The 105,979-nt window shown below is 41.4% G+C and overlaps 1 protein-coding gene and 2 long non-coding RNA genes across 7 annotated transcripts; all 3 read right to left on the bottom strand.

Annotated features, from left to right (window-relative positions):
* Nucleotides 1-28,148: 28,148 nt before the first annotated feature.
* LOC147148077 (uncharacterized) lies at nt 28,149-42,399 on the bottom strand. 5 transcript variants are annotated; one of them, XR_015086545.1, is made up of 5 exons: nt 42,019-42,399; nt 32,396-32,511; nt 31,419-31,579; nt 31,242-31,357; nt 28,149-30,195 (listed from the first exon to the last, which is right to left on the bottom strand). It is a non-coding gene; the product is annotated as an uncharacterized LOC147148077 (long non-coding RNA). The 5 variants fall into 5 exon arrangements; XR_015086548.1 differs by having other exon boundaries at nt 31,242-31,296; XR_015086547.1 differs by having other exon boundaries at nt 31,242-31,370; nt 31,450-31,579.
* A 7,551-nt stretch (nt 42,400-49,950) lies between these two features.
* klhl25 (kelch like family member 25) lies at nt 49,951-95,594 on the bottom strand. The gene is made up of 11 exons (XM_086027872.1): nt 95,429-95,594; nt 92,132-92,335; nt 71,333-71,438; nt 69,997-70,242; nt 62,414-62,503; nt 59,095-59,258; nt 58,846-58,993; nt 54,344-54,540; nt 53,945-54,050; nt 51,672-51,815; nt 49,951-51,145 (listed from the first exon to the last, which is right to left on the bottom strand). The coding sequence occupies exons 2-11, from the start codon at nt 92,311-92,313 to the stop codon at nt 50,759-50,761; spliced, it is 1,770 nt and encodes a 589-aa protein (XP_085883998.1). The 5' UTR covers nt 92,314-92,335; nt 95,429-95,594; the 3' UTR covers nt 49,951-50,758.
* A 2,407-nt stretch (nt 95,595-98,001) lies between these two features.
* Nucleotides 98,002-101,316, bottom strand: LOC147148075 (uncharacterized). Its single transcript, XR_015086560.1, has 3 exons — nt 100,809-101,316; nt 99,948-100,131; nt 98,002-98,719 (listed from the first exon to the last, which is right to left on the bottom strand). It is a non-coding gene; the product is annotated as an uncharacterized LOC147148075 (long non-coding RNA).
* Between the last annotated feature and the right edge of the window lie 4,663 nt (nt 101,317-105,979).

Here is a 105,979-nt window from a genome sequence, read left to right as displayed (position 1 = left end):
AATTCTAAAGAACTGCATACTCACTTGTATGTAAAACCATTGCTATCATGGCTTGGTCAGACTTAAAAACCTTTATGAAACAGGAAAAAATAAGAAATAATATACACGAGGTATCTTTGAGAGAGATCGTGTCGGATTAATTACAAAAGCTATAGGACATTATTATAAAAGATTGTTTTGAGTGCTGTATTAGTGACCCATCGCAATAACTTCTGCTCCCAAATCCACTTTTAAAACCAAATTCAAGCAGTAGAAAATCAAATCCAAAATCCAAAATTGAGCAGGGTTTGTTGTTGCGGTCCATTCCCCTTGTTCATGCTCGCTACCGCTGTCCCCGCCACCGCAAACTCTTGGTGCTTGTTCACATGTTTCGTCCTCAAATGTTTTATCAGATTTAACGTATTGAACCTGGCCACTTTAGTTCCATCTCTTGCAACTTTCGCACCGCTAAATTCCCTCACCCAGAAAAACAATACTTAATGTAATTTTTTCAGTTTTCAAAATGTTGCAAGAAAATTAATCATCTAGCTGTAAAGTGCAAATGCAAATGAGTCACTTTCGTTACATGCTCTCAAATATTGCTGCAATAAAAGCTAAAGCTGAGATCTTTCCTCTTACTGAATACTTTGACAAAATCCAACTGTGCTCATGGGGTAGTAACTCAATTGTATATAGTGTTTCATGTTAATTTATTGGCTTTATTTATTTATGTTTTTATTTATATGTTATATATTTGTTAATATTTATTGATATATTTATTAATAGATGTATCACTGCCTCTTATTGTTTTTTTTAATTTATTGTATTGTTTTTAAAGTGCTTTGTTACAGCTCTAGCTGTTATGAAATGGGTTATATAAATAAAATTGTATTGTATTGTAGAGTTCAACTTGTTTCTCAGTCGATCTTCAACAAGAGGAATGTCACTGCGTCTGTGTCAAGATTTCTGCAACTCGTCGTAGTTCTGGGCGCCTCAGAGCTGCAGATACGGCACCGCTGCTCTAGATCGCGAGCCATCATGTACAAAGTGTTGTTCTAGCGCGTGATTACGTCCATAATTAGTTTGTGCGCGGGCATCTCGAGCCGTCTTTATTTAGACGTCAAAAGTGATGCTGTTGAGCATCGGTGAAAAAAAGAAACTATACGCTTGACACGTCTAAACAAACATGATACGTGGCCAACTTTGGACCAGCTTCACTAGCGTTGCGTTCATTGCCTGCACGATAAGCACTAAATGTGCGGCTCAAAGCCAGCCTCACGTATTGCCACATCCATGTTGCGACTCCGTGATTTGGCCTCGGAAGTTCCCATTCGGTGACAGCTCCTTTTAGGACATCTGCTATAGTCACCCGGACTCCAAAACACTGTCAAAAGAAAATAGATCTCGTGCTGTGCAGGGACGAGAAATCTTGTGGCGTTCTAATCCCGCGAGATCTCGTAGCAGGAGATCTCGTCCCATCCCTACTTGTTACCCATGTATTTTGTTAACATACCTGAACGTTTATACAGGACATGTACCGTAGTCGTTTCCCACATAAGGAAATTCCGTTATAAGGAAAGATTGGACAATGCAAATATGATTCCATTTTTTGTATTCATACCGTCTCGGTCCGGGTATGGGCTTCACGGTTCGGTGCACGCAGCCAGTCATACGATGAATATGTCTGAGGGAGAAAAAAAAAAAAAAAAGTCAACGCCTGAGACCAAACAACCACCACATTTGTTGTTTGAAGAAGAAATAGATCAAAACAAATGAAGAAGAAAATGGCGAGTGCGGGAGAAAGCATATGGAGCTAGAGGAGCCATCTGCACTATACAAATCAGCCGTTTGGGAACATTTTGGCTTCCGATTTGAGTACGATGATGATGGAGTGTGAGCGGTGGAGCGAACAAGAACTGCGTGTCGCCATTGTTCGACCTCCGTGCGGTATGTTGCAGGTAACACTTCATACATGCCAACACATGTAAGACGGCATCACCCCGTTCCAGTTACAGGGGGTAGAAAAAAGAAACCCGCTCAACACCAATGACTTATCCCCGCTATTTTTAAGCAGCCTGGAGAAGCAGACAGAGCCAACGATATTCGTAATTGCTGAAGCAATCGGCATATACAAAGCAACATCTATGCGCCCATACGCTTTAGTTGCGGAGCTGGGCTTCAAACGTTTATTAAACGTGCTGGAGCCCCATTACAATGTTCTATCTCGGGCGCATATTAGCAAGTCATATACACTCGCACAAGAGCCATGGAGCATGAGCTATCCTCTGCTGCTCTTATAATGAAGTTAAAGTTACTAATTGGCAAGGTCTGCCTGACTTTTATCTGCAACCTCATTCTATCCATACAAGAAAGGATGTTTCCCTGTGTTTGATTTTTATTATTATTATTGTCATGTCATGTCATGTCATCTTCCAAACCGCTTATCCTATACAGGGTCGCGGGGAGTTGCTGGAGCCTATCCCAGCCGTCAATGGGCGAAGGCAGACTACACCCCGAACTGGTCGCCAGCCAGTCGCAGGGCACACATAGACACTGTCACTGAGCGGGAATCGATCCCACGCTGCCCGCACACAACTCAGGCGTGTGTACCACTACACTATCAGCGGACTTATTATTATTGTTATTATTACTATTATTATTATTAGTAGTAGTAGTAGTAGTAGTAGTAGTAGTAGTAGTAGTAGTAGTAGTAGTAGTAGTAGTAGTAGTAGTAGTAGTAGTAGTAGTAGTAGTAGTAGTAGTAGTAGTAGTAGTAGTAGTATTTATGAACAACCCTAATGCACAAGTTTTTAGTCTATTTTCTAGTTTTTTTTGTAGCAAATTGAATTGTAACTTGATCTGTTAAAACTAAATAAAAAAACCTAGTCTGCATTTGAGACTTTTTGCTGTACTAAACCTATACCGAACCCCGACCCCCATACTGAGGTACGTACCAAACTGTGACTTTTGTGAACCGTTACACCCCTATGCAACACTATTAAAAAATATTTTTTATTCATAGAAGGGATTGGAAAATGCACAATTGATTTATAAAATGTATAGTTTGTGAACCTTTTGATTTGTTGGCTATTCTATTTGTTGGCTGTTTTTTTTACATGCATTTTTAAATTTATTTTTGCTATTTGGTCTTATTGGAACGCAATTAAAAGAAAAAAACTAAGGATCATCTTTTAGTTTTTTTCTGTATTGTATTGTACTGTATTTAGTATACTGTATTTTGACTGTAGTATGTAATACTCTTCTGAGACCACAAGATGGCATAGTACCTTACTATTATTCTACCTCATACCTTTTTCACATAGTTGATGGTCGTAAACTTGCGTAGCAATGGACACCCAAACTGCGGTATTCTTGCTGCTGCTGGTGGATATTTTTTGTGCGATCGTCTCTGTTAAACGCCGGGAAAGGAGGAGACGATACCATCCCGTCCTCCCGTCTGTTATCATGGGGAATGTTAGATCTCTCCCCAACCAGATGGACGAGCTAGCGGCGCTTACCCGGCATGAAAGGGACTTCCGGGAGGCTAGCCTGATGCTATTCACGGAGTCGTGGCTAACAGCGCTAACGCCGAACGCGGTCGTAGATTTGGACGGCTTCCAAATCATACGCGCGGACAGGATGCTGGAGAGTGGTAAGAGGAAAGGAGGAGGGCTGGCTGTGTTTGTGAACGATAGATGGTGTAATCCTGGGCACATCACGATTAAGGAGCAGCTTTGCAGCAGGGATATTGAGCTGCTAGCTGTTGGCATGAGGCCATTCTACATCCCGCGAGAGTTTAGTCATGTGATCGCGGTGACCGTGGTGACCGTCTACGTCCGCCCCGTTGCCAGCGGCGACACAGCCTGTGATGTCTTGACTGCAGCCGTGAGCAGGCTACAAACACAGCACCCAAATGCCCTGCTACTCATCTCTGCTGACGTCAATCATGCCTCCCCTTCCTCCTCTCTGCCTTCATTCATACAGTATGTCACCTGCCACACCAGAGACAATAAAACACTGGACTTTTTCTATGCCAACACCAATGAGGCATACACATCACTGCCCCTCCCCCCGCTGGGCAAAGCTGATCACAACTTGGTGGCTCTCCAGCCTGTGTACAAACCTCTGGTCCGCAGACAGCCAGCTGTGACCCGCATGGTTCAGAGATGGTCTGGAGAGGCCGAGGAGTCCTTAAAGGACTGCTTCAGCACAACGGTGTGGAAAGTATTCAGCAATGCTCATGGGGAAGACATTAGTAGTCTAATGGACACTGTTACAGACTTTATAAATTTCTGCATGAGGAACACCATACCCACCAGGACAGTAAGGTGTTTCTCCAATAACAAACCCTGGAACACACCAGACATAAAAGCTCTCCTGAAGGAGAGGAAGAGGGCTTTTGTGTCAGGCAACAAAGAGGAGTGGTAGATTGTGCAGCGCCAGCTGAGGAGGAGGATCAGAGAGGGGAAAGGGTCCTACAGGAAGAGGATGGAGGAGCAGCTGCTGCAGAATAATGCCAGGGGAGTCTGTAGGGGCCTGAAGACCATCTCAGGCCACAGACAACCCAAGACCCGGACTGGGGGGGACCTGCAGTGGACAAATGAGCTGAACCTCTTTTTCAGTAGGTTCGATCAGATGCCTGCCCCCACTCAGTCTCTCCTGCTGCAGCCTCCACTACTCTTCCTGCTGGGTGGTCACCCCTTCCCCTCTTTTCTCCACAGTCTCCAGCTCCCAGCTACACCAGACAGCCACTACTCCCTCCTGCCCAGCCTTGGCCTTCACAACATCTCAAATGAAGAACCAGCTGAAGAAGATGAAGGCGAGGAAGGCAGATGGCATCAGCCGCCAGCTCCTCAAATCCTGCGCAGACCAGCTGTGTGGAATTGTCCAGCACATGTTCAACCTGAGCCTGAAGCTGGGCAGAGTCCACCAACTATGGAAAACATCCTGGTCCCGGTGCCAAAGACCCCGCACCCGAAGGAGCTCAACAGCTTCAGACCAGTGGCGCTGACGTCTCACCTGATGAAGACCCTGGAGAGACTGGTCCTCGTCCACCTGCGCCCCCTGGTGAGCTCCTCAATGGACCACTCCAGTTCGCATATCAGCCTGGCATCAGTGTAGATGATGCTATCATCTACCTCCTCTACACTTCACTGTCCCACCTGGAGAAGGCGGGGAGCACTGTGAGGATCATGTTCTTTGATTTCTCCAGTGCTTTCAACACCATCCAGCCCACCCTATTGGGAGACAAGCTGGAGCGGGCGGGAGTGGCCCACCACCTCACCAAATGGATCCAAGACTACCTCACAAACCGGCCACAGTATGTGAAGACACAGGACTGTGTGTCTGATGTGCTCCTCTGTAGCACGGGGGCCCGGCAGGGAACTGTCTTGGCTTAATTCCTGTTCACTACACCTCTACACCTCGGACTCCAACTACAGCACCCCTACCTGTCACCCGCAGAAGTTCTCTGACGACTCTGCGATTGTCGGCCTCATCACAGGCGGAGATGATCGGAAGTACAGAGAACTTACTCAGGGTTTTGTGGACTGGTGCCAGCAGAACCGCCTCCTGATCAATTCGGGGAAATCCAAAGAAATGGTGGTGGATATCGGTAGGCGCCATCACTGTGCACCTACACCAGTGAATATCCGGGGAACAGATATTGGGAGAGTCTCAACTTAGAAGTACCTTTGTGTTCATCTGAACAATAACTGGACTTGAGAGACAACACAGACACCCTCTATAGGAAGAGTCAGAGCAGACTCTTCCTATTCAGGAGACTGAGGTCTTTTGGGGTTCCTGGGACACTCCTCAGGACATTTTATGACTTGGTGGTTACATCGGTCATTTTCGGTCAGGGAGTGGTCACCTGGGCAGGCGGCGTCTCAGCCCGGGACAAGAAGCGGCTGGAGAAACTGATCAGGAGGCTCTGTCCTGGGCTGCTCCCTGGACTCTGTGGACTCTGTGGGGGACAGGAGGATGATGGCCAAGCTGTCATCAATGCTGGACAACCCGGCCCACCCCCTCCAGGGCACCCTAATAGCACTCCACAGCTCCTTCAGTCACAGACTGTTACACCCTCGCTGTGCAAAGGAGAGATTCCGCCGCTCCTTCTTGCCTGCTGCTGTCAGACTCTTGAACAAGAACATTGTGTAGTCTCTAAAAACTGGCGGACATTAGTGCAATTGTGCAGTCCTGCACCTGAGCTCATATCGTGCAATACCCAACATTCCCCACTACTGTAATACCGTGCAATACTCAACATTCCCCACTACTGTTAGTCTAGTTTTATTTTTATCCAATGCTGTTCCTTACATTTCACTGCAGCACTGCAGCACTGCAGCACTGTCACTTACTTAGAGTATTTTCCCTCTGTACTATGTACAGGCTAAAATGAGTGTTCCTCATACTTTTTATGTAGATGTATGTTGGTGTGTAAATACATGTGTGTATACACACAGTTACTGCGTATATTTACATAGGTTTGATCCTGAATGTTTGTATACCATTAATGGCTACATTATGCCGCCGTCCCTGTGTGACCTATATCTTTGATGCTGTAACTGAAAATTTCCCCACTGTGGGATCAATAAAGACCTTCTTATTCTTATTCTTAAGTGGCCACATATGTGTCCAAAACACACAGTTCCACTGAATATTAAGAATGGCATAATTGTGGTTGTCTAAGGAAGGTCTGAACTTCATATTATTCAGTTTGTCATTTTATTTGAATATACGATGTGTCGGGACAGGAGGATTGTGCTCAGTGAGAGAAATATTTAGGCCCAGTGATTTTTCCAGGCCCACCGATTAGCCACGTTCTGGCTCCGCCCCTGCCCAGCATAGATCTCCTATGATAAATGATATGATAAATATCTAGACCTCGATTTTCCCCTCTCGGATGCGGGTCAAGCCAGGCATGGAGGCGGGGCTCATTGGCGAAAGCCTGGAGCACAGTCCGAAGAGGCAACGTGGGTCCCCCTTCCGATGGACTCACCACCTGCAGGAGGGGCTAAGGATGGCAGGGGCGCAGAAAACTATGTGGCAGCCGATGATGGGGATGTGGCGGTACGATCCTCGGCTACAGAAGCTGGCTCTAGGGGACGTTGAATGCCCCCTCTCTGGCCGGGTAGGAGACCAAGCTATTGTGCGAGATTGAGAAGTTCCGATTAGATATAGTCTGGCTCACCTCGACACATGGATTGGGCTCTGGTACCGGTCTTCTTCAGAGGGGTTGGACACTCTTCCACTCTGGTGTTGCCCGCGGTGAGAGGCACGAGCAGGTGTGGGTATACTTATTGGCACCCAGCTCGGCGCCGGTACATTGGGGTTAGGATTCGGCATTGTTTGAATTTGGACGATTATGGTTATAATTCCGGTTCTTTGATTCAATTCCGGTTCCTCACGATCCTCGATTCCGATTCTTAACAACAAAAAAGTTATTTTCTGACAAATCAAAGGGAATTTTTGACTTTTTGCTGTTTGTAAACTTCACTACCCAAAGGGCTGCTTTTAACCAGTATACTTATTTTTATATTTTTTGTATTATTATTGAACAGAGCTGGGCATTTTATTAGAAATTGATCATCCGTTATTCTTCATCTGTCTGGAGCGTGGGTACCCTTCTGTCGTCCGTCATTTTCCTTTTTATCTGGGGATGAAATATAGTACGACTAGTATGATTCTGGCTGGTGCCACCTCTGCCCAGTTAGCCGACATGGAGACCTGCTCTGGTGATTTGCCAAACAAGCTAAATCCAGTGGCCATGGGCCATCCCCTCCCAGTACCTCTGCAGCAGATGAATTGGCTCCAACATGGCATGGGGCAAAACCCAAAGCTCCACTCCAGTCAAAGCGGACTCTTTGATCCAAGTTGGCCCAGGTAAAGGCAACAGACTTTGACAAACAAGCATTTCGCATCGCTCCCCATCAGCCAGACATACACCACTTGGAAATAGATTTAATGTCCTGGCTCATGAGGACCTTCCATCACCATTGTCTGCTGGTTCATGTCATCGAGCAGAGTCCCAGGGCTCACCCAGTCTGTGCCGCCGCCTGATCACTGCCCTCGGAGTCGTAGCTGCCCCTCACCGACTGTCAGACTCCACCGCGGACACAAGCACTGCAAGCTGAGCCCTCATAAGGAGCACAGAGAACTGAGCCCCAACACACCACTGTACCACTGCAGACCCCACTTGGTGTCTTTCATGAGAGCAACTTTCCGCTGTTGAGCCATCCACCTCCACCCCCAGGCATGAGCGTAACGCCGGCACTGCTAGGGGGGTCGGCTGCTTCCTCTTTCCACTGACTGTGCAAAGTTATTTGGTCTGAGCAGGTAGGTCAGTCACTTGATCGCCACGTATCCCTGGTGCTGTTTGCTGGCCGGGAGTGCTGTCTGGTTTGGTTTCCCTCCATCTAAGTACTGCACCAGGCGAGCTGGGGATTCCCCTGGCTGCGGTGGTCTCGGGTCAGGCTCAAGCAGTGACAATGGCCTTATTCAACACCACAAGGCCAAATTCGTCGGTGCTCATCCTCAGCTCCTCCATGGTAATACACGTGCGAGTGCTTAATGGCCTCACCTCCTGCCACCCAGGTGACCTGGTAGTGGACATCAATAACTCCGCCCCAACCATCCTTTATCACAACCTCACCGCATCAACTGTAGTTATTTACGTTGGTAACAATGATCGCAAACTGCAAGTCAGAAAAACTCAAGGACAACTTGACCACTACCACTACCTGCCATGCGTTCTGTAGATTAAAGTTCAGCAGGCCGCGGGCATTACAGATCTGGCTAAAAACAACACTGCACAGATCTACGGACCCCACATGGGGATCCGTTGATCAGAAGGAATTTAACCGCTAAAGCACTGAGATAATAATCTCTGTATGAAAAGTGCTCTATAAACAAAATTTTGATTGATTGACAATTCTGGTCCTCCGGCTGCAGCCTTTTTCATTTCATTTCCTTTTTCACAACACTTAAGCGTCCTTGGGTGACTTGACAGACTCTATATGAATCTCATATACTATTATTACCCGAGAAAAACAGACCCGGTAGTAGAGAAACTGAAAGTAAGCTGCTTATTACCTTGTTCTCTTATAAGTGAGCGCATGGAGAGACTTATCATCGTGATATTTTCAGACATTGATCCGAGTATATTTAGAGATGTCCACATAGATTTGTATTTATGTAGGCAGGCACCCGAGCGCTCGGCGTTAAAGCGAACACAATTTTATTTTCGAGCTGGAGCAAGTCTAGCGTACAGTATTTGGCAGTGCTGGGCATTCCATCCCAAACATTCACCCATTTTTGGGACGGAGGATGGGGGATGACAAGGGCGGCGTTGATTTTAGTCTGTCCCACTAATCGACCCTCATGCGTGTGTTGTGCATGCGAGGCGACCAAAAGTTCATCTCAACCGACTCGACGAAATGGGCAAACGACAATAATTGCTTCCGAACGCTTCAAACGCGCCACTCGTTACCCAACTGTGCATACTTACTTGCATTGGGAACACCCTGGTGGGAACGCTGTGCACTGCACATGTTCAGTCTGCAAAAAAACTTTTAAAAAAACACGTTCGGTCTGCATGAAGAGGTGAAGAAAAGGAAGGAGAAGAAGAAGGAGATTAAGGAAATTCTAGAGGCTTTCAAAGTTTTAGATTACCCAGAATGTAGTGCACCCGCGTACATTTTGGACGGCTTGCTCCGCTATCGCTTCATTTGTTTTAATTCAGCGAAGCAGGAAGGACGTTTGCCAAGCCTACTACGTGTGTTGATGTTGGCTGTACAAATCGAGGGGGGGAAGGCTGAAAAGGATTCTACAGACTCCCGAAAGTAATCACCAATCGGGAATTTCACGTCCAGAAAAAAAGTGAAAGACGAAGACGACAGTAGCTGGCTGCAATAAACAGAGCCAAACACCGACTATGCTCGAATTCGGATCACTTTGTCACAGGTAAAATATTCTTTTCTGAAATACGATCACTCTTTATTCTCTTCTATAATGTTTGTATTTTAATATATTTAGAATACCCTGCTAAAAAAAACCTATAACTGTCCGGTAGTGTAGTGTGTTTGTATTGGCCTTGCTACTTGCCCTGCTCGTAGCTGTTGAGACCAGCACCAAAACAAAACAAAACCATGCCACCCTATGCTGTTTTTTTAAGATAGGTAGGCCAATTTCAAAATGATCTAACTAGAAAACTGATTTAATGTCGAGCATGTAGCGTGTGTGCGTGTGGTTGCCTCCCTCGTAGACGTGAGACCAGCATGAAAACAAAATAAAACCATGCCAGTCTGTGGTCTATTAGTGTGTTTGTGAATTTGGTAGACTCTGCTGAGCTGCGCGTCTTAGACAATCAGGGGTGGGGGTCACACACAGACGCACAGTTGTGGGTGCAAGGCAGTCTCTAAATACCCATGTCACGTGTGCGGCCAACTATATCATCAGCAAGGGGAGATCTTGCAGTTTACCTGTTATTCTGGCCCCAGACATTACAATAGATGTAACCTCAGTGACCCCTAGTGGCGAAAGTTGTTGAAGCACCTATTTTTAACACAGAAGCCATTTTGAACAGACACACGTTAGTGAAGAAGGGTTTCGTTTCTTCCATATCGCATCCTCCTTGATTTAGCTCATTCTTTGGCAAAATCTGTGAGTACGAATACAATTAAACACATTTGTATGCAGTATGTTCATTAGTTCCATGGACATTCTTATTTTACAGGCTTCCTTGCTACATTTAAGATGATTGTTCTTTGTGTTATCTTTGTTGTAGTTGAATGTACCTTGACTTATCATTTCATCTAGCAACTGTCTAGGTTAGTGTACGGGTGTATGTTTTCATCTATATACTTAGATCTGTTTACTCATCCACTTGTTTTCTTTGCCCTCTGTATTTGTTCACAGTTTTACAAAAAGACTTCCATAAAAACTTGAAGTTGGATTCTCCTCTTTTGTGTTTTTATTGGAAAATTGTTTAGCTCGTTGTCTACACCGTGTTCCCAGTTCCACACATGGTCAGGGCAGAAGACCAGTATAAATGCACTTTGCGTGTGCCAATATCATGCACGGACCCACGGCGAGTCTATTTGTGCTTCGACTGTCTTCCCGTTGATGTTAATGGAAATGAGAGGACCCACTTTGATTGGCCAGGAGTCCATCCCACAACGGAGCAAAAGTCCCCTTTCGCCCAATCCTACCTGAACTGTAGCTATTTCCTGGTCAATCATCCACGCTTCGTACTGATGTTTTGTATTTTTATTCTTTTTAGTTGAAATACAGTCAATGAACACCGTGAAAAACTAAAGAATAGAATGAAATGAAATATACAAATTATTATTGACAATAAACTATACAACATTTAATTACTTCCTAATATATATCATATTTCTTAAATAGTCCAAATGTAGTCAAGATATCAATTTATTGTTGCCACATTCAATACACAACTCATTGCGACATCTCAAAGGCATTTCAAGTACACAATGCAATGTTAATAATCAGTGTCAACACGAATAAAATAAACTCTTTAAAAACAGGAATTCTGTTTACCGTGTGCGCCCTTGACCAATTTTAGCTAAAATTCTTGTGTATTTCTTGATGATCGAGTCCCTACCTTAATTGCTCCGCTCTCGCTCGTCTCGTTTACCGTTCGTCTCGTTTCCTCGTCGCCACTTCCTTATTGAATGCACGACGGAATATCCGCCCAGCGGACAGCAACTACCGGGTCAGGGGCGAACCAAATTAAACGGATATATTTGAATCAAATTCAATATAATAATATTTTTTCTTTTTAGGCAGACTTATGCAATCATTTACACTTCCACCAGATTACCCTTAGATTTATGCACGTACAAAGTAGACAAATAAATCTACGGTAATTTCAATGGTATGACAAAATACTAATCTATTTTGAGACACAGGGATTCTGAGTCCTTTCTATTAAAACGACTAACCTCTGGATGGGACGTTCAACAACTGATGGTTTGTTAAGGCGTTCACTTTCTGCACCTGATCTCCGATCACCTAACTGTACAGGAGCTTTGCGCACAAATCCATCCTCATCCTTACACATGTCCACCACCCTTGCAAGCTTCCACTCATTACGAGGAGCATCTTCTTGATTGATGACTATGTCGTCGATTTGCACATTTCGTCGTCTGCCTGAGAATAATCCCCGCTAGATACTCTTTCCTCCATCTGCACCAAAACTGCTCTGACAAATACTGCACCCGCCTCCATCTTTTTCTAGCGTATAGGTCTTCCTTGACAAATCTGCCAGGTGGGGGCAGTGGCACGGAGGACTTCATCGTAAGCAGATAATTTGGAGTCAAGGGTTCGAGGCTTGTGGCATTATTGATACTGTCAACTGTCAGAGGGCGGCTATTAACAATGGACATGGCTTCATAAAAGAAAGTCCTGAGAGAGAGGCATCGTCCAGTCTTCCTGCGCTCTGTGATAGAACTGAACTCAACACACTCCTGACTACGTATCTGTTGCTCCCAGACACCTCCAACATGACTCGCATTTGGAACGTTCATACAGAAGTCACACTGTCGCTCTGCCCAGAATTTTGGCACTCTTTCGTTATCTAGTTCCTTTAGGGCTTGATGCAGTTCATTCCTTGCACCAACAAAGTTGGATCCATGATCTGATCTTATTTGTCTCACTGTACCTCGGATGACAATGAGGCATCTTAAGGCGTTAATGAACGCATCAGTCGTCATGTCTTCCAATATGTCGATGTGTACTGCTCTAGAGCAGAGACAGCAGACCATACCGCTTTTGTTCTTTGTGGCCCTGTTTGGTGTAAAAGGGACCAAGACAATCCATACCACCAAATAAGAATGGTGGCGCAGACTCAATGCAATCTGTTGGAAGATCTGCCATTCTTTGCTGTTCTGTGGGTCTTCGAGCTCTTCTGCAGATATCGCACCGCCTTATGTACTTAACAACTGCCCTGCTTCCCCCAAGAGTCCACTATCCATTGGCTCTAACTTTATTCAGGGTTTGCCCTCTTCCTTGATGCTGAGTTTTCTCGTGGCAGTAACCGAGAATGAGGCATGTCACGTCACCATCTGGAGGTAGGATATTGGGTGTCTGACATCAAAATGTGCAGATACTTTTCTCAATCGTCCTTCGACTCTAAGTACACCATCATGGAGCTCTGGATCGAGTTGGTAGAATGGGTGATTATATGGAAGCTTTCCAGGTTCTTGACTCAGGGTGAAAAGTTCCTCTTTGAAAGATCCTTGTTGCACAATTTTAATGAGCGTAAGTGAAGCTCTCCTTCTCTCTTCTACATTGAGAGGTTCTGCCTTCTTAGACCTCTCAGCCAACCGATAAATACATGCAACAACGTTCACAGCAGTCATCCCTTTTGGAGAATCGCGATAGTCGGTCTAAAAAACTGTCCTGCTCTCCAGCCAGTGTGTTCAGCACCTGTGCTGCTCTAATCTCCGGGTTTTATACCATCAGCTCCGATGCCTCTCTTTTGATATTGAGCTCTCTTTCCCATAGGAATTTAGGTCCTTTGAACCAATTTGAGCTAATAAGCTCTGATACTGTGAGGCCTCTTGAAGTATGATTGGCAGGGTTCTCCCTTGTCTCAACATAATGCCACTATTGTGGGTTGGTTAACTCGCAGTCTCTCTGGACTCTATTTGCTACAAAGACATGGAACCTTCGAGCATCATTATTAACATAACCCAGAACTACTTGCGAGTCTGTCCGCAAGTACTCTTCTTCCACTTTGAGTTCCAACTCCTCTTTCAACATATTGCTCACAGCAGCAGATATCATTGCAGCAGTTAACTCAAGTCTTGGTATTGTCACAATCTTTGTGGGTGCTACCCTTGCTTTGCCCATTATGAGGGTACAATGTACTTCGTCTTCACTCACACTCGCGTGCATATGAGCACTGACCATAGCCTTGACTGCTGGCATCTGAGAAGTGAAGGGGAGTAACACCTTTGGATCTGAATGTTTTCGAGGTTCTTAAGGTCATTGACCCAGATCTCCCACTTTGGCTTCAACTCATCTGGAATTGGCTCATCACAGCTGACACCTTTTTGGCACATCCTCTGAAGAACTTGTTTACCTGCCAAGAGGAATGGAACCAAGAACCCCAAAGGGTTGTACATGGAGGCGATAAAATTGCACGCGGGTCCATGGTTTCTCTTCTAGTGAGACTTTGAAGAAGAATGTGTCCTTTTCTACATTCCATCTCACTCCAAGAACTGTCTGAACTGGAAGATCTTCATGGCTAATCTCTACGTCCTTCACTCCTTTAGCTCGTTCACTCTCACAGTTGGATTCTAAAACCACTCTATTGTTAGAGATTAATTTATGGAGACGTAGTTGTCCCTTACCACACAGAGCTTGGGCTTCTTTTACCAGCTTGATGGCTGTGTCCACAGACTCAATGCTTATAATGCCATCATCAACGTAAAAGTTTTTTCTAATGAATTCTGCTGCTAAGGGATATTCTTTCTCATTTTGCTTCGCAAGATACTTCATGCCATAATTTGCACACCCCAGAGATGACGATGCTCCAAAAAGGTGAACTCTCATGCGGTACTCTTTTGGCTCAGAGTCTGTGGCGCCACACAGAGACAAACAAACATCCACACTCACAATCACACCTAGGGGCAATTAACAGTGTTGAATCAACTTACCATGCATTTTTTGTGGAATGTGGGAGGAAACCGGAGTACCCGGAGAAAACCCACACAGGGAGGCCGGAGCCGGGATCGAACCCACGACCTCTGAACTGTGAGGCCGACGCGCTAATCAGTCGTCCACCGTGCCGCCGCCAATCAATAATCCTACCCCACAATCCATTAATGGAGGCATTTCATGGGCTATGGCTGCATGGTGATTCCCCTTGTTAGCAGTTGTACAGGTAGGAATGTGCGCTCGTTCGAGTGGAATGATGTCCCTGGTAGGCTGATGATGGTCTTTGAAGAATAGCCTCTGATTTTAAGTCCACTGACTTTGATACTTTTCATGGTTGAATCCTTCCCCAACATGGTGGAAAGTTTGAATTTTACTGGCTTTCCTGCTGCTTGCAGCTTTCTGCACACCTCCTGGTCAACAAAGGTTTTTCTACTTTGAGTATCCAATAATGCATATGCCAGGGTCTCTGGTCCAGTGGTGGCCGATGAGGAGATCCAGACTGGGACTATCATTGATGTGCTGCTATCCACACCTCCATTCACACTGCATGATAGTGCTGCAGTATTTTTTTCTTCAGTGTGAGCACGTTGTGAAGGTGATTTGTTCACAAATGGCCGATCTTCGTGTAATGGAGTAGGATGGCTCTTCTTACATTTACTGCACGTAGCTTTCTTTTTACAGCCCTTTGAGTGATGACCTCTCCTTAAGCATGCAAAACACAAATTGTTGTCTCTTACAAACTGTTTCTTTTCTTCTACAGATTTCTCAATTAGCTTTTGGCATTTATGTATGGAGTGATCTTCTTCACAATACATACATTCCACAGGGCCAAACTTCTCTTTGGTTGCGATCTCTTTCTTGGGTTTGAGCTCATCACTATTGTGGGATTTGTCTTTGGTACTTGACGTATATGAGGGCTGTACATTGGTGGCAAAGGTGTTTGCCTTTGACCGCTTTGTCTCTCTTGTCTGCGTTTCTTCAATAGGCTTCAGGGCATACCGCAAAGACACTGGGTTGCACGCTATACCTGCGTCTTTTGAGATGAAGGTTGCAATCTCCTTAAAACTGGGATAATCTTCAGCATTGTCCAGCTGTTTGATAACATGGCGATTCCACTTTGAAGGTACCCATTCAGGAAGTTTGGCCAAAAACTTGATTCTCTTCCTAATCGTTAAGTACCAGCAGACCTTTGACATGAGGCATAGCAGAGTCACATGCTTGTAGGAAGTCACCAAATTCTCTCAATTTAACATACTCCTTTGGTCCAATCTCGGGCCACCCGTTGAGCTTCTCTCTATATGCACGCTGTACAATGAAGGAGTGCCCTTATCTGGCATTTAACTTATCCCATGCTTGCTGGTAGGCCTCTGCATCTGTTCTGTAAAAAATACCTTCCAGAACTGACCTTGCCTCTCCAGCAACATACTTTTGTAGGTAAAACAGCTTGTCGGGAACATGAGGACAGCGTTGATCTATGAGTGCTTTGAAAGTAGCGCTCCACTTTATGAATGTTAATGGATAACCAGAGAACACACCGGGTTCAGGAACTGGGAGTCGAGTGAGTATGACTGAATCATTCAAAGCTTGCTGTAATGATGGTTCAGTTAGTAAAGGTTGTTGACTTCTTTGACAGGAGATTGTTGGCTGAGGAGGCGTCACATTACTGTATGCTGAACTAGTACTACTTTCACTATTTTCTCTTGACTCTATTTCTGCATACACTTTAAGCTTGGCTTCCTTAGCTTCAAGATTTCTTTTTTGCTCAAGTAGTTTTTTTAATTATTGTCGCTGTACACTGATAAGGTTTTCCTTTTCAAATTCAACCTTTTTTGCAGCTAGCTGAGCAGCCGTCTCCGCTCTCTTTACTGTTATGCTTGGAGTCTCTGAGGCACAGTTGATGCTGCTGACAACAGATGATTTGGAAGTTGTGGACCCATATATGGATTTGGGTATATAAATACAAATACATATTGTATTTTTGAATACAAATATTTTTTTGTGTGTATGTATGTTTTAATCAACTTGACTATATGTCTTAGACATTAAAAAGTTTACCAAGTCCTGGATGCTGCCTATGACTTCACCATTGTAAGTTAACCATCTGTTTTTTTTTTTTTTAAGTAAGCTCTAGAAGACTTCGTTGACATTGACTGTACTTTTTGATGACTCTTTATCACTTGCACAGCAGTAATTATTCGGTACTGCAGCACCTGTCATGTCCAAAATGTTCTTTTAGTTATAGTTTCTTGTAACTTTAATACTTGTGTAGCTCAAAACTAACACACATTCCTTGTGTGTTTCTACATGGCTAATAAAAATAAATGCTGGTATTATTTTTTTTTTTTTAGACTGACATGCCTGTATTGAAGAAATGGTGGTGTATACTACGAATGGAAAACTTCATCCTTGGCAGGTTGGTACTGTGCAACTGTATAATTTGTTTGAATGAAATATGGTATGTAATGTTATGTCTTATTTCATGTCATGTCATCTTCCAAACCGCTTATCCTATACAGGGTCGCGGGGAGTTGCTGGAGCCTATCTCAGCCGTCAATGGGCGAAGGCAGACTACACCCCGCACTGGTCGCCAGCCAGTCGCAGGGCACACATAGACACTGTCACTGAGCGGGAATTGATCCCACGCTGCCCGCACACAACTCAGGCGTGTGTACCACTACACTATCAGTGGACCTGTCTTATTTCAGCTATGGGAAATTATTTGCACGCTGGACGGATGCTTCAAAGGAATTTCTGTAAGGTGAAATCCTTCCTGTGTTCTGACTTAGGAAGCACCAGCTGGACAATACTTCTGAGGTTGATTTCATCAATGGTTTCATTTATTTTTTAAGCCCACTTTTATAACAATGTTTCTTTTCACTGAGAAATCCTTCCTTATGATGCTATTTGACTTTTAAAAAAATTCTTTGAATATGAATATAACATTTGGAAGCAAAAGGAGCAACAACAACTTCTATCAGCTGTACCCACATGTGCTAAAGATGGAGATCTAACAGATGATGTGGTGCTGCACTGGAGATTGACCAACCGGGCCGGATTCTGAGGAGGACCCACTTCTCCAAAGGAGTCATTGTGCAGCGCTTTATCTTGAAATGGACTTACACACTATTCGAGTCTATGTTTTATAGCACTGCATTGTCTATTAACTGTTGCCACTCAGCATCCATTGCAGCCTGGTCATCCTGGAAGGGGTATCTCCCCTATTTGTGGCCTCTTCTCAAGGTTTCTCAATTTCCAAAATTTTTCTCAATTGTATTTGGAGTTTTTTCTTGCCCTCCTGGAGGTTAAAATGAGCGGATATCCTCACGTTCTTTTTAAAGCCCCAAGACATTTTTCATTGAATAAATTTGACCTCACTAAACTTTTTGAATGTTTCTTTTCGAACAGTCAATTGTACACAGAATTGTACGAACAGAATACAGTTTTTGTAATCATTAATCATGGCAAATGATGTTGGACCTATAAGGTAAAGTATCAAAGACAAGAACAGGCCATCTTAAAGAAGTGATTGCGTCCATCTCATCTTTCGTATTCAGTTATTTCATTAATGCTGCAGCATAATGTGTCAGTCTTGTGTCAGTGTTAATTACATTATAAGACAAACGCTGCAGTGCAAAATGCATCTAGCAGACGGTTGACTCATATGTTATGATTTTATATGCAATGTTTTTTTTATCTTTTATGTACCAGCCACTATTGATTGATTGTCTTTATTTCGTACATGTAAATGAAATAATATTCAAATTAAAATTGAAATACAGATATACATTTTTCTATCGGTCAAACAAAGAAGAAGAAAAAATAAAAAATATGGCAAGGCAAATCAGATTATCACTTGCTCGAAAGGGGGTATGAGGAAGCATAAATTAATATCTAGTCTTATCCCTTTCATAAGATCCTACTTTTCCTCTGATATTCTGTACAGTATTGTAAAAATACATAAATAAAAATAAATGAACTATGATTACTACAATTATACAATACTTTCTAAATATGTAGACACTCAACGACTATAACATGAATATTACAAACAGCTACTGGCCATAACATTCTGATACAGGTATATAAATATTATCGGACATTTTATATAAATATTATTACAAGTTTCTTCTTATAATGCAACATCATGACATGAATTTTTATCAATTATAAGTAGAAATATTAAGTATTATAAGTACAAACAGTACAATGTGCACACGTCAATGTTACAAAGGCTTTTCTAAATGTATATACTATAGTTAAGAATAGCCAAATGTTATAAAATTATGGTTCTGACAATCAAAATTCCATAAGCAGCGTTAATGCGCGTTTTACAAGTTGTTGTGAAAATGTAATCTTTTTTATTTTCATCACTTTTATTTTCATAACGTTACTACCATCACTTCATGTAAATGTAAACGCTTTTATTTGCAAAATTTAGATGCTTTTATTTGCAAATCTTTACGACCACCACCACTTCCTTTCTGAGAATCCCCTTTCTGGTCTGACAATACCCGTGTCTGAGATTACCCCTCCTCCGGCCAAATCCCCTTGAAAATTCTTCGTGTATTTCTTGCCGATTTTGTCTCTACCTTAATCGCTACGCTCTCGCTCGTCTCGTTTACCGTTCGTCTCGTTTCCTCGTCGCCGCTTCCTTATTGGACGCACGACGTAATTTCCGCCCAGCGGACAACAACATCCGGGTCAGGGGCGAACCAAATTAAACGTATATATCCATCCATTATCGATACCGCTTATCCTCACAAGTGTCGCGGGGCGTGCTGGAGCCTATCCCAGCTGTCTTCGGGCAGTAGGCGGGGCACACCCTGAATTGGTTGCCAATCAATCGCAGGGCACACAAAGACAAACATCCGCACTCACAATCACACCTAGGGGCAATTTAGAGAGTCCAATCAACTTACCATGCATGTTTTTGTAATGTGGGAGGAAACCGGAGTACCCGGAGAAAACCCACGCAGGCACGGGGAGAACATGCAAACTCCACACAGGGAGGCCGGAGCCGGGATCGAACCCACGACCTCTGAACTGTGAGGCAGACGTGCTAACCAGTCGACCACCGTGCCGCCTAAATGTATATATTTGAATCAAATTCAATATAATAATGTATTTTTTCTTTTTGGGCAGACTTATGCAATCATTTACAGCCCTCTCTGTATTTGTTCACAGTTTTACAAAAAGACTTCCATAAAAACGTGAAGTTTGACTCTCCTCTTTTGTGTTTTGATTGGAAAATTGTTTAGTTCGTTGTCTACACCGTGTTCCCAGTTCCACACATGGTCAGGGCAGAAGACCTGTCTAAATGCACTTTGTGTGTGCCAATATCATGCACGAACCCCGGTGAGTCTATTTCTGCTTCGACTGTTTTCCCACTGACTTTGATTGGCAAGGAGTCCATCAGACAACGGAGCAAAAGTCCAGTTATGCCCAATTCTACTTGTGCAAAGTCTCGGAAAATGCCAAGAGAAAAAAACTCCACCCATTTGCTAAATTAGAGTGTTGTGCGCAACACGAAAAACAGGGCCCTTAGAATGTACAAATTGTGTCCAGTTCCCCCGTTTATGTCACACCAAGTTATGGTGTGAGAGGATAACCATATTGCATAAAAGAATAGGCGGCACAAGATTAGTGAATTAATTAGTAATTTTTCCAAAACACATTGATATAATTGAAAATGCGGAATTCTGGCCAAATAATCGCTTTAATTTGCAATAGCAACTTAATTCCATCTCAAGACTGCCTTGTACCAGGTTCAAGTATAAGTGCTTGATAAGTATATATTATGAGTGCTCTGGAAGAAGATTTCTCTGCACAGTAGCAGAAAAATGTGAGAACAAAGGATGGTCCCACACTGACAGAAACACATCTGATTTTACCTATACCTCTCATTCTCATCTCATTACAGTCTCTTACTGCTTCCCCCAACACCTCAGCATTTCTCCCTGTTCTCTCTCACTTGCTCTCTAGCTATCACCCCCCCCCTTTCACTCACACGCAAATTTATACTCTTAGATATTTGCCCCATTAATTTAGAGAAATTTTATGTAAAGATTTTATGTAAAGTATTGCCTATTCTTATGAATTTTTACAAATTTTAGTTTGTACGGGAAATCTATTTGTCTGTTTCCATTTAATTCATTCATTCATTCATCATATGAACTTTTTGATGTCTAATGTATGATAATTTGCAAAGTTTGAACTGAACTAATTAATTTATTGCTTCACTCCAGAGTTCTTTTAGTCAAAAGTGCTAACTCGAGGGCATGCTTCTCCATAGCAAGGGGGTTGACTGACAGGATAATCTTCCAATCAGGTCAGTGCAATTCCCAGATTGACACGCTCATCCTCCAGTGGTGACAGTGCCATTGCCCGTGAACTTGTTATCCCAATTAATTTTACTGTTCATTTCATCTTCAACTGAACATATTACATGAACAAGAATCAAGTCTGTCAAGTCATCATGTCTCAAGTCAAATCATGTCACAAGTCTTTAACTCCAAGGTCTGAATCAAGTCTTCTCGTTTTTAGTTCAAGTCTTCTATTCATTCATTCATTATCCATACCGCTTCTCCTCACAAGGGTCGCGGGCGTGCTGGAGCCTATCCCAGCTGTCTTGCCTGGGCAGTAGGCAGGGGACACCCTGAATTGGTTGCCAGCCAATCGCAGGGCACACAGAGACAAACATCCGCACTCACAATCACACTTAAGGGCAATTTAGAGTGTCCAATCAACTTACCATGCATGTTTTTGGAATGTGGGAGGAAACCGGAGTACCCGGAGGAAACCCACGCAGGCACGGGGAGAACATGCAAACTCCACACAGGGAGGCCGGAGCCAGGATCGAACCCACGACCTCTGAACTGTGAGGCGGACGTGCTAACCAGTCGACCACCGTGCCGCCTCAAGTCTTCTAGTCCAAGTCTTTTTAATTTAGTCAAGAGACAAGGGATCAAAGCAAAGACTCAAGTTCAAGTCACAATGACTCCAGTTTCCATCTCTGGGAATTTTCCATTTATACTTCTCATTCCTCTGTAGGTCATTAGGCTAATTAGGATTAAATATGTTAAAACACGGGCGGCACGGTGGTCGACTGGTTAGCACGTCCGCCTCACAGTTCAGAGGTTGTGGGTTCGATCCCGGCTCCGGCCTCCCTGTGTGGAGTTTGCATGTTCTCCCCATGCCTGCGTGGGTTTTCTCTGGGTACTCCGGTTTCCTCCCACATTCCAAAAACATGCATGGTAAGTTGATTGGACTAAATTGCCCCTAGGTGTGATTGTGAGTGCGGATGTTTGTCTCTGTGTGCCCTGCGATTGGCTGGCAACCAATTCAGGGTGTCCCCCGCCTACTGCCCAAAGACAGCTGGGATAGGCTCCAGCACGCCCGCGACCCTTGTGAGGATAAGCGGTATGGATAATGAATGAATGAATGAATATTAGAGGTATGCAAGCTTTTTGCAAGTTTTTGTTTTCATTCTAACATGAATTGTGTGGAATATAATGCTTGACTATACTATAAAAATAACATTTGACCACGAATGTGACCTCTGTTCTTGAGGTCAGTATTCTCAAGGAATTTGATTAGATGCTCCGACCCCCACCCACCCTAAAAACAAACAGCTTTGTATCTTGATTCAACATGTTTCTTTTAATTGGTTTGTGCAGAAAAAGCATAATCTATGATTTACTATATCATTTAACCTTCATCAGTTGGCATTTGTTTTGCACTGGTTGTTCTCATTTTCATGCAACGATTTATTATCAGTTTTTAACCAGTTGAACATTTAAATTAAAGAAATGTTTTTTTCCAGACTCAACAAAATTATTCCCTGAGTGCACCCTCTCTAGCTCCACAAAACTGTTTCATTAACTTCATTGATTTAATTTAAAATTAAATGTGTAATTGGGAAGTCACTGCGTTATCAATGGGTAAATGTATGGGCATATGTTTACAGTATGTGTGTGACCAGCGAATAAAGCAATGCTCTTAATTTCATTGTTCTCTGATGTTTATTAGTGGGTGAAAGTCACATTAACCTTTCCATCGGCCCTGACATTTCCTTTCCTCCTAAATGGAGAATTAAAGACCATTGGAAAGTCATTAGTGAAATTTACTGACTCTGTTGGCTGGTCAGCCATTAAAGAGTCTGTAAGACCTATTGCACAGTTCAGAATCTTATGCCAAGTAACTTTTTATTCGTCGAAATAAGCACTGAAAATTGAAAAACATGTAATGAATTATTAAAGACTTTACTTTTTCATGCAATTTGTTCCAGAAATAGTTGTCTTTATACACCAGAATACACAATAGAGTGACACAGCGAAAAACAAGATTACATTTAAATTCAATATAAGGTGGCCAGAAAGTCAGTTTAAATAAAAAAATGTAAGTCTTTTAGGAGGTTTTAAGTGATTAGGAGGATGACATCAAAAAGTGGTCAGCGACAATGATACTTTCTGTTGCTTTAGACGATGAGGCAATGAGTAATCTCAAACGCTCTGAGGCGTATCACTAATTAAATTGGTCACGTTGTATTAAAAGAGGTTGGACACAGTCTTATTTATCTTAAAGAGGCGTTTTATTTATTTATGTATGTATTTATTTATTTATTTATTTATTTCAACCCCACTACTTCCCACTTCAGGGTAAACCACATCACCCAGTATGTGTTCCCAATAACAAAGGGACACCTGGCACATAATAACAACAACATTATGTACAGATTTGGATTCAAATACTGAATAATTGAACAGTTTATTATGTCTGTGCTGAAATTATTGCATTTTTAGGTTAATACTGACCAGCAGCAGTCCAAATGCACACAACACATGAAGTGTTTTTTCTAGTGACATTGCTCTCAATTTTCATAGGGCACCAGGTGAATATTTCCGGTGGTTTGTCATAACGCAAGCACAAATTCGATGCATGTTGCTCCGTGGGCTTTTTGTCCATAAACTGAAAGGAGCACATGTACAATGTTTAGGTGATCTTTTCAAATTAAGATTTTCAGATGAACCCAGACCTGGGGTCTGTCTCACAAAGCAGGTTTAGTGAAAACTCAGTCTGCTAACCCTGAAATGAGGAAAACTCTGAGTTTTCTGTTTCAAAAAAGGAGGTAACTCAAACCAGAGAAAGGGGGGTACCTCTAGCCGGTTTTAGAGGGAGAGATAACTTAAGATGTCAGTCATTTACCGCCAGAGCTGGGCACTTGACCCTTTTTTGCTGGTCCATCCTCCGTCAGCGACCTGGGTACCCTTACGGCCTCGTCCCTCCGTCCTTATTCATGAAAATTATCGACCTCCGACACCGCCCGTCCTCGTCCTTTAAAATCGGTTCTGTCCCTACATACTCCCCCATCCACCCCAAAAAAAAACATTTGTGGATGACGCCGCAGGAGAGATGCTAACGGTAGAGGTTTGTTTAAAAACTCATTAGCTGGCTATTTACTATTCAAATCCGCTTACCTTATGGGCACCCACTTCTGGGTTAACGGTTTGGCGAACCGCTTGCCAGCACACGTTGTATGTGTGTATGGAGACGCAGTGAGCGAGTCGAGAGTTGTAATGTAACTGCTTTATTAACAGCGGACGTGCTAACTAGTCAATCACCGTGCCGCCCGCTTTAAGGAAATGCTTCTATAAAAAGGGAAAAGGGGAGGTCATTGACTTGATCACTTGAATCACCTGGCTGGAATGGGAACAAGGTATTTGTGCTGTTTGATTTGTTTCATTATTGTTTTTCGTGATGTGTTTCAGGTGCCTTTTTTGTTATTGGTTTCGCGGCTACGCTAATGATAGCCTTTCGCAGGTGATCAGAATTGCGTCAGAGCTAGCTAGTGCTGGTAGATTCCGGTTGTAACTCGTGTTTTTAAATGTATGACTGACATTTTGTCGAGTGACTGTTTGTCTACTTTTAATGTTTCTCATTTATGTTTATTATTGTTTGTTTCATGCCGTAGCTCTTACGGTGTCCACGAGGAAAATGGCTTCAATAAAGAATCAAAGAATCAAACTTTCTTGTAGGTCCCTGATAGTGTAGTGGTACACACGCCTGAGTTGTGTGCGGGCAGCGTGGGATCGATTCCCGCTCAGTGACAGTGTCTATGTGTGCCCTGCAACTGGCTAGCGACCAGTTCGGGGTGTAGTCTGCCTTCGCCCATTGACGGCTGGGATAGGCTCCAGCAACTCCCCGCGACCTTATGTAGGATAAGTGGTTTGGAAGATGACATGACATGACTTTCTTGTGGACCAACAGTACGCTTCACCATTGTCTGGCTGGGTCCGCTACAGTAAGACAGTAAGAATTCAAGCACATTTTAGCAAACCAATCTGCTTTTTGTTTTTGACTTTTTTATTTAAATTAAGATTCTTAAACATGGTCCATGACATATCACTGGCATAAATATTCAATGAACTTTTAGATTTAAAACACGGAAATAGGTAAAAGTATTCACTAGTGCAAATTACATTTCAAACATCAATAACATCTGGTATTTAAATGTTCTCTTAACATTTTAATTTTATGACAGGAAAATACGCAAAACTATACATACATCATATTCACCAGTACATGCCAGGGTTAATTTGAAACATGGCATATTGTTAAAAATAAATGTTCAGTGAAGTTTTATATTTAAAAACATCGAAATAAGTAACAGTCTCCTTGCAAATGAGGCAGACACAGTTGGTTTGTATTTCAGTGAAAAATAGTCCAATTTCCACATTTCCTTCACCAGAGAAGTAGGAGCATTTTGACTGTTGAAACTTTGATGTATTACTCTGCATATATACTGCACATATGTGATGTTCCTGGCCTCTTGACTTTTCCTAATTCTGTATATATGTCATTACCAAGGTGCAATTTTAATAAATTAAACAATATAAAAATTCTTACTAGCCGTTACTTCTTTAACTACGGCGTCCCAGACTGTCAATTTGACGGTACACGTTGCGCTGGGACGGGCGCCACTAGGTTTCTATAGCAACCAGCGGTTACATTGAGAAACACTGATGGTCACCATGATCGATTAAAAAAAAAAAAGAATCATATAGAGTAGAGGTGTTACATCTGCTTCAAAATACTGACGAGTCTGAGGATGAATCGTTCGTCTGACACACAGGAGGAGGAGCAGCCTTGTCGCGTGTTGTAAAATAGGCTGTAGACGTGATAGTCATGACGTTGTGGCTAGTGCATGCCTCTTCCTCCTCCCCCTCCTCCTCCTAGCGCTCCAGCGAGGGTCAGGGTATCCCGTCCCGGTGCGTTGAAATGAATAAAATAAATAATGAGTTTATGTGGTGCTTGTTGACATAATTCCGCCATGGAAAAAAAAAGAAAAAAAAGAAGAGTTCCAGGGTGCGATTGGGAAGGAGTTACTTCCTCTTCTTCTAAGTGAAGGGCAGTAGTCTTTTGCGACACGCGTCTAGTTTTTTTCCCGGCACCGAACTAATATACAGTATTTTATAACAGCTGACCCACACGCAGCGCGAGAGAGGAACAGGATAATGGCGCTCCACCAATTGTATCTCATTCATTTATATATGCTTTTCGACCGTATTTTATATGCATCAACGTCAACGGGGCTACGGGCCAGACGTTAGGGCTGCTCAATTATGAAAAAAATTATTAATCACGATAATTTTGGTAATAAATGAAATCACGATTATTCAAACAATCAAATATTTTTTGGTTCAACACAAGAAAATGTTTAAACGCAAGACAAATACATTTCTTTGAAACACTATACTCATGTAAGTTGCTTTTGGACCAAACAAAATGTATTAAATTAGTTATAAAATAAAATGTTCAAATGTATAAATTCAAATATGATTTCCTTGTGTAAACATCATAGTACATTGGATATAAATTCATATTAATTAGCATTTTTCACAATTATGCTCTGCCCACCGAAAGAAAACTGGATGTAGTTCTGATGGCAGAACCCAAAACAAAAAAAACATTGTCACCTGCATGTCCATACTGTTCAGTTATGGATGTCTTGATAAATACAATAAAATCAACTTTTATTTGTTCAGCCCAAATACGACAACAGTTATCTCAATTAAAGAGACACTTGGGTGAGCTTAACATTGGCACTTACAGTTTTGCATGTAAAAATGACATTAGTGCTAAAATGCCCACCTCAAAAGACTCTGTAGTGATTTAGGCGCTTTTTTTGTGATTAGGTTTAAGACAAATTGCCCCGCCCCTTTCTGGGTCGTGGCTTGTGTTATGTTTTCGGTCTCAGCTGACCACGTCACGGGAGGGAGCCAAGCGTGTTAATATTGCTCGCTTTGTCAGTTCTGTTGTCTAAAACGGTGACCGATCGCCACCAAAATGCAAATGCACATTACTACTCTTGTCCTCTTAAACCTGCTTAAGTATAAACGTGTTCTGCACAATAGTTTGGATTTATTGACATAAAACGTGATCTCATCATGACCACCTCCACAAAATCAAAAATACCGTGGCGATTGCTCCTCCACTTTCACAAGCTGAAATTAACAAGAGCATGAATGCGCACTCGAACCCCAACTGGTTATATTCCAGACATTTAGCGACGCTAAACTCGTGTCAACTCTCAGTAGGGAGACGGCGGCTTGCAGCAGCAGCAGGCAGATTGGAGCTTTACGCCCCCCTCTTACCTCCCCAGCTAAAGGTAGGATAATTGGACAGCTAATAGCAACAACTAGCTTCAGGTCATTAAAACAAAAGCTGTTAGAACAACAACATTAGCTCCTCACTCTGCGTCCATCCTGCGTTGATCTTCAAGTCGCGGGGTTGCCTTCCAAGCTGTCGCATGCGTTGTCAGACAGAGAGTCGCCAGAGAGTGAGGTAAGCCCTCATCGAACAAGCGTCAATGTTCAGCGACCAAAACAAAAGTTCCAGTGAAGCTGACTCCACAACCGAGTGTGGCTGCATTGGAACGTACCTTTTCAGCTGTTTACGTTCCAAATTGGACGGCGTGTTGTCGGTCGAGAAAATGGGGCCATTCCTCATCCAAATAAATGTGCACGTCTACTCATTTCCACTTAATCATATTATATTCATATTCATAAACCAAAAACTAAAGACAGTTAATTAAGAGTTTCACTTTCATTTCCTGTGTCTATACTTGATTTATATATTTTTGTAATACTATATTTTTAAACCTCTTTTTAAATACTGAAAATGATTCACAACTTTTCAGTTGTATATCATAATTATTCCATAAATTCACACCTTTTGAAGAAACACATTTTCTTTATGTTTGTTCTTGTCTTTGATTTTTTAAAGACGTTTGTGCCCCTTAACCTATAACAACCTTCTCTGATTTTGAACAGCTTCTGGATACTGTGGCAAAGTTGATTATAGTAGGCTTTATACATTATTTGTGCTGTTTTAAATTCAACTAAGTCATGGAATTTGAGTGTTTAACTTGATAAATAATGGATTAGTTCGTTCTATATAAGATGAGTGGTTAATAATTCGTATGGCCCTTTTTTGTATCTTAAAGATAGACTGAGTGTTTGTTTTATAAGTGTGACTCCATATCTCCACGCCGTATGTCAGGTATGGCAGTAATAATGAGCACCTTATTTAGGATATCCTTGGTTTTATAAAGAATACCTATAGTTTTTGAAATTCTTTTAACATTTTACATGTGTGATTTCCAACATAATTTTTCATATAATACCTCCAAGAAATTTAGTTTCATATACTCTTTCTATTTCAATAGGATTGATGATAATTTTGACTTTTTGTTTAATTTGTTTGGTACTAAAGAATATATACTTGGTTTTGTTTAAATTCAGAGATAATTTGTTAGAGTCAAACCAGTTTTTTAATACATTTAATTATTTTTCCACAGTCTCCAGAAGCTGCTCAAGGTTTTCTCCAGACCAGTACAAAGTTGTATCATCAGCATATAGAACTTTTTTTTAAAAACTTTAGAAACACAGTCCCCAATGGTATGCTAGGGGGCGTTCTCCTCATTAACAAGGGGCGTTATTCATGGAGTCACTTATTTCCTAATTTCTCCCAAATTTATTGATAAAATAGAAAATGACAACTCTTTTCATTTTCCTGATCAAAAAATATATCAAATGAACGTGTTAGTGAAAACATGGCCATCCCGGCCCCACCGTCCCTTTAAGGAGAAAACAAAACACGTTTTAAGGTGCTGTAGCCCTACAATGGATTTCGACCTACTTGAGGTAGCACTTTTTTGCCCCCCCAGGTAAGACTAATGCCCACCCACACCTGGCATCCCAGTAACACCACTGGTGTGCAAAGCTTTTTTACTTCCTGTATCCACTATTGCCGTGGATGACATTTTTTACTTCATTTTCACTGGCAATGTCCAAGCCTGATTACCTCCAGACTGGATCAATCAATATCACCGAAAAAAACCACACACAGAAAAAAAAACACCTGTATGACAAAATGAAGTTGGCAAAAAGCTCCAACAAAATGCCATGATCCAAAAGATTCAAGTATAGATTAGAAATAAAGTAACTGATATCTATCAATCTGAAAAGGGTTATAAAGTTATTCCTGAAACGCTAGGACCCCGGCGAATCATGATGAGAGCCATCAGCAGGCCATGCACCGGTTATGCAAGTGATTTGGTAACACTTTGAATGATAACATATAGTTAAAACATCAGTCCTTATCCATAGCAGAGCATGATTGAGTCTTCTTGTTACTCACCCTCAAAAAATGATCAAGTCTCTCTGACCCGACTTTGTGATTAGGTAACATTGCACTTCACGCAATAAAGGGATAATTACAAATTATTTGACGTGAACAAAAGATCTGGATTATTCTGACATAAAATAACGTATGTGTGTGTGAGAAAGAAATTGGCCTTTTAATGGATTGCCTTGGTGTATTACCAACATAATACTCAGAGCTGGGCATCACCTAACCGCCACCACGTTCCGTCCTGCATGTTTAATCGACCACATGATCCCGGTCCATCCCTTGTCAGCGACAGCCGATCGGTGTCGAGAACGTAATCTTCACGTCACAAGCAGGCAACGCACGAGCAGAGACGCTGCCAAACAACGAAAAAATATCAAACAAAAACAACAGACACACACACGCACAGCGTGGTGATCTGTGAAATTAAAACAAAATGGGGCACATGTCATTGCATCTGTGGGACATCAGGGTACATAACACTTTCCTTTTTTATTTTTTCCTTACTCGGCCGCGTGTCAGGAGTGCGGCACCTGCGTGTGACGTGGTGCAGTTTAAGTCCGTTCTCAAAGCCGGTTGGCTGACTCCGACTGACCGGGACCCTGTGGGTAGATTAAATATGCATTTGGAAATAGGCGATGCCCATCTCTGATAATAATTCTGATGACTATTGCTATCATCAATGTTGAAGATCCCTAGCAGAGGGGTTATTGAGGGACTGGGTGACCCCGGTCATGATGGTGGCGGTGAGGAGGTAGTGCTGGTCTTGGAGAAGCAGGAAGATGTAGCCATCTTACTGGGGAGGAAGGAGGAGAAGGAAGAGAATGGACCATGAACCTGCAATAATAGTCCGGTAGAGATGGGCGTCAGATCGATGTACTGTAGGCAATTGTATTTTGACAAAAATGATGAGACCTAAAATCATTGTCACCGCTCATTGGTTTGTAGCATAGTTGGGACCTAGGAACGCGGCAGGAGAAACCCAAATTGTCAGCTGAATTTGGGGCCCAGTATGACCCTGACTGTCTTGAATCAAATGTTTTAATGACACCCTCTGCTGGCCACTTCACGATATTACCTATAAATGATAAAATGATACCCTCTGCTGGCCACTTCACGATATTATCTATAAATGATAAAATGCGAAAAAGCAGACTGTATACTATTTTCTGTGCGTAGGACACGTAAATTTATGAAACATAAATGTGTTTACAGAGATTGGTTATTTAGTATTGTTATTTTCAGTTTTCACCGGCATGTCTTTGAAAACATGGCAAAGTAGATCAAACTAACAAACCTTGTCTTCACTGGCTACGGTTTATCTTGTGTCTGTCGTTTTATTTTTTTTATTTTAAACAGAGTGCATGAAAATACTACATAATGTCAATATTGTGGCCTGCAAATAGTTCGGATCTCAATCAAGTCAAAACTCTTGTGGTCAGAAGTAAGAACATGGTCAACAAGGCTTCAATACGCAAAGCTGAGTTGTTCACAACAAGCAGAAGAAGAATACTGTTTGTCACTGGTTAAGTCCATGCCTCAGCAACTGCAAGCTGTTAGAAAAGCCAAAGGTGGCGCAACAAAGTGCTAGTGTTGTAGTGTAGTATTTGTTGGTCTGTTTTGTTTTTCATGTTTCCATATTTTTTTCCTCTACTTAATACAAACAAATATAGTGACAGACCGCAAAAATGTTCTCTTAATGTTTTTAGCACAGTCTGCACTTTTAAAGGTTTTTAAATGACCTGCTTTTCATAACTGATTCATATTGTTCTGCTATTTGAGCGTTTTTAGACTTGACAGCTGCCAACCATACAATTATTTTAAATCGCCTGCATGAATGTGGGGGTGTCAGGGGGACTGCTTTAGACAGGTTCAGGTTTTACCTCGGTGGGAGGGCCTTCTCTGCTGGGCTGAGGTACTTTCCTCGGCATCCGCGCCCTTGCATTGTGGAGTACCTCAGGGTTAATTTCTTGGCCCAGTTCTGCTCGTACTTTATCTCCTACCAGTCAAATCTTCAAAAAACACAGCATCTCATACAATTTTTATGCAGATTTACTTACCTATTTCAAAAACAGCTGGAGGCCCTCTTACACTCCTACTTGGGCTTGGTTGGCCCAAAACCTCCAAATCGAAGTTGTGATCTTTGGCTCCACTGATCCTTTGTTGGATTTAGGTCCCCAGGAGATTATGTTCACCCCTCTGCCACTAACCCTGGCGTCACCTTTGACAGTGATTTTAAATTTAATAATCAGATCAACAGTCTTTAAGTCAGGCCTTTATCATCTTCGTCTTTTATCTAAAGTTAAACCATTTTTATCCTTAGCGTATTTGGAAAAAGTTGTGCGAGGCTTTTATTTCGTCTCGTCTGGACTACTGTCATGCTCTTTATTATGTCTCCCACATGTGCATCATCCCTACTGTTTATTGTTGTTGAAATTATGTTAACGTCTATAGTGATGTGCCTGAAATAAATACACATTTTGCGAAACCTTCACTTTTTGTTGTTAATACGTTTTTGGTACGGGGCAGTATCCTTAGCATTATCAATGGATAGATAAATAAATTTTAAAAAAATGGTGGAATAACCCAATTATTTTGCATTGTTTTGACCCAATTTGTTGTGTTCATTTAACCCTAAAATTTGGGTCAAAATGTAATAACCCAATTTGTTGTGTTCATTTAATCCTAAAAGTTGGGTCAAAGCTGAATAACCCAATTTCTTGGTTTAAATTGACGCAAGTCTGGGTCGGTCCTTTTTTAACACAGCTATTGGGTCAAATTGAACACAATAATAGTTATTTTTGACCAAACTGTTTTAGCGTGTGCTTTTTATCATGAAGACATCTATAATCCACTGGTGATAGTCTTCAGATCTGTCCATCTATAAGCACGTCAAACAACATGAATGTAGGTATAAAAAACATTGTGGGATTGGTTATGATTGCATTATGTCATTTTTTGAGACTGTGGGTCCTTGAGAGCAACATTTCAATTTTGTTTGTGTTACACATATTACAGATCGACAAAAGTTACTTACCTACCAAGGGTAAGTGTTGGCTAGTCTGAGGATTTTCTGAGCCCATTGATGAGATCATGAGTTACATGGACCAGAGATCAAAGCACGAAGACCTTGTTGACCGCTTTGGAGTGCACCTACCAGGCAACAGTCATATGAATCACCACAAAATGGAGCAACACAGTACACAGTTCTCAGTTATGTGAGGCTCGTTTAAGGAAAAATGGGTCCCTTTAAAGCCTGGGGTAATAACAGATTATTTTAACATTGGAACACTCCCTCACACTGTAATTTGATTACAGTTTGTTTGTTTACCATCGCTAGTTAGAATGTAGTTACCCCAGCATCGCTAGTTGGAAAGTACTGCATGGTGTTTGTAGACTACCGGTAGATGTCATGTTAAGATGTGTATTTGAAATGGAAAGTAATTTGTTTTGAACTGCAAGAAGGCCAAATTTAGCATATCGAGACATGCTGTCAACATATCGCCAGCAGAGGTCCAGTGTAAGTGTGACGTGATGTGAATTCTTGTGGTAAAGTGTTTAAATTAACTCTAGATCTTTAATGTGCTCCTTGTAACTGGGTTAATGAGGGAGTAATACACGGCCATGAAACAGCTGAACAGCCAATTGTCCCATTATGTTCAGTCCCTTAAAAAGTGAGTGTCACATACTGGCAGGGCTGGGCAATTGACCATTTTTTGCCGGTCCAGCCGCGATCCTCCACCCTTGACTTGGGTACCCTTCCGGCCGCGGCCCTCCGGCCATATTCATAAACGTTGTCGGCCTCCGCCCCATTTCGCCCCCCAACCCAAAAAAGCGACGCTAACGGCAGAGGCTTTTTAAGGATCATTAGCTGGCTAATTTACTATTCGAACCCGCTGTGGACATGCTTCAAATGCGCCAGTAGTATTTACCCAACTGCGTGCTTCCTTGCATTGCGTACCCCGGGGTTGAATTTGTCGTATTGTATAATTATTTCGGTCCAATAATTATAGAGATGAGTCGCAGAAGAAGAAGTCGCAGAAGTCGGAGTCAAGTTACTCATTTATTTTGCACATTTCCCCTCCTTCACGGCCTTCAAAATAAAAGCATGCCAGCAAACCACTATACACTGCAGGTTTGCCATGGCGAATTTCCGGAAGTAGTGAATGCCAGAAAAAGTGCATGAACTCCACCTTGATGTGCTAGCGTCTGAATATACTCGTGGACACAAATTGTCCACAAAGTCGGAGGGCGTGGCTTCAAAAAGACAGCGACAACAATGCATATCGTGCCTGCTACAACCATAAAGGGACACGAGATGACTCGACGATACATTTAATTTTATTGCGAAAACGATTTGGAAGGTGGCGACTAAGGGGAACGTGGGTGAGTAGCTTGTTTACTTTGAGTGATGGGACTTTGCAACAGCAGCAATGAGCTGCGTGGCTCATCCGTCTCCGTGTGGGGAAACTGTATGTCATCGCAACATGTGAGACAGCAACGTGCGCTCAAGCGTGTTTGTATTTCCTTATCGTCACATCACGTAACCCGCGTCTCCCACCTGCAACTGGGGCATACCATTATAAGAGGGGGTGGGGTGGGGGGCAATACCACAATCCCTATAACAGCAGTTGTCGCTTGCGCCGACGCGGGAGTAGAAAGAAGCCTAAAAAGAAGCTTATCACCGAGTAGGCTGAAATGATTTTTTGCCGCCTCGCGAGCACGTCACACGCATGAGGGCCGATTAGTGGGCCGGACTAAAATCAACTTCCGGCCATGCTTAGTCCAGACATTTTTTTTAATTTGTCACCCCCCACCCCTCCGCCCCAAAAATGGGCATCCGGGCAGGCCGGAGGGTCCGACCGGTCCGGTCCAGGGACGGACTGCCCAGCTCTGCATACTGGTATACCAACTGTTGTAATTTCGACACCATTCACCTGATATGGATGTAGATGCCCTAAAATTAAAGCTGAAAGTCTGCAGTTAAAGCACATCTTATTTCATTTACAGGTCAATTATTTGTAATGACTAATGGGGATTTATGATCGCAGATCTTTATTTGATCATGATTCCCCCCCCTTCTCTTATCAAAAAATGGCAGCTCTGCACTCTCAATTGTAACTGCATGTGACTGATATATACAGTAATGACAGATTTACAGGCCAATCAGTTGTACTAAACAGTTAATTAAAAATAAAACAATACAAAATGAGTGTATGGTGTAAATGAGAGCAGCCCATTTGAAAGTAAATATACCAATTTTTTAATGAAAAAAAAAAATCACAGGGTTTTTCCTACATTCGAAATTGAGAAGCGGGCGCCCCCAGCCAGAATGATTGATATTGCTCAACAGTGCGATTGATTTGTAATGACTAATGGGGGTTTATGGTCGCAGATCTTTATTTGCTCATGACTCTCCCCCCTTCTCTTATCAAAAATTGCCAGCTCTGCACTCTCAATTCTAACTGCATGTGACTAATTTTATACAGTAATAGCAGATTCACAGGCCAATTGGTTATACTAAACAGAGTCAATTAAAAATAAAACAATACAAAATGAGTGTATGGTGTAAATGAGAGCACCCCATTTGAAAGTAAATATATCGTCGCTGTCATGTGAAAAACACTTATCTCCATTTTTTTCATGTTCCTATTTTTACATGAATCTTGATTCCGCGTTACAGACATCGCATTTATGTGCAAATTAAAACAGTTTCCAAAATTGGAGAAAAGTGTTTTTCACAGGACAGCAACTATATCAATTTTTTAATGAAAAAATAAATAAATAAATCACAGCGTTTTTCCTACAATCAAAATTGCGAAGCCTCCAGCTATTTGTGTTCCTGCCTCCAGCCACAATGATTGATATTGCTCAACACAGCGCGATTGATTTCCCAACGTATTACAGTTGCAGTGTTCGCCACTATGGAGGCGGCATATCAGGCCTTCATCATTAACTGCATGCGGATCTTTGCCGGGTTTCAAGCGACTCTTTTCAATCTGAACCTGCAGCGCGCCATCGGTTAAATGATTTACTGCTATTTTGGCGGACTTATTGTTATGACTGTTGTTACGTGATGTATCAGTTGCTGTGGTCCTTTTATGCTTTGTCCTTTATGAGGTCATATAGGTCTGAAGTCTCCCAGTTTAAAAGTTTGAGTTACACAGCGACACGTTGTCAGTACGTCAAACCTTCTTCGAGTGAGGATGCAAACTGTTTTCCAATCCAGATCTCTGTTGTTACTTTGTATTTTTGTTGATAAAGACTTTTTACTCTACAACTTCCGTGTCATGTCTGCGTATGGGTTCAAATCCCGATCCTCAGGTGACAGAACGTACTGACCAGTCGTGGACCCAGCAGACTCAGACACAATCCCTTAAGCCAAAGACGTCACCACCTGCTCCTAACCATCCCTCCACCTCCAATCAGGAAGTGATTGTTTCACCGGCTGCTGCTTTGCCTTTTCACTGGGCACCTCTCGTGTCACTCCTCCACAATGGGTCGCTCAGGCCGTTGCAAGTCCCGGTCTGCCTCCAACCGTCCTCAGCCTGCCGACCACCCCCACACCCTTTGTGTATGCTCTGTCTTTTCTTCCACGTCTATCTCATCTTTGCCATCTACTTAGTGTCCTAGTTTTGTACATTCCCATTCTAGTTTGACACCTGATGTTTTGTTTTTAGACTCAGATTTTTCTGACTGTGAAGATGGCCATGATCTGGTTAATCTTACTGATTTTGACATTGATTTTGGGCTTATTGTTTTTTCAAGCCCTTGTTAGTTTTTGTATGATTCCTTAAGATAAGATAAGATAAGATAAGAATGCCTTTATTGATCCCACAGTGGGGAAATTTTCATTGTTACAGCAGCAAAGATATAGGTCACACAGGGACGGCGGCATAATGTGGCCATTAATGTATAACATTGACGGCAAACATTCGGGATCAAACCTATGTAGATATAAGCAGTAACATGTGTATATACACATGTATATACACACCAACATACATCTACATAAAAAGTATGAGGAACACTCATTTTGGCCAGTACATAGTACAGAGGAAAAATACAAGTGACAGTGCTGCAGTGCTGCAGTGCTGTGGTGAAATGTAAGGAACAGCATTGGATCAAAATAAAACTAGACTAACAGTAGTGGGGAATGTTGAGTATTGCACGGTATTACAGTAGTGGGGAATATTGGGTATTGCACGATATGAGCTCAGGTGCAGACCTGCACAATTGCACTAATGTCCGCCAGTTTGTAGAGACTACACAATGTTCTTGTTAAAGAGTCTGACAGCAGCAGGCAAGAAGGAACGGCGGAATCTCTCCTTTGCACAGCGAGGGTGTAACAGTCTGTCACTGAAGGTGCTGTGGAGTGCTGTTAGGGTGCCCTGGAGGGGGTGGTCCGGGTTGCCCAGCATTGATGACAGCTTGGCCAACATTCTCCTGTCCCCCACCGAGTCCACAGAGTCCAGGGAGCAGCCCAGGAGAGAGCCGGCCCTCCTGACCAGTTTGTCCAGCCGCTTCTTGTCCCGGGCCGAGACGCCGCCTGCCCAGGTGACCACTCCCTGGAAGATGACCGATTAGTTTATGATTCAGATTTTGACACTGATTTTGGTTTTCCTGGTCTCTTCCCCAGTCAACTAACTAACTAACTGCCTTGTCAGTTTTTGTCACGTTTTTCCAATGATGATCCCTTAGTATCCGATTCAGATTTTGACGCTGATTTTGGTTTTCCCGGTCCCTTCCAGGGTCATTTTGCAAGCCCTTGTCAGTTTTTGCCACGTTTTTCTGATGATGATCCCTTAGTGTCCACTCCAGTACCCTTCCCATCAGACCCTGGCTTGGGCGCCAGGTTAGCCATTTACACGGGACCCCCGGTGAGGTTCTCGTTCCTCTCGTACGTCCGCTTTTTCCAAGTGCGTCAATCCGAAACTGTACCCTTAGTGTCCACCGCTGAACCCTTCCCTTCAGACCCTTCTTTGGGTGCCCGGTTGGAAATATACATGGGACCCCCACGGGGTGGTCAACGTAGGCGCCCGAGTAGAGATTTTGGATCCTCCTTTAATCCAGCCTTTTCTAAGCCACCTCATTATGAACCTATACCTAAGTCATTACACTCCCTGCTTTTTTCGGCACGTCGTTCACTGCGTACTTCTTCACCTAGTCCCGTTCATCCTGTTTCTCTTAGTCTACCTTGCTCACTATCTGTACTCCCAACCCCTGGTGTCTTGTCCATCTATGGTGGCAGGCTAGTGAGACAGCAAATGCCGGCCCCAGTCCCGATGCCTCGGCAGAGCCAGGCCCCCTTCCTGGCACCTCGGAAACTACAGGCTCCCATGCCGGCCCGCCTTGCAGTGCCAGGCCCTCATCCCGGCGCCTCAGCAAATGCCGGCCCCCGTTCTAGTGCCTCAGCAAAAGGCGGCCCCTTACCGGCACCTCGGCAGCTACATGCTCCCATTCCGGCTTCTCGGCAGTGCCAGGCGCCCTTCCCAGCACCCTGGCAACTACAGGCTCCCATGTCGGCTCCTCTGCACCCGGTGCCTCGGCAGTGCCAGGCCCTCTTCCCGGCACCTCGGCAACTACACGCTCCCATGCCGGCTCCTCTGCAGTGCCAGGCCCCCTTCCTGGCGCCTCAACAAATGCAGGTCTCTGTCCTGGCTCCTCAGCATCATCAGGCTCTGACTCTGCCCGAGCGGCGCAAGCTTTGCAGCCTCCTTCTGATTCTGTTACGGCGGCGCAAGGCCTTCAGCTGTCGTCTGACTCTGCTCCGGCGGCGCAACCTCTGCGGCTGCCCTTGGATTCTGCTACAGCAGTGTCAGGTTCACACCAAGTGAGACATTAGTAAACAACGCACACAATGAGGAGAGAAGACACTCGTCACAATATTGTCTTTGTTCTTGCAAGGAGAGCGCAGGTAAGTGTAATATTACAGTTCCTAAAACCCTCTGCCCGGCTCCTGCGCCTCCTCTCTTTTTATTTTCTTCTGAGTCCCTGATTACAAAGGTGTTCCATCTCCAAGGCAAAGGGAAGTGAAAGCAGCCGGAACAATCTGAACTTGTTTTGTCTATGTGTGTGTGAGCCATTATCATACATATGTGGAAGCAAAGCACACCAAGCAAGTTGGGCCCGGATATGGAAAAAGCTAAATCTAAACCCACAAGCTAATAAAGCTAACAAGCCTAATAATAAAAATCTAACACATGAATCATGATATACATTATTATTCTTATATTCCCCCATTTTTATATAATATAAAGCTAAACCTACAAAGCCAATAAAGCTAACAAGCCTAATCATGAAAAATCTAACACATTAATCATTATATACATTATTGTTCTTACATTCCCCACTGTTTTTCTTACATTTGCACAGTCCATTGTTATTGTTTTATTCCGTCCCAAGGACTCAGTGTCTTACCACGGGATGCTCTTCAATAAGAGCATCATTCCTATTTTGCGGCTGTGTCCTACTCACATTCCACTTTCTTCACAAGCAACTTCGACTTACATGATTAAAACAAGTTTATAATGCTGAAAGAAAACCTTACAATAAAAATGAGAGCAATATGATAGGAACAATTATTCTCTCATTCCCTCCTGTTTATCACATAGTTGCTCAAACCCATTGTCCAATTTCTTTCACCCATTATTATGAAAACAACTATATTTACCCTCGGAGGCACCGTTAATCTGTATTCATAGACACCTAAATCTGGAAACGAATCAGCCAGGTAACAATGTTCGCCATCATCATCACCTTTACTGTCAGGAACCAGTAAAGGATACAATTGAGCCATTCGGTTCCAAATGGGGGGATTGCTGTTGTCATCAATCTGTTAAGGACTACAACAAACAACATCCACACAAGGTCAAGAAGTTGCAAAAACAGCGATTGATACGAAAATTGAGGATACCAGGGCTATGCATTTTCCCAAGGCATTCATCCAGGAGTCCCGCATGGTGTGTGGGACAGAGTGTTCCTTCATCCTGCCATTCAAGGGATCGGGGTCCCTCTATGGCCTCGGTAAGGCTGCCATCTGCAGCTGTGTTGTTGGGAACGAATGTGCAGAACTGCTCTCCGATAATAGCACATACTCCTTCTGTCTCAACCAACAACACGTCAACAACCGTCGCGTTCTGGAATGCCATAAGCGAGGTGGCTGATAGCTGTTCATTTACAGCTTCAAACCCACTCTCTGTCCAATTGCCCAATTTGTTGTGCGTTGCAATGGATGTCGTTGATCCTGTCTACGTTCTTGCTATGTTTTTTACACCACCAACAGAGGAAGGACTCAAATCCTGCTGTTATTTGACTCACTAACAATTTGTACGCACTCGGAACCCCACGGGGAACACCAATGGCATCAATGCATGTTGGATCATCTAGTTGTTAACTCTTGTACAGGCATGGGATGTACAGACACAAGTAATAACAAAGTCACTAGGGCACAAAGGTCTGTTACATCCATTGGTAATTTTTTTTCAGACAGTCAAGCATCTCCGCACCACCACCAGCTGTCCCCTCTGGCTCCAATCATCTTTATATCTTCAAGAGGTAGAGGTTACCAGCACTTCACCTCTCTATGTGGTGCAACTAAAAGTGTTCTTTTCCCGTGCTTGATCAAATATGTGTGTCGCACAATGCTCTCGTGCCAGTTCCCTCTCCAGCCCCCTCAGGAAAGGCAAGGGAAGGACAGCCCACCTTTGGTTCAGATCGCATCTCACCCTCCTGTCGATGTAAGAGGGAGCCTGGATAGCCAGTGACTCTGTGCGATGGCCAGGCCTTATGACTCCACAACTCCAAAACAGCTGGGGGAGTCCTAGGTCCTCACAGCAGTCAAGGTCATAACACCACTTGGAATGGCCTTCCCATCGTGGACTGGAGCAACACTTGGGGTTTAGGTCTGATGGGAGGCTGGCCTTGCACGGGTAGAGATTCATCTGGCAGAATCCTCTGGCATTTGATTAGACATTTTCACTTCCTCGTCGTAAAGCATTTTCCTCATTATAGTCACTTAAGTCAATGTCTTCCATTCGCCCAGGACCTAATGGGTTATTTATAATCGGTAACATAAATAGTATTCCATACAGAATTTCAAACGGACGGCCTTTTGTTTTCCTCCCCCTTTTTTTTTTTTTTTCTCTTACATTGCAGCTCGTTCTTTTCACCATTTATGGACTTTAACTGGATAACCAACATTTTGTCCTGTTATTCAACAATAATAACAAAATGACTTCCATTATCCCTCCAAATCATTTGTGGTATACCGTAATGATATATTTACACAATGTCCATGTCACAGTAATAGCACAATTTCAACCCATTTTGAGAACACATTAATTAGCATTAGGCAATATTAGCATAGTCCTATTTTGTTCAGTCGAATAATAAAACCCCAAGTAAAGGATACTGTGCTTGTATGTGCAACTTGTATAAAAACACACTAAGTAGCATTTCCCTATAAATTATGGTTTATACAAGTCACATGCTCGACATCGATATGCAGTAAAGTGATGTTCCACAATCTATACCATTCTATTGCCCTCTAAGCTCCCAAAAGGTTCACTCACTATTTTGCATGTGTGTCAGTAATGTGTCGTCGAGTGGCGCGTTATCATCCGGTATTTGGTCTACTGAAAGTGTGCCATAAATGCCAACAGCCGTTCACCCTGTGAGTGTGGGGTGTGCGTGTGTGCTTATTCTTATTACTGTACAAGAAAAATGTAACACTTTCTTGTTAGTCCGTATGCGTACATGTATTATGCATTATGAAAAGTGCTTCCCGCTTCTTAACGCACTACTCCAGTCTATCTTCTACTGTCCCATTCATCATTCCCACTATTCCAGCAATTTGAGGATGGCAAGCACCATGAATCTCTGATCAATGAGAACTATCACTCCGATCTCTAACCACAATTTTGGTTAACAAAATGGATGCCATTATCATTGTATGTTGTTTTTGTTTTTACAAATACCGGGAATGATATCCCCGCAAAGTGCTTTTGCCACCGTCAACGCGTCTGGATGGTTGACAGGGAATAGTTCTATCCTCTGTAGTTCTATCCATGTTGAAAAGGCATCTGTGATGACCAAACAATTGTAGCGTATGACTAGTATTAAATATTAATTTAATAAATGGGCGGCGATTGGGTTAATGCCTGCACTAACTCTCGCTCGCCGCCAGGCCCGTTTTGGGTTGATTCTTTGGACAAAATGGACGAAAAAGTCCTCGTAATTCAGTCTTAATATATGAAGGCGCTACATTAAAGATTTGTAAATCCGATTTACCAGATCAGTGATTGAAACTTTGACTGAAACACACAATTCACACTAGGTTTCTGTAAATGACAATTTATTTTCTACAGCTATGGAAATCTAAATGACACACTGCAATGGTCAGAAGCGGGAATAGAAACACAATAAAGAAATTCTTTACCAAGACAAGTCTAAATAAATGAAGGAAACGAATATCGAAGGTTTGTGACGAAAGGGGGCATTGAGGACTGGACGATATGAGTGTGCGTGCGTGCGCGTGTAATGAACAGTGAGCTAGCGTACCCGGCTAAAGTTAGCTGACACGTGCCAAGCTCTACTTGATTCCCAAAATTAATTATGCACCAATCGTATGGCCCGTAAGGGATTGCAAGCTGCACTTACTGGTTTTGGTTGGCGTCGATGGCCGGGAGAAAGGAAGGAGACGTTGCCATGGAGAGTGACGTCACTGGGGAGCCAGAAGAAGAAGAAAAGCTGAGTCCAAAAATGAAAAGCAAAGTTATTAACCAAGGAAAATTGGTCGCAACAGCCACGGGGTTCTGCGGCTCAGCACGCTGCGTAGTTCAGACCAGTTGGGGCTACCCTTTTCAGGCGCCCAGACACAGGTCGTGCGGGAACATCGGCTTTTTGCTGGACGTACGCTGTGATCCTCGTTGAGGGAGGGTGTCACACCTTGTTGGGGTGCGGCCGCGCTGTGCTGGCTAGCTAGCTGGTGAGGCTAGAACGTGGTGACCACAGACCTTCGGGTCCCCACGTGTGCCGTGGTTGTTAGGACGGCACACGTGGGGGGTGCACCCCCTCCCTAGGCACACCTGGGCCGCATTGAGCGCTTTTTCCCCAAATTTGTGAAATAAAGATTTTTTTGGAGCTTGGCACACGTGAGCAGCAAAGTTAAAATACCTGTTGTTGTGTTTTTTCTCTTACCACTGAGCAACCGGTCGGTCACATTCACATAAGGGTGATTGAACACAGAACACAGTTGTTGTGGGTTTTTATTTGCACAAGTGGTCAGAACTCGAACACAACTACATCTGAAATAATTCAAACATCATACATTGGGTGTTGTTTTCATTTCATGTCCTGTAGAGGGAGGTCAACACGAACACATTGGACGCAAATTAAAACATCATTTTAATTAGTTTTCAGTTGAAGTCTAGTTCAGTCCATCTTCACACTCGCCACTAGGGGTGGCACGTGCTCTACCTGGGGGTGTGATGTCTTGGCCAAGCCGCGAGAGACGGCTTGATTGAATGAAGCCACAGGGGGTCACCGGGGGTGAGGCTCTGTGCTCACCGGAGCTGGCGTCCATTGTTGTTACACAATAATTCTTCCCTCTTCTTGGATCAATTAAAAGAAATTCATAAGTAAGAAATGGATTTATTTATTTTTTTTATATTTTTTTAAAGTTCTTGTTCAGCTTCAGGTGTTGCATGTCATTTAATATGCCCTCTTTCACTGCTAACGCATGCCTTGGTCCTGTAGCTGCGACATTAGTTGTCTTAACTGCAAATGCGTTCCCACGGGACACAATGTCTGTGCCTGATGTGTGCGTTGCACACTTGCAGACGGCTAGAGTAAGTGTGCCAGTTGTATTGCATCCAAAAGCTTTGATAAGAATTCTGCATGCATAACTGGCTTGCCCGTTGATGTTATCATGCCTCTATTCTCCCAAACAAGAAGTTCAGTGTACTTTAAAAAAAATAACATGGAAACTCACTGCCTTAGAAATAATAACTAAACTTAACTTGAACTCTTTACGTTTAAACAAGCAATTAATATTGAGTGCACAGTACTTCCACCAACTTAATTGTTTTGAGTTTATAGTGCTAAATGGGTGAATGGGCTAACACTTGTATAGCGCGTATCTACCCTTGGTAATCAAAGTGCTTCACACAGTGTACCTCATTTACCTCCTGATGACTCCTGATTAACTGGAGGTTCAGCATCTTGCTCAAGGATACTTCAACATGGTCATAACGGCCGGGGATCGAACCCGCGACCCTTGCGAGAATAAAGCGGTTTGGATAATGAATTGATGGATGGTTTTTAGTTTTTTTTAAATTGTGATGCCAACAACGATATATTAGTTATTGTATGCAATAAATGTGTTTGTAACAGGAAAACAATAAAAATGTGATGTTCCAATGGGATAGACAGCATTTCACTATGAAAAAAAATCCAAACGTTCTAAATACTTAATTTAAAAAGACAACTGAGTAAATTAATTTCTTCATCAGGAATTATTTACAACTTGATTAAAATGAATGTTTAAAACAAATTATCAAAAAGTGAGTTAGTTCAACACAATACTTCTGAGTAATATGAATGTTTGTGTTTACAGTGTGGCAATCATGTCTTCCTCCATCCTCAGGAAGTAGTAACAATGTGGCTGGGTTTAACAGTGCATATCTTTAAGATGTTGTCTCAATAACAGCGTTATTTACAAGGTAAATGTCTCGCTAGTGATAAAAAGATCATGGTCGTTTGCAGTGTTGGGCAAGTTACTTCCAAAATGTAATGCATTACATATTACTAGTTACTTGCATGTGAAAGTAATAAGTTTCTTTACAATATTACTCTATTAGTAGAGTAATGTATTACTCAAGTTTAAGTTACTTTAAAATGGTCCACTGATAGTGTAGTGGTACACACGCCTGAGTTGTGTGCGGGCAGCGTGGGATCGATTCCCGCTCAGTGACAGTGTCTATGTGTGCCCTGCGACTGGCTGGCGACCAGTTCGGGGTGTAGTCTGCCTTCGCCCATTGACGGCTGGGATAGGCTCCAGCAACTCCCCGCGACCCTGTATAGGATAAGCGGTTTGGAAGATGACATGACAAGTTACTTTAAAGTTACTTTTAAAAAATCGGGGATTAATTTATTTAATAATGATTTCAAGACCTTAAAAGGAAAATGCTAAATTTTCTGCCATACTCTAGCTGGTGAAGTTAACTTATGAGCATATTTAACTGTATAGTGTGGTCTATAATATTAGTAGAAGTAGAAGGAGAAGTATCCTTGAGCAAGATACTGAACCTCCAGTTGCTCCCAATTCTGCATCATCAGGAGGTAGATGAGGTACAGTGTGAAGCGCTTTGAGTACCAAAGGTAGAAAAGCGTTATACAAGTGACAGTCCATTTGCCATTTACACACAAATAATAGCGATGCATAACATATAATCGATAATTGGTCCAACAAGACAGACAGACAGACAGACAGGGCATGTGTAATAAAAGCAAAAATATAAAAGGTTTTACAGGCCTGAAGTCTTACAGATTAAAAGTTTGAGTTAGACAGTGACACATCAGTATGTTAAACCGTCTTCATGTGAGGATGCAAACTCTCTTCCAAACCAGCTCTCTGTTGTTACTTTGTATTTTCGTTATTAGACTTTTTACTCTACATCTTCCGTGTCATGTCTGCGTATGGGTCAAAATCCCAATCCTCACGTAACACTTATTTACAAGTGACGGCATGAGGACAATGGAGGAAGCCTTGATCAATCTGAAAGATACTTGTCTCCTCTTGATTTTCCTTTCTTAAAAATGAGCAATGACTGGGCTTTCTTTTTTAACAATGAAAGATACATTTTGTAAATAGTAGGAAACGCCTCACTTTTTACTTTCTGGTCGGCTGCTATGTCAGCACTTTTATATGTAGGCACGCCTGTTAAAGGGCTTGTCCAAACGCGGAAAATAAGAAAGCATATATTTGTAAGCTCATATCTATTCTATGTTCGCCCATAATGTGTCTCTTTGCAACACTTTAAAAATTGTGGCTCTAGTGTTAATAAATGAATGCTTTAATGTCATGATAATCATTTTTATTGGAACACTTAACTTAATAGAAAAAAAAGGTGTTGATTTTTTTTGTCAATCACATTAAATTCTTGCCATGAATTGACCAAGCCGCAGGCGATTTTGTGCAACGGCGTGGCCGTAGAGAGGGTCACTTGCTCGCTCGGAGATCGTAGAAACGCGGCGCTCGCCGTAATGCTCTCGGATGGATGGGGGGCTCGCCTGCGCACCCCCAGCGCTGGAAGCGAGAGCGAACCGCGGTCTGGAGGAGCTGTCCGCCTGTCTTTTTTCTGGTATCGTGTTGAATGCTCGCCCCTTCTTTTGCTCCCTGTCTAACGTTGTCAAAGTGTGCCGTTTCCGTTAAGATAGTGGCAAGTTTTCTACCCTGCCTTGTTTGTATTTGGCGCAGGGCATCATGTTGTTGGTGTCTGCAGTTGTTTGTTATATCAGTGCAATACAATTAAAATATTTTTTTAATTCATAGTGGTGATTGGGATATGCACTATTGCTTTATAAAAACTATAGTGTGTGAATCCTTTGACTTGTTGGCTATTCTATTTGTTAAAATGTATTAAATGCATTAATATGCATGCTCATCTGTTTGTCAATGTTAAAAAATGAGAAAAGCCCTTTAAGCCACTGAGCAGCGAACATTTGCAGTGTTTTCGAAGGCAGCAAATGATGCGTTCACGTAAAAGTTTTCGCCAGGATTTGTTCAATGTTGCAAATGTTCGCAAAACGTTTGCCAGATATTTGCCAACAGTTGTACGGATTTTTCTTGACGCAAGGAAATTTTGAACATGTTCAAATGTGCAACAAGCAACAAAGACTCATGTCTGACGAGTTTGGCGAACATTTACAACCTGGAACGAACTCTGTCGTGATTTTTCTACTTTCACCAACAATTGCAAATGTTTGGGATAGGGGCTTTAGAGTTGGGGAGGGGGGCCTACATTTGATGGTGAGCCCTGGGGCCTATGAGTAGGTAAAGGCGGCACTGGTCATGGCACATGGTCAGGATGGTACCACCTCTGCCTCAATCTGAACAAGGAAAACCCCTGAATTGGCTTCTTAATTGATTATACTCAGCTGTGTTGAATTATTTATGATACTTTTATCATCTAAAATGTACAGTTGTTTGACAATCATTCTGCACTGTATTCAGTTTTGCACACCGCACCATTAAATTTATGATAGAAACATTTGTGTGCATGGATAACTCTAATTTGCGATAGTATGGCATGGAAAATATTGATTCCAAAAGGAAACTATGTTGACCGCTGTTATGTTAAAAGTACTGCATACACAAGTGGTGGACAAAGTATTAAGACAAAAATGCTATTCAGGCTATCTACTCAAGTACAAGTTGCACTTACACAGCATGCATTTTTAAAGAAGTGAGGGGGAAAAAAAACAGTAAATGCAAGAGACGATGTAAACAGGAGTGCTGCATATGGGTGGATATGGATTCCATTCCATAATACAGCTATTCTATATGAATTTGGCTAAACAAAACTCAAAACAAACCCAACTACACAACTGGTCTTCATGTACTATTTCGCCTTTCAATCATGTTTGTAAAAAGGAAGACCAAAATACAGGCAGTGTGGTTTTGGGGGAAGAGTGGTTTTCCCTTGAATGGTACCTCCGACGGCACATTTCGAGGCATTGGAGAAACAGAGCAGTATTGTAAAGTTTGTTAATTTATATCGGGTGTTCCCATCTTTGTGTCTAGTCGGGAGCTTGTTGGATCTTTAAGTCAGTCACTGACTGACGCCCATTTTGCTGACAACTGATAGAAACTAGCACTTATCCTTTTGGACTAAATTTAAATCCATCAGCTTGTTGTTCAAGCTGCTAGCTAGTGCTAAGCTACCAGCGTGCAAGTGGCCGAACTTCCTTCATCTGCCACTGCTAGCAATGAAGTAACAAAGAAAAAAAGTGTTGATGAACTGTCTAGCTGGCGTTCTAGTGCTAACACTAGTAGACTAGTGTTACTAGAACGCCCAGAAGGCGGTCATTTGACTACTTATGCTTTACATTTGACGATGTCACCCCGCCATATCACCTGCTATTTTGGCAGGGAATGGCCATTTACAAATTAACGTCATCTACTAGTAGCCAGCAGAGTTGTTTGTCAAATATCACCCAGATTTGTTGTTCAATAGTTTTTGCAAAAAAGTTGTACAAACCCCTGGGCGTTCTAGCAGTTGAATTTAATGCTTGATAGCCATCTAAATATTCCCATACACATGCAAACACTTCCGTGTTTTGTTCTCTGATATAGCGGGGTGTCTCACGGTGCATGCACTTCTCCCACATACATACGTGGACGTGAGACGTGCGTGTGATGAGACTCACTTTTAACGGCCAATTCGCTACTCAATTTGAGCAACCACCGATTCATGTATAGCCTTAATGCTAATGCTTGTTTTTTCACTTTGATGTATTTCAATTATTGAGACATCCATATGCTTTGCATTCTGCCATGATAGCTTTTTCATTGCTCAGAACCCTGTTTGAGCAGGTACTGCCAGCGCAGCAAATATCGATCCAGATTAGCCTTTCAACGATGCTGCATCACAGCTCAGCTTCCTGCAGGCCAAGAAGGAGCAAGTATGTCTGCGTGCGTTAGCTGCCGGGGGCTCACGGACAGATAGGTCGTGTGAGCTATTACAAGCTTGCTTTTATTTTTTCATCCGACAACCACAGATACATTTTAACTCGAGCATTGTGGATTGTGCAAGATCCTGGTGATGTGTCATTGTGTTTAAGAGCTGTCACTTTTCCTTTCATAGCAATAGATATACAATATCAGGGATGAGAATTAAAATTGGGAAAATAGTCGGAAAAATGTAATTGTTGGTGGTGGGATGGGGACGGCGGGTCAAATACACCAAACAGACATAAGGCACATTGAGTTAAACAGGCACGAATGACAATATTCACTCGGCCAATTTGGCTAACATTAGCGGACATCCATCGCTAGTTGCAGCAGGAATTAAACTTAACCAATTGAATGTAGTGTGGGTCAACAGAATTTTTAAAAAGAATTGAGAAACTAGAGCTGTGAGCAGCTATAAAGGGCCCTCACAAAGGGCGGATGAAAATTTAGGGGTAGTTGGTTGCAGTTTGTAGTCGTAAACACTGACGGAAGCCCGTTTAAAATGATAGGCGGACTGGCCCATAGGCGGGTACTATTTTTTCCGGCCGGACAAAATGGCGGATAAACGGACGGCGGAAGGGTACAGTGGCTGTAGGCGATGAATAGACCGTGAATTTTTAGTAAAATGCCCAGCTCTGCTACTACGATTAACGATACTGCTTATTGATTTGGTGCCTTAACGTTATTCTTATCGCTACTTTTAAGAAAAACACGCAGAAAAAATATTAGAACTTTTAAAAAAAATAATAATAAATGTACCTGTCTTGGAATTACGACGACAATGTAAAATAAAAAGAAATTTGAACGGATCACTATTGTACTGTTAAACATTATAGGCCATGATTTGTACATACCTTATCCCTTTGCATGTTAAGTATGTCCTTGTCTAGATCCTCTCTACAGCGTAAAAATCTGTAGAACTTTTAAAAAAAATAATAAATGTACCTGTCTTGGAATTACGACGACAATGTAAAATAAAAAGAAATTTGAACGGATCACTATTGTACTGTTAAACATTATAGGCCATGATTTGCACATACCTTATCCCTTTGCATGTTAAGTATGTCCTTGTCTGGATCCTCTCTACAGCGTAAAAATCTCTCCAAACAGTCATTCATGCTCATGCCAGCGCCGCCGTACACTTAAAGCTACGATTCGGAAGTGGAAGTCCTTTGTTCTCCTCCTAAAGTAACATTGCTTTATTTTGTAGTAATTATAATTTTAATAATTTTTTTCAGGGTTAACACAATAAAAACTAAAAACGTAATGCGTTACAATGCATACGTTTTGCAATAAAACAATAGTATTGCGTTATAACACAATCTTAAATATTCTTGTGATGTCCCCTGGCGGGCTCTGTATGCTGGTGACCGACGGTGGTTGTGTTGGCAGCTAAATGCTATCTTGGTTGATATCTAAACAGTTGTAAACAAATCAATGCATTCACGGTACTCCCAGTCAGTAAGGGGATGTGAATAGGAAATTAGCCAGTTAATGAGCTTTAAATAATGTTAATGAATTACTAAACATCTGCCCTTAGCATCAATCGCATGGCGTCATGCACAAACGCTTTTAATTTTATATTTTGAGGGGGTTGGGGGGAGTACTGACGGAATGCAAGGATGGAAGCGCTTTAAAAGGACAAGGATGGACGGGGTCGGAGGATGATTATTTTTATGAATAAGGACGGAGGGATGATGACGGAAGGATGCCCAGGACTGACAAAATAAAGTGCCCATCACTGGCAATAACAATGACAGCAGCAAATTCTTCAAACTATATTTGCTGTTGACTAAAATTAAGTTACCGTGAATGATGTATTACCTTTATAATTGCTAATGTTATCAGCCAAGCGATCAGTGGATCCAGATCTAATTTAATGAGCCATTCAGTTTTACAGATGCAGAGTACTGAAAACAACTAGAGTGTTCTACATAAAGATTGAACGTGAACAGTATAAAAAAAATCTTTGTCATTGTATGTTGCAGATACAACAAATTGGGGTTGTGAAAAGAATACAATCAGTAACAACAAAGTAATAATGACAAGCATGTACAGTATACAAGCAGGACCAATGTTCTCACGGCTCAAGAGTTAGTTGATCTCTGTGAGGGGAGCTTTGTGATGGGAGAGGCTCCTTCGGCCAGCCGGGAGCCAAGCAGCACTGAGCGGGGAGGGAAAGGGAGCGTTGACCGCCACAGACTCGTTGCTGCTGCGATAGTGAAATTGTCTCTGCGAATGTTGTCCCGGTACTACCCTCTGTCCTTTGTAGTACCGGGTTCACTGGTAAACATGTTAAAATAAAAAGCCAAATTTAATCGTTGAAAATAACGGGCAGCGTGAGGCAGTGTTGGCTGATGGAGCTATCCATTCATCTTTACGAACTATTCAATATGCCTATTAGACAATCCCATGTTACCAAACCATTAAAGAATTAGGTTATTTTTCCGCCAGATTGCGTCCCAGTAGCTTGAGATAAACTGATATCAGAAAGTTGTACTCTCCTAACGTTTTCACTGGGAATGCTTAATGTGTTGCCATACATGTGGTACACTGCCACACTTATCAATGGCAGTGAATGAGTTAAACAGTGCAACACAAAGCACCAACCTACCAAAAGCACTTTGATCAGTCATTCAAATTCCACCTCATGTTGTATTGCACTTAGTCAGGTAGGTGTTTCCACGTGCTGACAAAGGCGGTGGGTATCAGTGAATAAGGCACAGTGGTGATAGAGTTCCAGCTATCAGATGTTGGATCATAACAATCCAATGTTTTGCACCTTTGTGTCCCAAAGTAACCTCCAACCACATAGAGCTTATTTCCGGAGGCCACAGCATGGCAGCTCATCCGTTTGGATGTCATGTCACCCACACGACTCCACTGATTCGTTTCACAGTCAAACCGATAAGCAGAGGCGGCTGTGAATTCTGTGTCACCACCCATAATGAAGATCTGACTCCCCAAGACTGCAGCTGCTGTATAGCGCCAAGGTTGCGGGCATTCAGCTGCAATATTCCAGCGGTTCCCAACAGGGTCATAGCACTGGACCTAGAAACACAACACAGTGAATGACAACCATTTACAGTGAAACACAAACATTAGCGTACATGACGCCAAAACCTAGACCTGCAAACATTTTTTTAAAAAGCCAAGCATGACAATTATTCAAGTTATTTTGGGGGGGATTGACTTCATTTGGCACCACAGGGAAGTAGTGAGTATTCCCTTTGAAAAGCTACTGGGCAGCTATTGAGAGTTAGATAGAGGCAGCCTGAAATAAGTAGGATCACTTGGTCAGGTGAAGCCTTTTACTGTATTTGACAGTGCAAAGCATGGTCTGTAGGGAAAGACAAGCATGGGTGAAACACTGCTGAGTCAATGGATGATTTATCGCAGATGATTTTATTATATTGAGTTGATTTAATTAACTCATAAATTCTCATTTAATTAAAGTCATTACATTTTGTTTGCTCTTTAACATTATAAACATTGTATATGCACAAAAAATGATGTCCCAAAGAATGCCAGGATGAGAAAACGAAATAACTCATCAGCTATATCAAACTTGACCAACCTTAGAAGCTTTCTCTCTGTGTATGCTGGTGCCCCCAAAAACGAAAAGTTTTAATTTGGCACTGACCACTGCAGCATTACTGACACCATCTCTTAAGGGAGCCATCATAGTCCACTTGTTACTGACAGGGTTGTACCGCTCAACCTAGGAAAATATTAAGACAACATACAGTAATTCACTACCCAATTGTTTATGGCAAGATTAAAAACGTATCATGGTCAAATAGGGGTGGGCGATATGACGATATTAGATTGTTAAGGACTTTAACGTGTTGACGATTTCATAAAGACAAAATATCGTTTGATCGTCTACAGGGAACATTCTATACAGTTTAGCTCAATGCGGCTCAAAGCCGCTGACGCATACCCGACCAACCAATCACAGCACGCACAGTGCACTGTACGTGACACTCCCCGCCTCCCTGTTTGTTTGTTTGTATAGCGGGAAGCTATAGCGGAAAGTCACCACGAAGCAGAGTTGGTCCCGAAAAGAAACTCCACATCCACAGTGTCGATTTGGTTTGGCTTTTCCTCGGAAGAGAAAGCGCAAACCAGTTATTTGCAAAGTTTGCAGAGACTCGGTTCGTACGTCAGATGGCAACATGACAAACCTGTTTAATCACTTGCAGAGACAGCACCCAAAAAACTACGCCGACAGCCAAAGCAAATGGAGATCAGACACATGGTAGCCAGAGGCAGCCGCTTGCTCCGAGCTAACACAACCCACGGTAGCACAGTCATTTAACCCATTAAAGCCTGAAGCCCCTCATGAGACATCTCTCTAAAACCTACGGTTGTCTTTGGAGTCACCCTTGAAATCCTTACATTTTCGCCACCTACAAATTAATTAATATCTCAGCCCCTGTAGCCGATAGAAACATAATTTGAATTTGAAAAGCTTAGACATGTCGCTTTCACACAGGCACAAGCTTATTAATCTATACTGTTTCAATCGAGGATGCAAGTGAAGCACTATTCTAATAATAAAAAAAGTCCTGCACCTGAGGTCATATCGTGCAATACCAAACATTCCCCACTACTGTAATAACGTGCAATACTCAACATTCCCCACTACTGTTAGTTTAGTTTTATTATTATCCAATGCTGTTTCTTACATTTCACTATAGCACTGCAGCACTTTCACTTACTTAGAATATTTTTCCTCTGTACTATGTACAGGCTAAAATGAGTGTTCCTCATACTTTTTATGTAGATGTATGTTGGTGTGTATATACATGTGTATATACACGTTACTGCGTATATTTACATAGGTTTGATCCTGAATGTTTGCCGTTAATGTTATACATTAATGGCTACATTATGCCGCCGTGCCTGTGTGACCTATATCTTTGCTGCTGTTACACTGAAAATTTCCCCACTGTGGGATCAATAAAGGCCTTCTTATCTTATCTTAAAATCTAGTGGAAATTACCATGCTGTATTCTCTTACAAAGACATTGAAATTGTCACTGTCTACGAACATATCTTAACCATGCATCACGGATGGTTTCACGGCTTTAAAGTCCGCGAGCGTGTCGTCTATATCACTGCCGTTATTCATTTCAGAGCTCCCGCAATCGACGGCGCCCGCCATTACTGCTCGAAAAAAATCTGGATATCCTCTGACAACTCACGACACCGTCACATGTATATTCTGATGCATTTCATTGGCTAAGAGACCGAGAACTGGATTAAAAAAAGAAAATGACGTATACGCTTTCCCGGCTTTAAAGGGAGAAACACGCAACAGCGCTCCCGGCTTTAGTGGTGGAGACGCAGTTATGCGCTCCCGTCCTTAATGGCACTCCATATGAAAAAACAGGCAAGCAGTGTATAGAAGTAACTGAGGCAGTGACTTATTACCTTGCTGAAGACATGATTCCCATTAAAACAGTGCAAAACGAGGGGTTTAAAAGACTGTTCAAAGTACTTGACCCGCGTTACGAGCTGTGTTTTTATGTTTACGTAATGTTACCTTTTATGTTTACATTCACTGCACATTTTGACAAAAATTGGCACTATTCAAATTAAAACCTGGTCAGAAAGCTTGGCTGGCTTAAAATGTATTTGTTTTTCTTTTAGGGTTTTATGTACATTTGAAATATGTTTTATGTTTAACGTAAGGAAAAGGGTCAAAAATGTGCAAATTAGTCTAAAAAAACGATGTAAAAAAAATCATGATAAAATCATGATTGTGATTTTATTTTTTAAAAATTGTGATATATTTTTGCCATATCGCCCACCACTATAGTCAAATAAAAGCCTTTCTCTTACCTGTTTTAAAGAGACTGATGGAGAGGCGGGATAAACAAAGGCAATGGCTGTATGACCTCCAACCACATACAGGCTGTTCTCCAATTCAGCTGAACCATGACCAAATCTGATTTAGTGCCAGTGACAAAAATAAAACCTCGTTAGTGAGGTGTGTGTATTGTGCCTTATGCAGTTGCATAAGATGTCAGAATGTGGCTTCTGAAGCCAAGGATCTACTTTGTTTCAACATATCGTCACACTATATGGAAGCTGCATTTGGTTGACAAATGATACAAATGACTTACTGAATGCAACATCTTTTCACAGTATGTACGTACATAGCACAATTATGGCTCCCCTCACACTCTTTGATACAACAGTTGTCCTCCAATATCATTAAATACATTTATTAAAACAGACCTTGCTATAAGCATGGGTGCTCCTTTCGACCATTCTTCATGAACTGTGTCATAGATCCAGACGTCTTTTGACACTCCATTTTCAGACCCTCTTCCTCCAGTCACATAAACCTTACAGCCAATGGCACATGCACTGAATTCTTTTCTTGGGCTAGGAAGGTCTGCCTTTGGTATGATCTCCTTGGCTTTGTGATCAACCTTAATTATTATGAAACAGAAAGACAATCAGAAAAAAACAATCTACCACAACAACAAAAAAGAGGTATTAACACTCTCTCGGAGTGATGTTCAAATGGGCAGAGCCAATTAATTTCCGAACGCAGCCAGATTTGGATGGAGTCGTGTATTCCAATTAAAATGAATCCGAATGACCTAACAAATGAAAATGCTCCATATAAAATTTTCAGTCGGAATAAAAAGGATAAATCCAAATGGAACTTCATTCAGATTCACAGAGATGGTATATTCCTGCGCATGCTCTGTCTTGACGTAAATGCATAGTGATGTCGTTGTATACACATTTTCAAATGGCAGCATTTTCCTAGAGCTATTCTGTGACGGGAGAACAAAGTACACATAACTTGTCTTTATCAAGACGTCGCTTTAATACAATGCTTCTCAATTATTTTCTGTTACGCCCCCCCTAGCAAGAAGAAAACAATTTGCGACCCCCACCCCACCACCCAGTCTCCACCGCACCTATAAATAATAGCATTTGTCTATAAAATAGTTATAGGTACACCTCTGCATAACATCGTATCCGTGTTAACATAAAGAAAAGAAAAAGAGATATAGTTCAACTTACAAGAATTAACCTTATTAACAGTGTTTATTAGTCTGTAAAAAAAAAAAGATTTAAGTGCATCGATTTGCCTGAAATAAAAAAAAATATATCCTTGTTTAAGATGTAAACATTTTTGACAGACTTGTTGCAACATTTGCTGCTGAAAATAAAATGAAACAAAATTAATAAATAATCAAATCAAATTAACTTCAGCAACATTTACTCAGAGCACAATATATAAAACACTTTAACCTACAAAACAAAAAAGAATAAAACAATTTGTGCTGATTTTTTTTTTTTTTTAATCAAAATGAGGAAGCCAAAATGAATGGCTACAATGAGCACGTTTTGCAGCGCACAGCTTCTCAATGAAGAACTAAAAATTATGTCTAGACTTATTGATTTTTGGGAATATTTATGTCATTTAAATGTCTCCTATTATTCCATAATGATATGACATATATAATCAGGGGTGAATATAACTGGTACGCAGGTACGCAACAGAAATTACTGACGCGTACCGTCATTTGCGTCACGACGCGCATTTGCGTACCTGTACACACTAGTGGTGCAGTGCAACGAGTCATCTTTGATTGGTAAGGATGAAGCATCGGTTCAGGATGGGCATGATCCGCAGAATGGTTGGTGAAAAAAAAACTGCGCGTTCACAATCAGGCAACGTGATGGAGGAGGAAATTGAGGAAATTGAATACATGTTCCCTCAAGATCACGTAAGTTGCATGTACAAGAGCGTTTTGCAAACACACTCAACGAACACACCGCCTCCACAAAGGCTAACTTCAAAATAAAGCTTACCAAATAATACATTGAGACAATGCCAACGCAATAGCCTAAGTTAACTTCTAATTTGAAGTTGGCCCGCATGGTGGCGGAACAGCTAACTTGACTTCCGTTTTCGACGTATCGGCATTCTGCAGTTTTAACGCTTGCTACCAACATCAACACAACACTGTCTTGAAATTGTAATCAGCGGCTAATTTAGGACACGAACAAATCGCTGGTTAATTACACTGTCATTGTATGATACATGTCTCCGGCGTTAGTGGCTAGCATCTGTTATCATTAGCTGGTAGTTCAACAGCTGCTGCTTTTATTTTTTTAAACTTCTTTTTCTATATTGTGGACCTAGATTACTTTGTAATGTGCTGTCCATGTTTTAAGAAAGGTGCCTTAAATTGCACTTCAAGTCTTTCATTCTGTATCAATTTAATTAACATATTTAAATAATCGAAATGTGAACCTTAGTGAATGGATTCAGATTCGTCCATTTCTGAATCTCGATGCATCTAAAAATCGGAATTTTCCCCCACCACTAGTTGATTTTTTTTTTTTTTTTTTTTTTTTAATGGGCAAAAGAGTTTTATAACACACACACACGCACACAAAGTTCTATTTAGCTTTTTTTTTTTTTTTGCTCATACAAAAAACGATCCGATCCGTGACTCAAAATCTGTCCTTATGTGATCCGTTGGACCACTAGTGAGTACCAAAGACAAGTGAGTACCAAAGACAAATCTCCTAGTACTCATGCGAGTACCGCATGAAAAAAAATTATGTGCACCCCTGTATATAATGACATTTTGAGGTGCAGTAAGTACTGGTGTAGCACTGTCAACTAACTACTAGACCAGTTGGAATGAGTAAAGGGTGTTAACTACAGCAATCATAATGGGAAATAAATGTATTTGATAAGTGATTTGTGTGACAGAAGTGTCACCCAGTGAAAGAGAAAAAGAGACATCGTCATGACAACACCCATTCTCATACATTGGCCACCAGATCGTGTATAAAATTGAATAACAAAGCTGCAATTTACCGAAAAGTGCATTTTCCCACTCATTCATCACTGTGATATGTAGACTTGTGACGTATTCATGTTTGGGTGTATTCTGGCGTCACACTAATAAGCCGCTGTTGTTTGTGCAACATGCCTCTGGAGTACAGGCTAGTTATGAATGATGCGGACTACAAGCGTGTAAACTGAATGTTAACCGAATATCCAGGCTGTCACATTTGACTTGCCCGCTAAAGTACTGGGTGTGTGTGCGTGAGTGGGTTTCTGTTTGTTGGCTCAACTCGGCGACTGTTTTCTGAGTGTGTGTGTGTTTACTAAGCTTTTGTTTGGCATGCTTGCGCGGTCACCATGTTTTCCTCATAATCCATATGGCCCGTGGTGGAACAGAATTGCTCCTTACGGTGACCGTTTGGGCACATCTAACAATGTTATTCCCACCGACGTCAGTTTTGTCAAGGTCAAACAATTTTCACACTACGGACAACATGGGACTTGCGCCTTGCTATTTTTCCCCGCTTGACACTCCTCCATACTTGAAACAGAGTGGCTGCAGTGTGGAGAGAGTCACTGGGTGACTGGGCCCTGCCCGCTGCTTCGGCGAATGATTATCACTTCCTCCTCCTCTGCCGTCTGATTTGCTGAATGGGGGATGTAGTGGCAGAAATTCTGTTTTACCATTAGCTTCAATGTTGGTAGTCAAAGGTAGTTCTGACTCGTCCATAGTAGCACATCTACTCATACATGAATTGAATTTCTTTGAATTACTCACACGGACTCAAGTTCCTTTTTTGTCTTCTTGTATTGAAGGTTTTGTAATCCACAATGTCATTCAGTATAGCAGGTGGATAACATGTACTTAGACTATGAGCACGTTCAAAAGCTGTTCGCTTCCGTGACTACCAGCACACTGTATACTAAACACTGTCTGCTATGCTACTACTATTGCATGAAATCTTTATGATGACAGAAATTGAGATACTACTTTATGATGACAGAATTGAGATAATACTTCAAAGCATTGGCTCTCACAGGGGGGTTTCAGCATTTCCTCATACTTTGCGGCCATCGACTGACTTGTTATGCTTTACGAGGCAGTATTAATACTCGATAATGTAAAATTACACATCGTGAAAGCAAGATTGGCGATACCGATGACGATATACATCGCCCACCCGTAGTTGACAGCATGTCACGTCAAAGTGTACAGCTATTTGAACACAAACAGCTGCGCAACATGTAGGCCTACACAGATAGTATACCAATACTCAACGGCATACATTTGTGTTTATCCTTGATAAAAAAAATACTAATATTGCAGCACCTTACTGAGTCACTTATAATAGTAGTACAAGTAGTAGTAATATTCTTCTTCGTACGCGTTTCCATGAGTGTAATATACAGCTACCGGTGAACAAGTCTGGCACACTAGAAGGAGTAGCCCAATGAAATGAATTACAGCGTTAATCTTGATGCACTAACGGTTTAATTATTGACACTATTTATTTGTGTTCTTACTCAATGTTTCTATGAAGTAAAATATTAAAGAGTGCTCTTTTTCCTGATTAAAAAAACAAACATTGTTTGTCTTTTTATTAACTCATTCACTGCCAGACATTTTCAAACAATCTTTTACCCTAACGTTTGAAAAAATGTGAAAAAGTTATAAAAACATTCCTTGGATTGAATGGCTGGACTGTGAGAAGACGACTAAATTCTTCAATGGCATTGAATGAGTTAATGGCATTTCCATTCATTTTAATGGGGAAAAGCTACTTTTGAGTGTTGAGTGTTTTCAGCTACGAGCCTGGTCACGGAATGAATTAAACTTCCATCTCAAGGTACCACTGTATTGGATCAACACTTTTTTTTCTGATTTAAATCCAGGTTTAGCATTCATATTTACCTGATATATCTTGTCACACATAAAAGTTTGGCCTCCCAATATCAACAGTGTGTGCCCTGCCTTGCGCGGTCGAGCACAGGGACCTGTCACAACTCCATCGTTTTGAAGAATTCTTTTTTTACATTGCATTGCCTCTTCTACAATTACCCTGTAAACAGAATTTACAGTATGAACAATCCTTGTTCAAAATGCAAAACTGGAGAAAATAACAAAAAAAACAAAGGGTTTAAATACATTAAAATATGGTACCTGCTCCTCTTATCAGCTATGATAAGCTCTTCACATGCAACGGCCTCCAGGAGACATTCAGAGGGGAGAAGAGCCAACCTTATACCCCCGAGCAGCTCTGGTAAATGGTGACGCCGATTATCCAAGTCATTTCGAACCCATCGCATCACAGAGTTAAACACAACCTACAAATAAAATAAAACGGACAAACAGTAAGAATAATTAATAACTATGTTTTACTGGTCTAACACCAGCTAACACAACCAAGTAAAACTGTCTGGTTCAACACAAAGATTTTATGAGTAAGGACATAAGAAACGACTCCTTGCAAGTCTTCTAATTGTGTAACTCCAACCTTAGATGACATACCACTAGGGATGTCACAAAATCCAAATGTCACGGTACGATAACATCACGATATGGACCTCACAATATGATAATTATCCCGATATTGTGGGGAGGTTGGCGATATATTAAAAGCTCATGATACTGTATAAAAGCTCACAATATTGTAAAAAAAAGAGAGATGTTAAAAAAACATAATATTCTATTTTTTTTTTTTTTTTACAAAACCGCATTCACAAAGAAATAGAAGACCTACAATGACCGAACACCTAATATTGAGGCACTTACATGCTAACACACGAACACATTGTGAAACGGGTCAATTTTGGGGGAACTCAAATGTGTTGTGTTCCCCTTTATTTGGCTATTAGCATTGGTCTTAAACACTCAGTGGACATTTATGGTGATAGTAGTAATTCAGCCACGGCTCAGATTGGCTAATTTTGTACACGTGGTTAAGACGTGATGTCATCGATACTGACATCTCCAAGGAATGAGATGGGAAGTGAGAAGCTTCGCCTCGTCATTCCCCACAAATATTGTATTTCTACTTTCGACCGAATCGCTCCACTTTCGAAATGCCCCAGCACGCTGAACCACATTTACTTCCGTAAACACTATGTCGTGAATTACGTCGTCTCTTCTGCGCATGCGGGTCACTTTCGGGACACATATGATCAAGAGACCAAGGTTGCTTTTACAATGTAATATGAACACTTAATCATGAAAAAATCTTTTTTTTTTTAATTAGAAAACGATGGCAGCTACAGTCCTGCGTAAAGATCAAAGTGACTTGCTACAGCCCTAATTTGCAGACATTGTGCACATAGGTTCAGGAGCAGAAGTCCCATTAACCAGGTAAAATAAATATTCAGGCAGTTATTTTGCAATTTATTTTCATTGTTCAGTGAAATAGTGCTCTTTTTTCCATTGTATTGTTAAATTCAGGTCAAGGCCACATGCTGCAAAAACGGCTCACGGCATTTCTGTTTGCTAGGTCTATTTATATAATATATTTAAGTTAATCTTTTTAATTCATTTGAAAGAGACCAACTCTGTGATTTCTTTGTGTAAGAGTTCAAAACGTGTGATAAATAAATGTACTTTTCAGAAACATGGATGGACTGTATGGATTTTTAACAACATCACTTTAAGTGGTATATATATATATATATATATATATATATATATTTTTTTTTTTTTTTTTTTTTTTTTTAGGTACGTAAAATCACATTTCGGTTTGGTTTCTTGGAAACTTCAGTTCGGTATATTTTCGGTACAAACAAACATATATGTACATTTTTTAAATATGTTCATTTTGAAAAGATGACAAGTAAATGGTACAATTTTTTTGGGGGGAAAAAAATAAAAGCGAACCCTTCGGGTGACAGCCTAAGAAATTACACCAGAATAAAAAATACACTAATAAAGATCTCTTAATTTAGTAAATTATTAAGACACTGAAATCTTTAAACACTCAGCAGCAACAGCCTATGACACATCTAAGTATTCAAGTTAAAGACAAGTTGTCATTACAGTACATATACACTTTTTGTGATGAAAAAAAAAAAAAAAGTTACAATTATTGCTAAATGTATTAAAACTCTTTTTATAATGAAATACAGTAACTTTAAAGTCTTTATGAAATTTTTTACACTTTTTAGGCATTGAAAACATTGAATGTTCAACAGCATATTGTAACGAATTGGGTTATATGTGTTGTGGTCGGATTTGTGTTTTGCTGAGGTGTGATGTTTCCGAGATTCATGAATGCATCGTACGGCTAGCGTTTAGTTTATGCTTACAAAGCCTACAGATGACCTTGTTGTCATCTGCTGCATCAAAATACTGCCAAACGGTGCAGTTTTTTTTTCGTGGTAGCTTTGACATCTTCAGAATTTACTTTTCTAAATATTCTTCCACAACCTTAGTGTCCCCGCCCCTTACTATGTGTACGTGTGGGCGGGGTGGAGGGGAGCAATTCTCTCTCTTGGTGCTCAGCTTGTTTACAGAGGCCAAGGCAGAGGCGTAAGAAACAAGATTCGTGAAACTTAATGCAGCGATTAACCGACTAGTAAAATACTAAACGTTTAATAAATCATAGATGGTTAAACGACTAGTCGCGCACATCCTTTATATATTTTTTTAGTTTTAACAGAGCAAGTTACAATTAAATGTTCTATTAACCCAAAAACTGTTATAAAAGCACAAAATACAATAAAAACGTCCACATTAGGGTTGTTCATTAATAATTATTATGAATTAATTATATGATAATAATAATAATGATCATATTATCATTATTATTATTATTATTAAGCACAGGAAACCCCCCTTTCTTGTATGTATAGAATGAGGTTGCAGATAAAATCAGGTAGCACTTGCCAACTAATAACTTAACTCCGTTCTAAGAGTTAGGGCACAGCAGAGGACAGCTCATGCTCCACCATGGCTCTTGTGCGATTGTATATGAGTGTATTGTATACATTAAGTATTCTCTAATAAGGAATCATATTTGCATTGTTCAATCTTTCTTTATAACAGAATTTCCTTGTGGGAAACGACTACAGTACATGTCCTATATGAAGGTGCAAGTACGTTAACAAAATACATGTGTAACAACACAAGCAATATAATGCAAAAAAAAAAAAGAAAAAATCCCCCAAATTTTTATTAAACAAAAACTGCACTATAAAGTACAGGTATATGTATGTAAACATTTTATTTAACATAATTGACCTGTTTTATCAGCTGGTACATGTGGCAAACAGAGTTGTTTCAGTGATATATTAACTCGACAAATTTCTGAAGTCACTGTCAATATTTACATCATACGAAACTACAGTATGCTGTACCGCCCCAAAAAGGGTGTGACCAACTGAAAAAGTTGGTAGCACATGCTACCGGTGCAAAAGTTAGTGTAGAACCCTGTTCTATAGCATTTACATTAGAAGAAAAATGGCTAACATTTAAAAGTAAAAACAGAATCCCTTACCTGTTCATCTTCTATCTCCAGCTCATCACTAAGCACAAGCTCCAGCAGCTTTTCTTTAGTCAAACTATAGAAGTCCTCAGATTCTCGTATCTAAAGAAAATGTAACACTTCTTAAAACCGTGATGCACTTTATGTTATCAACATCTGTTCATTCAGACATCCCAACAAAGAATCTCACATAATTTGGAAAACGACAAACAAAAAATATTTTTCCTGTATAAGAATAAAGAGTTTTATATTAGCTACATTTTGCTGTAAAAAGTCAGTATCACGAGAAATAGTTTCATCAAGTCATTTCATCAGTTTAATTACAATTTGGTTAACATTTGGTTGAATTCCATCTGTGAGAGAGCCTAACTCAAAATACTGACCACAAGAGGCAGTAATTCCGTCAGTACTAAGGGAAGGTACGCCAGTCACTGACGGATGCCTGTTTTGCTGACAAATGATGGGAAACCTAAAAATATGATGGAATGCGCATTGCCGGAAGTGATTTTTCACCTGTCATTGCAATCGTCACTAAGTAGAGTACAGACGGACCTCTCAGTCTGTCACTGATGGATAGTCGTTTTGCTGATGTGGGCTTCTTACAAAGCATTGCATTGGCAATATATGTGTGAGTGGTTGCTCCTGTTTTCAATAGAATCTGCGGGGATGGTGATGGCCAGTTGTGATTGGCTAAGGAGGCAGAACGTGATGACGTCAGTTCACCTTGCCATGACAAAACAAATCTACAATCAAATCTTTGCGTGATATATATCTGCAGCCATGGGGTTGACGCAGCAAATTAATGGCTAGTTGGGAGTTATCCTGCGAGCTAACTACCACTAGCGGGGGAGGCAGCTTTATTTACATACCACATTTAATACACAAGGTAACTTGATGTTTGCACGGAGCCAATCACATTCGTGTGCACTTCAGGGACCACTCGGAAAAAGTCTTAAAAGGGCCACATATAAATGTGTATTACACACACACACACACACACACACACACTTTGTTTGCACACATTTGAAATATTTCTGTCACTGTTCTGAGGCCTTTTTGCGTTTCTGTAGTGAATACAAATACTGTCTTTTACAGAAAGAATGTTAATAATTTTAATTTAAAAATTTTAATTTTCATCTCAAGAGGATTTGTTGTTACAATAAAAAGATATATTACATATGAACGGAATGTTGAATGTATATAACCGTCTTGTGTATTTTATCTTTCCATTCCAACAACAATTTACAGAAAATTTTTTAATCGTTTGACCCCAGAGCATCACTGACTTTGGGTACTTGACACTGGACTTCAGGCATTTTGGCATTTCCTTCTCACAAGTCTTCATCCAGACTCTGGCACGTTGATTTCCGAATGACATGCAAAATTTGCTTTTATCCAAAAAATGTAGTTTGGACCACTGAGCAACAGTCCAGTACTGCTTCTCTGTAGCCTATGTCAGGCGCTTCTGCCGCTGTTTCTGGTTCAAAAGTGGCTAGACCTGGGGAATGCAGCACCTGTAGCCCATTTCCTGCACACGTCTGTGCACGGTAGCTCTGGATGTTTCTACTCCAGACTCAGTCCACTGCTTCCAAAGCTCCCCCAAGGTCTGGAATTGGCCTTCTCCACAATCTTCCTAAGGGTCCGGTCACCTCTTCTGGTTGTGCAGCGTTTTCTGCCACACTTTTTCCTTGATACAGCACTCTGGGAACAGCCTATTCAATCAGAGATTTTTTTCTGTATCTTACCCTCTTGCTTGAGGGTGTCAATGATGGCCTTCTGGACAGCAGTCAGGTCGGCAGTCCCACCCATGATTGTGGTTTTGAGTAATGAATCAGGCTGGGAGTTTTTAAAAGCATCAGGAATTGTTTGCAGGTGTTTAGAGTTAATTCGTTGATTCAAATGATTAGGTTAATAGCGCGTTTAGAGTACCTGTTCACGATATGCAAATTTTTTCAGATTTTTGGTTTTGCTTTACTTTTTTGCCAAAATCATCAATATTAAAACAATAAAAGGCTTGAACTACTTCAGTTGGTGTGCAATGAATCTAAAACATATGAAAGTTTAATTTGTATCATTACATTATGGAAGATAATTAACTTTATCACAATATGCTAATTTTTTTAGAAGGACCTGTACACACACACACACACACACACACACACACACACACACACATATATATATATACATATACACGTACATATATACATATACACACACACACACACACACACACACGTACGCGCACACGTACACGTACACACACACATACATACATATGGGTGCCCAGGCCGCTAATGGATTACGAATGACGGACCAGCAAAATTTTGTAAAATGCCCACCTCTGCTGACCACCATAAACTCAATACAAACACTGTAATATTTTTGTTTAAATAACATGGACACGGGTAACAACTGATGGCTTTTTGCAGTCAATAGGACTATGACTTGGCAAAAGCTACATTGTAATTTATACATACATTTTGTATAATCTTTTTTACCATGTAATTGTCAGTTGTCATTTAATTTATTGTGATAATGGAATTGTGCAACATTGCAAATACAGTTTTAAATGTAATAAAGAAAAATATTTTTGTATTTTAAATTTCAATTACAAGCTTGCCAATTAGATTATGGGTGAAACAAAGCAATTTGAGAATGCTTTATTAAGCTTTTATTTTCAAGTAGTTCCTGGCAGCATGCAGTGGTTGTCTTCCCAAATCTAGTTGAGGCTAGTTTATATTGCCGTCACAAACTGTTGCCAACAATATCAACACGTCACCATGAGATCATGTTCAATCTCAAAAAAGAAGAAAAAAAAGTAATAAATTACACCAACATTGACATACAGCGCCTGTGGCCAGCATTACTGTCTAATGGCTAGCAGCTAGCCGATAAGCGAGTGCCCTTTATAGGCTGCGGACTACTTTTCAAACACAGTTTAATAGGCGAAAATGACTGCCCTATTGTTGATCCGATCAATCAGCCACCGATCGTGATTGGCCGATTTCCATGGAATTGGCATGTTGATCAATGCCTTTCATTGCTGATCACAAAAAAAAGTACTCACAGCTCTGCAGCCAAATAGAGACCAGCAGTGTGCAGTGTAGCATCCCCTTCCCCTACAGTACCTGAATAATAATTGTGTAATACCTGAATAATAATTGTGTAAGTAATAAGTGTGCACGTATTTTGCACCGTCAATTTCAAATAACGGCCTCATTTTGTATTAATAAAGGGATGGAGATTTGGATGGAATGTTTTTACTTAAATTTGATTCAACAATGAATCGAGAAAATAATTGACCGATAAAAGAATAATTATTTAATAGTTATCCCACATTTGCTTGTTATTAATCACCAAATAGCTGCCACGTTTGCCTAACATGCTGAGGTTGAATGAACATATAATCCTGGGTGATTTGATAATGTTATATTCATATAGTGTTGTGTGGTTTAGTAGTTTTAGATTAGAACAATGCTATTAATGGGTTGCAGAATATATATTTGTGTGAAGAAGTGTGCTTCCGTCGCAAAAAGAAGATGGAGAAGCAGGGGAGTGCCACGAGGGCGTTGCCTGTTTTTATATCATTCCTCAACAGCTGCATTAACGGAATGCTGATATGGTATTTGTACACATGTACACAGTAATAAACACACACATAGAAGTACAGGTTCACGTGTTTCCAACAGCTTGCATGAACCCCACCCTTAGGTTGGAAACACCCACGTTATCAGGGGCTCCGAAACTCAATAAAAAGAAAGGGGAGCTAAGCGTTTTTTAGAACTTAGAGAAAAGTATTGCTTCGTGGGCTGTTGCGCAGCAATATAATGTGTTTTCTCTTTGCTTCTCCTTGCAAGCTGGTAACAAAGAAATTGAGCGTCTTCCCTCTTTTGGTGCGTTATTGTGAAATTTAACTACAATCAAACATACACACACACATAAAATACTTTGTTCAGATATTGTGCAGTTTCGGTGTTGCTTGCATGCACCAAGCATGTCAGCAGGCAGCCGTGCATGCTGGGTGCATCCTGACACGTCAATTGTTCTCAAACATCTCTGGAGAAGGTGATTGCAAATCACCGAAATTGCACAAGGTCTAAAGAAAGAAGTTAAAAACTTTGACTTAATAAGAAGACATGATACACGTTTTTGAGACAAATAACATACTGTAATGAATTGGGTTATCTGTGTTGGGATGACATTTGTGTTTAGCTTCATTGGGTTGTTTCTGAGGTCCCTGAATGCATCACGCGACTCGCTGGATTGGAGGGGTGTTCGAGTGAGAGGAGTTAGCAGATGGCGAAGGACCAGAGATCCGTGTGTACTGACAGAACTGTTGTTGCACTGTAGTTGGTGTCGACTACGGCCCACATTAGCCGTGTTGGAATAATAAAAACGAAGATAACTAAGATATATCTGACGTTGTGTCTTTGGACGACATTACAATACACTTCCATAGAACACTTTTAATTTATTTTCCCTAGCCACACAGAGCGCAACATAAGGATGAAAGAGCTGCAGGTCACCAACCCCTGATCTAGCTCCTTCTCCTTACTGGGCTTTTGTTGCCTGAGGCATTCACGAAGCAGGTCGTCCCAGGGGGCCATCATTGTGATGTATTCTTGGAGGCCTGTTGTTTTCTCCTGGATAGTTCCCTGGACGCTCACTAGTCCACGACCCCCCTCTTTCCGCTTTGCGTACAGCCTCAGGATGCTGGACTTGGGCTAAAACCCTTCGTGCATTCTATGGAGCTTTCTTGTCTTGAGATCATTGGCTTGCATCTCTTCCGATCCCCAGGGAATTATGCCAGCAGGATATCTGATTACTGGCAAAGCGTATATATTAATGGCCTGGCCCTTATTTTTGCCATTCAACTGACTAGTCAGGACCTGCCTCACCCTCCTTAAGGTATTTGGCCATGGCCATCCTCCGAGCTGCCTCCTCATGGTTGCCATTTGCTTGTGTAATTCCAAGGTATCTGTACCCGTCCCGCATATCTGCTATGCTGCCTTCAGGTAGTTCAATCCCTTTGGTTGTGATAATTTTCCCTCGCCTAGTTATCATTAACCCACACTTATGTAGTCCGTATTACATTGTGATGTCATTGATGTATAGCCTACTGAGGTGAATTAGGGAGTCAATGTCATGGTCATTCTTAGTATAGAGCAGTGCGCGGCTGTTTTAAAGAGCAATTGAGTGCGAAAACAGTATCTTGAGTTGAGTTGAGTACAAGGAACGAGTGTCATGAATACAGCTACCTCTGTAGTGCGACCCCGGTCTCTCTGTTGTTTATTTGGCGGCCGATTGCCACCATTGCTGGCAATGGACGACAGGACAGTAAGTCCAGCCAAGGAGCAAACTTATATTATAAGTCCGTGCATCCCCTGCATTTTCCCAACATGTAGCAAACTGCAAATTTGCCTTATATGACAACAATTGAGACTGAGAAAGGTTCTAGGACACTCCTCTGTAACCAGCTACGTTCGACAATGTTTGGGGGAGAAAAAAATGCGTCAAGTGGTGTTCAATGCAAAATAGTTACAAAAAAAAATCCATCTGCATGACCTCTTCATTGCAAATATCTCATGATATAAAATGGAGACCCGCAGCTATTAATACAAAGGGGCCAAAGTATGTACAAATTAGCTTTTATTGCTAAATTTAGCTGTTGCGGCTTTTAATCACGTTCTTATTGTAGTCCAGAAATTATGGTACCTTCCTCCCCCACCCATTGAAAGGCTGGTTGCAACGGTGCAACCTCTTTTTACTTTTAGGCGATCAATTGAGTAATGGTTGCCTGGGTGCCCAAATTGGTCTCTGTCTAGAGCCCTGGCACCTGTAAATATACAGTGGATATGGAAAGTATTCAGAACCCCTTGAAAATTTTCACTTTCTGTGGCTGCCATTTGCCAAAATCTAAAGTTAATTTTATTCCTCATGAATGTACACTCAGTCCCAATCTTGACAAAAAAAGTAGACATTTTTGCACGTTTATTAAAAAAGAAAAACTGAAATATATAATTAAGTATTCAGACCCTGTGCTCAGTATTGAGTGGAAGCGGCATTTTAAGATAGTACAGCCATGAGTCTTCTTGGGAATTATGCAACAAATTGTTCACACCTGGATTTGGGGATCCCTTATCATTCTTCCTTGCAGACCAACACCAGTTTTGTCAGGTTGGATGGTCAACGGTGGTAGACAGCCATTTTCAAGTCTCTCCAGAGATGCTCAATCAGGTTTAGGTCAGGATTCTGGCTGGGCCAGTCAAGAATGATCACAGAGTTGTTTTGAAGCAAACTCCTTTGTTATTTTAGCTGTGTGCTTCGAGTCATTGTCCTGTTGACAGGTGAACCTTTGGCCCAGTCTGAGGTCCTGAGCACTCTGGAACAGGTTTTCCTCCAGGATATCGCTGTACTTAGCCGCATTCATCTTTCCTTCAATTGCAGTCGTCCTGTCCCTGCAGCTGAAAAACACCCCCACAACATTTGATGCTTCCATCACCAAGTTTCATTGTAGGGATTGTATTGGGCAGGTGATGAGCAGTGCCTGGTTTTCTCCACATATACCGCTTAGAATTAACACCAAAAAGTTCAATGTTCTTCGCTCAGACAAGAGAATCTTATTTCTAAGTCTGGGAGTCCTTCATGTGTTTTTTTTTTTGGCAAACTCTATGTGGGCTTTCATGTGTCTTGCACTCGGGAGATGCTTCCGTTGGGCCACTCTGCCATAGAGCCCCGACTGGTGGAGGGCTGTAGTGATAGTTGACTTTGTGGAACGTTCTCCCATGTCCCTACTGCATCTCTGGAGCTCAGCCACATTGATCTTTAGGTTCTTCTTTCCCTGTCTCGCCAAGGCCCTTCTCTCAATTGCTCAGTTTGGTTGGACGGCTAGAGTTGTGGTCATCCCAAACTTCTTCCATTTGAGGATTATGGAGACCACTGTGTCTTAGGATCTTTGAGTGCTGCAGAAATTCTTTTTTAAACTAGATCTGTGCGTTGCCATACTTTTGTCTCTGATCACATTGGTTACTGTGACCTCATAATTCTCATTTGCTCTGACATGCACTGTGAGCTTTAAGGTCTTATCTCGACCTTTCCTAATCAAGTCAAATCAGTTTAATTTAACACAGTTGGACTCCAATAAAGGAGCAGATGAAATGGCCAGCATTTGAGTTAAATATGAAGGTAGCTGCAAAGAGTCAGAATACTTATGACCATATGATATTTGAGTTCTTTTTTCATGAATTTGCAAAAGTTTTTACATTTTTTCTATCTCTCTTTTTTTCTGTCAGGATGGGGTGCTGAGTTTACATTGAGAAATAAAATGAACTTTGTTGATTTTGGCAAATGGCTGCAATGACACAGAAAGGGAAAAATTTCATGGGGACTGAATACATTCCGTACCCACTGTATGCATGTTTAACATCTTTAGTGGAAGAAGATCATTTTGATTTGGACATTTTAAAAGTAATGCAGCAGTCAAAAAAGTGGGCATCCAGATGCAGATTAATGTATAAGAAAGGAATCCATTGTGTGATTATACAATTATTTTCGCCATTTAACAGGTGTGTGTTGAGTGTATGTCTGTTTACCGTTTCATAGTGTAGTAGGCACATCCTCCACGATAGCTCATACAGTCTTTTACACTGATGTGCATCTGATAACAGCATCATCCCCAAACAGTTGGAAGAATGAAGGTTGTTTTCTAAAAATTCTGCTGCGGCATCCCGTATGTCATGAAATTGCAACATGTCTCCTGCCTCCAACAATGACTCAGCATTCTCCTCATTTATAATGACTCGGGATGAATAGGCGTAATCCAACAAAAGTTCCAAGACCTGTAAAAGTAAATCATTCATATTAAAGTGTACAACCGCGAGCGCACGCACACACCCACAAAGGCATACATAATGTCTAATCTATGTTTCCAACATAGAACTTAACTTTCTGATATTTTGGACCCATTTCAGGCTGCCTTTTATTTCTAAAATTCTGGAAAAAGTGGTGCACTCACAGTTAAGATCTTTCTTGGATGAACATAATGTTATGGAGGTTTTCCAGTCAGGCGTCAAGACGATGCATAGCAGAGTCAGCACTGTTACGTGTTTTTAATGACATCCTCCTGGCAAATGACACTGGAGACTACGTATGTCTCGTTTTGTTGGATTTGACTGCAGCATTCGATACGGTAGACCACAGTATTCTTTTGACTTGTTTGTAACACTAAGTGGGCATGAGTGGATGCGCTCTAGAGTGGTTTAGATCCTATTTGGAAGGCAGGACTTTTTCTGTTAGCCTAGGTTCCTGTGAGTCCCGCTCATTACCTGAGCCCTGAGCAGTTGTGATGTCATTTTCAGTCAACAGAAGTGACAAAATGGTCACCCCCTGAATTGGCTAAAAACAGGTGGATTTTGCGATTTAACTTATATTCCACAAACGCAATATTAATCAGAATGCCGTGTTTCAACCCGTGGGCCTGCTGGGTATATATTCTTCTATATTCTTGAAAAAAACATGTTTGGGTTGATTTAGTCTTTAACATGTATTTCATACACTATTCATCATGTCTACAGGGGGAGACGTTATTCATTTTATGACAGAGGCTGCGGGCCAAATAAAATTTGACCACGGGCCATTAAGCTCATGAAAACTGGAACAAAATCAAATGTGTTGAATTTGTGTTTTTGTTCAGTGTAGATAGTTGGCACCAGCATGCCACAAGATGGCACCAAAGCAATACGTTTATCTTAGGCATGGCTTTCACCTGCACAAAACAGTAAATAGTTGAGTTTTTCATCAAATAATGCAGAACAGCTTACAAACAAAAAATCAGTAAATTAGCAAATTTACAATGCCGCACCACAAATATGTAGTGGTCCACTGTATTTCTTTTCACTTTGATTGCAAATAATACTGTAATATTAGTACCTCGGGGTGTATACTGTCTCTGAAATTGACTTCACTGTCCATACTTTCTCGTAGTCCTCCACTGAACATGGCTTCAAAGTAACGGCTGCAAGCTGCCAATACCGCCCTGGAAAATGCAAAATGTTATTTTAGGCACCTCCAAAAAGTTGCCAACATGACTACAGGTGTGTTCATAAGTTTACATACCTTGGCAGAATTTGTGAAATATTGGCTTTTCCAAAAAGTTGCCAACATGACTACAGGTGTGTTCATAAGTTTACATACCTTGGCAGAATTTGTGAAATATTGGCTTTTTGGGGGTGAAGTATAACTGGTCATGGAAAATCTTTCTTTTAAGACGGGATAGTCAGTTGAAGGTATAGTTTATATAAATGTGTGTGCCATTTCTTAAAGCATAAACCAGAGGATACTTGGTTACATTTCCTCAAGTAAAGTTTTGGATAAATTCAATTTGTTGTTTTGATCAGTCAATCAATCAATCCATCAAATCATTAGTTTTAATGCATTCTCTTAGTGGTTTATTTTTAATTATCCACGCTAAACTATTTCAGTCAAACAATAACAAAGCGTTAAAACAAATTAATACGATAAAAACAGTAAACACCATCAAACACTAAAACAATGCTGAGTCATAAGCCATAGAGTAAAAATGTTTTTTGAAGGGACACTTGGATGAGTTTAACATTGGCACTCGGGATGTTCCGATCAGGTTTTATGACTGCGGCAGCCAATCAGCATCGACCATACTGCGGCAGCCAATCAGCATCGGGCATACCACGTGTCATATGGTGTGCCATGTCAAGGTGAAGTGATGGTGTAAACTATATTGGTTAAAGCCCTAGGACCATAGGGAGTAAAACGCCTAATGTGCAATTCCATATTTTAAACGCTAGATGTCGACATTAATCATTTGACTACATACACTTGCCAGCCCGGACAATCCTGTACAAAATTTATAAGTATAGAACCTAGTAAAATAAATCATTTGACTACATACACTTGCCAGCCCGGACAATCCTGTACAAAATTTATAAGTATAGAACCTAGTAAAATAAACATACCACAGTCAATGCCCTTACAATTATTCGTTTGATGCCTATGCAAGTGTTTTTCACTTATTCCCCTAGTTACCTAAGGTAACTATTTAATCATTTTTATTCCCTTTTCCTATTATCACTATTATTTCTTGTTTTATTATTTTATCCAATGTTATACCTGCCTTTAACATTATTTTTTGATTTTACATTTCATCCTATACTATTAAGGAAATCATCATTACTTTTATGACTTAAACTCATATCATGTAATAAAACTTATAATCATCCAATTTTCTTGCTTATTGACTGTATTCTACTTTTAAGGAATTGATGACTGATAAGGAATTATTGTTTGATTATTTACATTATTAAATCAAATTTCATAAACTTATTTTAATACTATTAATGTCACTCTACTGATTTAATTTATTTACACCATGTAACCTTTGTTGGATGAACGGCTAAGACCTTAATGATAAAAGGTCTCATTACCATCCTATGAAATTAATTAAATAGCTTACTCCGGTTAGATTTAAAACAAATCCGTACGGTTTTAACAAAGACTGTTAAACTTCCTAGGTCAATAACAAATGCAACGATTCAAAATTAGTAACAAGCTGCCGTAAAAGTATAGTAGTCATGTTAGTAATTCTTAATTCTGTTACTCATTAAGAATAATTAAATGACTGAGCACTCTAAATTGGCCCTAGGTGTGATTGTGAGTGCGGATGTTTGTCTCTGTGTGCCCTGCAATTGGCTGGCAACCAATTCAGGGTGTCCCCCGCCTTCTGCCCAAAGACAGCTGGGATAGGCTCCAGCACGCCCCGCGACCTTTGTGAGGATAAGCGGTACAGATAATGGATGGATAAATGGCTGAGAATCGGATTGGCTATACATATCTAACGGCAGTTAGCAACCTAGGCAAATTCCTCTCGACACCGGCTAGAAAACTCTCCCGTCCCCTCGTGCATTCGCGTTAGAACAATCGCTCGTTCGAGGGTTAAGGGGAAAGTAAGACCCGTTGGATGGCGGAGTCGGTCAGGATTTTTTATTGATTTATTACAAAATATCGGGATCAGTCAGAGCCCCAAAAGAACCCGGGTAAGCGTTTTTGCTGAGTATTGGGCACGAAACTCGGAAAATGGTTCCCGCTGATAAATTGTCATGTCAGTCGACCCTGAGAGGCCACAAAGATAGTCTTTTTAAGGAATAGTGTTTCCTAGAAAAGGACTTTTTATTGTAAGCCCAGAGTGGGCCTATAGTGAGAAGGCAGAACTTCTTTGTGTCATAGAAATGGTGACCAGTCCCCTGTGGGAGTCCACACTCTTGAGTGAGTGTGGAAAAGCCATTCAAAGTGAATGGGCTTTCACTGCAAGCTACTGCTCTCGTTGGCGGTGAAGATACGGGAAGTGTATCTTTGGAGCGTGCTGCGAAGCGCTCGATAGCAAAGGGGGCTGAGTCTTGGGATTTGCATAACCCTGTGGGTGGCAAGAAGGAGGACTTTCAATTAGAACAAAACTACTGAGTAGCTGACGAGGAGTCAGAAGTAGGAGAAATAGCAGAGGAGATTGAAAGACTGAAAGTCTTAGTGTAGCCTCGGGGCGATCCTCTGGAAAGCCTTTCTAATGATAAATTATTTGTTGAGTTGTTTGGGTCTCCCTTTTTGGATGCGATTGGCCATCCTTTTTGTAGGCTATAATAGATTCCCATTTTTAACCCATCTTCCTTATTCTTTACTATCATATGGCGGCGTACCCCCTGCAATTTATAACCCCTTTTCCTTAATTGTCGATGCCCTACCCCTAGCCGCCGAGGCCGGCATTCCCCTTTTTACCCTTTTCCTACCTTTCCTTTTTACCTTTTTAACTAGGTATTATTCTTTATAAAAGGATTTTTGATTTTTCTTCGCTTGGACTTGATTATTCTTTATGAAAGGATTTTTGTTTTTTCTTCGCTTAAAGTTTTTGATTATTCTTTATAAAAGGATTTTTGATTTTTCTTCACTTAGACTTTTTGATTCTTTAGAAAAATAATTTTTGATTTTTCTTCGCTTCGACTTTTTGATTATTCTTTATAAAAGGATTTTTGATTTTTCGTCGCTTAGACTTTTTGATTATTCTTTATAAAAGGATTTTGTTATTTTTTTCCGCTTAGACTTTTTGATTATTCTTTATAAAAGAATTTTTGATTTTTCTTCGCTTAGACTTTTTGATTATTCTTTATAAAAGAATTTTTGATTTTTCTTCGTTTACTTTTTTGATTATTCTTTATAAAAGGATTCTTGATTTTTCTTCGCTTAGACTTTATTATTCTTTATAAAACAAATTGTGATTTTTCTTTGCTTAGACTTTTTGATTCTTTATAAAATATATATATTTTTTTATTCGCTTAGACTTTTTGATTATTCTTTATAAAATGATTTTTTTAAATTTTCTTCACTTAGACTTTTTGATTATTCTTTATAAAAGATTTTTTTATTTTTCTTTGCTTAGTCTTTTTGATTATTCTTTATAAAATATTTTTTTATTTTTCTTCGCTTAGACTTTTTGATTATTCTTTATAAAAGGATTTTGTTATTTTTTTCCACTTGGACTTTTTGATTATTCTTCATAAAATAATTTTTGATTTTTCTTTGCTTAGACTTTTTGATTATTCTTTAGAAAAATAATTTTTGATTTTTCTTCGCTTCAACTTTTTAATTATTCTTTATAAAAGGATTTTTGATTTTTCTTCGCTTAGACCTTTAGAAGAGGAGATCAGCAATAGAGGACAGGTGAAACGCTCGAGGCTGATAGTCCTATAACCGTAGGGGAGCAGCCCAGTGGCTTCACTGGTGGATGGGTGTGTTAGGAACCCATTATGTGGTTGAAATTGTTAGCACAGATTACAAATGGGATCCAGTTGTAAAAATGTTTGCTTCCATAACACAAATTAAATACAAAATAGTTGGTGGCAGTGATACCATGGCAGCGTCGAGGTATCTGGAACATCAAGACTTGCGTGATCAAATAAGAGTCATAGCTGGAAGAAATAGAAACTGGCAGAAACCAACAGTACTAACTGAGGAGGAAGAGGAAGAAGAGCTTCCTGATAGGGAACTAACATTGCAAAGTCCAGAAACGCTCATACAAATGAGACAAGATACTTTGCAGCAAATGTGTCCCCTTATTAGGACAGAACCGCTGCTGCCCTTACCGACAGAAACAACAAAGAAATGTAACGTCGGGAATGGGATAGTGATGTGTCACTATGTAGGGAATCCTTGGGATATAACTGGGGATGCCCTAATAGTACTTACAGATGAAAGGCTAAAACCCCATTATAAAAAGTTTCACGCAAGTTTTGAGACTTACGGCGTGGAATGATTATGTAGCAGAAGGCAAACTAGGGACTTAAGTTGGGGAGAGGGAACTCAAGTCGTGACAACTAGTGGCGGAAGCTCGACTTATTATATGATAATACATATCCCTATACATAAATGTACAGAAGAAGCAGACCACGCCCAATATTTGGGAAAAATGACAAAATGGCTCTAAACCGGCATAGATGGAGCTCTGGAGAAAGGAGCATTGAGGATCGTGGTAGATGTAAATGGGATAAGATCTGGGAAAATGTTATGGAAAGTGGCTGAGTCGGTAGCTGTAGGTGCTTTTAGACTGCGGATTTCAACTCTGGTAACCTCAATGACAGGAGTTGAATTTGTGGTAGTAATATCAGAGAGTGTAAAGAATCAATAGAGCATAGGAGGGTCTGTTGACACAGATAGTACAGATATCAAAGACCCAGCTGCAGAGCCGACAACAACCTAAAGCTAAGTCAAGGAAAACACTTCAACGAGCTCCTCCAACTGAGCCCTACCCTGTGCCATCACCTAGAAGAAAAACGTGTGAGGCAGGGCAAAGTCCAGTCACACACAGTGTCGTGGTGGAGGATGGAGAACAAGCTGGGCCGAGTGGACTGCACCTGACAAGACCCTCTCCACACCGAGGAGAACAGGACGAAGGAGGGAGTTCAAGGCTAACAGTTGTGACCTTCAGTCCAACCACATCTACCAAACAGAATGAACGACTCTTACCGAGCACTGCCCTCAGTATCAGATGAAGACCAAAGACAATGGTTGGGAAATTCCAGAAATTTGGCAGAACCTACAGCTCCTCCACCAAGTCCCGGAGAGGAAAGTGATGATGGAAGTGACTCAGAGGAAGAAGGACGGAGGAACACACCATCCCCTGTCCTACCTGTAGCTGAGGCAGAGGAAGAGGAGCTGGAATCAATAATGTCAAACGCGGCCCTCTATGACCCTAAGAGCAACTCTTGAAAGAAGTCAAAAGACCAACCAATAAAGGAAAAAAGAAAAAAAACACAACCAGTGTTTAACATCTATCAAGCTTCAGAAAGACTGGCCAAGAATCCACAACTGGGGTATGCTGAAACCTGGGATGGAAGGAAAACCTTTATACCAGAAGCAGGGCAGAAAGAATATCCGTACCCCATAGCTTGGCTAGAGAAACTGGAGGACGTAACATCATTCACAGTGAAAACGACCTACAGAGATGCTGTGAATATTTGGCAAACTCCTACCTATCATTCACTAGTGAGATATACAGATTTAACGAAAAACTTCAGAGAAGGTTTCGTAACAGTAACGTACGACTTCTTACTCAGAAAACTCTGCGCAAACAGTGTACTCTAGAGCAAAGGTAGAGTTGAAGGCGGATGAGGATCTGGATAGCGACGATACCGGGATGACCACAACAATAATCCCCACCGCTTCTATATACCAGACCTCTCAGAACCCGACTCAACTGGGAACAACTATATGCGGCCCTAGCCACATGATACCAGCAAATTAAGTGGAAAAAAGTATGCAAGAATTCAAGGCCTTAAAGAAACTAGTACGTCCTAAAGGCCAGCAAGACATTGTTAAGTCGTACTTCATTGAAATATGGCCTATGGTTAAAGACGCTCCAGGGAGCGAAGCCGCTAAAAAGTTGTGGCTGCAGTATATCACCACTAGCCGAATTGAACCAAATGAAACGGCGCAAGAGGTCTATGAAAGATGGGTGGATGATGATGATGAGGATGGAGATGCTCACATAGACACAGCTAGAGAACAGCTAAGGGAAGGAGTCACACTATTAAATGTGTGGAACAAACTAAAACCAGTCGTAACTCCAAACAGATATGTCAGAGCACTAAGGAGAGTTGTGGCACCTGCAGGGAATGAAGATGTCCTTGTGAAGCTGGCTCCTGGAAGTAACATAACAAAGATTGAGGCCTCCATCAAAGAATGGGATCGACTGCATAAACATTATGCTGACAAGAGAAGAGTGTCAACATGGATGGTTACTCAAGCCAGCGAATGGAAGGAAAAGGCTTATACATCTAAAACCAACTAGGAGAGACGACCAACAGTCGAATAAAAAGAACGCTGCAGTCTTCTCAGAGAACACTCTACACGAGACCACAACAGCAGAAGACAACTAAAAACCAGAAACAACTTCCCCAAGCCAAGTCACAGCCAATGACAAGAAAAACAGGCCCCTGCGCATATGTGTCAAAAGAAGAATATGACAAAATGACACCAGAACAGAAGAAGGCTCTCCATGAGGCTCGCAGGGCTGCGACCGCAGGAGAGCCTGGACAATAATGGAGAAAAAGGTACGGGTCACCCTGCAAGGGATCTTCAGAGTAGGCGATAACCTCTACAAGAATATAGAGGGAGTATCCTACTTGGTGGATACAGGGGCTGAGGTGTCAATGACCCGTAGATCCTTAAAAAGAATTGGACACCTAATGGTATTGGTAGCGGATGGGTCAAAAATAGAGATGCCTGTTGGAATATGGCAAGGAATAGTGTGTGTTATTGGACCCTATGAATTTTTAATGTTAAGGGACGGAGAACACTTGGGAAAACCTACGGACCAACGCCAGTCAGCCAAAGAAAGATGGGATGCATTACGGACAAAACAAGTATCAATTGGCACAACCAGAATAGCAAAACAAAGAGAGTTGTATAAACCTGTAGATGTGCCGGCTGTTAAAGTCCAACAAGTCCAAAATAGCGATTTATCCCCTGAAGGAAAGAAGAGACTAGCAGAGATACTGAGGGGAACCTTTGTGGCTCATTTCAAGAATGATTGTGGAGACCTGGGACCGAAAAACTTGCACACGATCAGTGGAGGAGTGCATCCACCGATAAGACAGTATCCACCAGATGCAGTCGCTGAAATGGACATGATTGTAAAAGAATTATTGGCATTGAACATAATCAGAGAAGAACCAAATCCCATAACAAATAGCCCAATTCAAGCTGTCAAAAAGCCTGAAGCAAGTGGAGGAGGTTGGAGACCAGTTATTAGCTTCAAAGCTCTCAACCGCCGAACGGTGGCTACTTGAGCGAGCCTCATCAACCCCCAAGTACCCTTAAAAACGTTTAAAGTCCGGCATTGACCTGGCCAACGGATTTTTCTCATTAATGATCGCCTAAACATCGGATGGAAATACGGCATTCACACAAAGGAAAAGCATTCGTTTGGCAGAGGTTGCCTCAAGGATACAAAAACTCCCCAAACGTATTTCAATCAGCGGTTTTGCAAATTTTGGAAGGATTGCCAGTCACAGTCTACATTGATGATGTGTTCATAGTAGGGATGTGCGTGACTAGTCGTTTAACGGTCTACGATTTATTAAACGTTTAGTATTTTACTAGTCGGTTAAACGCTGCATTACCACGCATCTTGTTCCTCACGTCTCTCTGCCTCTGTAAACAAGCCAAGCCCCAAGAGAGAGAATTGTTCCTCTCTTCCCCGCCCACACGCACACATAGTAGTGTGTATAGTATAGTAGCGACACTAAGTTTGGGGAAGAAAAGAGATGTCGAAGCTCCCACGAAAAACAACGTCACCGTTTGGCAGTATTTTGATGCAGCAGATGACAACAAGGTCGTCTGTAGGCTTTGTAAGCATAAACTCGCTTACAACCACTCTCCCGGAGCGATGAGAAACCACATGTGCGGAGCGCAGCCTCTGGGTCCTGCCGCAAGCTGCGTAGCAACAATAGCACGTTAGCTCGCTCGCAGTCGCGCTCAGCTCCTCGTCCCGGCCGGTAAGCGTGGGTAGCGGCGGTGGCGACTCTGGGCGGGGCGGGCCCTTCCCACAGATCTCCACAGCTGCAGCGGCTGCTGGGACACCGCGGTGGCAGCAGTCGCCCTTCGCGGGGTCGGTAATCTGGGCCGGGCCGGCCGGCTCATTCGGCCAACGCGGTCTCGATGCGGCTCATGACCCAAAGTCAGAATCGACTAAATACGTCTAATTGCGATATTGAGCCAACAAGTTCAACACACAAATGCTCATACCTAGCTAATATTTAGCTTATATCATGCGTAGCAGCAGCTACTGTACATACAGACACATCAGTTACCATATATTACATAAATTGCTTGGATTAGATACTTTCCTTGCTTGCTCTTAAAATGCAGCGTTGTTTGTCATATATATTTTTGTAAAGCAAGACAAGGTTAGCCAATCAATTGGTGTTCAGTAGCATGCTTTCAGTAAGAGCTGCATTATTATATTGTCTTGAACTTCTCAAAAATAAAGCTCTTGTGAAAAATAATACAAAAACATTTATTAAAATAAATATAAATATAGAATTTAAATGAACAAACTGTCCTGAATGTTTAGGCTAAAATAGCCCCTACTGTAAATACACAAAACATTTGCATTTTCAACTTTGAATTCAATATGTATTAAATGTCAAGTTTTCTTGCTTATGGATTAGTCGACTAGATAATTTACAAGCCGTAATAGAACGAGTCTCCGCAGCAGGACTGAAACTGAATCTTAAAAAATGCCAACTTGCTGGGTTCCAGGTAGATTACTTGGGTTTCCAAGTGTTAGAGGCCTTGGCACTTTCAGAAGAATATCGGCAGAAAATCGAACAGATTTAATCGCCGACTTCCGAAAATGACCTGCAGAGGATACTCGGGCTATGTAACTATGTTCGAGATCATGTTCCACACTACCAGAAATATGCAAGACCCGTCTGTGCCCGTCTACGCAAAGATCCAGATGATAAAAAAATCCAAGAAATGGATCTGGTCAGACCAAGAGAACTTGGAAGGAATAAAGAGAGCAGTAGAAAATGCTGTAAGACTCGAACCGAGAAGTCTACACACAAGACTAGTTGCTGAAATAGGCTGGAAAGAGGACAATGCTATGGTTAGCGTGAGTAACGAGGGAGCTGGCCTGGTGACCGTATGGACCTACATCCTGAGCAGTGTGGAGAAAAAGTTTCCCCAAGAAGAACGGGAACTAGCAGTCCTCGCAAGATATTGGGGAATGCTTAAAGACTTAGCCCAAGGACAAGGGATCAAAGTCATCACCATCACTCTCTACATAAGATCACCCTCGAAAGCATTGAAACGACTAACGTGAGATGGAGGAGGTGGAAAGATATCCCACTCGACCCCGACTTGGAAATAGGACCAGCAAAACCCACTTCCAAGAAACAAGTAACACCAAGAGAAACACTGGAAAAACCCTATGAATGGGTACGCTACACTGACGGATCTAAAAAGGGTGAAGACCTATCTGCTCATTGGGGCTTCATCCTTAAACAGAATGGGAGAGAGAAATGTCTGCACAAAGGTAGAACTCCTGGCAGTGCCCAAGCCGGAGAAGCTACAGCAGTGTTGGAGGGACTGTTGGAAGTTATAAGACTACATGTGGGACGTGTAAGGATTATAAGAGACAGTCATCATTGTGCACAAGCCCTCAAAGAAGATTTAGTCATTTGGGAAGAAAATGGCTATGAGGGGGCAAAAGGAAAAACCAGTAGCCCACAGAGAACTGTGGAGAAAGATAGCCGAGTTAAGGCTAAACATACACATTGATGTTGTCCACCAGAAGGCCCATACCAAGGAGGGGGCCCACTGGAAAGGTAATGATGAAGTTGATAAATTCGTCCAACAAAGAAGAATAATAGTTGTAGGATCAGACGTTTGGGACAATACCCCCGGAGGAAGAAAAGTGGTCCCAGATGAGCTTTTGAGCAAGGTAACCAAGGCTGTACATGAAGCGCTAGGCCACGGAAGTGCCTTACCCACAAAGAACGAGTTAGAAAGACTGGAACTCTGGATCCAGAAAAGAAAATATGTGCTGTTTTACGGGACTGCGAGCAGTGTAACAAATACAACGCAGGACGCCGAGGACGACGAGCGAATGGATTGACCATCAAAAGCACTGTACCATGGGGGGCAATTTGCATGGACGTGGCAGGCCCCATGGGAGTGAATGGCGCAAAAGGTGAGAAATACCTTATTGTGCTTGTGGATTTGATGTCAGGACATTTTGGGCTGAAAGCAGTAAGAAAAGCTAATGCCAATAGTGTGATTAAAACACTAGAAGAGGGCTGCATGTGGCTCGCAATATCTAAAGAATTACGAACAGACAATGGAACTCATTTCAAAAACACTGCAGTGGATAGGTGGTGTCAGAAGTGGGGAATAGCGAGGGTTTATTCACCACCTTATACCCCTCAAGCAAACGGCGTGGCTGAACGAACCATTGGCCTAGCTAAAAATTGGCTGGGAAAGAACGCTAATGGAAAAGAGTGGAGTGCGAAGTTAGTGGAGTTAGTCAAGGACCTTAATGGGAGGAGCAGGCCAGCTAGGCCGTCCCCGTCAGAGGAATTGAACCAACGCCCCTTTGTCTCCCCTGAGATACACAAGAGAAAACCAGCCCACAAAAGGAGGAATGCCCCCTTAAAGTGGGACAAGCAGTGTGGATCAAGTCTCGCGACTTGTCCAGAAATCACGCTGTTAAAGCCAAATTAAAAAATTTTGACATCGTCAAAAAACTAAATTAATTAAATGGCTTACTCCGGCTAGATTTAAAACAAATCCGTACGGTTTTAACAAAGACTGTTAAACTTCCGAGGTCAATAACAAATGCAACGATTCAAAATAAGAGGAAGCTGCCGTAAAAGTATAGTAGTCATGTTAGTAATTCTTAATCCTGTTACTCATTAAGAATAATGAAATGACTGAGAATCAGATTGGCTATACAAATCTAAAGGCAGTTAGCAACCTAGGCGATTCCTCTCGACACCGGCTAGAAAACTCTCCCGTCCCCTCGCGCTTTCGCGTTAGAACGAGCGAGGGTTAAGGGGAAAGTAAAACCCGTTGAATGGCGTAGTCGGTCAGGATTTTTCCCGATAATCCTGCGGGTAAGCGTAATCTGACACGTCACACACAGCCAAACAGCGTCCTGTTCACTCGGCGGCTTTTTAAAAAAAAAAAATATTGACAGTTCTTGAACTTTACCAAGACAGCAAAAAAATAAAAATTAAAAATTAAAAATAAATTTTAAAAAAAACTTTACCAAGACAGCAATATTGTTAGCATTAGCATAGTGTGTTGGCCATTTGATTGCGAAGTTGAAAAATCCTGTCGTCGTCTACTACCAAGCGAAGCCCCTCCCCTCTCCGCTGTGAGCGAATGAGCGGCTGCAACATTTCAGGTTTCCAAATTTCCCGCGGTCAAACGCGAGCGAATCAAGCAACTCTGAACGCTTCATTCGCGTTTGGTGTGAACGTAGCATCAAATTTATTGATAAAATAGAAAGTGACAACTCTTTCCATTTTCCCGATCACAAAATATATAAAATGAACTTGTTAGTGAAAAAACATGGCCATCCCTGCCCAACCATCGCTTTAAGAAGAGTTTTAAAAATGGACAGCGATTGGGCTTGCCTAACATTTAATAAGCGGGTCCGAAGACAGGCACTGGCAACAGCAAAGTCTTCATCCCCCTTGAGCCTCCGATTAGTCCTCAGTGCCTACAGCAGGGGTCGGCAACCCGCGGCTCCGGAGTCGCATGCAGCTCTTTCATCCTTTGGTTGCGGCTCTTCGTGGCTTGGGAAAATAAATGATAAGTGTCCGATTGAAGTGACATGTTATTGGTCTCAAAAACGTGCATCATGTCTTCTTACTTCTTAGTAAGTCAAAGTTTTTGGCCACTTTCATATGTGGTCCAAGATGGATTGGATACCTATCGGATTTTTTTTTTGTAATGCGACCACAGTCTGAACCTCCAGATCGCATTCATCAGACAATGATGTCAGGAGCCCAAAATGCGCTCCGCGCGGGCGGAGGTGTCACTGCTGACAGCGACTCTGCAGTTGTTTTGAGGAACAGTATTGACTTTATCTTTTAACTTTAATTTAACCCCATTTGAAACATGAAGCATGAAGTTGACATTTATGGTGATAGTAGTAATTCAGCCACGGCTCGATCGGCTAATTTTTTTACGCGCGGTTATGACGTTTGAATGAAATGAGATCGAAATGCCTCACCTCATCATTTCCCCCAAATATTGTATGTCTACCTCCGACCGATTCGCTCCACTGTCGAAATGCCCCGACACGCTAAACCACATTCTCGTAAACACGTCGCGAGTGGCGGCGACCGTCTCTTCTGCGTATTCGGTCCGTTTATGGGCACAATTAGGTTCACACAAGAAAAGAGACCGAGGTGGCATTCATAATGTAATATGTATGCTTACACAAAAAATAGATTTTTCTTAAAAAGACGGCAGTTGACAGTCCTGCGTAAAGATGAAAATGAATTCCCAGCCCTGATTTGCAGACACTGCATGTGCGCAAAGGTTCAGGAGCAGAAGTCCCACTAACCCATTATGGACGCGTATCGGAGGGGCGGTACTAACAAATAAAACGACGATGCCGGTTATCGATACTGGTATCATTATTTGAACGCAGCGCGCATATTTGAGAGCTGCATGCGGAGGGAAAATAGGAGGAGAAGCCTTATCCATTATTAGCGTTATTGGTCATCAGTCTACTTATGTCTAGTTTGATGAAAAAGGTCGCTATAAGGACATACAGCGCCGCATTGGAGGCAGCTGCTTGGGGGGACTTTGATGCTATCAAGAGCCTGCAATTACTTTGGGGGCATGTCGGCTGGACCTTTGTCTCGTAGGAAAGTATGTTGACACAGTACATCGATCAGTAGTTTAATGGTGTAAAACGTCTTTCATGAAATGGTTTGTACCCAGATAAACTCGTCTTTATGACCCCGTCGAAGCTTTTCGAGCTCGCCCTAGCTTGCTAACTGCTAACAAAGAGACGAGTTTGTTTACAACACATCACTCAGCAAAATGTTATATAATGTTCCATCAGCGTTTATGAAATGTGTATACCTGTATAATTACCAGATTAATGTTGAACAGCAGTGAGAACTAAATCTTGAATGAAAAGTAAAAAGAAAACAATAACTGATCAGATCATAACCTTGTATGTTGTGATGGCGTTAAGTGGTCACGTTGAAGATTTGTGACGTCACGCATTGGTAGGTCGGTTACAATCACTGAATATATTTTAGAAGTACAAATGCTGCACCTTGCTTTATTACAAATTTACATTCATGCGAATACAGTATGTATCCCAAGTCTCACTCTCACAAGCCCGAAGAGCTATGAAAATAGGCTGTTTATTCACCATATGTATTTTGTGTGTATATGTTACTACAGATACTTCGCAAGTGATGATCTAAAGATTAATAATTTTGCATCCAAGTGAGTGTGCAATTCTTTAGAATTACAAAAAAAATTGCGCTTATTTTGGATTTTTTTTCTAACGGCGACTAACGGTATCGGTACTGGCCAATGCCGATACTGCACAGCAAGGTAGCAGAATCGGTATCTGGGCCAAAAAGTGGTATCGGAACAACACTACTTGAATGCTACCATGAAAAGGTAGCTTGCGGGGGAGCATGGCCAAACGTTTCAACACAACCAACTTAATCCGATATTTGAAGAGCAAGCAATTGGAAGACTATGGTGAGTTTACGAGGCTCACTGCATTGAATAAAGTATAGGCGGACACAGCCGCAAAGATGAAAGGGCAGCTAACGCAGCCCATGCCGACCAACTCAAACCCATATCACCGCAACAGGCAAATGGCAATGCAAATAACCAGTTTAGTTTAAAGATGTTTATAATTCTGCTGATGCTTTAGAGATTTTTTATTTTCTTCTATTTTTTTTAAATGACTCAAGGGTCTAGTGCACCTGCTCTTTTTATTTTTTTGTTTAAAATGTTTAATATTTTGCTGCTGTTTGCATTGAATTGTGAAATACAATGATAAATAATCTATTATATTACAGAGACATGACCTCTGTGATCCCTTTTATATACAGCAATCATCATTCACAGATGAACCCCCTTAGTCTGGATTAAACGATATTATATGAATACAATGATAACCAAATTATTCCCAAACAAATCTATTCAAGTCATCTGGTGAAAATTCTTCTATTTTTAATACCGCAAACCCCCCAAAAATCGCAATGTCATTTTTTTTCCAATATCGAGCAGGCCTAATCAGAATGAGAAAAAATGTATTTGATCTGTCACGTGTGACGGAGTGTCAGCCAGCGAGGGGGAAAAAAAAAACGTCGTCATGACAACACCCATTTTCATACATTGCCCAACGTATTCAGAATAAAGTTGAATAACAAAACTGCAATTTACCGAAAAGGGAATTTTCCCACTCATTCATCGCTGTGATATGTAGACTTGTGTGACTTTATTCTATTTATTCTATTTTTATTATGCCCAGCCAGTAACAATTAGGGGCCGGAATGTTAGCGCCATTTAATAAGTTTAGCTATTTTTTACGAATAATAATTGCAAATATTTGATTTTCTGACAATTCTATATTTTGGTGAAAAGAAATGATGCATTTCTTTTTTGTTTTGGTAATTATACCTGGGTGTTCATCTGAACAATAAACTGGACTGGAGCGACAACACAGACGCCCTCTATAGGAAGAGTCAGAGCAGACTCTTCCTACTCAGGAGACTGAGGTCTTTTGGGGTTCAGGGGACACTCCTCAGGAACTTTTATGACTCGGTGGTTGCATCGGTCATCTTCCAGGGAGTGGTCACCTGAGCAGGCGGCGTCTCGGCCCGGGACAGAAAGCGGCTGTACAAACTGGTCAGGAGGGCCGGCTACAGCACTGCAGCACTGTCACTTACTTAGAGTATTTTTCCTCTGTACTATGTACAGGCTAAAATGAGTGTTCCTCATACTTTTATGTAGATGTATGTTGGTGTGTATATACAGGGGTATATACACATGTTACTGCGTATATTTACATAGGTTTGATCCTGAATGTTTGCCGTTAATGTTATACATTAATGGCTACATTATGCCGCCGTCCCTGTGTGACCTATACCTTTGCTGCTGTAACACTGAAAATTTACCCACTGTGGGATCAATAAAGGCCTTCTTATCTTATCTTTTCTTAAAAGACAATTTGACTGTTAAGGCCTTGCTAGTCGAGGAAGCCAGCTTATCCAAACAGCTAAACATTCACAAACAAACGCCACAGACTCTAGGCGTGCAGCGAAGTTGCCTGTTTATATTGTGAAACTGCACAAGAAACAGAAAATACTCTCAATCTATGCATTACATACACATGTATTTTCATAGACATGAAACAAGATGAGCCTATGCTAACGATTAGCGATCACAATTAGCATTAGCGATAGCGATTAGTACGTTCAGTCAACAACCTACAATCATCCACAATTCAGCTCGTATATAAATGTCATTATACACAATTGTCTAAGTTAGTTTCAGACGATGGTTGAACAAGAATGAACCACAAACAGGCAGACATGCTAACAATTAGTGATCGCGATTAGTATGTTCAGTCAACAACGCAGTACAATCATCCACAATTCAGCTCCTATATAAATGCTGCATGCTCATTACACACAATTGTCTAAGTTACTTACATACGATCGTTGAAAAAGAATCAACCACAAACAGGCAGTTGCGTGCCTCCGGCTGGGGTATTGCATCATGCAGCCACACACATAAGAAGCCGAGCCCAGAGGAGACGAAGACATAATTACGACCGAATACATAAATACTTTTGGAGACTTGGAAACATTCTACATGGTCAGGGATAAATAAAAGACTTATTTAATCGATCTACAACCGTTTTGGTGAGTTTCAAGTTTTCTTACTGTAACTTTCTTGTATGCTACATGTAGCATCGTAGCTCGGTGGAAAAGATGTGTACTAAGCGCACAATTTCCTCCCTAAACGCGACTTATGTTTTTTCCCCTTTATTATGCATTTTATGGCTGGTGTGACTTGTACTCTGGAGCGACTTATAGTCCAGAAAATACTGTAAATGTTACCATTGTGGCTCGTTGGAAATGATGTGTACTAAGCGCACAATTTCCTCCCAAAATATGACTTATACTACAGTACGACATATGTTTTTTTCCACTTTATTATGCATTTTATGGCTGGTGCGACTTGGACTCCCGTAGCGACTTATAGTCCGGAAAATACGGTAGTTTGTTTCAAAGGTGATACTCATGATTTGCCTATTACAAATGAGCAATGGGCTTCACCTCTTTCATTTGTGACACGAAGGTATGTAACCATACCGTATCCTTTCTCACTCGCATCTGCGAAGTGATGCAGTTGGGCAGACGTGACGTTTCCAAATCCAACTGGTTGAAAACATCTGTCCACTGTGACAACCACTTTTGTGACTTCTTAATCAGGTTCTCTGGAATATCCTCATCCCATGAGAATTTCTTTCCACACAGCTTCTGCTAAATCATTTTTGCCGGAAGAATTACTGGGGACAAAAATCCTAAAGTGTCATAAATTCACTCACTCACAAACGACAAAATTCCTCGTCTGGTTTGTGTCATTGTTTTTTCACTGATTTTGACTTTCAGAAAGTCTGTTTCAATACACCAATTTACTCCTGAGACTTGTTCATCTGGAAGTTCGGCATGGCAGAGATCTAATGCCTTAATCTCTGATGCTCTTTCAGCTTCGGGAATGGAGGTCAGAACAATTCTGCTGTTACTATTGCATTTTGTAAGATGAAAACCTCCACTTGCACACAGTTTAGTTAACTCCTTCACCATAGCGCAGGCCTCACTATCACCCGTGACTGTCAAGACAATCATCTACATAAAGGTTATTCTGCACTGCACTAATGGCCATCTGTGACGCCTTGTGAGTGGCATCCTCAGCTGTATTCTTCAAGACAAAGTAGGCACAACTCGATGAGGACGTTGCATCGAACAAATGCACAGTCATTTTGAACTCCTGCAGTGGTTCATCCAGATTCCCTTCATGCCACCAGAGAAAGCGTAGCATATCTGTATCCTCTGGCAGAACCTTCACTTGGTGGTACATTGCTTCTATATCTGACATCAAGGCAATGTGGTTGTGTCTGAAGCGGGTTAAAACTCCAAATAAAGAATTAGTCAAATCAGGTCCTTGTAAAAGTTCTTTGATCAATGACTTGCCTTGGAATGAAACCGCACAGTCAAGACAACACAGAGTTGACCTTTCTGTGGGTGATATACCCCATGGTGAGGTATCATCACATTTCAGTTGTTTGGCCGGTTGCTGTACCGGTGTACAGCATATTTTTTGTCAATGAGGTCTGACATGAATGCTGTGTACTCTTTGTGAAAGTCTTTGTTTTTCAGCATTTTCCTTTTGAGACTTTCTGCTCTCTGAACAACTAACTCACGGTTGTTGGGTAGTTTGACAGACTGATCTTTAAGAGGGAGGCCTATGCAAGAATGACCTTCAACCTTTTTAACAATGTTCTTGAAAGAGTCTATGAAGCGTACATCCTCTTGTGACATCTCGTGTCGGTCTTCAGAAACCTTTTCTGTAAAATCATGGTAAAACGGTTTCACACACAGTGTTTCAATTTCTGACAGTGATATGCGGTTCACAGAAGCACTGTGTTCATTTTCAGAGTCCGTTTTATTCAAAGGGCCATTGACAACCCACCCTAGAATTGTACGGACTGCAAAAGGACCATCATCTACGCAGTGAATGATTTCCCGAGGTTCCATCGCTTTGTGAGTGTTTGCTCCTATCAAAAGTCCAACATCGGCATCTATATCTGGCAGTTCAACTTTGTGCCTGGTCTTTAGATGCTCTCTTTTGAAACTGGAATGTCTTTGTCCGTGTACGTGTCAGGTAAATCAATGTACACATTTTCTTTTACACTACTTAACTTCTAAGCCTGAAACAATGTAACTTGGCTCGACCTTTTTCTGGCCGATCGTGCGGATAAGGAATTGGGTCAAAAGTGTCTTTTCTGTCGCTGGTCCTTCCCTCTGCAATGACCTCCCATTGGTTGTTAGGTAAGCCCACTCTCTGTCCATTTTTAAAACCCAGTTTAAGACACATTTCTTTTCTTTGGCTTTTGATCAGACGTGAATTTTTCGGCTCTTTTCCGGTGTCAATTGTATATAGCGTTTTATGTCAATTTATTGGCTTTATTCATTTATTTTATTCATATTTTATGTCTATATTAATTAATACATGTACCACAGTCATTTATTGTTTTTGTTTTATTTATTGTATTGTAAAGTGCTTTGTTACAGCTAGTGTTGTTCCGATACCGATACTGTTATCGGCACGTATCCCGATACCGCTTAAAATGCTGATATCGGCATCGGCGAGTACGAACAAATGAAGCGCCGATGCTGGTTTTTGCTACTGGTATCATTCTTTTAATGCAGCGCGCATATTTGAGAGCCGCACACCGGAGAGAAACAGAAGAGCCTTATCCAAATGCACATGCATGTTAATATCTAGCCCATGTCGCAATCTCACCAGCACGAAGAGCGATGGAAATAGGGTGTTTATTCAACACACGTATTCTGTGCGTGTATATGTTACAACATAGGGCTGTGTAATTAATCGAAATTCAATTACATTTTCGATTATTACACTCCACAATTAAAAAATTGGCATAATCGTAAAAAACGATAATTAATACTAATTTTGAGTTGTTTTGAGGCATGCGCTCACGAGTTACTCCGCCGCGCCACCCTCTCCAAGCTACCAGCCCGTACCCCGCACCTGACACGTCGCACTGCACATGCTCCTACTCAACGTTTTAACAGAGTAACAGACCTAAAAATGGCACACGAACCGCCACAGGAACGACTTGTAAACAAGCAAGGCAAGTCGAAATCGCTTATTTGCTTACATTTTGGGTTCTCCGTAGAAGACGGTGAGCAAAGACATTAAGTGCAAGTGTTCTTTGCACCCAACGGCAACGCGCCGAATCTATTCAACCATCGTTTGGTTTACGATGATGTTATGATACACCAAAGCAAGAAAACACGAGTCAGATTTGGCGTTGTGCGCAACGTTGAAACACTGTATGCAGGAGATACAATGTCGGCGATATGTACTACTTCAACATAGAAACTCCAGCTAGAGCGAATGTTGCATGAGGCGGAACCAAAGTGGCCAGGTTCAATACGTCAAACCTGATAAAACATTTGAGGACGAAACATGTGAACAAGCACCAAGAACTTGCGGCGGCGGCAGCGGCAGCGAGCATGAACAAGGGGAATGTACCGCAATAACAAACCCTGCTCAATTTTGGAGTTGAACTTGTTGGATTTTTCTACTGCTTGTTTTTAGTTTTGAAAGTGGATTTGGGAGCTGAGGTTGTTGCGATGGGTCACTAATACTCAAAACAAACTTTTGTAATAATGTCCTATAGCTTTATTTTATTTTTTTCCCAAAAGTCTGGTATCGGTACAGTATCGGCATCGGCCGATACCGCACAGCTTGGTATTGGAATAGGTAACGGGGCCAAAAAATGGCATCGTAACAACACTGGTTACAGCCCTAGCTGTTATGAAATGCGCTATATAAATAAAATTGTATTGTATTGTATTGGCACGGTGGACGACTGGTTAGCACGTCCGCCTCACAGTTCAGAGGTCGTGGGTTCGATCCCGGCATCCCTGTGCGGAGTTACATGTTCTCCCCGTGCCTGCGTGGGTTTTCTCCGGGTACTCCGGTTTCCTCCCACATTCCAAAAACATGCATGGTAAGTTGATTGGTCTCTCTTGCCCCTAGGTGTGATTGTGAGTGTGGATGTTTGTCTTTGTGTGCCCTGCGATTTGCTGGCAACCAATTCAAGGTGTCCCCTGCCTACTGCCCGAAGACAGCTGGGATAGGCTCCAGCACGCCCCGCGACCCTTGTGAGGATAAGCGGTATCGATAATGGATGGATGTATTGTACTGTATTAAAATGCATCAGTTTCAAAAACAGTTATCAATGGACTGGCAGAATGTCAATGCAACCCAACACTGTATAACCAAGTCCCATGCTGTCCATAATGTGACGTCGGCAGAAAAAGGTATGTTATACGCGTTACCTTCTGCCTCCCGCGATTTACAACTGTAATGGACTGCATACTTCAACCGGAACAATTTCAGTAAGTTGAACCGGAAGTTCAACGGGTTCACTGTAAAACACTCGTCTATTCCTTGACTTAATCTTTGTATGAAGGTAGTAAAGCTGTTCAAGTGTAAAAATATTTTAATTTTTGTTCAAACTTGAGTTCTAAGGGCTTGGTGCTCAAGTACCAAGCGCTCCAATATAAAACAATGGATTACCTCGACATTCAACAATCTCTTGCAAACAAAGGGCTGAGTGAACTATATTCATTCATAACACACTCTTGCAAACAAAGGGCTGAGTGAACTATATTCATTCATAACACACTGTAACAATGAAAAACGTAATTGTTAGGCTCTCACTCCTGGACCGTACTTGAGAACAACCTATTTACACATACTTGAGAACAACCTATTTACACATACAACAAGAACACACTAGATTTGAACCATCATTAGTTTTCTTACCTGTGACAGTGGAAGGAGCGGTCCCCAGCCCACAGCGTGATGTCTGTGAACATGCACTGTTTCCTCATTGTGTTTAGATGAGTCAAGACATTGTCAGGGTGTGATTGCTTGTGAAACAGTGAAATGTTCATGGATCCCGTGCTTGTGCGGGATTTCCGATTCTCATGAACAGTCACCGACATGGTGGTAGTCCTCACTCAGAACCTTAAAGTTAAAAAAGGACAGACAATAGAAAAGAATTAATGCAAAATCAATTACTATATATACTGTATGTGCACTAATTTCATGATATCATATGAGGTAAGTTCTTGCACAAAAAAAGTTGAACACATGAAGGCTGAGAGGCTAAATGAAAATGTGTGGAATGAGTTGGAATTATATCAAAGGATTTGGAATTATATTGAATGACAGATTGATATACAGTGAGATGGTGAAAAGGGAATGGTTTGAAACGGTCAAAAATGTGGCAAGTACAGGGGAAAAAATATTTCTGGCTATTATTTTAGAATTTTGAAAAGAAAATGTATTGCTAGGAACAAGTTGAACAGTTTAAGTTGGAATGGGTTGAATCTGTCAAAAAATAATAAAAATAAAGAAAGAAAGAAAGAAAGAAAGAAAGAAAGAAAGAAAGGAGAAAAGGCTTGGTGATCAGAACCCCCGAAACTAGCTCTCAAGACATGGAATGTCACCACTGGCAGGGAAGGAGCCCGAGCTAGTGTGCGAGGCTGATAAGTTCTGACGAGATATAGTTAGGGATGCCTCAACACACAGCGTGAGCTCTGGTACCAGTCCTCTCGAGTCGAGTGTCCACACTATTCCATGCTGGAGTTTCCCGCAGTGAGAGACGCCAAGCAGGTGTGGGCATACTTACTGCTCCACAGTTTGGCACCTGTACGTTGGGGTTCACTCCAGTGGACGAGAGGGTCGAGTCCTGACTGTTGTTTGTGCATATGCAACAGCAGTTCAGAGTATCCACGATTTTTGGAGTCCTTGGAGGGTGTGCTGGAGAGAACCCCCCTGGGGACTCCATCATTCCATTGGGGGACTTCAATGCTCATGTGGGCAATGACAGTGAGACCTGGAAGAAAGTGATTTGGAGGACCGGCCCCCTCGGACTGAACCAGAGTGGTGTTCTGTTACCGGACATCTGTGCTCGTCACGGATTGTCTATAACAAACAATGTTCAAACATAAGGACACCCTCGACTGCAGTTAGATGATCCAGTTGGTAGTCGTGTCATTGGATTTGCTGCCGCATGTTTTGGATACTTGGGTGAAGAGAGGGGTGGAGCTGTCAACTGATCACCACCTGGTGGTGTGGTGGCACCTATGGTGGGGGAAGATACCGGTTCAACTTGGTAAACCCAAACGTATTTTGAGGGATTGTTGGGAAAGTCTTTCAGAATCCCGTCAGAAAGAGATGAAACTCCAACCTCTGGCAGAACTTTGCCCACGTCCCGGGGGAAACAGGGGACATTGAGTCAGAGTGGAACATTTTCCGTGCCTCCATTGTTGAGGCAGCTAATCTGAGCAGTGCGGCAAGGCCATGGAGGACAGATTCCTGGAAATTCTGGTCGTCTCAGGAAGGGGAAGTAGTGCACCATCAACACTGTGTAGAGTGGAGATGGCTGTTGACCTCGACTCGGGAATCAATGGGGAATAGGCATGGGATGATTACCGTTTTGACAGTAAACCACCATTTTAAATGTCACTTTTTTTTTAAAACCGCCCAAACTTGCCAAAACGTATAAATTGTACTTTTCCCTCATACAAGAGTCGTCAGCCTAACACCGGACAGGCAGTGTGCAGCCTCGTGTCATTGTGAATCCCATGTGAGTCCACCCTTCATTGCACCAGCCAATTGGCTGCTTCCAGCTTCGAGGGATTTATTATACTGTACAAATAAGGACAAGTTCAATATTAAGGTAGATAAGGTGGCTAACATTTTAAAGTCTACTAGTTTACATCACAGAGTAAAGCCTACGTAATCCTGCGAACCTTACTATTTTCACTCGTTGTTGTCTAAAAAAATTAATAAATAAAAAGAAAACCAAAACACTAATAGACTGTAGCGGGGCGGCCATTACGCCACACGGCTTCCGCATTCCGCATTGTGTCGCATACAACACCGGCCGTGAAATTGTGCTTTATTTAAATATTTGCACCGCTGTAAATTGGCTAGTGTGTGTGTGTGTGTGTGCGTGTGTGTGTGTGTGTGTGTGTATTAATGTGAACCATGCCATGCCACCAATATAAAAGGATTCATACCCTGTATATCATTTCAACTGCCTCTCAACAGAAATACCTTCAAGAGTAATGTCTAACCCTTTCACATACTCACTTAGCATGTGGTCTAAGGAGTAAACACCTTCTTTAGATGTAAACACAACAAGTGGGTATTATGGCTACTTAGTTACCTCACATCACCACAAATATTCCTTCATAAATAAAAGAGCTTGGGCTCCAAGGGAAAGGTCTGTTTAAATGGCCCGTGGTCATGCACGGGTTCTTTCATTGTGTTTTCTCTACGTATTTTTGTCTTTATTAGCTCAACAAAGTGTTCGTCAAGTACAGTGTGTACTGAATGCGTGTGAGTGGATAGGTGCGGGTGTAATATATTCCAAAATGAAAATCATTAATTATGTACAGTATCACATACACACGAGTGTAGGGATTGTCAAAACAGAAAGGTGCTGACTTTCCCAAACACGCAATGATTAAAAGGGACGACAAAATACATGAATGACACAAAATAAGCTTTGATTAAAAAAAAAAGGCAACCACAATAACGTTTAAAAAAGGACAAAGCCTAAAAGACCATACTGTGACCATCATCCTAACATAGCAAAACAGAGTTAGCCCACAAGCTAGCAACCGACTAATTTTTGGATCGACCTCATTGTACGTAACATATTAAAGCCTTCTTTTGTCTATGCATTCTAACGCTAACACAGAGCAGTGAATTCGATGGAGCCATACTTATGAACCTAATCTATTTAAATTGAGAAGTACGCGCGTTCAGATGTTGCTAAATGTCGCGAGCTTTGTAATGTCGAAATTTTGCTGGCAGAAGCCAAAAACCTACCACAACTTACCACTGCCTGACAAGAAGGATGGATTCACTCAACGTGTGCGAAGTTATGCAAGCACCGACAAAACAAAAAGTAACAAAATGATTATCGAATTATATTCTTAATTTCTCGAACTGAAGTTATACGATGGAATCTAAAGTAATCTGCTCGGTGTCGACGTTCTAGTGAGAAATAATACACAAAAACATTTGTCTTACTATACTCACAATTCCATATGAAATGTTAAATCACACGAATGTTGAGCATTGGTCTGTAAAATTGCACGGCAAAATCTCGGTCTGTTCCTGTGTGTCTACCACACAGTGGTCAGGTCACAAAACCCTGTCGAGTCACTAATACTGAAAGCTAGAATCCCCCTCTTCCAAAATAAAAGCACGAGCATAGCAAACCAATGAAATTTGTTGTTACTTTGATCGAATGTCTGTTTGGCCAATCAACGAATTCTGTTGCGTTTACGGATTGAATGTAAACCAATGGAATTGAGATAAGGGGCACCTCTATAGTTGACTAAAAGAGGCCAATTAATTACGTCGAAGCGATTGGATTCAGGCAGTTGTTTTAATGCAACGATTAAATCATTGCTCATATAAGAAATGAAACGAAAAGAAAAGAAAAGAAAAAAGAAGCCACACAAAAACAAACAAAACAATTGATACATACACAGCAGTGTGCCGTATTCTAATAATATAAACTTGGAAAATGTAATTTGATACACTCAGCCACTGGGATATGTGTTGCAGTGGGCTGAAAGCAATCACTTTATGAGTGGACGTTGTTAGTCCTCAATCATAATGAATTCGTGTACTGGCGTTACATATTCAGGATACAAAAAATGTAAATGCATTACATTAGACAGAACTGGGTATTTTACTAAAAAAATTGCGGTCCATTTCTCCACCATGTTTTCCGTCCGGAAAAAATAGTACCCGCCTATGACCCAGTCCGCCTATGATTTTAAACGGGCTTCCGTTAGCGTTTCCGACTACAAACTGCGACCAATGACATCACACACCCGCAGGACTCAGATAACGAACAATTATAGTTCAGCTTCAGAAAACAGGTGAATCGTGATTGGTCGTTATCTGAGCCCTGAGGGTCTGTAATGTCATTTTCAGTCAACAGAAGTGACAAAATGGCCACCCCTGAGATGACAAAAAACTGGTGGATTTTGCTGCTTAACTAATATTTCATATTAATCAAATTGCCTTGTTTCAAACTAGTCTGCTTGCACAGAACATCCATCCATCCATCCATTATCCAATCCGCTTATCCTCACGAGGGTCGCGGGCGTGCTGGAACCTGTCCAAGCTCTCTTTGGGCAGCAGGCGGGGTACACCGTGAACTGGTTGCCAGACAATCGCAGGGCACACAAAGACAAACAACCATTCGCACTCACAATCATACTTAAAGTGCCGCTAACATGACCTTTGCAGTGACAAAAAAAAACATCCTTTGGACACCCTAATACTGTATCAAAACACTTTTTCAAGAAATTCCACCTAGTTGTCGAATTATAGGCTCCAATCGAAGGTCACTGACAGCCTAGGACGAAACGAGCAGATTTTGGTGGGCGTGGACAAGGCGCGGCCAAGGCGCGGCCAAGACGCGGCTGAGGCGTGGCCAGGGGATGCCTGCCCCACGTGCTTACACACTGAGTTTTAACGTCCGCACTTAAATAAATATTGACACCTGCTTTTGAGCACAACAGTAGGTCACCAAATGCCACGTTTATGTACAAAATGTTTTTATAATTGGTATTATTACAGTAGTGTCTGTTTAATGACAGTTATCAAATCTATTTCTAAATTAGGTGTCCAATCAAAAACATTTTTGGGGAGTGTGTGTTCTATACTCCAGTCACACTTCAGTCTCCACAAATATCCTGGACAAGGATATATCAATATTATGTAGTAGTGCAACTCGTGTAGTATGTATAAGTATAGTGGTGTTACTTGTATGTATGTTAGCATCTGGTGGTGGCCTCTGGTCAACTACGTCATCACATCGAAGTTAGCTTGTGTTGCCGATGCGGGAGTTGACAGAAGTGGCTCAACACATTGAGCGCACACTATGTGCATTTCAGTACGATCCTGAATCCGGCCCAGATGGTGAGTCACCAGAAGAAGTGACCCGACGGCTGCAGCAGGATGTATCATAATGGTTAGTAGTCAATTGTGTTTGGTTGTTTAGGTTAATACAACATTAGCTTGTCATAGCGCTAATGAGTGTAGCTGGAGGTGCTGTTTATTACAAGTGAGGTAATCACTAAATTGTACCCGAATCAAGTGCTTCCACTTGTAATAAAAAAACTAAATATGGCATGCAAGATGGCAGTGCTCTGTTTATTACATGTAAGTGATGTAACCACTGTAAATTGTACCCGAATCAAGTGGATCCCCTTGTAATGCAAAACTAACTGCTCAATGCAAACTATGGAAATGGCAAATGTAACTGTGTCCTATCCATGTGGCCTATTCAGTACTGGGTAATCTCATCTCATCTCATCTGCCTTGTGCTTTTTGATAGGTGCCTCTGTGGGAAATGTGCCACTATGCCAACAGAAGCAGAGAATATTTGCTTTTGGGAAATTTCCATGGCATCATTCCACTACGATTCTGAACACCAATTTGCTATTTGTTTCACACCTCAATATTATACTTACCATTAGGGCTGTTCGATTTTTCCTAACAAGAAAATCCATCTTATTTTCTCTCAAACCCGCTTTCACGATTACGATTTCTTTGTAAAATGAAAAAAATAATGGAAAATGAAGTATTTTGAAAGTCTTTTATTTAATCTTAATTTTCCTTTCTTTGAACTCAAAATGCCAGTCAATTTAACTTAATACACACAGAACATTCCATTGGGATTAACAGCATTTTACTTACACAATAGATTTAAAGATCTGTTCTTAATTAAACCAATAATGAAAGAGGAAAGTGCATATACCATCTGAAACTAAATCATCAACACGAGATAAGGTAGACAAAATGCTATGCAGATTTACGGGCCACTGCACTACGGAACAATTCACTGTAAAAATATGTTTTGAGAAGGATTTAATTTACAGTCTTATGAATAAACAACTAAATTGTGAGGGAAAAAAATCGTATATTAGTAACAGAAATTAGTGAAATTAAAATTAATCATGCAATAACCACACTGAAAAAAAAACAATTATTGTAGTCGTTTCAGGCATCTGGCATATCGTTCTTTTGTGAGCTGGTGCTGGGGACTCCTTGGGCGCACAATCAGGGTGGTTATTCCAGCGTGTGTGGTCCTTTGCATCCGCTCTGAATTTCCAGAGGACGACAGCCAGTACACCGGATTCAAACTGGCCCTCGTCTGAACCTGGACACAAAACTGGCAACAACCTTCTACTTGCCGGGGCCTCTCATACTGGGCTGATAGGTCCTCAGGCACAGGGATGGCCAACATTACATCAGTGTATGGCACAGGATCGGAAAAGACTTCATCAAAAATGTCTTCAACATAACCTGTAACATACAACAAGGACAAATATCTCAGGTTAAATTGTGTTTATTTTTGTGTTATTGTGTCTTTCTACATATTTCATGTAATATATATATATTAGTGCTGTCAAGCGATTACAATTTTTAATCGTAGTTGATCGCATTTTTTCATAGTTGACTCGTAGTTAATCGCATATTTTATTTATTGTAAAAAAAATCCCTTGATTTTTCTGTCCCATTATTCTCTTGAATTTTAATACCCTTAACATGAATAAGAGGATTGATTTTCTTATGCAAATACTTTATTAAAGCGAAGTCAACCCAAACATATTATTTTTTAAGAATATGCTCCATTCAAGCCCACTAGTTCAAACAAGGCATTCTGATAAATATTGCGTTTGTGGAATAAGAGTTAATCCACCTGTTTTTAGTTATACGTATATACACATATATACGTATATACACATATATACGTATATACACATATATATATATACATATATACACATATATATATATACGTATATACACATATATATATATACGTATATACACATATATATACGTATATACACATATATATACGTATATACACACATATATACGTATATACACATATATATATACGTATATACACACATATATACGTATATACACATATATATATATACGTATATACACACATATATACGTATATACACACACATATATACGTATATACACGTATATACGTATATACACACATATATACGTATATACACGTATATACGTATATACACGTATATACACATATATACACACATATATATACATATACACACATATATACACACATATACATATATATACACACACATATACACATATATACATATACACATATATACATATACACATACACATATATACATATACATACACATATATACATATACATACACATATACATATACATATATATACATATATACACATATACATATGTTTTGTTTTTTAAACTGGAAACTGAGGCACTCAAAGTTATTTTGAATTAAAAGGCCTTTTAATTCAAAATAACTTTGAGTGCCTCAGTTCCTAGTTTTTTTTTGCAAGTCCTGCGTTGATCCCTTGACTGAAGAGCACCAAAGAGACATTTTTGAGAAAACTACAAACATCCGAGAAGCACTCCTGCTTTCATTGCTTGAACACAAATACAATTATTTATTTGCTTTGTGATCTTAACATTCTAAAGGAGACTGGACGTTGTTCATACCTTTACTTCTTAAGTGAGACTGCAGTGTTCTCGAAGCCAGCTAAGTCCCTACACAACTTGTGGGTAATATGTCCGTCTGGCAGGCAACACTCCTTGAGAGGGGGTGAACAATGGCTTATTTAACCACTGCTACTTGAATGGGGGACTGCTAAGCCAATGACTGGACCGACTGAGTTGTGCTGGCCTGTTACCAAAACATTCAATAAAACAGATTAACTACAAATATAAAAAGCATAAAAACTGTGTTGATCACTCAACTGTCTTGTTTGACTTGCTACAATATATACATTGCTGGGAGGAAAAGTCAGGAATTAAACATTTTAGCAAGCCAACTTTGTTTTTAATTACAGACAAAAACAATGTCGACAGCAGCACGAGATTCGGAAATACATTAGCAAATAAGCATCTCACTTCAAGGATTGCAAAGGGACATTGATAAAGCTAAATTACAAATAGCATTTGTTTGTAACTGTAAAGAGTTTCACAACATGTGTTATATACTCACACGCTTCGAGATCGATGTTATATTAGCCGCGAAGCTAACGTATGTGATTACAACAGTACTTTTAGCTTACACAAAGAAAAGCTGTTATGAATGACGACACGACAGTGTTGAACAGCAGCACGAGGTTAGGAAATACATAAGCAAATAAGCATCTCACTTCAAGGATTGGAAAGAGATATTAATAAAGCTAAATTCCAGAGAACATTCGTTCATAACTGTAAAGAGTTTCACATCAGGTGATACACTCACACGCTTCGAGATAGCATCGATGTTGGGCTGTTAGCCGCGAAGCTAACGACTCAAACAAGTCCACAATATATCACATCTGAAGGAAATTGCTCCGAAAATAGACTTACTTGGACAGGGTTACTTCCAATTCCAGAGAGAGTTGGTATTGATCCCGGCAAAGCCAAAGATGTCCAAATTGCTGAAACAGTCATCAGCAAAATGTTTGCCACAAAAAAGTTTTGGGAAGTCTTTGGACACATTCGATTTATAAATAAACCTCAACCACAAGCCTTTCTGTGGCTTGGATGGAGTGAGAAGAAAAAGGTGTTTGTTGTCCTTTGTGCAGTCTGGTACAGAGCAGCTCCGAGGGCTTTTCTGGCTTCCATCTTTTTCCTGTGTAAGCGACTCAATTGTATACCGGTTGCGGATGGAGTTCGCGCTGAGTGAGGGACATACTACCAAAAAGGGGCGGGTTAGTGAAGTATATAATTGCAGGCTGCTGAAAGGGCCCGTTTGTCAGTGCTGATTGAGCTATGTTGATACAAACGGCCATAGGAAAGGGAAACGTTGCTCTCACAACTTTGGCTACGTAGTCAGGTTGGAGGAATGCATATTTATGACTAAAAACCGTAACAAAAAGAGATCTTATCATCTTTAAGAACAGTGTTCAATTAACCTACCATGTTTTTGGGATGTGGGAGGAAACTAGAGTTTGCACAGAACATATTCTTGAAAAAATGTGTTTGGGTTGACTTCCACTTTAACTAACTGTTAACATTTAGCTTATATCTTTTCCTTTTGCAAAATCTCTCTTCTTACAACATTGGCTGGAAAAAAAATATTTGGTCGATCACCCATTTATTTGATGGCTGAGGGAATAGGCTGTCTCGTGCAAACTTCTGTTCCAGATATGATTTGATCTTGTACACAAGCCAAATTTAACAAAGTATAAGTAATCCCATCAACCATCAAATCGTTTGTTCAAACCATTGACAATTTTATGACAGATTTAAATATTCTCAAATTCGAAAATAATGACTTTTTCACTCATAAAAAAACAGTGTTATGCCTTTTCCTGACTGATACTCTCTACCCAATACGAGCAAATAGGAATTCAATCATCCAGCTGTTTTTACAATACCCACATTAAGAAAATTCAAACACTACACAAATATATGGTCAGCCCCAAAGTAAAAGAACTCCATTTCAAAATTTTAAGCAACATTAATCATCCAGTGAGTTGATAAGATTGAGATTGGGTATTGACCACAATTTGAAACTTCAAATCTTTTCTTTGACTGTGTACACAACGGCTTTCTGGAAGGACTTTCAGGCAGAGTTGGGCACTTTACCTTTTTTGCTGGTCCGTCCTCCGACCGCGACTTGGCTTCCGTCCTCGTCCATCCGTCCTCATTCATAAAAATAATCGTCCTCCGACCCAGTTCGTACTCATTCATTTAAAGCGCTTCTGTCCATACATTCCGCCGATCCGCGAATGAATTAAGGTGCGAAACTTAGTTATAGAAAATATGTATGCAAATAATGTGTATTGAAGAGGAAATGACCTCAAAGGTTTTGCAATAAAACACAATAGCATTGCATTATTACTCAGTCTTAAAGTGGAAGTCAACACAAACATATTTTTTTCAAGAATATGTTCTCCGCAGGCCCACAGGTTGAAACACGGCATTCTGATTAATATTGCGTTTGTGGAATATGAGTTAAGCAGCAAAATCCCCCCTGTTTTAGCCATCTCGGGGTTTTTTTGACAATGACCAATCACGGCTCAGCTTCAGAAAACAGGTCAGCCGTGATTGGTTGTTACCTGAGCCCTGAGCAGTGGTGATGTCATTTTCATTTGACAGAAGTAACAAAATGCCCCCCCCAGAGATGGCTGAAAACAGGTGGATTAATTCTTATTCCACAAACGCAATATTTATCAGAATGCCTAGTTTCAACTAGTGGGCTTGCATAGAACATATTCTTGAAAAAAATATGTTTGTGTTGACTTCCACTTTAAGATTGAGTAACAATGCAATACTATTGTGTTTTATTGCAAACCCTTTGCGTTTTAACACAAGACGTTCTCAGTTTTCATAAAATAATTATTGCAAAAAAATGCAAGGTTATTTTAAGAGGAAACAAAGTCTTCCACTTCCAGGTCATTTAAATGTATACGCTGGTAGAGATTTTTACAGTCTAAAGATGTGCCACACAAGGACATACTTTGCAGGCAAAGAGATAAGGTACTAAATGTTAACAGTTAGTTAAAACAAAATTGCTATCCCGGATAACACACACAAGACAGGTTGGATGTGTTTCTGTCAGTCAGTGAAATGGCATCCTGTGGCATTATCCACGGTATTACATGTGTTGAAGCACATGCAGAATATGCATGTGCAATGTGACTACTAGGAAGCACATGAAAAGCGTTGTGCAGGCAATTAATTAAGGCTGCTCCGGAAAAGAGAACATGCAGTGGTCTCCTTAAAGAACCCAACACAACATGTTCAGTCAGTACTTGACCCAGTTAGGGACAAATAGAGGGACAGACAAAAACCCACTTATGTCCTCTCTTAGTCCGTCATTTTTAAAAGACTTCTCATCCTCCGTCCGTCTGTCCACAAAATGGGACCATTCCGTCTCTGGAGCTGGGACAGAATGCTCAGCTCCGCTTTCAGGACTGGATCCCAACCGAAATCGTTCATTCTGTTCCTTTTATAAAGGAAGATATTGTCTTTGGACTTATTTAGAACGACAATGTATGTGAACTGATGTTAAACAACCTATTACTGTTAGCTAAATATTTCATCCACAGCTCCAAATGGAGAAAGACAACGTCCCTTTCTGTCTTTATGAAAGATCTCACAGACAATCACCTCAACTCTTTAAAACTGATGAAAAACAAAAATGAATGAGATGTACTCTGGCGTTTTGTTTTTTGTTTTCTTAACTTGGATGTCTTACTGCGTTCCTTTTTTCTTCTTTTCTTCATTTTATTTTATTTATCCATCCATCCATTGTCTATACCGCTTCTCCTCACAAGGGTCGCGGGGCGTGCTGGAGCCTATCCCAGCTGTCTTCGGGCAGTAGGCGGGGGATACCCTGAATTGGTTTCCAGCCAATCGCAGGGCACACAGATACAAACAACCACACTCACAATCACACCTAGGGGCAATTTTAGAGAGTCCAATCAACTTACCATGCATGTTTTTGGAATGTGGGAGGAAACCGGAGTACCCGGAGAAAACCCACGCTGGCACGGGGAGAACATGCAAACTCCACACAGGGAGGCCAGGGCCGGGATCGAACCCACGACCTCTGAACTGTGAGGCGGACGTGCTAACCAGTCGACCACCGTGCTGCCTTTATGTTATTTATTTATTTAGTATTTTTTCAATGTGCCAAATTGTTTGTACATTTTGGAAAAATTTTGAAAAAAAAATAAAATAAATAGTGCAATAATGACTAGTATTTCAACACCATTTTTTTTGGGGGGGGGGGGCGGAGGGTGATCACATAATTATCCATAGAGATGGGCGGGTAAAGCATTAGGTGTTGAGACTTTCTTTGAAATTATGGCGAAATAGATTTGGGATGTTGGTGCTTAAGTGAAAGCAACGACATCTAGTGGACTAAAGAAGTCAAAGTAACATAAGGATGAAACATTCCCTCACAGCAATATACAGACTATAGAGGGCGTCTGTGTTGTCGCTCCAGTCCAGTTTATTGTTCAGATGAACACCCAGGTACTTGTAAGTTGAGACTCTCTCAACATCTGTTCCCCGGATATTCACTGGTGCAGGTGAAAAGTGCTGGCGCCTACCGAAATCCACCACCATTTCTTTGGATTTCCCTGCATTGATCAGGAGGCGGTTCTGCTGGCACCAGCCCACAAAACCCTGAGTAAGTTCTCTGTACTCCCGATCATCTCTGCCTGTGATGAGGCCGACAATCGCAGAGTCGTCAGAGAACTTTTGCAGGTGACAGGTAGGGGTGTTGTAGTTGAAGTCCGAGGTGTAGAGGGTGAACAGGAAGGGAGCCAAGACCCCTGTGCTACAGAGAAGCACGTCAGACACACAGTTCTGTGTCCTCACATACTGTGGCCGGTTTGTGAGGTAGTCCTGGATCCATGTGGTGAGGTGGTGGGCCACCCCTGCCCGCTCCAGCTTGTCTCCCAGTAGGGTGGGCTGGATGGTGTTGAAAGCACTGGAGAAATCAAAGAACATGATCATCACAGTGCTCCCTGCCTTCTCCAGGTGGGAGAGTGAAGTGTGGAGGAGGTAGATGATGGCATCATCCACACTGATGCCAGGCTGATATGCGAACTGGAGTGGGTCCATTGAGGAGCTCACCAGGGGGCGCAGTTGGACAAGGACCAGTCTCTCCAGGGTCTTCATCAGGTGAGACGTCAGCGCCACTGGTCTGAAGCTGTTGAGCTCCTTCGGGTGGGGGGTCTTTGGCACCGGGACCAGGCAGGATGTTTTCCATAGCTGGGGGACCCTGCCCAGCTTCAGGCTCAGGTTGAACATGTGCTGGACAATTCCACACAGCTGGTCTGCGCAGGATTTGAGGAGCTGGGGGCTGATGCCATCTGGACCCGCTGCCTTCCTCGCCTTCATCTTCTTCAGCTGGTTCTTCACCTGAGATGTTGTGAAGGCCAAGGCTGGGCAGGAGGGAGTGGTGGCTATCTGGTGTAGCTGGGAGCTGGAGACTGTGGAGAAAAGGGGGGAGGGGGTGACACAACCAGCAGGAGGAATAGGTGGAGGCTGCAGCAGGAGAGACTGAGTGGGGGCAGGCATCTGATCGAACCTATTGAAAAAGAGGTTGAGCTCATTTACCCACTGCAGGTCCCCCCCAGTCCGGGTCTTGGGTTGTCCGTGGCCTGAGATGGTCTTCATGCCCCTCCAGACTCCCCTGGCATTATTCTGCAGCAGCTGCTCCTCCATCCACTTCCTGTAGGACCTTTTCCCCTCTCTGATCCTCCTCCTCAGCTGGCGCTACACAGTCTTCCGCTCCTCTATGTTGCCTGACGCAAAAGCCTTCCTCTTCTCCTTCAGGAGAGCTTTTATGTCTGGTGTGATCCAGGGTTTGTTATTGGAGAAACACCTTACTGTCCTGGTGGGTATGGTGTTCTCCATGCAGAAATTTATATAGTCTGTGACTAATGTCTTCCCCGTGAGCATCGCTGAATACTTCCCACACCGTTGTGCTGAAGCAGTCCTTTAAGGCCTCCTCGGCCTCTCCAGACCATCTCTGAACCGTGCGGGTCACAGCTGGCTGCCTGCGGACCAGAGGT

This window comes from Filicampus tigris, chromosome 4, assembly GCF_054856515.1.
Source record: "Filicampus tigris isolate MCC_2025a chromosome 4, RoL_Ftig_1.0, whole genome shotgun sequence".
Classification (NCBI taxonomy): domain Eukaryota; kingdom Metazoa; phylum Chordata; class Actinopteri; order Syngnathiformes; family Syngnathidae; genus Filicampus; species Filicampus tigris.
The sequence above is the reverse complement of the archived record's forward strand: the minus strand, read 5'-3'. Positions and strand labels throughout refer to the sequence as shown.

Bases quoted from the DNA above. Each gene is read 5' to 3' on its own strand.
- klhl25 (XM_086027872.1), bottom strand. From the start codon at position 92,313: ATGTCGGTGACTGTTCATGAGAATCGGAAATCCCGCACAAGCACGGGA. The intron at 70,243-71,332 runs GTACTAATATTA...TTACTTTTACAG, and splicing joins GAGACAGTATACACCCCGAG to GTCTTGGAACTTTTGTTGGA. The intron at 62,504-69,996 runs GTAAACAGACAT...CATTTTCTTTAG, and splicing joins GCCTACTACACTATGAAACG to ATACGAGAATCTGAGGACTT.